At 47.6% G+C, this 127,426-nt stretch overlaps 1 protein-coding gene across 2 annotated transcripts; it reads right to left on the bottom strand.

The window, feature by feature from the left end:
- Positions 1 to 7,502: 7,502 nt before the first annotated feature.
- LOC144156288 (transcription elongation regulator 1) lies at positions 7,503 to 127,021 on the bottom strand. 2 transcript variants are annotated; one of them, XM_077688239.1, is made up of 18 exons: positions 126,810 to 127,021; positions 116,114 to 116,318; positions 106,756 to 107,049; positions 104,699 to 104,843; positions 99,976 to 100,155; positions 99,190 to 99,369; positions 97,152 to 97,526; positions 93,756 to 93,904; positions 86,966 to 87,209; positions 78,802 to 78,844; positions 51,032 to 51,245; positions 50,747 to 50,955; positions 50,483 to 50,633; positions 23,421 to 23,591; positions 21,723 to 21,917; positions 12,335 to 12,699; positions 12,198 to 12,258; positions 7,503 to 7,723 (listed from the first exon to the last, which is right to left on the bottom strand). In XM_077688239.1, the coding sequence occupies exons 1-18, from the start codon at positions 126,923 to 126,925 to the stop codon at positions 7,583 to 7,585; spliced, it is 3,438 nt and encodes a 1,145-aa protein (XP_077544365.1). In that variant the 5' UTR covers positions 126,926 to 127,021; the 3' UTR covers positions 7,503 to 7,582. The 2 variants fall into 2 exon arrangements, with proteins under 2 accessions (XP_077544365.1, XP_077544366.1); XM_077688240.1 differs by having other exon boundaries at positions 21,723 to 21,914.
- Positions 127,022 to 127,426: the final 405 nt, after the last annotated feature.

Raw genomic sequence — 127,426 nt, 5'->3', positions numbered from 1 at the left:
GGATCGAAACCGGGCGCCGCTAACTTTTTTTTTTTTTTTATAGTGTAGGGGGAGGGGTGTGGACGGACAACGCCGTATGGAGGGACAAGGCGAGTGAATGAGATGCAGTCGCATCTAAAATTGTGATGACCAATCTAGTGGGCATTGCAGCATACCAATATGGTTTCCTTGACACTTGCTTCCTGAAAGGCACAAGGGTGTGATGAAGCAATGCGGAAGCAGCGTTGAAACAGCACCATAATCAGTTGTGGACCATTGCACAAGAAAGATTGTGGTTCAGAAAATGACAACATGGCGACCCTGGAAATGTGGTCATTGCGGAAGCACATGGTAATTGGAACATCACGGGACTGAACAATTCATGAATATGCGCCTTAAAAACCCAGAGCAGGGGACCAAAAAAAAAATGAAGACAAAGTTAAATTTCAAATAGCTTCCTGGGTGTTTTTGCGAGATGGGACAGGCGTGTTTCTTCGACATCTTCATTTTTGCCAAAAATTATATATATAGCCCCTTGTGCACATGGGACAACACATCCAAAGCTTGCAAAAAAAAAAAAAAAACCTGTCAAAAATCCCAAAGCCGGCTCGGATCGCAGGTATATTGAACTGTTGTTTTGGTAAAATATTGCAGCTATTTCTGCATATTTTTTTTCTCTAGAGACAATGCGCTGACGAACTCATTTTTGGTTTTGATATGGACTCGTTTCCAAACATTGCCAAAATGTAGGGGCCCTATTTTCTGCGTCTGGATAAGGTGTTCAATTATTTTAATAATGTTCCTCGATATTATCATCCTTTGTGCCAATTTTGGTTTTGTGTAGAGAAAATCATTCAATATTAAAAATGTACTGCATTGCGGGTCAGTCGTGCATTTTGCTAAAATTTGAAAACCGATATAAAAAACGACCATAGTCGATTTTTAGCAAACTCGCAAATCAAAGCTAAAGTTATTCTCTATCACAAGCTTAAAAAACATGCTAAACTATTTTTGTAGTTTTGTAGCAACAAAGCACGAAATATGACCTTGTAGCCGTATTTTGGTGACATATACGAGAGTGAATAGCAGCAAATTACTGACATGACTAAGACTAGAAATGACCAGTACAAATAAAAAGCAATCAGAGTAAGATTGAGGTGACCATGCTTCCTGTAAATTAACCGTGAATAATGTACGCAGCATTTCAACACACAGTAAAAAAAGCTTTCCAAGTGGAGATTGCTCAAGCTAGTGCACTTACATTTTCTGGATGCATGCACTGCTCACATGGTTTTGTGTGCGATAATACGAGCAAGAAATAATCGTGATTATAGGTGCAGTCTCGAGACAACAGGAGGGACTTTCAAAAAGCTTTCCCAGCTACAAATTTTCTGCATGATCACTGTCTGCAGCTATTCAGGCAAGCTTACGGCTCCTCAGTGGGTTTTAGGGCCCAAGGAAAGCATAGTGAGAAGGACAAGTTATATGCTGACTATTTGCAAGTGCAGCACGAGTGATATCCACACCGTCGTGTTGAAGCAGCGTCTCCCCAGAGGAAGTCGTCACATCTGAGATACAGCTTTGGTGTGCGAGAACTGACAGTGGGTTCTTCTGACACATTGCCACCTGAGAAAATATTTGTTCCTGTGCGCCTAGCTCGCCAACATAAGGACTTCAATTCTCCTTGGTTGCTTCCTCAGCCAATAAAGTGTTTTCTCTTTCTCTCTCTCTCTCTCTCGAGAAGCTGAACAGAAGAGCTGGCTCTAAAGCCATCGTCCAAGTTGAAAGAACATTGTTGGACCTCTGAAGAGTTGAAACTTGAGCTGGTTGGTACATAACTTTGTAAGAAGGTGGCAGCGCGACAGATGGGGTGGAACAAAAAGGAGACAAACATTTGCATTTGTGTTTGTCTCTTTTTCTATTGCGCTGCCGCTTTCTTACAAAATAATCTTGGAGTTACTATGCCAGGCGAGAACAAGACGAAAAAACGTTTTCACGAGAAAAAAATGACATCGAGTCTGCACCGTATGAAACGAGGACTGAAGCATCTACATCAGCCGACGAACTTAAGGCATGCACTTGATGCCTCAGACCAGCATAAAGGCACTGTCGCTTGACAGCACTGCACAGACTGGTCGGTGTCGAGTGCCCCTGCAGTAGTGCATGATACCACATAGATGATCAAGCTCCCATGTATTGCCGTGAAGATGCAGTCGTATACTAGTTGCAAGAACCGAATGAGTTCCCAGTCCGGCAAAGGAAAAAACAGAATACTTTGCCAACTCGGTTAATTCAACAATTTCTTTATCACTTCTCACGTGTGTTGTGTCTAATCAAATGTAATTATTTCCCTAATCATTTTAAGCTCGACAGTCTTAAAAAAGCCAGTTTCGGGTTGTATGGTTAGGTGCGACTCCTAGAATAAGCCGCCAATCATATTTGAGAGCCGCAGCTTTTACGTCAGATTCAGGGGCTGGGCGCATAGCCACGATTTTTTTTTTTTTTTTCAAAGAGGGGGGCTAAAGTTTTAATGCTAAACTGGACGAAAATCAGGGTTTAGCATGGTGCAAGTGTGCCTGTGACAGCCATAATGCACGCACAGGCACCTTGTGCAGGCATTACATTACATGACGATAATTTCATACTTGCTGTATATTAACGTGATGAGTGTGACGTGCAATAAAACGACGGCAAAAAATAACATTTTTAATTAAGTAGTTCTTGCCCGAAATGCAGTATACAAAATAAAAGTTTTGTGCGTACAAGTATTCTAGCTTCCATCTTTGAGTGCAAGGCCAATCGAGCTTTCTATACTGGTCACATCAAAACTCTCCACTTTAAGTAAGTGCAGCAGATCATCAGGTCAGCAGGTCATCACTTAACGGAAAAGCGCCCATGCACTTCGTTGAGATGGTTAACCAGTGAAGCTGTAACATGCAGCCTTACTCCTTATGCTCCATCAAAGTCTTGTTTGTGGTATTTCCTTTCGCTCCTGTTCCTGCACGCGGCTTCCCTTATCGTTAAGGCGCATTTATACTCCAATGTAGCGCAGCCACATTACGTTAGTGAATGCAAGGACATCCTCTAACACCATGTAACCGCCCGTGCATTCAGCTGAGCTAAGCACACTTTGGCCGCATGGGCATCAGTATAGGAAAAATCGCCGGAGGGTGCTGCCCTCTCCGGGTGTATGCGGGAGCAACCGCACTTCCATGCTTTTTTTTTGCTGTGCTCATGCTGCATTTCTTGCGCTAAGATGAGGTCCGGGTAAACTTTTCTTTTGACTTATGAAACCATACGCGTACCAGCAAGTTTGGTTTACACATAGAGTAGCTACAGAGTTCATTTTTGACGGTGCTTGTCTTGTTTGCTAGAAACTGCTATGCGCTGTTCGACCGGTCGAGCGCCCTGGCAATTTCATGGGCAGAAACGTGCTATTGGGGGGGTCGGCGGCTGCCGTCCTTTCGTCAGCAAGGCGACAGCAGTTCAATATGTCGAGGGGTACTTTTCTCTTGTTTGGTACTTCCTTCACCTGTTCACACTTCAAACATCAGGATTTTGTGGACTGCAGCAACATTGATGCTTGCAAAATGGGTGACAAACACAATTTATTCTCGTTAACATTCTAATTCTGACCCTTGAAATAATCAGCTGCTCATAAAAAAAGCGTTTAAAAAAAACACGTGCTATTAAAAGGGTGTGCTGACAACACCGCATTTCCACTCTACTTGTCTTTAAGGAATTTCTGTTCTCAACGTCCACTGAACCTGAGTGCAGGAAAATTTTTTTTTTGCTATGTAACTTGTGCACTGACAAATTCTGCAGCAAAAAAGAAAACATTCTGCCAGGCATAGTTAGTATTTTGAAATTCATTAAAAAAATACGTGCCTCAACCCTTACCTGCAGTTTTATAACTGGCGACGTAAAAGCATTCTAAGTAACGAAAAACAAACAGCTCTGAAACAAAATTCTGAAACATGAAATTTTTAAACATCAAAGTCAGAACCTTAAACAACCACAAATGCCACTCATAGAGCTTCTAAGCTGGAAACCAAGAATTCTGTTGCTCGCAATGTAAAGGCCAACCACAAATGGATTTTTTTTTGTGGCACTACCTGCACCTTTTTGTACCACTGCCCATCTGCCTCTGCATCCCCTGCTGCCTCTCGTGGGGTCGCCCTGCCGGCGTGCCGTCAGTGAAAGAAGTCTGCCACCCACGTAACAATATCGTGGATCAGCCTTGGCTTGCAGCTTTACCACCTTAGACATCGCGAAACAACTGTGGGGATCATTGCTGAATAGGATTCCAGAGCTCCCGAACTGAAGCAGATGCCTGCCAGCCTGACCCTCACTTGACAAACCTGAGCTTTGCCTCCCTATTCCACGCGGAGCGCGTCGAAAACACCGACCCCGTATCCCAGAATGCACCTCGCCAGCTCGCCCGGACTGGGCGCGCACGCCCACGTCATGCTCGAGCAGAGGCTTGACTGCTTTGTGAATTTCACGACAGTCGGTGCACTAATTGCAACATTTTCTATGCATGTGCCAGCCAGTGGGCGCACTGGCTAGCGTAGCTAGGCTGCGCTGGCCCAGCTGGAGGAAGGAATTGCCGCTGGCACAGCCTAGCCGACGTGCCAGCCCGCTGGGAAAGCTGCCTGTTCCTCAGGAGTACCCTTTTAGGAGTAGCCGGTGTTTGCCACTGACGCTGCTCCGCTCACACCACCACTACCCTGCCTGCCGTTGTCGCTTGAGCTTCAAGCAGTTGCTCGCAGCGTGCGCACTCTGCCCATAGAGGGGCTCTAGCCGTTACCGAGGCCAAAGATGGGCTTTGGGTGTTTATTCTTGTAGCGCAGCTGGTGACCGTTGTGCCTTTAGGTTTAGGATCAAACTGAGTTAGGACGGTGATTTGGGCTAGTTGTTGCATTTAAAAACAGCACTGATAGATGGGAAAAGGAACGAAAATAGATGGCACTGGCTAGCAACTGGGGGTTTATTCTACGGCCGGCGAAATTAATGCACCGAAGGAGAAGGAAGGCCAGAAGGAACCAGGATATAAGCAAGGTAAATGCAGTGAACACTGCAGATACAGCGTAACTATAAAATGTGTGGCAAGACACGAGGGGCAAGGCAAGGCCATCACAGACAGTACAACTTAGTTCTCAAGATTCCAGATAACAAATGTACTTCCTTAATAAATTTAAAGACAACATGCTTATGCAATCACTTCAGGCCTGTGATGCCTGAATTAGGTACGCTTCGTAGATTTCATGCTTGCGCTGCTCTTTACAGGTTCTTGCAACCCGCGTGTCTTGGAACCTGGGCGAGCACTGTGGTCGTGACAATGGATAGCAAGATTGCTGCCTGTGCCGGATTTCAGCGTCTGCATGCTCTCATAGTCGAGTACAGCGTGTTGTTGGGCTAGTTGGTACTGCATTCTAAGAGTAGAAAAACTCCGCGTCAAAGACAGGGCAATAAGGATGGGACCTGTCCCATCCTCATTGTCTTGTCTTCGACGCGCAGTTCTCATGCTCTCATAGTCGATAATAAGCCCATGACAACCAGTCATACCCTATATGCGCAAGTTTTCCACATGTTTAATAAGGCAGTGGGACATGCTGGAGTTGGAGTGGTGTTTTCAGTGCCAGACAAACTGAGTGGTCTTTGCAGAGTGAACACTGATGAACTGAGGGGCGCCTTATGTGTGAACAGCCACGCGAAACCTTATGTAGACTGTCGGTGTTGTGTTGTATATGAAATCCCGCTTTTGTGTGGAAAAGCCTATATTGGTCAGCCTAGGAAATGTTAGAACGATCTACTATGATAGCATGCAAACACACTCAAAACCCAGTACAGGCAGCAATCTTGGTACACGTTGTCACAACAATGGGCGCTCGCCCAGGTTCCAGGTTCTTGCCCAGGTTGCAAGAGCCTATAAAGGGCAGCACACGCGTGAAATCTATGAGGTGTACCTAATTCACAAGGCAGGAAATGATTGTGTAAACATGGCATCTGTAAATTTACTAAGAAAATCCATTACCTGAAATCTTGAAAACCAAGCTGTACTGCCCGTGATAGCCCTTCACATCTTTCCACGCATTTGATAGTTATGCTGTATCTGCCATGCTGTGTTCATTGCACGTACAGTTCCTGTTTTTGTGTTTTGCCTGTTGTATTTACCTTGCCTATCACGGTTCCTTCTCCTCCTTCGGTGTATTTTGCAGGCCATGGAATAAACCACCACTTGCTAGTCAGCGCCTTGTGCTGTCGTTTCTCGTCCAGTCTATTAGTTCTGTTTTCAATTTACGATCAAGCCTGGAACTGGCTTGGCAAGTGGCAGTGTAGCCTTCTTACCAACCTGCTGTTAGGTTAGGGATAAATACAGCAACACTAATCTATCGAATCGCGAAGGGGGGGGCAAGTGACTGTCTGCAACACCACTTTGAAAAGGAGACATACAGTTACCGCACACAAACAACACCCTCTCTGGCTCAGCAGAAACACGAGAGGATGAAGGGGTGACGTGCAGAACAGTGGCATCCTTTGCTGTATGCGCACCTCACTCTCAAAGGCCCCCTGCCCACTAAACCACATATTTTGCCCGACACGTAAACCCATTGCTGTTTTTGGTCACCTTGCAGGATTGGACATCTGCCACCACCATCGTTTTTGGGCGACTCAAAACGGGGAGCAAGGCACTGGCCGGAAAAACTTCAGGGGAGGGGGGAAAGCATGGTCAAACCCCGCCCCCCTCTCTCTCTGGCTTTCAAGGAAGCACGGACACCTCAGTTTCATGGCAAATTTCACTTTGATGATTTTTCAGCCCTACCAGCAATGCAGTGCAATTTTATTACTGAACCATTTTGTCTACACAAACTAAAACTAGCATAAAGAATAAAAAAGGATGGAGGAATATTAAAACAACTGAACACTCCAGCTTGTTCAGATACTGAGAAACAGGGCCAGACATTCTGGCAATTTTTGAAAATGTCTCAACTTAAAAAAATTCTATCTGAAAACCAAAAGTGAGTATGTCAGCTCATTTGAAAGTATGCAGTCTCTATAGGAAAAAAAACCCTGTCGCAACAGCTGCAATAGTTGGTATTCTACAACTAGTTGCAAATTTCATGAGATTCGCCCAACGCACCTGTGACGAGAGTTCATTTTTCCCCTGAAAACTAACTTCAAATATGGTTTCCCCAGTGCACAAGGAGCTATATGTCAAATTTTTGGCAAAATTCAAGACCAGACATGCCCGCTGTCCCATCTCCCGTGCCTCTGGCATTGACTGGTCCACCTCTTGCCCACCCTCGGACTGAAGAGGGGCGACGACACGGGTAAGCAGTCAAATTTATTGTTGCCGCAAGTGACGGACGCTGGCCACCAGCACCAAGCACTCGGGAATTCCTGCCCAGCAAGGCATCCCTCCAGGGCAGGAACTCCCGAGGGACCTGCTGGTGCTATGGCACAACGGCGCTTGAGCAATGCCGAACACGCTGGCTGGCACCGGAAGCAGAGACTGCGCGTTAAAAAGATGCACAAAGCGTGCCCTCGTGGGGCTCCTTTATTGGACAGCGTGAATGGGGATGGGTGAAGAGAAGGTGCGCTACTTGTTGGAGCGCCTCGTGGGCTCGGACGCCGTGGGTGGGGGCGGTGGTCCCCTGCGGTCGAGATCTTCCACGTACGCCATCAGGAGCTTGCGCCGCTCGTCAGGAATGCAGCCCAGAACCAAGTACCGCTTGTCTTTCTGTAACGACAATCTTTGGCTATGCTGGGGAGCAGAATCGATGCGAGTGCCATCTCACAGCACTGCAGCAGTGCTGCACCCTGAACACGCACACTACTGTGACATCATTGGCCAAGCTTATTTTGCAGCTATTTCCAGAGCAGCAAAACGAGATTTTGGAGCAGTAGGAAAATTGTGTAGAACCTTAAATTGGGCTTCAGCAGTACAACACAGCCCACAAGAACCTTTCTGAAGCAGTAACAATCTGGTTGCATTTGCCAATTTACATGCACCTCAGACATCTAACAAATCTGGGTACCAATTTTTTGGTGTGCACCATGCAGTCAGGCCTCACACCTGCAAATCTATATATCATGTCTGCGAAATCTGAGTGCATACTTGGGAGCAGAGGTTGGCAGACTGGCTCACAACTCCACACATACAGCCTCGTTTGAGCTCCTGCGAGACTAATGTGGCATCACAAATTTGAGCCCGAGAAAGCTCGAGCCCACGTGAGACTGGGCAAGCTTGACCCTGCATGATGCAATGCTGAGCCCAATGAGGTGGAATCCGTGTAGATCAGAGCCCAAGTGAATTTCACCCACTAAATCTGAGCCACAACGGTTGCGAGGCAAGAATTTGCAGATTAGAGTCGAAGGAAACCAATCAGAGCAGTCCAGCCCTGGAGCCATTGACTTGTCGATTTCAAGTGAAGGCACAAGAGCAACAGATTATTTAATGATCCTGAGTGCCGTTGTGAGTGAAGGCACACTTTGCTTAACGCTAACAAGTCGGCCAAAGTATTGAAATTGAGTGATGTTGTAAAGTGAATCTTTGAAAGTGAAACAACCAAAGGCTACATTGCTATGTCCTGTAAGCATGAACGAGGTGCTGATTTTTTTAAGCCATCCATTTCAGGTTCCTACGTGATACTTTAATGTTAGGACTGCAGCCATGATATTTAGCCATGATGTACATTCATTTCTTACTAGTTGGCTGTGTTCCACAACTGTTCGGCTGGGACTCATTTTGCAACTGTGCCTGCAAATATTTCATCGCTGTCACCAGTGAAGCCTCACATGTCGCGGCATGTACAGTCGCCAGCAAAAGTTTGCGGGATGTGCGGCTCGTGGCCGAGCGGCGCAAAACTGCATTGCTGCGCCATCTGCAGCCAGCGAGCGCCGGGTCGAGGCTCAAGGAACTGGCGGGCTAGGCGCGCTTTGCGCATGCCTGTCCTTTATTTGTTACCGGGCATCTGTGTTCACTCGCTTGCCCGTGACATGCTCTCGATATTCGCGGCAGCCGTGGTGGCGCCGCGTGACCATCGCTGTCGTTCTGCTATCACTGGTGCTACAAAATACGCAGCCCGCGGCCGCCGTTTGCGCGGCGCGCAGCATTCAATAAATCTCATCTTCCAAGTGATGTAATGGTCTATGACTAAATTTATTTTACAGGAGCTAATAAAGGCTACCTGTTGGAAACTGCGTACCTCGATGTGGTGCTTAGAAAAAAGTCGCGTCGCCAAATTTAATCTTGCGGCAAAGCAAACTTTCTGGGGAAGATCTAGCTCTCAATGTAATGTAGGTCTCATGTAAACATCATACTGAAATTGGCCGGGAGGACGACCGTTAGCATTACGCCGAATCACATTTACTTGCCATAATTAGTTTTTAGGGAAGCCGTAAACGATGCTGCATTCAATACATGACAGACTAAGGAGGACGTACAGTTACAGAAAATGGCTGCAACTCTTGTTTTGTTGGAACTACCTCAAAGAAAATTTTGTGATAATTAGCCCCTGAGACGAATACAACGGCAATTGTGGGTCAGCTGAGAGTTTATCGGTGCTTAGGTTAAAAATAAAATAAAAGTATTTCCTATTCAACCACCACTGCCTCTTGAAAGATAAGGCCGTGTTCAGACTGTCCGCAACTGTCGTAACTAACTTTAAAGAATGACGTCATTTCATGTCTCAATCCACCGAACAGCGTGACATGCCGTCTTTTTACGTCCATGAATCATGATATGGCTTTTGCGTCGATAGTCTGAACATAGCCTAAGATTTATTCAACGTTGTGCGCCGCGCAAATGGCAGCCGTGTATTTTGTAGCACCAGTGATAGCACAACGACGGCGATGGTCACGTGGCGCCACCGCGGCAGCGGCAAATATCGAAAGCATGTCACGGGCAAGCGAGCGATCAGAGATGCCCAGTAACAAAGAAAGGACAGGCATGCGCAAAGCGCGCCTAACACGCCAGTTCCTTGAGCCTCAACCTGGCGCTTGCTGGCTGCAGATGGCTCAGCAATGCAGTTTTGAGCCGCTCCGCCACGCGCTGCACATCCCGCAAACTTTTGCTGGCGACTGTACACTGAAACCCCGTTATATGATGGATATAACGAAGCAAATGAAATTGCGTAAACTTGACACATAACCAGGATCGCAATGCTCCAGGGTTCGTACAGGCTTCAGAAGCAAAAATTCAAGGGTTTTCAAGGACCCGAAAACACATTTTCAAGGACCCCATCTAATGTTTTATCTGGGAGTATAACTTTTTCAACACAATGCAAAAGTTTTTTATTGCACAATACCTAAGCACATCAGTGCACATTTAGGTACCGTATTTTCCAATGTATAAGTCGCGGTTTTTTTCTGAAATTTTCGTTAGTGCGTCTTATCCACCGGTGCGACTTATGTGTGGAATAAATTCGGATCGCGGCAGCTGTGCCTCGCCAGCGCACATTGAGACACAGCTCTATGGTCTAAATGAATCCGAAGCCCACCGCTACAGCATTTCTCATAGCCCATTGTCGCCTCGGGACGTTAAACCAAAGAATTTGCAGCTTTTTCTAGTCAAAAACAATGACGATGGCCTGCGACAACCGCGCGCCACTTTCTGCCATGCGCAGTAACTACAGTTCAGAATAAATTCAAAGTAACATCAAACTGGGTTGCAAAAACAAAATGCAGCTTATAAATTATTACAGAGTTACACTGAAGGAGGTAAACGTGCTGCTAATTTTTAAAATGACAGCTTGCTGATAAGTTTCGATTTTCCGGCCGCTTCCGTTCGCGTCACTTCCGTCCGCCATGACACCTTTATTGCGCTGATTTACGACAGCGCGCAAGAGACGCGCAACGTTTGGAGAGGTGGCCAAATGGGTCTCCGACTCTTGGGACTCCATTTCTACAAAAACAGTTGTAGCCAGGTTGATAAAGGCCAAAGCAATCCGGTCCGCGAGTGGTGACGATGTTGGCGAAGAAGACATCAGCGAGTCGGAGGGCGACAGCGATGCGCCAGCGGAACACCCACTTGAAGTTGCTGAATTGTTTATTCGTTAGCGAGTTGGAGGAAGAAGACTTCGATGGTTTTGCCTAAATGCCATCTGTAAGTACATGCCATCTGTGTGCATCAATAAACCATTTTTGAGAAGTTCTGTCTAGACTTTGGACGGTATATGCACGTGTCTAGCCATCCCTACCGGGGGATGAGTTCATAGGTGGCGGCTGCCGCAACCATGTACTTTCGCCGCACTTTCTAACGATATGATTCGCTATGAGTTTACCTAATTAACAAGTGCGTCTTGTATACCGGCGCGTCTTATACACCGGTGACTCATTTTGAGGGGATTGCGACTTATACAAAGGTGCGACTTATAGACCGGAAAATATGATAGATAGGCGCCAACAGGTTGGTGAATGCTCTCCCAGCATTATCTTTTATATCATGGTTGGTATTTACAGGTTATTATTTTTTTCTTCGTGTTTTGCTCAGGCTGTTTGATTTCATAACTTAGTTAATGTTGCCTGCATTGTCAGCAAAAGTATCAGCTAAAATTACATCAGCAAGTGTTGCTGCAAGGCAGGACGAACTATGTACACGTCCACCATTTGCACGTAAAAGCAAACGCAGTAGGAGCGTATAAGGCATAGCAAACATGCAATGAGCGAGCGTCCATAGACTAGATGGAAGATGCAAGATAGAGAACAGAAGCCGGCTTTCACTGGTTTGTATCGTGACATGGATTGGATTGAGAAGTGCCTGCTCCCAATGTTTTCTCGCAATGATGAAAATTCACCAAACTTGTAATTCCTGCCATACCCTGAAACTTGATTGTTACAATGTTTCCTTACATTTAGGACCTAAAATCCATGCCAAAGACTAAATTCTTGTGAAAAGACAGGGCCATTGATTCTGACCAAAAAAATCAAGGGTTTTCAAGGACGATTAAAAAATTCCAGGACTTTCCAGGCCTTGAAAGTGACACTTCTAAATTCAAGGGTTTTCAAGAACCTGTGCAAACCATGTGATCCCACAAATCCCGCTGCCGTCCATTAGAATGATTGCCCGTACATTTTGTGCAGCTTCATTTTTTTTGCACCAGCTCAACTGATGCCCTTTTGTTCCTCCACGCGCACACATTTTAAATGGCAGCATGTGATAAACGATATTGCTTGACAATATTGCCTCCTCTCTAGCACACATAAAAACATACCTCGAGGATTTTTTGGATGTCCAACAAGTGCTGCTCCGATTCCTCAATTTGCTTCTTGGACCTGCACAACAGAAGGCAGTGTCAGTGGAAAGCCACGCAGACAGCCCCTTGTGGGCAGTAAAAGCACAAGTACGAACTTGTAAGTGATGGTTTTGGTTTCCTTTAGCAGCTCACGGAAGTCCGACTTGGCAGCAGCCATTTTGTCCTTGAGGTACTCCTTGAACTCTTTCTCGCACTTGCGCTCGCTGGATGAAAACTTGCTGTACCTGGGGTCTTCGCGGATTATCTTCTTCACCTCCTTCCAGGTGGAGCTGAGCGTGATGGCGGTGGTCTCGTCGAGCAGGTCGCGGTACTTGTCCTTCTTCTTGCGCTGCAGCTGCTCCAGGTGCTCAGTGAAGAGCTTCTCACGCTCCTCCCGCTCCAGGGGCTCCACCAGGTCCCAGCGGTGGTCCTTGCGCAGCGTCCGCTTGGCCTCACGCCACGACGCGTCCGGGTTGCGCACCTGCACGCAGCAGCACCACTTCTTCACCACCCCAGGCTGCCCATCGGCCTCGGCAGCTGGCCAGTGCGCTACTGAAGGGCACTAACGCTTTTCCTGACAGGGCCCTCCTGGAATGCTTAACGAATTTTTAGATCGGCCATCATCCTTGTGTGCTGCCAAAAGGAATGCTGGCAATGAGCTGCGCGGACACATACTTTCAGCAAGGTGTCCAGCAAATGGCCTAATTCAATTTCCCTGACTTTTCCATGTTTTCCATGACCACTTTATACGAAATTCCCTGACCTATACAACAGGCGCCATTCGGTGGAAATGGACCTTGAAGCATATAAAAAGCGTAGAGAAAACACATTCTATCATAGGAAAAACATTTGTTGCAAGTGCCCTAACTCTCAAAATGCACTTTGATTAACTTCAGTTTGTTTGCTCAGTTTGAGGTTTGCTTGCCTTCAGTTACGGCTTCAGAGAGTTCATTTCATCTTGTGGGATAGAAGCTTCAAGTTTCACTTCAGCGAGCACCTTTTGCTTTTTTTCTTGACTGTCCTGGGTCGACATGCAACGTGAACCACATGGTGCGTTTTTGCACGCGTCAGCGTTGCGCGTGCGATTTTTTGACGCAAGGTCGATGATTCGCGCGCGCAGCAGCTTCTGCCTTGTTCAGAAAATGACGCGCGTCATGCGCGGCAGTGGGAGGAACCTGACGACTTGCGCCAATGGGGAGCCGCGCGCCTCATGGCGGCAGTTTTGAAGCTCTCGAGACAGCCGGCTGGCTCCACAGAGATGTTTAGGCTTACCATCCCGGCAGGTATTGCATGGGCGCTTTCACTAGCGGAGCGGATGATGTTTTATAGTACCGTTTTCGCCCACATTATAAGCTCCTTTACCTCACAAGCAACTTCGTGCGTGTCTTGTGCGGCATTTTTGAGAGCGCTTAGAAGCGGTCGCTCGAGCTCCCGTCACCACTTCGCGGTCGAAGCCACCGCCATGTTGCCGCCACCGGCAGCACCGCACGCAGTGTGCGGGTGGTTCCGCGGCAGCGTCAGCACGCCTGTGACGTGCGCGGCGAGTTTTCGCGATCAGAAAACGCCCCATACTGTTCATGCTAAACCATGTCATGTTCTTTTTTGATTATGTAATTCTGGCTCCTAGTCATAAGACAGAAGTTCTTTCAAGATTAGCTCCCAAAAAGCGCTGCCTTTTAAAATTCGCTGGAAAAAAAAAAAAGTGCGTTGTGCGTGCGATTTGGGCACGACCTACATCGTCCCTCTGCGCAAGTGCACCCAGCAACCTAAGCTGCGAGCTGCGTGAACCGCACGGAGAGTTTCTGCACGAGATTTGTGTGTGGTATTTTCACGGCTGCACAAGCAAGTGCATTTGTGCCTTGAGTAGCATTTTAACGCTTAGAAGCGGTCGTTGGAGCAGAGCTACCGCACTACTCCGCGGCCGGTGCTGCCGCCATGTTGCCGGCGCCTGCCGCTCGGGACGCACCGTGCGTGTGGTTTCCGTGGCAGCGTCAGCGCACCTCAAGCGCGCACAGCGCGTTTTCGCTTGCAAAAAAAAAAAAAAAAAAAAAAAATTTATGCGGTTAACACTTTAGTCGCGCGCGAACGTGTTGCGTTCGGTAACTTCTTGGGGGCCTCCAACACTGGTTTACCCTATTCTAAAACTGTGCGGGCAGGCCCCGAAGTGGTTTTCCCTGACTGGTACTACTTGATTGAAAAATTCCCTGACAATTTCCTGACTTTTCCTGGTGGCTCAAAATTCCCTGACTTTTCCCTGTTTTCCCGGTCGCTAGACACCCTGTTCAGCTGTACGACAGATGAACAGAGATACAGCCGAACCCGACTATATCGAACCCGTTTACATCAAATTATCCTGTATATTGAAGTATTTCTGGTCCTGGTATAGTATTTGCAATGAGAATAAACGGGGTGTTACGGCGATAATTGCAACACTTTAATTTTTTTTCCTGAGTGAACCGCTGCTCGGTTCGCACTCAAAACTTCACATGAAGGTCGCATATTGTGGTCATCGCATTTTGTGAAAATGTGAAAGCAGGTTTGCTGATCATCTGCTACCTCATTTGGTTCTTTCGTACCGTGGAAGGAGCCAAATGAGGTAGCAGAAAATCAGGAAATGTGAATGCAGATGAGGAAATAAATCCAACGTTTATTGGCAACGATGAACTGTGAGAATATTCTATTATGATTGGTATCAGTTGTTATGCAATTATTTGTGATCATCGAAAACTAGGGACGAAGAGATTTTCTGATCGTTTGCTACCCCATTTGGCTCCTTCCTGCCACGAAAGGAGCATGAATCCCCATCGTCCGTTTCGCTCTGCATACTAAGATCGGCTTGCACTGGCTCGTGTGTCGAAATTGGCCGCCATTTTCCCATAGGCGAAAAGCGTTTATATTCAGAATAAACAGGTAAGTACCGCCGTTGATCCTGGTGTCAAAGAAAATAGACCACAAAATGCGACCTTTGTGTGAAGTTTGAGCGCGAACTGAGCAGAGGTCCGCTCAGGAAAATTTTTTGAAGTGTTCCAATTATCGTCATAACACCCTGCATAGCAAAAATTTTACATATATCGAACAAAAATACCATCGACTTCTGATATATGGAACGTTCAATGGTGCAGAAGTGCCCCCCCCCCCCCCCCTCCCAAGTTGGCTTTCCCTCATGGCAAAGGAGAAATTCTGCCGGCACACCCCTAAAAGTAGTTTAGCCCGGCCGCTCGTGGGCAGCAGGCAGCCCTTTCCCCTCCTTCCCCTCGCTCTGCCACCATGCCATGTCGGGCAATGTTACTAGGGCGAGCCATCGCCACCCCCCTGCAAGAAAATGATCCCAGCCCGCCCACCATGCATTTTTTTTGTTCGTTGTGTTTACATCGTTTGTGCTTTGTAGGCTCTCTTCCGAAGTGTAGCTGTGGTGACTAGTGCTAGTGTCACTAAATACAGTGGAACCCTGATAATACGACTTTCAAGGGACCATGCGAAAGGGACCACGCGAATGATCGGGGTACGGGTAAATGCCGGCCTAGTAGACGGTCTCACGCGATAGGCGAGCTAAGAACTTATTTACATTACAGTCAAACCCGACTGCATCGAACCTGTCTACATCGGATTATGCTTCATATCGAACTATTTCTGGACACAGTACATTTACAATGAGAATATATAGCAAAAACTACGCTTATAGCAAACAAAAATACCAGCGACAACCGATATATCGAATGAGAAATGCCACAGAAGTGCCCCCCCAAGTTGGCTTTCCCTTGGGGCAGACGTGAAATTCCACAGGAGAACCCCCCAAAGTAGCTTAGCCCGGCCGCTCTTTCCCCTCCCTCACCTCGCTCTCCCTATCGCGACTGCGCCATCACGCCGTGTAGTGCAAGCTGCAAGCCTTGCAAAAAATTATCCCGGTCCGCCTGTCATGCCTTCTTTTTCAATCGTTCTGTTTCCGTCGTTCTTGCTTTGTGGGCTTTTTCAGAAGTGTAGCTGTGGTGGCTACAGCTAGTGCCACTGAATAAAGCCTCATTTAGTGGCTCTAGCTAGCGTGAAGACGCCACACATTTGCCTCTCGCCGTGAAGCTGGCAATTGTAAATCGGACGAACTTGGTGACAAGTTGGACATCCCCATCAGGCACAAGATTCCCGGAACACCTTATCGCAGTAGGTTCTGGGCAGATGTTACTAAAGAAACCGCCCGAAATTGCTTCAAATCTGCCAGCTTGTGCGTGCCGGTGATGACTGAAAATCATGACGCGTGCAACAAAGCCACCGCCGGTGTTGCCTAAGTGTGGAGTGGGCAGTCGGAATTTTCAGACACCGTAGCTCGATCAAAGGTCGGCTATTTTCTGTGTGTGGATGATGGTGTCATGACCATGGGAGAGTTTGGAAGACCACATTGCCGACATCGGAGGGCAAGTGAAAGCGGGCGCAGTGAGCAAAGCAATGACGATCCTTTGCCCACACACCGAAGTGATTGGTGCACTCGCACTAGTCCGGCGCTTCTTTGTAAATGTGAAATGTTGTTGTGGCCTCAACTTCTCCGACCCTTTAGGCAATGTGGACAAGTGCATACTGTCTCGGGCCACAAGGTTGTGCAAGCAGAAAATACGAAAGGCAGTTTCACCAATAAAGTGTTTTTAAAAATGCCATGGGATTTTATGAAGTCCAGTTCCTTAGCTTGCTTATATCGAATTATACCCTATATCGAGCTGATAGGCGTTTTTTTTTTGCGAGTTTGATATAACCGGGATTGGCTACATTTTAAAACTTGTCCCCAGTAAAACAATAGCAAAATGCAGTTTTTCCTATTCCTTTATGAGGTTTTTGAATCACGCATTCAAACGAATGAAGATGTTTGTAAATGTACAGTAGTGTTAGTTTAGACTACATGGCACCACCTTCCATAGCTCAGAAAGATTAGTGCCACATTAAAATTATTTCGGCCAATTAATTTAAAAATTTCGTTTACCCCACCATATAAAACGCTGGCTTACTAATGAGCTAGAGGACATGCACTCCACAAAAAGCGGTTGGCTGTCCTTTCAAAGTTATTAGAAAGAAAAACAGCTAGACGATCATTCAAGTGTTTTTTTTTTTCTTTTCTTTCCCATAAGCCAGGTTAGGGCTGCCCAACATAGGCCACCTACAAGGTTTTATGCAACCCGTGGCCAGCATTCAAGGGGAAAAAGTAGGCGACACTCGTCCTGTGATGACGTGAATGGCTAGCGAAGCCGTGCTTAATCAAACAAGGGACCGTTACAACCCGTTTCGCAGTAAACCTTTATCTCAGCATTGTCAGGCCATTATGATACCCACAAGCCCCTCGCGATGCCAGCTTGTTTCTCACTGTGAGTGATGACGAAAGTGGAGTGAACCAGAAGATTAGAATGGATCACATGCCCCACAGAGCCCACGTATTAAAAATGGGGTTGAACACCGTTTGGGGGCAGTGTGAGCATTACAGCTCCGTGGCAAGGCACACTGGATACAATACTCACCACACTTCACATACAAGAAGACTTGGGTTCAATTCCCAATAAGGATAAGTGGCCTTTTTTTTTCTTTATATTTAGGTATAGTACTTCTGCACGCTTGCGTTGTTTTTGTGGCAGGCTTTGTTTTCTAGATGTCTTCTCTGACAACTAGGCATGTGCGAATATTCGATTTTTTCGAATATTCGATCGAATAGTACATTATTCGATATTCGCTTCGATCCGAATTTCGATATTCGAAAAATTCGAAGTATTCGAGACTTACGAATAGTCGCCGCCCGATTATTCCGACTCGATGGGGATCGCGTGAAAGTCCGAAAAAATAGATTAGGTACCTTTATTCCGCATTGCAGCAAAAGGCCGGTAAGCGCGTCGATATCCAGCAAAAAGCCTGTATTTCACGGGGTGTCATGCTATCGTTAAACGACATCAAAAGTACGATCAGTGCTCCCACTGATTCCGCATCGGACAACCGCGGCGCAGACAGCTCATCGTCTTCGGAGTCTGCGTTCGGCGCGTAAAGAATTTGACGGACGATGTGGTCATCAAAGACAATTCTTGCGCGGCGAAAGCAGTTCCGGATCGTGTCCGACGACACCTCTTTCCAGGTTTCCGACGGGATGACGATGGCCGAGAGCACGTCCACGGCGTACTTTCTTCACGTTGCTTGTTACATAGTCGGAGACTGTTTGCCATGGAAACGGAGAACTTCCTAGTAAACCCGTACTGAGGTCGGTCGCTTTCTACGAGACGAATGAGAGCGGCTTTCATTGCCGTTGCCTGACCAGTGGTCTGACACTTTCGCCGTTGGCCCACCGGCGGAGACTGCGATGCGGAATCAGTGTCACTTCGCGCTGGTTGACGATTGTTCGTTGGTTGGCAATGTTCGGCGACGAAGATTTGTCACGGCACTAGAAGCCCAGGAAGCATGGCACTAGTCGAAAGTCGTGTGTCTTGCGGGTCTTGCGTAAGCCCATCGGATTAACAAACGGAAGTGGCTTGCTGCCGGATTGACTAGGCTGAACGAGGCCAAGCCGTAGCCAGTGCGTTCTCTGTCGCGTAACAACAGCCGCATCGACATCGGCGTAAAAAAGAACAAAGAAAGACAACATAATCTGACCTCCAACCGTCTCCAATGCACCCGAAGCAGTTCCAGAGAATCGTGCGTTGAAGCTCAAAGCTTTGAAGTGTGACTGAAACTGCTCTTTCTCGGAGCTCTGCGTTCGTGCGTATGGCAGACGGGTCATCGACGGCCGGGAACGATGAAAGTGAAGCCGGTGTTCATCGAAATCCGATATGGAACTACTACTTGAAAGTGCCACCCGGAAATGAAGCTCGGTGCCTCAAATGCAAGGCAGTGCTGAAAACTCCAACAGGCACAACCACGACCCTCGCAACACACCTGAAAAGGCACCCCGATTCGTACAAGGCATTCGAAGGTGAGCGTCAAGCACGCGGGAGCGCCGTCAAGCAGAAGAACGGGAGTAAACCGAGTCATCAGCCGTCAGTAGCCGACAGTTTCAAGCCCAAATTGAAACCGACTGCACCCAAAGCCAAACAAATGACGGCAATGATAGCGAACTTCATTGTGAAAGGAATGCATCCGTACAGCATCGTAGAAGAGGACGGTTTCGTTGAAATGATGAAGCTTGCCATGCCCGACTACACCGTGCCATCGCGGACGACCTTTTCGCGGGCTATCATCCCAGATATGTACGAGTCAAAACAAAACGAACTGAGGAAGAGTCTGCGAGACATTTTCAGTTGCGGAGCAGAATGCTATTCCATCACGACGGATGGCTGGTCATCGCGCTCGAACGATAGCTACGTCTCTGCGACTTGCCACGTGATGGACAAAGAATTTGAACAGCACGTGCACGTTTTAGCTTGCACGAACATGACGGTCTCCCACACGGCTGAAAACCTGGAGCAGTTCATCAAAAGTGTTATTGAGAACTGGGAACTACCAGCACCAGGCACCGTGCCAATTTACGTCGTCACGGACAACGCAAGAAATTTCACCTCTGCATTCGCACAGTCACCCTGGACTGGCGTGCAGTGCTTCGGACACACACTCCAGCTTTGCATCAGTGATGCTAAAAAAGAAGTGGCAGGCTTCTCGCAGCTGTGTGCGAAAGCCAGAGTCATTGTGGCTCGCTACAAAAGGAGTACAAAGGCCCGTGGCCGTCTCATGGACATCCAAAAGAACATGAATCTTGAGCCACTTGAAGTTGTGCAGGACGTTCCAACACGCTGGAACAGCGAACACTCTATGATGAAGAGGCTTGTGAAGCTTCGCGTGCCTGTCAGCGTAGAGATGTCAGAATGTGACACAGTGGAGCCTCTCAGCTCAAGTGAGTGGAGGCTCATGACTGCAGCAGTCCAGGTGTTGCAGCCCCTGGAGCAAGCCACAGCTGAGCTGTCAGGAGACTGCTACCCGACCCTCTCCCAAGTGATTCCCTTATTAGAGTGCACAAAGGTTGTTCTCGGTCGACACTCTACCGATGAAGCTGGATCAGTTGCCTCAAGCCTCATACGAAGCATCAAGACACGCTTTCCAGATGGGAAGATGTGTCGCCTTCTAGCCTTGGCAATGTTAGTGGACCCCAGGTACAAGGACGGGTGCTACACTGGAGAAGCAGAAAAAAAATGGGCACACACACTCCTCACAAAGGCTGCAGAGGAGAGCGCATCAGTGGACGAGCCCAGTGACGAAGCCGCCGGAACCAGCAGAGGCCTAGGAGAGTCTTCGGGAGACACCCTGTGGGATGTCTTTTCCACTTTTCGTGCTGACACGCTCCAAAAGCCAGGCCATGAATACGCTACCGAGTGTACCGAGTACCTGAAGACCCCTCTCATCGCACGCACAGAAGACCCCTTGGCATGGTGGAGGTGCCGCGGAAAACATCTGTACCCATCCCTGGTCTCTGTTGCCCGGAGATACCTCTCGATTCCTGCAACCCAGACCAGGAGTGAAAGGCTCTTTTCAAGTGCAGGAAGCATTGTGAGCTGCAAGAGGGAGCTTCTCCTCCCTGACCACGTGCAGCAGCTCGTGTTCCTGCATGAAAACCGTCACTGAACTTTCTTTTGTACTGAATAAATTTGCTAGTAATTTTTCTCGCAACTATTCGAATTATTCGATTCGAAAATATTCGAAGCAAGTTACTATTCGCTTCGAATTCGCTTCGAACTTAAAAATCACTATTCGCACATGCCTACTGACAACCCAAGTGGAAACCGTTATAAAGGGATACCAGCGGCAGCTAGCCCATTTTCTCACTATGCGACTGGGGTGTACGGGCATGTTGACAGCCCCTTTTTCACTGCAAAATCAGCACATTAGAAATGAGCACAAAAACACTGATTGGTGTTGATGACAGGGCACAGCAGCAGCTTCAGTATGAAGATCCTTAACCATATTGTGCTCTTGGTGCAGTTTTCCACTTGGCCTGCCTTTTGTTTGAGTGCCGGCACCACCGGAAAGCTATTTTCCGTAACTGACAAACCGAGCACAGCAGCCAAAGACAGCTGCACAGATTTCTGAGCATCACCCTTTGGGAGCCACCTATAAGTTCGCCACCCAAGAGCATGGCCCCCACCGGGCGCAGCAGCAGCTTCGCCTAACCATTTTCTGTTCCTTGTGCCCTTGAGAGAACATTTTAGAAAACGTATCCGCCTCATGGTGACTGCTGTCCGTTGGTGCTGCCGTGCCCGACTTGGCATTCGGATGTGCACTGTTTCTGAGAAAATGGTTGTTGCTAGATGGTGACCAAGAGAACGATTCCAAACCTGAGCTCACTAGAATGTTTCAGCTGCTGAAAAGAATTTCCACACACATTAAGGAAAGTGAGGAGGAGGGTCCAGTGGACATGGACAACAAAATGAACACTCGGGTGCAAAAAAACTCGATCCCTGCTAAAAGCATACTTTTGCCGCAAACAGCCCAATCGGAACGCTTGGTGAAAGAACAACACTGCCACTACTGCTGCTGCTGGGATGGCAGACAAGTGGCCCTCACCAGGTCTGTGAGCAGGGCGTTGAAGTGCTGCACCGCCTCATCGTGCTTGTGCTGCTCGCGCTCCTTGTCCCGCTCGCGCAGGTGTGTGGACAGCGTGCGCTGCACCTCCTTCTCGCGCTCGCGCAGGCTGGCCTCAATGCGCTCCTGCTTCTCCCGCTCCCGGGCGCTCTCCTCCTCCCCCTCGTGGCCATGCTGCTGCAAGGCAACAGGGGCGGCACTCACCACTGCGCTCGCCCACGGGGACAGAGGCAGTGGTGTGTTTGCGCAGGCCACTGCAGAGAGCAGCTGCTCCATGCGAAGCACTCTGGGGCCACCGCTTAGGAGGGAAGCAAACACTAGGAGACGGCATCTATCATGGCCCCTTTAGCCTGTGCTCAACAACAAATGATGCCTTGTTGGCTTGCAAGTAAATCACTAGAGTCGCTCACTAAGCACCATGCAGGTTCATCAATTGTGCGCCCAATGACAAGCAAGGAACCCACGAGGCCCTCGTAAAAGTAATGCCCCTCATTAAAAAAAAATGCAGTGCTTCTGCAGCCCCGTTCTTGTGAAACAAAACTTCCCACCCACAGTTTCACTCCCATTGAAGAAGGAAAAAAAGGTTGGTAACCCTGGCCATCCAGCACAGAGCCCTGCACGGGCTGCAATTTCTAGGCCCGGCCCGACCAGAGCCCGACAAAACATCGAAATAAAAGCACGAGCCCGGCCCAAGCCCAGCAAATTTTTACAATATGAGCCCAAGCCCAGCCTAAGCCCAGCCCGAGGCGGACAGAATTTCCTAAAATAAGCCCGCGTCAGACACTCTAAATGTGAACCCGAAAAAGTTTGGTCTCTTTAACCTAAAATTACGCATGCAGCGGGTATATTGAATTTAAATTCCTTCTAAACTTAAACTGTGCACAGTAAACATACGCACTATTTTTTCAAAAGTTTTTGAACTCAAGGCACACCAAGGATCATTCAAATGATGTTTAGAAAGATGAATAACCTGTTTATGCATTTCTTGAACAGATATTGCGCCTTCCGTTGTTTCATTCAATTTGCTTCACAAAGGAACCTCCTTACTAGGTGTTTTTGACGCTAGCACACTCTGCCGAGAGCTAGTTTAACTTGTCATTTTTTCCATTTTGCTAAGGTTTGTCACCCGGCACCTATCCAAGTACAGCCAAGTTCTTCCCATGCTCAGAAGGTTGTCTACGCAAAAAGTCGCGTTTATTAGCAAAAATGTAAAAAAAGTGTAAGAAAGACCCAAGGGTATGTTAGCTTATCTTTGGTGGCATGGTCTGCACAAAATGCAAGTTAGGTCACGCTTGTTCTTTTTAGGTTTAAAATCAGATGAAAAGATGTACTCTGCAACCGGAGCACCTCGTTTTTTGACCCATTCTCTCCCACAATGCTGACAGAAACCATATGTTTTCTTTTATTGACTCGAAAATGTTATAAATACAATACGCCTTTTTTTACTTTTTAACGGCGCTGTAATGACCGCACTTTCATTTTTTTTGTTTTCATTTAGCCTAAAAGATCAATGAGCCACCTTTTTGTTATCAACAATTTACAATTTGCGGCAGATGACTCGGGATTTCGGGTCAGCCTGGGCCCATGCAGTGCACTAGTCTAGCTCTCACAAAGCAGCCCCCGCCTCGTTGGTCGGCCATTCTGCCACCCTTGCAAGGCCCGCAAGGTGGCCCAACTCACCGTGCTTGCCAGCTTGGCCACATACTCCTTGAACCACTCCTCGCGCTGGGAGCTGCTGTCCACTGCCCGGTACCGAGCATCTTCAGCCATGCTCTTCTTGACATCGCTCCAGCGCGAGTGCTTGTCCAAGTTTTTCTGCTCTTGAAGCAGTTCCAGAAAATCTTTCTTCATCTAGGATGGGGAACAGAGAAGAGGAGAGGAGAGACGGGTCAGGTACCCCGGCCAGGAGCGTCGGGCACCGCTGCTGCTGGGACGCCCCCTGTGGGGCCCCCACACAACACGCCGGTACGCAGCGCACGGGTGCGGCACCGGGCGTGCAATGCAACTGGCTTCGCACGTATCTGGCCACTGGCATTTGTACAAGCACCGTCGGAAAGCACAGGCGCAGAAACGCTGCTCCGTGTCGGCCAAAACTGATGCAGCTTCAAAGAGCCCAAACTGACGTAAACAGCTGGGCAAGCTATCTTAATGCCACCCACTAATGGGCTCCATGCCTACGTACTTCTTTACGAACCAATTTCCCTTTGCTCTTGGATTTGATCGCACCAGTGCAACAAATGGGTAGAAAAACTGTCAGCAGGCGGCATAAAAGAGTGCCTGACCTGGTTTCGGCCGGCTGCTTACATTCCTCTACACAGGCTGGCCAACAACAACAAGAGGGCAGCCCGACTGCTCCTGGCAGGCTGACAGCACACAGGAATGTTACCCAGTGCCCATTCGGGGAGACGCGGGGCGTAACCCTCAAGCTACTACTGCGCAGCACTTAGAACAAAAATAGTCAAGCTCAATTTCCACGAGGCTAACATTTACGGCCCTACCCCCTTGCCAACAAATGTCCCCCATGTGGCAATACACCACCTCATTGTGGAACTCCACTTTAAAAAAAAAAAAAAAATGTCAACACAGAAAATCTTGTCTTCAAGCAAAAATATCCTTTTCAATGCAACAAATTCAATCCATATCAGCATAGCAGCAGCATGTTGGCACTTCTATTTGAATATCGACTGCTGGACCAAAAGCTTGTTCGCAGTACACTTGCACTAGAAAGTGACAGAAGAGCCAGATGAGGAAACTAGGCAGCGACCACACACTCTTGTGTTAGCAATTAAAAACTAGCCTCTGTGGAGAGATTCTAGGCACGACCAGAGCCCGGTGCAGAGGACGAATTCGGGGCTGCACAGGATTAATGTGCAAGCTACAAAGGCAAAAAAAAAGGAAACTCTCCAATCGTACGCTTCGAGAAAACGGCTAGTTATCAGATGTAGTTATGTAGATGTGGACTCGTCAACTACAGAATGAATGCCTGCACACCAAATAGGTAGGCACTCCCCGAGAAATAAAATTCAGAACATCTCAGCCCCTCATATAAGTACAGGTGCAACAAGTAGAAAAGGCAGAAAAGGAAAATGAAACTCTTTACGCACTGCTTTCTGGCTTTGGACGAGATGTGTGGAACAACTCCTAGAAACAATTCGATGTTTACAGGGAACCCTATACACGACACTATAGCACGAGAAAACCTTTGGAAAGACAATCAGCACACTGCCGACCAATCTACCCTAATAAAAATCTAACTGATGGAGAAGAAACCCTCCACAAACATTCAGCCAGTAAAGACTTGCAAATTAGTGTACTTACACAGCAGGCAATTCCCACCAGTATGCACAGTGCCCAAAATTAGAGACAAAATTATGTTTCATTTCAAAGCATGGTACTTATCAAAGTTCTAAAAATGAATCTTCATCACACTTTTATGAAAGAAACACAGTTTTATACAAAAATATACTAGAGTAGAGAAATCAGCCTCTTGTGTCTAGGTTGACCTCACTTGGACCAGCATGGCAGTGTGAGAAGTTCCATTATTTCTTGGCTTTGGTTGGGAACGCGCTCAAAATATTTGCGTAGCTGGAAAAAAAAGATACTAATGACCTTTAAACTTGTTTGATCAATATAAACGTATTGTTCAAAACAGCTTGCCTGCAAAATATTTCGAAATGCTACACACAAAAAGTATTTACTTGCTTTGTTTCAAATACCGCCAAAAACTGATGGTTTTCTGCCGCCCCTGCCCTGCTTGCGTTGATTCGACACCCTTAATACCCTACTACTGCACTACCCCCCATACCACCAGAAATCCCTCCTTGGGCCACTTTCACTAATTTACGGGTTCAGTTTTTGCCCCGCAACGTGAAGTCTGATCGACACCTTGCTCGTCATGCACTGCGCATTCAGGCCCTCTCCAAGCGACTTCGTTTTCTACTCTCCCACGGTTCCACCGTTTACCTTCCTCATGCCAGCAGCATCCCCTCAAACTCAACAGGCACGGCTTCATTTCTCCAGCTCCCTTCTTTAGACACTGCCACGGTTTCTTTCCTTTCCCCACCTGATTCGACCTCCCTAGAAGAATACGCTATTGCCCTTGCAATTGAGCACGCTACTCTCACTGTCCCTACCAGCAAGCCAGTATACATCTTCCCCGACTGTCAATCAGCCCTCCATAATTTCGCTCACCATGATTTCGCTCACCATACACCACTCACACCACTCACTTGGTCACTTCGATGCTTCGAATCCTCGGCCACGTTTCTCACTGGTTTGCATTCCTGGACACGCTGGCATGTGCCAAAACGCCCTAGCAACTGCGCTAACCCGAGTACCTTTCCCGGATCCACCCATGTCCTGGCAAACTTTGCACCACCCGCCGACAGTTCACACTCAGCACCGCACTTCCCGCCGTTATCAATTACACGCCCAGCACTTATCACGCACCCTCTACCCCCCCCCGTTCCCGTCTAACTCGTGAGACTGTGTGCCGCATTCGGCAGGCTCAAGCCCCTTCACTGCCTTCCCATCACATTCTTCACCGCACCTGTCGGCGACCTGGCCATCCTCCCTGTCCAACCTGTTCTTCCCACCCATCCAGCCCTCACACCCCACCCTCTCGCCAAATCCCTCAACTCCGCCACTCCCTGGGAGCTCTGGCTATCTCACCCGCCAACAGTGAACATCCAGGCTGCCCAGGAAGCTCTCTGTGAACATGTGCACCGGATCCGCACCAACATGCTCCAGCACTGTGTGCACCCGGCTGAATTGAAGATTGCATTTAGGACCTGGACCTAAGTCCTGTGGGCAATAAAGTTTGTCCTCTCTCTTCCCCTCTCACCCCTTATCCTGGTGAATGCAACAGAGGCCTGCTTTCTTTCCACACCCCTCAAGTGAGATGGTATTCTTAAAGAAATGAAGCCAAGCTGGCTCACAACACGACTGTGCCTCTGCCGGCTGTGAGAAGGTGAAATACTAAACTAAGACCTTGTTCCCTTGCACCAACTTAATTGAGGAGAGAGGTTTTAACTTGAAATGTCACATATTAAATGATGGCACCCCTGAACTACAGAAAGCACTTCTTCGCTGGAGTACCTGGCCTCCATGGCAGTTTTACGAATGAATAAATCCTGGCAGAGCAAACCCCGACAAGCCGTTAACGGGGGCACATTTCCTCTCGAACAGTGCACCTGTCTGTAGATACTGACACAACAACGGAGCCGCAACTGATGGCCCACCACTGTGCCCCACTCCTGGCAAAACATGCCCATCGTCACAACCTATGTGTTACTGGCCTACAACCTTAACACATGCAGTGCATTTCTACACATACTTCAAAAGGATTATCATTAGGCATATGGCCTCTCTGGCTTTTTGAAGGAAATGAATATTTCCAAGGACATAATAAAGAATGCGGCCAGTTGTGTTAATCAAGGCCAAGTCAGATGCCTGGCCGACAAATTTGAAAATGGGCATCTTAGACAAAAGCCACAGATCTGAATCCAAAAACTGAAAAGACAAAAAAAAAGAAAGAAAACAAACAGAAACCCACAGTGAGTTGTGAGAATTGAGCCTGGAACTCATGGGTGGCACTTGGACGACTTACCGACTGAGCCCGACATATGCAAGTACTGCATTTATTGACAGTAGATAGAATTCACGAAAAAAAAAAAAAATGCCTTTAGAAAACGTTAACTAGCACTGGTGGGAATGCCATCAAAAGCGGTGATTAGGTGCTTTGCTGTTGGGACACGCATGAGCATCTACCCAGCTCTGATAAGGGAACAATTCAGCCGGTAGCATTTCGGCTGGCGTACCCGCAAATTTTCCCGCCATTTTTTCGCGGGGCTACCTTGGTTTCCAGACCAGGACTTCCCACTGTTGATTAGCTCGCATCATACATTCGCGGGTACTACAAACGTATTGGGGCCCGTAAAGGCCACGGATCTGTCAGCCCGCTCTGGTTACAAACACTTGCGCGCTCGCGCCGCGAACTCGAGCTAGAGCCCGGGTTCGTTTTTTTTTTTCGCTTCGTTCCCACGGGAGGCACTACAAACGTATTGGGGCCCGTAAAGACCGGGGATCTATCAGTCCGCTCTGGTTGCAAACCCCTGCGCGCTCGCGCCGTGGCTCGGGGCCGGGTGAACCCGCAAATTTTCCCGCCATTTTTTCGCGGGGCTACCATGGTTGCCACACCAGGACTCGCCAGGTTGCCACACCATACGTTCGTAGTACCTCCCGTGGGAACGAAGCGAAAAAAAAAAAAAAAAAAAAACGAACCCGGGCTCGAGCCTGAGTTCGCGGCGCGAGCGCGCAAGTCGTTGTAACCAGAGCGGGCTGACAGATCCGTGGCCTTTACGGGCCCCAATACGTTTGTAGTACCCGCGAATGTATGATGCGAGCTAATCAACAGTGGGAAGTCCTGGTCTGGAAACCAAGGTAGCCCCGCGAAAAAAATGGCGGGAAAATTTGCGGGTACGCCAGCCGAAATGCTACCCAACAAAGTGCGACGTATAGAGCGAAAACGAACGAATTTTGAATAAATCAAAAAGCAACATTATGCTTATTTGAGCTAACTATTGCTAAATTGTTTGGATACTACTACTAAATAAAACAAATCCTCAAAAATCGCATTAAAATCAAACGAGTTTTTTCTGATGTGCCCATACTATGATGCATTTATTTGTGCCCTGAACACTACCATAAAAATGCTGCCAACACCAAGTAAGCGTTCAGCATAACAGCTGTCATCAATACTTGGTGCACCTGGGGCAGAAGAAATGCATCTACGAAACTCCTCGTTTTGTCGCACAAACATCATTTTTCAAGGCATTTTTCAATATCAATTTTCATTTCATGCAGTTTCAATTTTCATTTCATTTCAATATAATTTTTCAATGGTGTAATCCAATTGTGAAATCTGAACATGATCCACTGTCAATTTGTGCACGTCCTGTATGGGGCTGTACATGAGAAAAAATGCTTCCCATTTGGATCTTAACAAATGAAGCAATGTGGCCTTCCATTGCTTACCACAGTAATTTTTCCAGTTTTTAGTAGTTGAATATCAAAAAGGACTAATTTCAGAGACTCTTTTCTCACCAACAAATATTAGGATGCCAATTTCATCTACCACAACTTTCATACACGTTGCCGGCTTTCAACTAAATTTAAAAAAAAGAGAGTTTCAGTATTATCACGCAAAAAAAAAAAAAAATTGCACTCACTTGTCATTAACCACATGAAGGGGAACTTTACGATCATAATTTTTTAACCATTAAAATGTGAACAATACTTATATTTTAAGTTCAAATTGTTGGCAAGGCATATTACAAGCTGTAGAAGAACCAAGGTATTCTTTATTGTTTTTTTTGTCAGAAATCGCACTAGTTATTCTTTATATTAATGATGTTAACATTCCCGAGACTCCTAAAATAGTGTTATACGCTGATGACACAAATGTTTTTTCCTCCTCAAAAGATTTAGCAGTTCTTGTACGTGATGTTAATATCTACCTCCAAAATTTATCGCAATGGTTAACGCTTTTGTGACTGCGCCTATTCCCATTGATAGTATGTTATCGATGAATACAAATTCAAATTTTGGAGCTCTTTGAGTGCTTCTGGACAGCTAACATCACCCAAAGGGTAAAAGAAAGTATTTCATCAGTTCTGCTTTTGAGCTTCTTTTCTCCGCCGCGACGGGTATTTTTAAAAGTCCTTCGCAGTCGGGCGCACATAGTTTCGATTGAAGCGTCGATGCCGCTTGCTGCACGGGAACGGCAAATTTTGACAGATTCTGATTAATCTGAGCTGTAATCTCTGGATGGTTGTGCAGCACAGACACGTCAGATGACTTCGATTCAACAGACTTCGGTATGGACGGCAAAAGTGCATCAAACTGCCCCGGAACGCCAGCAGGTATCCACCGGTAAGTTTCGCTTTATCCTTGGGTCGTTCTATCGCTGCCGCACATTGATGTAAACATATCCAGCCTGTTCTAAAGGTCACAGCTCTTATCTGCAGGGTGTCGACATCGTTCGGGCGGGACCACTTGGCGCCGGCTGCACAGTGGAGCCAACCTTTGTTTCACAGCGTCTAGAAACTGCTTTGCACGGTGGCATGATAGGCACTAGTGCTTATATTTTTGTATGTATGTAAATAAATTTTGTGCTTACAGAGCTCATACTTGCAACATTTTTCTATAAGGGCCTTATATTCAAAGACTACGTTTCAATTTTTTTTGTTTACCCTGTGCAAAGTACATTGATGTTTTCATCATTTTTTTGTTGCTTTTTTGATAATGTTTGTAATAAATCGGTTGTTTAAAATTAATACTGTTGAAAAACCCTGTCCTTCCTCTATCATTTCATACCTTACACTTTAGCATCAGTCATTTTCTGTGGCAGGAAGTGTTAAAGGGACCCTGCAGCACTTACCATAGACTACTGGGGCTGTATTTTAGGGTAAAGTCCATTGTCCCAGCAATCTCCTTCACAAGAATAATGAATATCCATTCACTATCACTGAAACTAAGAGTGATGAGAAATCGCACATAATTGTTCCCTCTCAACTCGACCACAGACAACGCAACGAAAGCTGCGTGCTCTCTCCTGGAGGGGGAAGGGGGTCGCGGCATCTTCTCCGGCGGCCTTCGATATATGACAGGCCGGGGAGTTATTTCCTTTTCTCCGAAAAGTGGAGGGGTCTATTTCCGGTTTGGTGCCACAAAAAAACAGGCATGGCTGCCTGCTCGCAAGCGCGCGCTCAGGCTGGTAGGGCGTTTTTGAAGCAATAAATGTTTGTTGTCGAGTTGACTGGTTGAAAGGGGAGTATTGAGTTCGTCACTCAAACTCCACGCACACTAAACCACAAGAGAAATGCCAAAACTGTGCGTACAGGTTCAGGCATAGAAGAGGTTGGTATACAGCGCCGACGACAACGGATCGTCACAGGAAATGCGAGAAATAAGCCGTGAAGCTGACCAGTGACAGACAATAGGACAGCCATGGCCTCGAAGTCGTTTAGGCTATGCCAGGGGTGCATAATGACAAAAATTGGAGAGCGCAGTTGGTTTTTCGGCATCTTTCACAGCGATTTGCGCACTCACCGCTTCACGCGCACGTGTAATATTTGGCTCAGGTATTCCTGGCAGTGTAATCCAAACGTCGCGCAGGTTTACCTGCACTGCTCAAAGAGTGTTGCAGGGTCCCTTTAAGTGTTAATCAGCTCCTTTTAAACACACAAAAAGCTAAAACGAAGTATATTATTTTTTCTGGCATAAACAAACCGGTCCAACCTCTTAAGGGGGGACGTGGCTTTCAAAATCAACTTTTTTATTTCTTCGTGGATTTTGATGAAAATTGGCACAGCAACTGGAAATGCTTCTGTGATAACACCAGAAAAATTTGAAGTTAATATTTTGATAACTTTTTTATGTATGAAATTTTCTTTCTGTTCCGCTTGTACCGAGCTTGAGCGGCTTATAAAACACGATAGAAAACTTGTTCGAAGTGCTTTGCATTCCCAAATGAATGGACGAGGTCGTGACAGTTTTAGAATTTTTTTTTTTACAACACAATGTTTTTTAGTTTTCATTTTTTTAGAGGTTAATGTGCAACAGGCATGTCAACTGTGAACAATTATTTGAATAAAAAAATCACAAAAAACAAATCTGGAAAACTAAAAGTGTCACGACCTGAACAGTTCATCAAGGAATGTAATGCAAGAAACGGAATCAAAATAGACCCAGCAGTCACGAAGAAATCCCTGGGACAAGCGACACAGGTGGCAAAAAAAACTGTTTTGAGAAAACGGCTTCCGAAGTTGCAACATAGGTTTCACATATCAAAAGTCCTCACGGTTGTAGCCTTTCATGTCCTTTTGAACATGGGGCTTCTGGAAGGCCTTGCCTTGAAATTGGAGTGCCTTTTCAGCCTTTCTCTTTCCAGAAAACATCATTTTCAGCTTCTCCGTGAAGAGTACATACCCCCCTTTGCAAACCAAACGGAGGGGAGATGGGTTTCAATGGGCTTTCAATGCAAAGTAGGTTAGTTGGTTGGCTGTATCGCACTGGACAACCTCCTTTTGCAGTGTTGTCACCATGGCAACAAGTTAAGCATTTTTTAACTTAAATTTGAACATTTTTGGCTTTTTTTTTTCATGTTTTATCTTGCCTGGCACACCAACTTAGTACTCATAGTGCAGGTGTTCATTGCCAAAAGTTTGCATACCACAAGGTTGAAAATGAGCTACTTTGAAGCTTGGTAGAGTATTCTGCATAACTCCCAACATCAATGCAAGAGCATATTTTTTTTACTACTTTTGACATTCAAGGCATCCAATATTTCTCGCAGCACAGCCAGTATGCCCTGAGCAATGGTATCAATAATTTCCCTAAAAAAGTCACTGTTAAATGCTGCCACAGTAACGTACATTTTTAACGCAGAGAGCATATTTTTATTCCTATATTACTAACTCAAACCTGTTTGCATGAAAATTACAAGTGCACGGGAAACATTGCGCAAGAAAGGCGATATGGCTCGCGCGCATCGCAGCGCACGCTTACCGCGACATATCGAGCTTTGATTATACCTGATATGGCTGGTCAGGTCGCTTTTAAGATTAAAACTAACGTCGCAGGCATTAATTACAACTACTGGCGTTCAATCGTAACCGGTTGCCCAGTCATGTGATGCTCCAATGCGCGTCGGCTATGCCGTGCGCGCCGCAGCGTTTGACGCGTCGACCGTTTCTTTCTCAAGGCTAGCGAGCCACAGTCAAAACACAGCAATAACTAAGCGTGTAAACATCGCAAATCCGACTAAAAGTTCACTTCACGAACCGCTATCGCAAGCGCGCACACCGCGTCACCCTCCGGGGTCTGGCGACGGTAGAGTCACGCGCACCACGAAGCGTTCGATGACCTCCGCCTTTCGAGCCACACAACTTCCCGTAATCTGGCTCGTTATCTCTGGCATTCCCATCGCGATAACGTCCGTTTTGAATACCACAGATTGAACAGAAACTCGGCCGAGCGAAGCGGCGAAAATGAACTCAATCCGCTCGCTACGCAGCTCAGGCGGCCGCCATCTTGCGTTGCGCCCGCGACATCCAATCAGGAGGGTCGCCCCGACCGGAGGACCAATAGCGCTTCAGCATCTATTTCTAGCTTCGTTTGTGCGTCGTTTCTTTTCTGCCGTTTGTGCGTTTGTGAATGAACGAAGATAAAAGAGACGAGCGGAACCGGAAAAACGATCGCTCGGCCGATCTAACCATATCAAAATGGCCGCGCCCGGTGGCACCGTTGCGGAGATAGAGCGCTCCGAAAATTGCCGTTTTTTCGCCCTTTTGCGCTGATAGTTTGTCACCGCGCCTGACAAAAGTATTTTTTTATGCCACTTTGCGACGCTTTTCAGCGTAAAAACTTTGCAGACGCACAGAATAGGAAACATAGAAGCCGAATATGCGGGTTTCAAAAAAACGATGTTTTGGTCATTTTTCCGAAGTTGAAAGCCGCGTCCCCCCTTAAGGTTATATCGTTCGAATATGAAGTGTTGCAACAAATTTCAGAATGCAAGTTTCTAGGCATGTGTTCAAATGAAGCTCTTTGCTGGACTTATCATGTCAATTATGGGAAACGCAGTGTAGCTCAAATTACCTGAGAAACTAAAGCACCAACTTTGCCACTGCGCTGTTCACTCAGGGGTACGGTACTGTTTACCAGTTTGGGGGGCTACATCACAATCAAACATTCCTGGTGTCGACTTAATGCCAAAAACAAGGCTTACGATTCATTTACAACTCGTCAAGTCGACAACACGTCTCTTCTTATTTTAAATGCAGCTATATATTAACTATTCAGGACACGTATAAGCAACGCCAAGACGAAATTGCATTCTTTAACTTGAAAGCAGACCCAGAAATATTTTTCTCACCATATACCAATACTGAGCAGCATAATAGTATTAGGCACACCGCATTTAAAAAAAATTCAAGCTAGGACAGGGCACAGCATGCAACTGCTGTTTTCTGTTTGCCTTTTGAAGAAAGTTAAAGGGTTACTACTCGAGCAATAATTTCATGTTCTTCCGTCTCCTCTTTTGTTATTTGTTTGTTTTTTGTGTGTGTGTAAAAATGTTCGTGTTGTAATTCTTGTAAAGACTATTTCTCGGTGTGTAAGAAGAAGTGTTAAATTATTGCCCACATTTATACTTACAAAAGCGGATTGTGAATACTGTGCAGACTACAGAAATGGATATGTATAGTTAGCCTGATGTTAAGTTAATTTAGGATAATTAGGATAATTTACAAATGCAACAACGGCATTCCGAGAAACATAATTTGATGGCAACATGCTTACTTGAAGGTGTCACAAGCCTTCAGAAGAGCACTGCCATTTATAGCCTTTTCCCGAAAACTCTGCTCTCATCAACGTTCCTTCATCTTGAGCTTTGACCCATTTCCGACAGGCACCCCACCCGTGCGACGGCCACTCACCACAACGCCCCCTCACAAACGTTAGCTGCACTAAAACTTTCTCTCCACACAAACTTACTCGGGCAACGATCGTCATGTGGTGAATGCAAATTAGACTGACTACCCTTTTCATATCAAATTCTATCATTCATTACAAGAAAAAACAACCCTGAAAACAATAATAAGGTGCGTCTGTCTACCACTTTAAAATGAAGCTAGCAGCTTGGCACCATATTTAAACATCTCGGAGTACTTTTTTGCGCTTGTTGCTGCAGTTTTTCAGCCCTGGCCACGAATAATTTCTTTGTGAATCGGTTTTTGGTGGTTTGTTTCTTCTACCATTCCCTTAAACCAGGTCAGGTCATGCAGTCATGCCAAGTCCCCACGCCAGGATTCCGAATCGGTTAAGCCGTACCACTATTTTGTAGAGTATTTTCCCTTCCCCATCAGACATGGCTTAGTGAAATTCTCCTGTACTGCCTCTCACTAAAACAACATTACTGACATGTAAACACAAACACTAAAGCACTAGGGGTCAATGTTAAGCTAAGCAGTGCTTGTCCAGTTGTGGAAGCCTTCAGCAAGTAGGCGGCTGGACAAAGGAAGACTGGGGTGGTCAGTGTCAGTGTCGCTTGGATGTGTGGCCAGACAGGGCAATGCTCGCATGTGCACCCAATGCAGGAGCACAGGAGTAGCGGATGGAAAAATGCACACCTGGTTGCTGCTCAGCCAAAACTCCCGATTATAGAGAAACAAAAGTTTTGTGTGCGCATAAAAGTAGGACAACGTATACGAGGTGGCAGCGTATCCTGCAGCAATGTCAGGCAAAATAAGTGTAAGCCAGCCCTTGATTGTGCTGAGCAATAAGGAAATGGAATTTCTCGATAACACGCGCGGTCCTGTTCCAACTTGCACTGTTTCATTGGCCCGTTCATGTCGTGTGCAGCTAAAACGCAGTTCCTCACATTCCTAGTGCTGGGTTTGCACATGTTTTTAGAGTGCTGCAGCAGCTTGTTCGTGTGCATACATATTCAATGCTTCCTTAAATGAAATTTCTGTAGTCAGTGGGGATGCTCAGGGCCACTTGCTCACACGCATTCTTTCCCTCTCCAATCTCGACTGCGAGGCTTCACACCCGGACGGAGGGTTGCCCGGCAGCGCTCTTTCCTGGCTGCCACCGACACATGCTGGTGGCTTGGAAATCATCCACGATACACATCCTTCACACTTATTCTCACTAGTTGTACCGACTTAAATGGGTGCGTTGCCTGGCCATTCGATACAGCGCTGTGCAGCACACCTCGGTGGTTCTGTGACACTGCTCAGCTTGAAGAGCCAGCCATACGTATTTTTCCATGGCCCACACCTTCGATACACTGCAACACGAATATTCGAGGGCGGGGGTGCAAGATCTTCTAGTGTAAAAATTGGCAGCTATGCCTTCATGTGAACTGCCAAGCGATGCACAGTGGACATGCGCAAAAGTGTAAGCCAGGTAACAGGAACGGCAGCGGGGGAACAAGACTTAATCCACAGATGCTTTCCCCACCAGCTTTGAAAAAGTTCAAATTGGAAATGTGTGCGTACCACCTCTTTTAATGCACACAGCATTACTTGGGCAGTTGTCACCTCCAACCCACCAATTTTTTAAGGTCTTTAAGCCAGCAAAAACATAGTACAGAATGCTCCTACAGTGATCCCACAGACAAGCTTTCCTACCTACGGAAAAGGAAAGATCTCCGTACCCATTACTATTAACTACACCCCCAATGCGCATTCTTCTCTTTCTTGCCTCTTCTTATTCTCTACAGTATAAAATTATCTCGGAAGGATGCACAATGTGTACAGGTGCCATCATAAGTAATTGAAACAACAATCCTAGTGAATATCACAAAAATTACTGGCTTTACGGCAGCCATTCCCGGTTTGCCAGAAGCTTTTCCAAACAGTAAGGACTCCTTTAAACGCACACCAATGCAGCCAGGCACTTCCTGGAAGAAGAAATTCCTGAACATTTACGAGACCGTGCTCCAATTACTTTTGAGTGCACCTGTACTGCTAAGCTCCACATCAGCAATGAAGACCTGCTGGGCAGCTAGACGCAAGGGATAGTGAGTGCTCCGAAAAAATAGCAGTCGGCCACTCATAATAGATGGCAACATCAAGACGCAGGGGTATGTGCTCTATTGAGAGTTTAAAAGTGAGAGAAGAAACACTACGTCTCCTGTTGGTTTTAAAATGGAACATTGCTGGGAACATTCCCATGTGCTGTAGCAGAGAAGCCAACCTAAATTATTCACATAAGCACACACACAATTTCTATTCTGCTGCTGCTGCTGCTGCTGCTTCTCGAACATAATTTCTTGCCATGAAACCAGGAATAAACAACCGTGTCAACCTTGTGTGCTAGAGCCCCAATATGTATTCAGGGCTGATAGGCACACAGAAAGGAAGACTAAATTAGCACAGTGAGGCACCAACACATGGCAAACACAGCACCCCTACATGTCTTGTACTCCATCTACTAAGCTGAAACATAAAACAGGTTAATAACCAATCCTCCATGCACAGAAACAGAACAAGAATGAAATGCTATGTGGCTTATAAAGCTTCAGCAGCATCTCTTACCAGGCCCCATTTTTTTAAAGCAAATATTTAAGCAGACCAGGAAATGCAGCGTTCGTATGGACGCTATTTGGCAGGTATTTGGTGTTAACAGCAAAAATTAGCTAACGAGCAAACATAAGCCGATAACTATGAGAGATATACTTCAACAGCCCATAGCATTTCATGCTTCCTCAGCGTTTCACGTGGTTCAAAATGTACTGCAGAGAGCACTTATTGGGTTTCCACAATATCTACTCAACGTATGGAACACAGCTGTGCTGAATTACAATAATGAGTTTCGGTGTCACTACAATGCACTTTGTGGACAGCAGTTAAGATTTCAGAGCAACTGGAGCAAACAAGCACTTTTTTTTGTCTAACACTATGAAAAGCAGGAAGCAGCTTTTTTCTTACCATGTCTCCAGACGAAAGGACCTATTTAAAACAAATTGCATTAACCAGCTTTATAACCACACAGGTCAGCAATGTCAAGAATCCTCCAATGTCAGACACCTGGTTAATGCAAACGCCTAAATCTGCTGAAATTCTAAACACAAAAAAATATGCCGAGCAAAAAGCTCGCCCACAAAAGAAGGCCCATGTGCGACCTTGAGAAGACCAAATCTCGAACACCAAAGTCGGTTTTGGCGACAAGCGTTACTCGCAATGCTAATGAAGAAGTGAACACTGCTGAAAACCACAATAAGTTTGTTCCTGACCAGAATGCACTCCTCGACACAAAAAAACACGAGCTCCAACTGTGTTCCCCGCATGCACTAGCTTTGATAAAACATGATGGCACTGATTAGTCTGTACTTGATGCCCTTACAGGGCATGCTTAAAATTAAACCACAATCTCAGCTATGTTAAATAAGGAAGGCTAGAATGTGCCTTCCCGCCCTGGTCCTTTTTTTTTTTTTTTCCCTTCTCTCATCAGTTTACTCTTTTTGTGACCTAAATAGGCCACATCTAATCTACGGCACTTCTGGAACAAAGACCCAACATAAAATATTTTTGGCAATACAGAATAGAAGCATGAGTATAGTTAATTGCTGTAGATTTGCCCCAATGTATTGTAACTTCTCAAATAAGAAAAATTTGTAACCAAAGGTAGTTAAAACTGGATACCGGGTAATAATAGGAAGCATGGCTTATAACAGGAAGCATGGCTTATAATTTTATGCGTGCAAGCACTGCATTTTGTTTTATAACTAAACACCTTCAAAGTATGTGCGAAGCACTTTTAGACATGACTTTTAATGAATCCTTTGCAAGATAACACTGTTATAAAAACGATAATTTAGAGAAGGGGGCACTTTCTACCTGCTTGTATTTCTGTATACACCGTGCTTAATAAAAAAAAAGTTGCAGAAGATTAAGAAATTAATACAAGACGAATAAAGCAATGCAACAAAGACCTTGGAATATGCTGCCACAAAAGAAAGAAAAAAAAGTTCCTCAGCATGTTTTGAATAGCATGCACAACTCAAAGGCTGCAAGTCACTTTTTGTAGATGAAAAACCCCGTGAGCCTAATACATGTAAGAAAATTTCGTATATTCCAAAATGTTTTTAGATTTATTTTCTTATGACATGCAAGCATTTCTTCTGAATCTTACCACAAATTTTGTCTGAAAGATTAAATTTTGCCTTACCACTCCTGCTTCACATACAGAAATGTGTCATAAAGGTCCATACATTTAGCTTTATTTTTATGTTCCTTGTATATCTTCCAGACCACCCGTTTTGGCATACAAAGAACTTAATAGAACTTGCATAAATTTTGTGGGGTTCAGAAAGGATGTAATTTTTCTAGCTGGTAAACTGCTCAAGCTAAAACTTCAATTTTTTTCTTAAGGGCTACTAATACAAAAAAGATTTTGTATATTCCAGTTTTTTTTTCATTTTTTTAAATTAAGATATAATGTAAACTCCTGTTAAGACAAGCTCAAAAGGACTGTGAAAATTTGTCCGTATTATCAGAAATTCGCCTTAAGCAAACATTTTTTGCATTGTGCCTGTTACAAGAGAGCGAAAGTGTTAGTCTTAACCATGAAATTCATCTCAACCTAATTTGTCTTAACAAGTCTACTGTACACGTATCTGGCTTTTTTGTCTGAAGTCTATCAGATATTTTGTAATTTGCATTTAAGCCTTTTACTCCATCTCAAAAATGACATTACTAAAAAAGCACAACTCATTAGCTTTATCATCAAGCCAAGCGCTTCGCCCAACCATTCTTGAATTTAAAAAAAAAATCTAGAGGAACTGACCCCAAAAAACTTTTTACCAGGGGTTTGGAAAAGCTGTAGTAATTTTTTTTGTAGCAGAAAAACTGCTCTAGCTAGAACTTTAACTTTTACTAGGTATATTGCTAATACACACAAGAAGACTCTGTATATATAAAAGTTTAAAATTTTGACATTAAGCATATATTTTTTTTATTTGCAAAGTATGCCAAAAATTTTGTCTTCGACAAATTTAATTTTACATTCTGACCCCTTACTGTACCTTTAAGACAATTAAAAATTGCATTCACTTAGCTTAATTTTTATGTGCCTTGTACATTTTTGAGTCAACCAATTTTTTCATTGAAAAACATTACTGGAACATAGCAAAAAAAAAAAGGCATTTTTCTCATGGTATGGAGACAGTGCCTAAAATGGTACGTGTAGCCAACAAGTGGTCCCTCGATTAAAGGCACGCCGACCACTTTTGCTCTCAGGCCATACATGAGGCCCTGCTGGCGATCACAGTGGCTGTCAAAGCTGGGCACAGCACCGAAACCTGGGGTGCAAAGGCTGATGTTACATCTGCCTTACTCAGTGCTCAACGTCCGAGTGCTTTTTCGAACACGGTCAAATGGTGCATCTGGCTGTTACACTAGGTGGTTACAAAGTATTGCAGCTCCATGCACAATAGAGAACAACTTGTGACCCTTGCTCAAAAGACTGCTCTTCCTTGCGCCTTCTTTACAAGTGGAACCCTGGTTACACACGGCTATGCGAGAATGTATGATATATGGTGTGTCACACAGTCGGGGTGTGAGTAAATACCACCACCTTAATACATCATCTGGCACGAGCTTTTCCGGAAAGGCTGATTTATACTAAATTTGCATACTCATCCTATTTGCGAACACCTATCTTAAATTGCATCTCGCCTAATTTGCGAGTGCCTGACCTAAATACCAAATTCTTATAGGAAAACCAAATTCCTCGCAAATTCTGTGTACCCTGAGGCCGTTCTGTGCTAGCCTGCCAGGCCGACAGAGCTGAGCAAGGCAAAAGTGCAAGAAGGATGTGAATTCTATGGCTGCAAGCAAGTCACACCAGAGCAGGGAAACACAAGTCTTATTGACAGTGGCTGGCAGATGCAGCAGCAGGTGGCAGCTCCATGTTTTTTTGTTGTTGTTGTTGTTTTTCCTCTCTTCAGTAATTTTGACCTCATCACCAAGCGTCAGTGCATTTTAAAGCAATGCGCATTGCAAAAAATAAAAACAAACCTCATGTGATCTCTGCCAATCATGAATAGGGGGAAGGGGGGGGGGGGGCAGAAACAAAGGCAAACGTGGCAAAGGAAAGAAAGAAGGGGGTAGAGAGACCCCAAACACACATGGATTCGTGAAAGGTTTGAAAGGGGTAGGAAGGCGGTATTGAGACAGAGAGCAAGGAAGTTAGAGATGGGGAGGATGCCGGTTTCTCAAACTCTGTGGGCATTTTCCAGCACGTTATATGAAGCGGACCACGTGTGCCCTTCACGTCCAATAAGCGGGGCATTCAGTTTTTATGGGGAGTTTGCCAGGTCTGCGGTGATCCGTCGTAAGAAGTGGGGGATGCATAATCGAGGTTTCACTATACAGAGCGCATCATCACGAACATTGACACAATTGGCCATCTCCCTCTCAGCTAAATCTAACTCTTGACTACTAAGAGCCGAGTGATGTAGATCTGTCCTGACCCAACCCCAAGGAGCTGTTTTTTCCTGGCAATGCACACAGGTTTCACAGTGCTGCCACACAGGACTAAGGGAGGGAGCAAAAGCTTTTAGTCAGCCCTGTTTTGGGGCTAAACATACATGCAAAATTTATTCTTTACAATTAACTACACGTCGAATATATGAGAGTAAACAGCTCTCAGAGTACCTTCCTCTGTGGCATACGGCCAACTCAACCTTTGTGCTCCCTTTTTTTGCGCGCTAATAACACAGCCTCGCACAGAGCCCCTTGCTTATTGTGTGCTTACCGGTGGATTATATCAGCGCCCTTCAAATTGCCTGCAACCCTTAATTTATTTTTAACTACGTTAAGAACCCTATGCGTGCCACCACAAGACCGAACCAATGCTTTTGATGTAGCAAATAACGTTCTGTAGCAAAAAGCCTTTGCATAACTCCGCAACAGTGGCACCCATGCTGTCTAAGGCAACATGCGGTCCCATTTATCAACCCTTTACGTGTTATATTTAATGCTCTCCTGTTAAGAAATAATCCTGCATGTAGCAATTCGCTCCCAGTACTTGCAAACCCAGGAAGGGTCCATCAACTATCCCTTAAGGTCACTGCACTGTAAAAATCCTTTCCAATACAGCTCTGCTCAGGTAGGCCACAGCTTTGCGATTTTCAACATGCGAGTTGTCCCCCTCACATCGGGACCTGGCTCAGCCCATTGCTTTTACTTAACTGCCACTTGCTATGGCAGATCCTTCTCAAATGCCTGTGGGTAGTGCTAAGCCCCGATGAGCAATGCTGCGACCCCGTCGTCCACCCCGTGGTAGGGCTTCTCGATACGGAACCCTCTACCCACTAGCAGTGCCACCTCGGTCAGCACACCACAGTGCCAGATGAACTTTCAATGCACCGAGACATTTGCAACTCTCCACTCTCCAACCCACAGCTTCTCGTCAACAGAAGCCGATCGACTGAACTGTCAGTAGACATGCACAAAGAAATGCAAAACGTGGCGCAGGCCAGCATGGGGCACGCACATGGCAAGGAATTATGGCTTCCTTCCTGCTACTCGCAAGTGCTGCAAGGCCCAGCTACTGTCCACCACAAGTACTGACCAGGGCTTCTCGTAAAAAACAACAGCAGCAGCAGCAGCAGCAGAGACGAGCACTTGTACGCTCCGTGCGAGCTGGGCCCACTTCTGACCGCCCTCCAGAAGGCCTCGTAACTTCAAGAGCGCCACATTGGCCCACATTTCAGACTGGGGAAGCCACCACAGGGTGCAGACAGGGGCCACCCTGGGGGGCCACCCTGGACCAACGAGTGTCCACCCTGCACGCGTGTCGCCCAGCCCACCCAGCTGGCCGCCCACGGTGGCCCCTGCTGCCCCGTGCGGTGGCTTCAGCCTAGACACTGCAGGCAAGGCACGGGAACAGCATGAACGTGTGGAACACCCTAACAGCGCACGCAAACCCCTCGCCGCAGCAGCACTGAACACAGCCCTCCATCAAAATCCCCCCGTGGGGGCTCTACAAGGCAACAAGCACAACAGAGAGAGCATAGCTGCTCCTACAGATGAGAAGCCAACTGTATATACTTACAAACAAGCATTACACATATCATTAACTTTGCAGGGTGTGCCCAAAACCAAGTCGTGAGGAGCAAGCTCAGCATTGACTGTTCTTCTGTGTGTTGGCAAAAGAATCGATGTTAGGCAGGTCTTACAACTGGGATCATGCAGAAGGGCCCCCGGGGCCCCAAATTTGTCAAATCAAGGTGGTCCACACGTGAACATGTTTCATTGTCCCAAATTGATTAAAAGGGCAGAAAGCTGCCCTGGGCTTACAGGGCACCATGATCAATCATGCCGCGCAATCCCAGACATTGCAACGAACAGCGGGCGACTGGGGCTACAATCGCCACCAACGACACTGCCTCAGCTAGGCAAAACGGGGGGGGCTACCTCTACGAGTCTGCAAAGGAAGGGAGAGCCGTCAGATGACGCACGGCCAGCCGCCCCTCCCGCCACCTGACACTGGCCCCTGGCACTCTCGGCTTGCAGGGAAGACGACAACACTCACTGCCTGGAACCAGGGGCCGCCACCACTGCTCAATTAACGCTCTTCCTGCACTCAGCGCAAGGCTCAGAACAAGCGGCACTCCAGCTGAACAGCAGCAGCTGCGCAAAAGACACTTGTGCATGCCCCACACGCCCACTGTCCTGCCCTCTGGCTAGGCGAGGAAAGCCAATACCATCCCGTCAAAACTCATGCAGCTCTCAGGCGAGCAGTAATCCTTTTTTTCTTTCGTTTCTTTCTTTTTTTTTTCTCCAAAGAAAGCTTCCACAACTTACGCTCCTAGCGAGTGCAGAGATGTGGGCAGTAATAAGGGCAACATCAAAACAAAATAAAATCATGACTGGTACTGTCACAGTTGCACACGTGACAGCCACTTGTACGTAAAGCAGAGCAAATAAGCACACTCAATTCACAAAACGTACAACAAGCAAAGTGTCTTAGCAAGGGAGACCTGAAAAAAAAACAGTGTTAGAGGCAGGTGAACAAACAACAATAAAACACTGCATTAACATAACCTGGATTCCTTACTGCACATATAATAGTGTAAACATTGTCAATGTTACCACCAAACACAGCCCCGGCAAGAAAGCGTGCACATTAATATAATACTGCTCCTACACGGGAGAGGGGCTGGGGGGCTTGAGTAAAAATAAGCACGTCCCTCGCAAAGGGTGAGGAAAGCACAGTTGGAAACACCTGACATGTTGCCTGGGCACACTCAGTCGGTGGTGACGATTACTCTGCCAGAGGAAAAACCGGCCACTGGTCCCCAGGAGTGCCCTTTCACTGGCCTCACGGCATGCCTTGCTAACCATCTGTGCTGAATGATGACGCAAGCTAGCATCAGCAGCGTGGCCCCATAGAGCGCTCGCCCAGCCCAGCACCATGCTCACTGATAGCACTTGAAAGTTTTGACCAGGAAGGAGAAAAGTGGGCAATAAAACTGGTTGAATTTTCAAGCGTCCTACTTTGAAAGGTTGGTAGAAAAGATGCGATTAGGGTTCCTCAGACCAATGCTGCCTGCATAACGTTGCCTGTCGTGCCAGCCAAAAATGGCCCAACAGCCACTTTCCTGGTACTTTCTCGTGCCCTTTCCCGCGTGCTAATCTTTGCCCGTGCTCCCGTTTCAGGCAGGGTCCTGCTTTACCACATTGCTTTGCGGGAACTATCGGAAACAATTTCAAGGGTTTGTCCAGCCTCCACAAGCTGCCATCCCGATGCCTCTATGTTTTCTCGGCACCTGCCTGTCCAGCTCGCGCAGTGACGTAAGGCATGCCACACATGTCGCTACTGTTCCCGCAACATTATGCAGCCGGCGTTGCTTGGGCCCTTTGGATGCCATTTCCCCACACAGCCTAAGTAATTTTGCCATTATATTAAATGATGATTAAGATTCAAATAAATCAGGATTGCAAAAGATGTCGCACACTAAGTCACAGGTTTGATAAGACAAAGGCGCAACCGTCATGCACTTTAATAAAAGAGAAAACACTTCAACACTGGGCAAAAAGAGAAATTGAAAAGATCTCTCAAAGCACAGAACTTAATCATGAATAGAGCTTAATGGGAATCAACAAAACAAAGAAAAACTTTTGAAAGCTCAGGTAGAAAGAAAAATGGCAAGGTTCTTGTCGGCAATTCATGTGATAACTGAAAATGACGCTTACGGTAAACCATCGAGCAAACTTCAGGCCATGCTACAAGCCCGCTGATGGCTACTGAAGCTTGCTTAAAGGGACCATGGCATGCCTCCCTCCCTTTTATGCACACTGTGATTAGTCAACAACTTTGGGCCCAAACAAGAGCACCGCAGAGTTAGCTTAGACAGCTTATGACGAGCCTTATGATGAAGTGCCAGACGCCATCTACCAGTCTGCTATGAAACCCAGCTTGGTTGCAGGCAAATCCTTGATGCCCTTTGCGGAAGTATTCAGGGGAAAATGTTTCAAACAACAAGCTCAATAAACTAGTAAGATCAGCCACGTGAATTGCTTTGCAATGAAAAAGTTGTTACTGGGTTACTGAGTGAGAAGTGCTGCAAGGGGTTTAAAAATTTGCTGCCATGGCCCCTCTAAGCCTTCAGAACTTTGAAAAATCCCTGCAGGTAACACAGTGTAAATATTTTGTTTGCCTACAACAACCATGCTTGGGGCAAACATTTCAAAGCACAGCACAACATTTTGATGGTGCCACAAAAAATTCAAGTAAATGTGCAGCTTGTTGGACTGAAGAAAACTGCAACCTTATAGACATGCGCTTACACTGAGGTAAACATTAAAACTACACACTTCTCACAGTCAGCATCACAGCACTGAGCTTGTATAGAAACTCACCTTCAATAAACCAAATACTTTTTGCTTTCTTATATAATTCATAGGTCTGACATGCATTCAAATTATTTTGCTATACACAGCGAGCAACTTTCTGCAGGCACTTCAGATTTCTTTTTCTCCTTTTTTTTGGAGTGGCTCACTCATTCATGCCCAAATTTTGCACCTGCAGTGATGTCACTGGCCCAAACGATTTTTAAGCAGTCTTTGGAGCAGTAGTAAGTAGGGGCGTGTGAACAGGGATTTTTTTTATTCGAAGCAAATATTTAGCTATCCGCAATAAAAAACAAACTTTCAATTTCTCTAGCATGCTTCCGTAACTAGCCTGTGGGCTCATTTAAAAGGGTTTGCAGAGTTTTTCCATGGCATAAGAGAAACCTACAGAAGCTATCCTGCTGCTTTTAGCTCAGTTGATGGTACTATTTATATGGTGCAACTATGGCCTCGTGCAAGCACCTCAACTACAAGTGCTTCAGTGTATTGGTGTGTAACTATACATACGGACAAGCTATATGATTAATAGTGATGAAAAATTGGTCATGAAAAGAAAATTTAAAGGAGTACTGACACGAAATTTCTCGCTTTCAGTTTTTATGCTGTAAAGAATACCTATGGTCCCAGTAATTACGAAAATCGAACCGAAAGGCGTCAGCCACCAACATATAATTAATTATAGCACGTTTATTGCAACCACTTTCAAATTCGGTCGCCGCGCGGGAAAATGGCCGTTCGAAGGAGAGCCTGCAAGCGGACTGCCTGACGTCACGGTCTCCGTGACGTCGGACCGTGACGTCATGGTCTCCGTGACGTCAGGGACGTTCGCTGCATCGTCTGCTACGGATTGCACGCGGTTCACACTAAAGCGCTGGACACATGTACGATTTGTACACTCGATTCGCATGCGACTGATCGTTACGACTGTCACCACGACTAGTCGTACGCGTGAATTTGAGACACATGACCCGATGCGTGCATGCGATGCGTCGTCGGCGTCGCTCCGCCCACCGTTTTTGCTCCATGGTCAACTACGACTATCGCTGAGCTGAATTTGTAGATCCCGCGCGTTTAATCGCAAAAAATGGATAAAGCAGGCAATCGTGAAGCGTTTCCTGCCTTCGGAAACAGTTCGCGCACACGCCGGCCGCGCCTGCCAGCTCGGACACTCAGCGGCTCGATCCGGCGCAGACCATGGTAGCAAGACGGTAGCAACCGCTTGTCGCTGCTCTTCTGAATCAATCTGATCGTTAAAATGAAGTTCCACATGCGAGAAAGTAGGTGTTAGTGTGGTGAAAAATTGTGCTTGGGATTGTTATCAGGGCTTATTTTAAAAGCGGCGATCAGATATCTGCCGCGATGCAAGCGTATACGCTGACCGGCCCCCCGCGGCGCGCGGCGGGCGGTGCGCCGACCGGTCGAGAGATGGCAATACCTGCGCGGAAACGTGAAGTGCGCACTTCGCAAGCCTTGCTCACAGCGGTACCGCAGCCAAGCCAAACCTCCTATCGAAGCGAGACCGCCCACAACAACAGCGCAGGCTATCGCTTCCGGTTCCGGAAACAACTGTATGACGTCATGCTGAATCGGCCGCAAAATCGCGGATAGCCTGACGTCACACCCTAAGCGATTTCGCTAGTGCTGCCGATTTGTAATAGTTCGCGGCCAGGGCAATTAAAATCGATTTTTGATGCGTTTCCAGCCTCGGATCGCTCCAAAAATTTCTGTGGGTAATCTGTACAAACTACTGAAGCCAATTATATCGTTATTTAGGCCTCTAAATTTGGTGTCAGTACTCCTTTAAATGCAGCAGTTCCACGAACCTTCCTGTCAGCTCTGGGGGAAAAAAAAAACTCAGAGTCTGGGGCAATGCAAGGCATGGCCTGATTTACACACCCTCTCAGGCATGCCCTGGTGGCATAATGGTGGCATTGTCCCTCTCCAGCCCTCTACTCCAGGCTTCCTCTCCCTGTACTCACCTAAATAAAACGCATGCATTTCCCTTTCAATACACACCTGTTCACGCATAATAATTCTAAAGATTGGTTCCGCGCTGGCCATTTTACACCTGCGCAAACGTATACAAGGAGTTGAGGAGACTGAATACTCCACCGTGGTTTTTAGGATTAGGAAGCTAGCAGAAAAGGTCACTATCTTTCCGATGTTTTATATATCAAGGAAAAGGAGCATTAGAGATGGTCCCACTCTGTGCATCGTTTGACCTTAGAACCACGAGCATGTGAGCACGCAGCCAGGCTTTCTCATCTAGAGCAGGCCAGCTGGAGGGCGAGCCCCTCGTCAGGACGGGCAGAAGAGCTGGCCACGGAGACGGCAACATCCCTCCCCCTGGCCCCCCCTCAGCAGCAGCCCGTCACCGGTGCATGGCGGGAGTGGGGGCAGCTTGCACATGTTTGCAGCAGTCGACCGCGGGTGCCCAAAGGGCGGTACGCTTGGGGGCCAACTAGTTCATGCTCAGTGTAAAGAATACATTTTCCCTGTGTTGTAGCAGGCATTTTACTTCATGTGTCTGAGTTCACTGAAACAACTGCCCATTTGCGTTTTCAAATAGTGCCATTTTATTCAAAGCCGAATCAAATATTACATTATGCCCTCTGACATTCAAAATGTTGGAATATTCGCACACCCTTAGTACTACAAGTCAGCTTGGGAGTAGTAGATTTTGCAGCAGCCAAAAATGGGGGTGTTTTCAATACGCAACATCACCCATGAAGGAAGGCTGCGTGTGTGCGCGATAAATGATGCCGCTTCTGATTACAGTGAATCACGAGTGCTGACAGTTAATTTAGTTCCTACAAATACCAAAAAATGTGTGGTGCACGTAAGGCAAAATGTTTTAAGATGAGCTAGATTTGCCATTTGGCACAGTTTTGCAAAACAGGCCCGAAATTCACATCACCACACTGCAGTCGGCATGAAAATGGCAATAGCTACTCTGCAATCCAGAAAAAGCCAGCTTTCACCCTTCTTCTCTGAATGGATGAGCCCTACGTCAGCCCAGGGCTGAAGAGAACCTTACGAGCTCACGCCATGCGTTTTTCACAGCCAGCAAATACTAGTCCATTCAGGGACAGGTGAGCAAGCTATTTCTATTTACAGTCGAACCCGACTACATCGAACCTGTTTACATTGAACTATCCTTCCTATCGAACTATTTCTGGACATGGTACATTTACAATGAGAATATATAGCAAAAAGTACGCTTACATTGAACAAAAACACCATTGACAACCGATATATTGAACGTGAAATGCTGCAGAAGTGCCCCCCCAGGTTGGCTTTCCCTCACGACGGAGGAAAGTTCTGCCGGCACACCCTCCAAAGTGGTCGAGCCCAGCTGCTCATGGCCACTAGCCTGGCGCTTATTCGTAAATGTGAAAGATTGCGGCCTCAGCTGCTCCAACCCTTTAGACAATGTGGAGAAGTGTATACTGTCTCGGGCAGCAATGTTGTTCAAGCAGACAGGATTATTTTGTGCGGAAGTAAGGCAGTTTCATCAATGAAGTGTTTTTATAAATGATATGTGCTCTTATGACGTCCAAATCCTTAACTTGCTTATATCAAATTATCCCCTATATCGAACCGATACGCATTTTTTTGTGCTTTCGATATAACCGGGTTTGACTGTAGTATGTGAGAGTTGGCTTTTGTGCAAATGTCAAATCACCAGGCATGTGGTGTTGCCATAATCGTGTTAAAAATAATTACTTCAAAATCTGATCTTTATGTAAAAGTGCCAATGGGTGAGTGATTAAAAAAAATTCTGAAGTGACTGCACAAAGTGCCCAGACTGTGGAGGACTCTTGTAAAAATAGATACCACAAAGCCTGTTCACTGCTAGGGAATCAAACTTTGATCATGAAGTTGAGAAATTCACAAGCTCGACTTTATTGGACCAAGATTGACATTTGCAAATTCCTTTGGCTGCCATATGAGAACTTGAACTGAGAAAACGTTAGACCACCCAACCTAACGGTAGTACTTGATTATTTCCCTGAATGAGCCAACTCTCTGAGACAAATGATTCTCGGGGACTTGCTTGCGGCTAAAACAGCCTTTCCTTGGGTGACTTGATTAATATGCAACTCACAAAAGTCATTACAAACAATCTTCTTGCATCTTACTAGGCACAGTTAAACAAAAGCTCATCTTATTTCAGGTACCATATGTCACTTTTAAGAAGGGTGGCACATATAGCTGTTGATGCTGAATGCAGATAGCCTGGAAGGAGAAATGCCACAGCTTGGTAGCACACTGAAGTTACTCGCACTGTTGCCCATTACTTGCACACTACACCTTCGAGGCCTCCCAATATGTACTGATTAAGTGAAAAGCTAGACTGCTCATCATGTTCATCAACCGCCAATGCAGTCCACTGCAGGACGAAGGTCTCTCCCATCGATCTCCGCCTGCCCCTGTCCTGCGCTGCTCAAATCCATTCTGTGCACCTGAATTTCCGTATTTCCTCTCTCCATAGAGTTATTGGCCTTCCCTTTCTTACAGACCCTTCTATCGGTATCCAGCCTGTTACCCGGGTGGTCCACCGCTTGTCGGTCTGCCTAACTACACGGCAAATTTCTTTTTCTTTACTTGAACTGTGATATCATCTACTCGAGTTTGCTCCCTGACCCGGGAAGCTCGTTTCCTCTCCCTTAGCATCACTCCTCTCATCCTTCTTTTTGCGGCCCACTGGGCTGACCCAAGTTTGCTTTCCAGTTGTCTAGTAAGGTGCCAAGTTTCTGCTCCATATATCATCACCTGCCGGACGCATCGGTTGTGTACCTTTCTTTTGAGTAATGGAGGTAGCTTACTTTTTGTCATTTGTGCCTGCTTTCCCAGTGCACCCCAGCCCTTTCCTATTCTGTACCAGATTCCTTTCTCATAGGTGGGATCCGCACTGACGACCTGTCCAAGGTGGTCACATTCTTGTACTTCTAGGGTTTCATTACGTACGCTGAATAATACTTTTTTATACATAGTAGTTTTTTGTGGGTACATATTCATCACATGAAAAGCCAGAAAAATGTTTATGCTTTTTTTTTTTGCAACCCTTTCCATGGTCTTGTTCCTTAGTTACTGGGGAGAAATTTTAGAAAAGCTGTTCTTCAAACTTTCCTTCTGCCTGCAAACTTTATGCAAACAAAGCTAACAATTTGCAGAATGGTGTCAAGCTCTCTGGTGACAATGTTTATATTGGCACCACCCGCATCACTCACGGGCAGTGAAAACGGCAAGAGTCACGTGGGAGCGGCCCGAGGACCCCCCCCCCTCCGAAACAGCTGGCAGACCCACCTTTTCTCTCTGGTTCAATCGTTCTTCCCGTTCCAACTTTCGAAGCTCCTGGATGTAGTCGTTGAACATGCTTTCCCGCTCTCGCATCTTCTCAATGTTCTTGAACCGCTCATCCTTACCATATTTTTGTGCAAAGTCACTGAACGTCGACCTGCAAGGAAGCAGGCAAGTCTGCACCCCGCAATGACAGCAGCCACAAAGGCCCTAGCAGCCGTGCGTGCTGCGTCCAGGAAGGCCAAGGGTGAGGAGGAGGAGAGCACTCACTTGCTCGAGAGGCCCGCCGACTCGAGCAGCTGCTGGAAGTGGTCCTTGCGCTCCCGCATCTTGTTGCGCTTCTCCCGCCGCTCCTCCTCGGCGCGCTCCTTGACGTACTTCTCAAATACCTGTTTGCGCTCCTTGGAGGTGAGCAGCAGGTAGCGGCTGTCGAACACGATCTTGTGCAGCTCCTTCTCCCAGGTGGAGAAGGCCGACACCTGCGAGAAGGCCGCTTGCGCTCAGCTCTCCCGGGGAGGAGGAGGGAGAGAGAGAGAGGGGGGGGGGGGCTCCCACCTCCTTCTCGACGAGCATGTCCCGGAAGCGCTGCATGCGCACTTCCAGGGGAATGGTGGCCCGCTCCTTGGCTGCCCGCAGCTCGGCCTCCATGGCCGACTCCTTGCCCTGGGCCGCCCGCGGTGCTGCCGGCTCCTCCTCGGCCGCCGCTGCCTTGGCCTCCGGGGCGGCAGCCCCGTTGGGGGTCTCCTCCTCCTCCTCCTCCTCTTCCACCCTGCGCGGGAAGCGGCGGGCATTTCAAAACAGCAGCACCTGCTCAAGAAGGTGGCCGTGCAAAAATCGGGCATTACTGAAAGATCCAGTGGCGGACCTTTAAGGTTGCAGCGTCAACACCTATATCATGTTCGGCCCCATGCAGCTTTTCAAGCCTGTGCCCCCCCGTGCTTTGCATTCTGTCCCAGTGGACCGACTGCTCACTTTAGCAGCGGCACTGGCTGCTTGTCACCCCTTTTGTTGCCCACCTGCAGCAGCGGCCCTTTGACGCCGTCCCTTCATTTTGCGAGAGCAACGGGACCCCGCGAGACAGCGCAAGAGAAGCGCGCTGGCACTGTTGCGACATCCCTCTAGCAACTGTAAGCGCAGAGTCACCACAGCCATACCACTCAGGGCTCGACCTTACGTCCCCCTTTTCACCCGCGTTTGTCATCATTTGTTATTCTTTTCACTCGGTGAGGACAGGTCGATGGTGTAAATTTTTGCCAATATGCCCCCGCAATAAGACATAGCCACAGCTCAGAAAATTCTCACCTACGATGGCTAAGATGCAAACCAATGTGGCCCTGCATGCCCGCTACCCGTATGTCTAACCACACGGCCCACCCATCCTTGCAGTCTAAACAAGTGTTCAGCCAAATGCACTTTGAGTGCATCACAGTGCTGAAGCAGAATGGCCGCTCTCTATGTGCAGAGCCTACCGCCACTGGCACAGCAATAATCGCAACGGTGGCAGTGTGGAAAAAATGCTTGTACATTTTGCTGTGGCAGTGGGGAAAAAATGCTTGTACAGCTCAAACCCCGGCCAGTGGGTGCTTCCAACTTCCAGCCTCAATTGTCACGGCTCCTCTCCCCTGTTGCTCAGCGAAAACTGCCTCCTACAAAGCACACTGCATTCACGTTTCTTTCCATGAGCCTAATGCAGACTGACTGCGAACTTGTAATGTTTCTCATTTGTCCACTCCTAGACGGAAGTTCACTTGAGGGTCATGGTACTTATGTCCCACAAAGCTTGCTTGCCGCATGTGGGACTCCCCTTTTCTAATACCACTGACAATGCACAGGTTCGTACCGCAGGTTCGAATGACCCAAGCTGCCAAGCAGGGCTGAACCTCTTCATACATGTCCTATCACTCCAAGGGGACAAGGTAGCACTGCCGAACTGCGTTCACTATGCGGAATGTCACAATGCAATAGCACCTCTGCATAACCAGGGTGTCTACTACGTTGACATTTTCAAGTTCCCGAGTGCTTTCGCTAAATTATTCTCCGAGTGACACAGAACTGTTTATATTAAGACGGGTTAACACCATGTTGCCGGATGCTGTCACTCTCTGACACAAAATTTCAAAGCTGAGATATCTATGTAGAAGGCTTCCTTTTTATCAGGAGATATCTCCCAGCAAGTTTCAACACTAACCGTTCGGTACAACATATTTTCAATCCATTTTAATCTTTGTGCACATGACAAAGCTGAAATGGGATGCCCTTTTGGCATCGGCATCAGCACGATGCCACCTGCTTCGGCCATGGCTCCTGGCCCCAAACTGCCTGGGTCAGGGTTCCTATGATGTGGCCAACGCGCTGGCTGCGGTTGGCGCGCGTTGCTTCGCCGTGTGTATACGTCACGGTTTTGGGACTGAAGTCATGCTGCCCGGGTGTGTGGAGATGGTGGAGACCGCAGCCACACTGGGCGCTCACGCACGCATCCACACCGGCAGTGGTGCAACAAGAACAGCAACATCACGAGCGCCCGCCTTCCTGCCATGGCAGCCGCCTCGGTGCTCCTTTTGTCGAAACAAACTGACACGAATAAATGAGGCTGGAAATATTCATTCACGCTGTGATCTATCGCCTGATGTGCCATTTTATTATTATTGGACTGGTAGGCAGCCATAGTAGCAAAAAAAGCGTAAAACAAAAATTTTGTGTCAGTACTCCTTTAAAAAATAAAAACAAACGACATAATACAGTTTGAATGGTAAGTAATGTTCATTCAAAGAGAAAATAGAAGGGAGAGGTTAGTAAAAGCACAATGAATAAAATTAGAATAAATTAAAATTAAAATTAGAATTAAAATTAGAATGAATAGAAGAAAACACTTCCACATGTGAGACAGTTATTTCGACCACATTGGTTTGGGTCAAAACTGGGGGCCTTTTGCTGGTATGGGACGTGATGGTGCAAGCGGTGCCGGCAAAGTGGGGACAGGTTGGCACGACACGCCATCAGCACATTATCACCCCCGCCATCACTGATTGGCCTTTGCGCTCTGCAGCACAGAAAAATGGGGTTCAGACGGTCAGACCCCATTTACCAATGTCAGCAAACAAGCCTTAAGGTACAAACCCATTAGCGACGCCATGCCATGCCGCGTGCCGTTTGGCGATATCTGCGGACACTGAAAACCTGTTTTTGCCAAGAACTGCACTTTTTGCTTGCCGCAGAGCAAATAGACCGGGCCCCATTTTTGCTGTGCTGCAGAGCGCAAAGGCCAATCAGTGATGGCGGGTGTGATAATGCGCTGATGGCGTGTCGTGCCAATCTGAACTGCACTTTTTCATAGCCGCTTCCACGATCATGCTTGGGTCTAGGCAAGAATGGATTTTAACAATGTTCCCCTGACACCTGCTCGAAAAAGCAGGAAGAGCTCTTACTGCAGGGTCGCGCGTGGACAGGCTCACCACGTGACTGCTGCTAGGGCAAGTCAGTGTGTGTGTGGGTGGCTGAACATCTGCGCTGCGGCGCCACTGGTGCCGCTGTTGACCAGCATCGCATCGGTATGGCAACTCGCTGCAAGTGTGTTTGTCCGCTGCCACAAAACTCTGTTGCAGAGTACAGTCTTGCGACACGTTTTCTGCTGCCTTCCCAGAGCTACACGAACAAAAGGGGAGGGTGAAGAGGTGGGGTGTGGCGGCCCCCAAAGAGCTCAAGTGCAAGCCATACAAAGCACCGTATTTGCATTCGGCTGGTTTTCTTCTTGCTCCAACGTGCTCCGTAACAGACGGAAGCCCGTCCCAGAGGCCAAATTCAGCTGAGGACCAAATTTCATGCTTTACATGGTGTCATCAGTAATGGGGCAGGGAAAGCGACGCTATTTCCTGCTCATGCGACGTTCTTTCGTTCTGGGACCTTTATTGATACGCTTCACGCTCCCAATGGAACCACGACAGAGGCGCTTTTAGGAGGTGGCACACTCGGCACTCTTATGCCAGACCACACGTTGCAATATATAGCCCTGCCACATGACCATGTAGACTGCCGCACTGACAGCAGGCTAGAAGGCCCTTCACTCGGACAGCTCAGAAAGCACGTCAGAGCTGGCACCAGCCCCGCTGGAGGGGCACTCACAAAGAATTGATGGCAGGTAATGGAGGCTCATACCATTGGTTCGTAACACTGAAACAAGGGGCCATAAATGAGAAGCTACTGGTACAATCTGTACAAAGATGATCTCTTTGCGCCATGCGTGGTCTTATGGGCCAGAGTTTCTGTTATCAGAGTCACCATTCCAGTAACTTTTGTTCTCTCTGAACAAAATCATGGCCAACTTTCTCTGATCGAAGCATATAATATCTCTGTTTCCCAGACTTTTCACACACCACGAAAATTATACATTGATTCCATGGAGCGGCGAATCTTGCTCAGTGCCAGATATTCCGTGGTTGGTGCAGCCACGGCCATTCCATCTCCCCCTTTTGGTGCGGCCTGCCAGTTCATTTCGCAAACAAACAAAAAAAAAAAAAAAGTGAGTGAACAGAGTTCACCAGTGGCCACGGTGGGAGGTGCCTTGCACCTCCTTGCACCGCCTCGTGCAACAGTATTGACACTTTTACCCTGCCATCGTCTGGTCAGCCTGCAACCTTGATTTTTTTTTTCATGACTGCTGTTAGGTTTACCAGTCTGTGAATGAATTAAACCACGTGCGATGCCTAAAACTTGTTCTGTGCCGCACTGCAAGTCGAATGCCTCACGAAACTTGGACCTGCGCTAGCATAAGCTGCTGTCCAAAGAAAACCTCCAGAGTGCCCCACTGCGGAGCATTACCCAACAAGGGAGTGACAAAGGCAGCCAGTTGGGCAGCCAAGCACCAAGACTGCTGTGTGTTCGCTTCACTTCACCACAGACGATTACAAGGTAGGAATGAAATGCAAGTTACTGCTTCCACAGCCAAGCCGACTCAGTTTCCATCCTATAAACAACCTACATGTTGCCGTCTCATTCCAAGGAGCGAAAAACTCTGCTTTGCGCACCACGTAACGCGTGCACGCAAGTCATAATTTCAGGGAAGCCGCCGTTAGTGGTGGAAAAGCAAAACATCCTCGTTTAGAAGAACCCGAGTCTGAACGCACAGATAGCGGATACCAGCAGCAAGAAAAACGTAGCTTCAGGCAATATGCCGATGATGAACATTTTGAAAGTGGATTGAAAACTTAAGAATGCCAGACGACATTTGAGTTGGTTTGATATACTGCAATGACGAAAAGAAATTTCTGCAGTTGAAATTTCTTCACCGTCTTCCAGTGAAATGCAGAGACTAAATGAGCGCTTGCAGAAACTTCAACAAACCTGTGATGAATTCAGAGAAAAAGTCCAGAAATATGACGACAACCGAGTTGTGCAAGCTCTAAACACCCTTTCGGAATCTGTGCAAGCAGAACATTGGAATGTGAAATTTGTCATGGAACAGATTATCAGATTATAAGATCATCAGATTATCAGATTATCAAGAAAAGATTCTCAACTTGGAGCCCACGTTGTGGGAATGTGTGTTGTGGAAGGCGACATCTTGTAAAGGTTACGATCATGTGCGGAGAAGAAAAGTTCTGAAGCTTGGGTGTCGAAGTTCGCTACAAAAGTTTGTCGGATCTTCGAGTAACACGCCTAATAAAGGAACGGCTTCAAGTGGAGAGACAAAGCTTGCAGTCAGAAAAAGAGCCATACTGCGACCTCATTACTGGAGAATGTCAATACAGCAAAAAGTAATTGACGATCACCAGGTTGATAGAATTTTCAGGCTTGTTGATATCGGCTGTGAACCTCGAACCGGTGGTGCCACTGAAATAGTCAACAGGCTCCTTTGCCTTACCCTGCGGGGGCTTTTTCATGGCTTACGTTATCCCCGTAGGGTATTTTTTTACTAGGAACCTGAAACATGACCGGCACTGCAACGTGACACTCAGTGTGCTGAAAGCTGTCAAAGAGGCTGGGTTCCTCATTATCCGTATCGTCACAGACAGCCACCAGACAAACACGGCCATGTTTCGAGGCATGTCTGATGATAACACACTGCAGCGATGTTGTGGCACATCCCGTGCAGTAAAATGACCCATTATTTCTCTCATTTACTCGAACCACCTGATCAAGAACTTTAGAATGAATCTGCTTTCGTTCCACCGCTGCTTTAGTTTCTGAGCGGGCGCTGCCGTAGAGTTGCCGATGGGGGAGGATATTTTAGAGTGGCACCCCATGCAGCGCCAACGTGAAACTGAATAGAGGGGAAACAAAGCAGATGACACAGGCTTTCTGACATGGGCAGCGAGATGAATAATATTGTTGGAGGCTGATATCTAGCTATTTACCCAATTCAAGAGAAAACGTTCGCATATAGGTTGTTCTGAAATAATTACTTCAACTGTACACATCGTGCGAGAAGACTTTGCTAGCTATTTTACAGCATTTAATTCGAACCAAAATGCCAAACCAAAATTACCCGTTTGAGTCAGTTTGGAATGCACATAACACTCAAATAACCTTCAGAGAAAGTGTTTTTAACCGAGTATCACAAGGTATGAACTGCACTACCCTCTTGCAAACTTCTTAAATTGTATTGACGCTGTTTCATAGACAACAGAAAATGTGGTAAAAAATTTTCAAATTGAAAATGCCGCAATTGCAAGGTGATTTTTTTTTACATTTGAATGCTGAAATTATCTTTGCAATCCCTGACTGCATTGTAAGAATGAGGGTAGAGCCACGACAAAAGTTGCACAAAGCGAGGTGGCGCTTGTTGCTCCACGTCAGTTACCGTGGCGACTACCTCCCATTCACACCGAAATTAATTTGAGCAACGTTGCTATGTTTGGCCACCTCGCTTTTGGCATTAAATTTCACTTCATATCAATTATTACTACTCACAAAAGCAGTTCAGCCATCAGGCGCACATGCCCGAACAAGTCGCAGCAATGCAGTACGCGCCGGAACTTGTGGCGTGTCGATTTTTCAATTCACGAGGGTCGCCAGCTCGCTGTCAAACACAGCAATCACTGACTGCTTTATAACACCGCAGTGAGTCGAGAGGTGCACTCCACGAACCCCGATAATAGACGCGCGCACTGCATTTCACATTCAAGTATGAGCCACTGCCACAGAGCAAGAATATATAGGAGGCGAAACGGCCCATCGCGATAAGTGCGGGCGAGCGACCCGATAATGTCACAACGAAAACCAAGGCGGACTGCAAAGCTTCGTCACTGCGACGACGAAGGAGAGGGTAGCGGCAGCCCCACTGTTTCTTCACCCGCGGCAGATGCCGCTAGCCTGACGTATGGCGAGCGCTTGTAGCCTTACCTGGCCACGCTAGGAAGCCTCGTTTCCCCTCCCACATTGTTCTTGCTCCGTGGATACTGCGAAGTAGTTGGCACCATGCTGTTTTCCGCGCAACTTCCCGTAATCTGGCCAACAGTATCCTCGCGTTAGCGACACTGTTAGTACCACAACAGACAAAATGACTAAACGGGATCCAATTGACTGCGTAACCTAAACCAGGGAAAAGACCCGCTCGGTGCAATGATCGCTTTAACTACGCAGCAGCTGCTTCGCATAGCGGTCACGCTTTTTGTTGCCATAGCGACCCCGATCGGGAAAACCGTTTCAGCGAACACAGCCGGAGAGCCAATCCCGCTTTCGAAGTTCTTGTTTACTTCGTTTCACAATATTTTTCCACAGTCCGTGCATTTACGAGTGAAAAATGATAAGAGCAGTGACCATAAGGCAAAAGACGAGGGTTCAGCTGACCTTGCGATACCAACTTGATCGCCACGTCCTTGCAAAAAACACCACCACTTGGGCTGCTTGGGAAACCATGCTGGAAATTCAGCCTTAAATTTTCCCCCACCGAAAGTGACGCGAGCATCAAAATTCCTACCTTTCACACCGTTTTGGAGCAGTTTGGTGCAATTTTAGCCATTTTCATGCTTTTGGAGTATCCTGATGCAGGAAAAGGGTCTTGTATCAAAACTACGTAATATATGCAGCTATCTAAGCTCTGCTACCGTCCCACCCCCCTCCATGGTTGGGCAGTGCTGCCACGGCAACTTGGGCACGCGTAACCAGGCTTCTAAGTCATTCAGGGGTGAAGGTGTAGACACCACAATGGGTTCCGCCATCAAAGGGCTTGATTTGGCTGCACTGCTTACGCATAGCCTATACAATAGGCTAGCCCGTTTAATTCAGAGGCTTTCCCCTACTATATAATATTTTTGCACGACTTCGTTGCAGTATGTAGCAGATATACACGCAATTAATGTTATAACACGTTTTTGCGAACTTGCGTTCACAGGTGTTGAAGGCGGTCGGCGCGGCTGGACCAACCCAGATTTTTGCGGGTTTGCCGCGGCTGGCGCAGCACTGCGCTTGCCCGGCAAACTCAACTGTCTGGAGCCTATACGTTGTGGGCTTGCTGGGTCTGGCTACGGGATAACAAACGACCCCGGCTAGCCTCGTTAGAGACGTTGAGCGACGATGTCAGCTCGACGCCCGGAAATGACCCATCCAAAATGCCCCAGAGAGGTACGCGGCGTCCACAAGGGAGACGCCGCGACGGGTTCGACTCACCGACACAGGCGACGACAGGCTCCAAGGGGCCGGGACGAACCAGGGGTTTATTGGCCGAGTCGTACAGTGCATAATAACGCCAAGACCGGGTTAAGAACTACACTGTACCGACACGCGTCCGATCGGGGCCAAACAGCGCCCGACCGGCCGGCGCGGCGGGGAGGAGACGAGCCGGCCGGGGGCATGGAGCGCCCCGGTATCCGACTCCCTTCTCCTGGACGTGGGGCGGCGAGGGTGCGATACGATCCGCGACCCCTCGCGTTCCCTATACTCCATCCTCCATCTCCTTCCCGAGCCCCTGGAGTCAGGGAGACATCCAGAGAGCTCGCGAGAGAGCCGACCGAGCCCAGAGAGCAGAGAGTCCTGAGAGAGACAGCGCGAAACGGGCGCGTCCGGTTTTAAGGCGCGAAGGAGAGGAGGCAGGTTCCCGGGCGAGGAGGAGCGACAGCGGCGGCGGGACAGTCGGTGCCCGCCGGCGCGTCGGCCCGCGAGGTGACGTCACGAGCGCGGGAAAGCGCGCTCGTTCGAACATCGCGCTCGCGGGAGGAGGAAAGGGGATCAAGCGGATCCCCACATCCCCCCCTCCTCAAGACCGAGCCCGGTCTGAAGGACCGGCTCGACCACTGCAGGCACAGCACATACCCTACGAGCTTACAACGGGTCCCCAGCCCAAGAAGTCCGCGAATGTCCGCAGAAAACCGGGCTGGGGACCGAGCCAGGTACGGTGCTGCAAAAGGGAGACGAAAGGCGAAACCCAAAACTACCTGCCGGGAACAGCGATAGGGGCGTGCAAAGGCTCGGGCCGAAAAAGCGGCCGTAACGCCGGTGCCGCGAGAAACTGGGGAGAGCTAACGGCTGCGTAGTGCGTAACAGCGGTCGCACGGAAGGTAGCCGGCATTCCCCGTTTCGCTTCGTCGGCGGCCATCCTCCCCCCCTTCCAAACCGTCGCTATCGGCGACGAAGGCATGGAGGGAAGAATACTGGAACGAAGGGCGTGAGGCCCGCGTCGTTCCCTAGGCCGCCGATTGAGTGGCGTGCCCTTCTCCCGCGGTGTCTCTCCGACATCCGCCAAGAGAGAGGGTCTACCTACCGTGTCACGTGGGCTTTTGGGCCAGTTGGTGGGCCGTCGCCTGACGTGACGCGCTTCCGCCCGCCACTGAGGAGAGGGGGCAAACTCAACCTCTCCGTGGCTGTGGCGTTGGCGCTCGCTGGCGCTCGGTAGGGTTGGTCATGGGGCGGAAACGTCGCCCCGCGCCAACGCTCCGCTCGGACGTGAGGACGCATGATCAGGCCCGCGGAAAAAGCCAAACGGGTGAATATCGCGGTCCTTTGTCCTCATCGCGCATGCCTAGCGCTTCCGCAGGGCGAAAATGTCGCCGATCCGCGAAGCAAACAGCGGCAGCCCGAAAGGAACCGACGACTACGGCTACCGGGGTGGAGTCCCCAAGTGTACGCCGCATTTTGCCGTGGTTGCGCCTCTCGATTGGGTGCATGAAGTGGGATAACTTGCGTGATCCGGACTTCGCGCTGTGGCATGCGCGGCATGAGCGAGAAGAGAAAAGCCTCCTCGCTGTGTGCGCGGCCGGACTATTTCGCAGAGTGACTCAACTTCGTAAAAGTCTTACGGTCGCTCGCTTATCCGGCCTGTCGCGAGTCGGGGAAGCCCAACGCGGCCTCCCTAGACTGCGGCAAATCGTCACCCTAGATGCGCCTCTCGGGACATTGTCGGGTGAGATTTTATCGGCAGAACTCCCATCCGCTCCTTGCAAGCACGGGTCCGAGACAAAAAATAAAAAACGCGCTTGCAGCAGCCTGGCTGCATAGCGCACGGGACCTACCGCAACACGAGCGGTCATCAGCCTCCGGCGACAGCGTCGCCCGCTCCATCTCGGAGCGCGACTCACACAGAGCCAAACGACGTACTATTTACATATTTACAAACGGACCTTACTGCTGCGTTCGGAGGAGGTTTGTTCTGCCAAAGGCGATGCCGGCGGACAACATGTGGTCCCCGGGTGCGCCTCTCGTCTGGGGATTGCCAAATTCGTGGCTGTGTTCCCTTCGACGATCGCACCGACGAACACATTCGAGCACGTGGTCGTATGTTCCGTCAAGTGCGGCGCGCGTCAGGAACTCCGGGTTAGCGACGGGGGCTAATATCCGCCGCCACGTTCGCGTTTCCCTTCCTTTAGCGCAACGGCAAGAGCGAGGATAGTGGAGATCAACTCGCTACATGCTTGGCCAGGTCGTGGAGCGGCACAACTTCGTAAAGTCTTGCGGCCACTCGCCCAGCCGCCCGCGAGTCACGGAAGTATCGTACACCTTCCTCAAACTGCGGGTGCTCACCACCGTGAAACTCTCAGGGGAATTTCCTTCGGTGGGATAAACTTCAGCGAGAGACATTGAGCATGTAGCAGATACGAATCCGAGAAATAAAAAAAAACGCGCCTGCAGCAGTACGAGCTGCAAAGCGCTCGAGGCTGACCACAATACCAGCGGTTAGTAGCCTCCGGCGACCGCGTCGCCCGCTCACACAGAGCACGACTCACACAGAGCCAGTTAAAATCATATTTACAACACGGATCGTTCTGATCACCGGGCACCTGCTCGTCTCTGCTGAATGCAATACCGGCTGACAATGGGTCTGCTCGGTATGCGATATCGCCCGGGAATTGCAACGTTTGCACGCTTAATGCATTCCCTTCGGGGCTCGCACCAACTGGCCGTCGTTCAGCGCGTGGCTACGGGGTCAGTCGGGCGCTAGGCGCGTTAGGAACATTCAAGCGGCCACGGGGGCTCACGTAATGTGTCCGCCACCACGTGGTGCTACCGCTCCCATTGCGCACGGTGACGTTTTCACGGGCGCAGCTTATATGGCCAGCACGCGTGGTTCGCGTATCCGCTTAAGCCAGCTGAATTCCACGTGGTCCGTCTCCACTACGAACGAACTTTTGTCGACGAAACGGTCAAACTCGTTCGGAACGTGTGGCCCGATCTCTAAGTAGTCCGTAGCACTACGCGGCGAGCGGGCCGCCGTGCTTTGGAAACACGAGATCGTAAGGCGAGCTATGCCTGGGAAACAGAGTGCTCCCCAGTGGGCCTAGCTGCGGACTCAGCGCACTGCATCTCACGCGCGCCGGGCAAGATCGACAACAAAGCGTCGTACAATGCCTGCGCGGGGATGTGCTATGCGGTCCCGGCCGTGTCGTGGAGGCAAAGTGCGCTCTTTTGCGACAGGGCCTTGGCGTCCGCGCGTGCGATGATGCACTCGGTAGGACGAATGCGCGTTATCGTCGTCGGAGCAGAATGCTCCCCGACGAGGCGCAAGGGGCTCCTTGGCGAAACGCAAACTTGGCCACAAAAGCCGTTTGTCGTCTGCACATGGAGATACATTGGCCGCAGGCTAACGTCGTCCGATCAAAAGGTGTTCTCGTTTCCGACGTAGCGAGCGTATGGCTCTGCTCCAGGTTCATATCGTACGTCAAGTTCGCAGGCTCAGGATCGCCACTACGTTGAGTCGTACAGAACACAGGAGGTGCTGGCGCGGGTCGGGCGATAACTGCCTCGATCCGCGGACAGCGGTGAGCGGCGGGAGCACGTTACGCCGAAGCGTCGTGCTCGGAAGCCGAACCGCTCACCTCACAGTAAATCGCACAGGGACTAAGGCCAGGGGCCTGCTCCGTCGCGCAGTGTCGATACCGTGTTGGGCGCCAATGTGGGCTTGCTGGGTCTGGCTACGGGATAACAAACGACCCCGGCTAGCCTCGTTAGAGACGTTGAGCGACGATGTCAGCTCGACGCCCGGAAATGACCCATCCAAAATGCCCCAGAGAGGTACGCGGCGTCCACAAGGGAGACGCCGCGACGGGTTCGACTCACCGACACAGGCGACGACAGGCTCCAAGGGGCCGGGACGAACCAGGGGTTTATTGGCCGAGTCGTACAGTGCATAATAACGCCAAGACCGGGTTAAGAACTACACTGTACCGACACGCGTCCGATCGGGGCCAAACAGCGCCCGACCGGCCGGCGCGGCGGGGAGGAGACGAGCCGGCCGGGGGCATGGAGCGCCCCGGTATCCGACTCCCTTCTCCTGGACGTGGGGCGGCGAGGGTGCGATACGATCCGCGACCCCTCGCGTTCCCTATACTCCATCCTCCATCTCCTTCCCGAGCCCCTGGAGTCAGGGAGACATCCAGAGAGCTCGCGAGAGAGCCGACCGAGCCCAGAGAGCAGAGAGTCCTGAGAGAGACAGCGCGAAACGGGCGCGTCCGGTTTTAAGGCGCGAAGGAGAGGAGGCAGGTTCCCGGGCGAGGAGGAGCGACAGCGGCGGCGGGACAGTCGGTGCCCGCCGGCGCGTCGGCCCGCGAGGTGACGTCACGAGCGCGGGAAAGCGCGCTCGTTCGAACATCGCGCTCGCGGGAGGAGGAAAGGGGATCAAGCGGATCCCCACAACGTCCGCCGGCATCTACCACACATCAGCAGCACGAGCGACCTGCAACGTCGGCATAATGTTAACTTCACCAAGCTGCATAAGTTTGCGTCCCACCGCTGTCCGCTACACTCCGCAGTAGCAACGAAAGCATGAACCGTCGCCGCTGGATTGTGTGTATGCCTTCAACGCAGGTTATCCTTTAATACAGGCTCTTAATTTCCTGATATCACATCTGTCGCTGCTGCCACGCTTCTTTCTCATTTCTTTCTTAGAGGAATGAAATTCAACTGAATTGAAGTGAAATTAAGTCATCCTAGGGAATGTGCGCTTTCTACAAACTATAGAATCTGGGGCATAAAACCCCCGAAAGTTTAAACTCTTCTACTTTATGACTAGGATATCGTTAGGCACCGGCTCTCTTTCCTTTTATTTTCTTACTGGAGGCACAGAAAGTCTCATCCTTTGAGCAGCTTCTCGTGGCGGACCAGGTAAAAGCTGGCCTGACGGAGGAGGCAGCCTTAAACTGCTTGAAGGCGATAATCGAGCCAGCCCCTTTGCCTCAAACGTTCGAGAAAGCGGCTGGAGAGAGCAGCGCGTATAGGAGGGTCGGGAGTTCCGACAAAGCCGAACTGCAAGCAGCAGACAGGGACGCAGAGCACGGCAAAGGCAAGCCACAGTAGAACATCCCCCCACCGACAGGGAGGTTGCTTTCGGTGACTCCGTCGGCCGCTGCCCTTACGCCAACGAAGAGGTGACAGACAAAGGAAAAGACCCATCCGCAGGCGAAAGGTTGGCGGCGCGAGTCTCCGTCCCTGGCAAAGTACCTCCGTCCACTGTCTCCGTCCCTTGCAAAGTACCAGCATTCTTTTCCTCCTTGAAGCTCCACACCTTTCGTCATGAGCAAATGCCTTGGCCCCCTCATGGCTGGGCTATGGCAACAGCCAGTTGGCGATGAGACACTGCTCCCTTTCCCTTTACGCTCGCTCAGAAACAAGTTTCAGAGGATATCTACGTTTAGGCCTGAAGACGGGAAACACGATACCATCACTTCGTCATGGGTGCGTTTTGAAACAAAGCTGCTGCGTTCACCATTCATGCTCTCTAAGAGCTGATGGTCAACTGGGTGAGCGAGACCAGCAGCAATGGCATATACACAGTGCACAACATGCGAGAACAAAGCTTACTGCGCAGCCACTGCGATCATGTCCTCTCTTTTCCATCGTACCACTATTGCGACCAAGCCCACTGGCATGCGGGTGAGCACTCGCCTCTCGCTGCCATCGTTTCCGGTTGATGATGATGGTGTCATTTCCCATGCAGAGCAAGGGGCCTGGTAACAAGCGACGCCCCCTCCTCAGAGGCCCTTTGGGACTGACCTCCACTGCCCGCCAGAGCAGAGAGAGAGATCTCACTGTCTAGTTATCGTAGCTTATCCAGCTCTACTTTGAGCTTTCATGAAGCAGTCACGGGTTTACTGTAGTTTGAAAAATTCCTAAAACCCTGTATACAGATTTCATTGTAAAGTACTACTAAAATGCTCCAGAAAAAAAAAATCCATGCAGCAGTTTTTTTTTTTTTCATATGAGCAGAAATCCCCTATGGTGCCCACAGGCAAAGCGGTTTTTAGATTTTAGATTACCCATTATGGATGACCATAAACAAAAAATTTTTGGACAACTTGTTTCTAAAAAAAAAATGCCCCAAGGCAATGGATTGAAATCCTCCATCAACAGAAATAATTTGAATACATGAAACAAGGAAGAAAATTAAATGTCCTTAAAAGTTTGCTTTTTGGCTCACAAGTGTACAAAAAAAAGTGCTAATTCAAACATTTTTGAGACTTGTTGAAATTTGTGTGGTACAGTAAGACCTCATTACAAGACACACTCAAGGGAGCCAGGAAATGTGTCTCTTGTAACCAAGGTTCCTTGCATGCAATCTTGCTAACATGATGAACATAGGAAAACTGACCAAACCGCCTTCATTCAAATGTCTCTTATAACCAAGTGTCTCTTGTAACAGTGAGATCTCTTGTAACGAGGCTTTACTGTATGACAATTCTGCAGCCGTGCAAACCATTTAAGTCAGCTCTCCTTGCTGTGCATAATATATTGAAAATGTTTTGTCACATCAATAGAAAAACAAGGGGAAAATTGAGGAATTTGAAAAATTTACTTTGCACTGCACATTTAGTCATTCATTAATAATTCTATACCATTATACTCCAAGTAAACATATAACAAAATATTTTATGCAATCTACTTTATATCTCAAAGTTTGATCACATTTTTTGTCTTCGGCCGGAGAAAAAAAAATGTCCATTGAACACTCAGCTTCCTATCTGCATCGCTTTCACCACACAACTCGCTGCCACCGCAGAGACCAGAAAAAATGCCTGGCACCAAGCGCACGTGACACACCCTTGCAGTCGAGTCAAGATACTGAATGATCATGCCCTCAGACACTCCTGGCTGCAGCATTCCAATGCTTAGCTTACTTGCACCAAGTCTAAAGACTGCAGTATGCTTCACCATACCGGGCCCCTTACGGCTCAGGCACAATAACAACGGTTCATCCAAAAAAAGGAAGGAAAGCTTGTGCCTACAATCATGAAGAAACAATTTAAAGACATCTTTGCATAAGCCTCAACACCGCAGTGCAAGTTCGCTGAACATCCTGGCTTGAACGCAGCAGCGTCACTGGTTCGAACGGAACTGCTGGCAATGACAGCCTGCCAACTGGATAGGGACAGCGACATGTTTAGCCAAGGTCAACCTCTCAATTGTGCCAGCTGACAACACCAGACGTGTGGGCCTGCACTATCGACATGGTTGAGGGTTTCTGGCTTTTATTTGAAACAGCACGAGGGGAAAACCAAATCTGAAACCGAAGCAATCGTGCCCAAGAGTTGCACAGAGAATGACACTTTTATAAATTGCTCCAGACACTCCGCAACCTACCCACTTAGTCGCATGTTGCACCCGTTCACCATTTAATTCTGTTCACAGGACCGCTGCACAGACAGGCTGATGAAATGCTGTTCCTTTTGGACTGCCCAGAGCACACCACTATTTCCATCGCTGCATCTCAAAGTGAAACTTCAGCTTTTGAAAAACATCTTGCAAAATTGGGGAAAACTACTGTTCCATTGGTACCGTGTAGTAGTACAGAAACAGGAACTCCATAAATGTGCGCCGCCTTGGAAAGAACTTTATTCTTCCTGGAAAGCGAACTTTCTCCCATCCCATGTCAAGGGTGCTCGGGATGGTGGTGATGGACGGTGAAACATTTGTGAGGGGCCAGTCTTCAAAGTCCTTAGCAAGGTCATATATCTGACCCTCCAACTTTTACCTGGGCAGAAAATAGCGTAAAAGAAGTTCTAGCGCTCTGGTTGCCAGAAACCTCTGCCAAAATAGAACAGCGTTGAACCGGGTCTAAAAACAGCTACCTTGCTCAAAGGAAGATGGACGGCATTTCATGGTTCCTATGTTGATCGGTGAGAGCACAAAATTGTGTTTCAAAATAAACAGTACTGTGCCAAGCTGCATGTTATCCCCATCAAGACGAAAACCCTCGTCTGAGGCACTGGTGATGCACATGCAGCACCACGAAAGGAAATGACGCGGGCACAACTTTTTTTTTTCTTTCCTCAAACAAACAAAATGTCCCCCGTGAACTGGCCCTGAAATAGTGCATTGTTCTTTAACATGCACACTGCCCCTTTTACGTGGAGCAAGCCAATGCAGAACTTTGAGAGACTAGGTATGAATATGCAGTACGAGGCAAATTTTTCAAATCTCAGAATATTCTCCCGCCCCTCCTTTTTTTCTGGCTTCTAGTGAGCCCAAATTTCTTCACTGGTTAATATACAAGCTCGACTAGAAAAATAGAAAAAATAGCCTCAATGATTGCAATTATGACTCGTAATTTCTTACAAAATTCTAAGAGCTGTATGAATTTGCACTTTTATCTGCACATGCAAACACAGGAAAAAAACATGCAGCTTTTGAAGACGCTGTACGATTAAAGGAGCCATGAAGAGAAAATGCAAGTTCGTTTTATTCGAAAGATTTCGTGTTTTATAGTGCCCCCAGCGCTTGTCCGGATACAAACGGTGCTTTATTCACTGAGAAATTAAACAATTTAGGTTAAAATTTTGATTTTCCCGCTCAATCGTGCGTTTTTGTGGTCCCAAGTGATATCACGGGAACCGACCGCTCTGCAGCCTAGAGTACCTTCATTCACACATCCGCCGTACAGGGTAGAGACACGTAACGCTGGCGCCGCCATGTTCGGTTGCTCGCTCGCCGCCGAAGCAAGTCAGTGTGTCAAAACCGCGCTAAAATTATCGCCGCAACGCGGTTTACTGAAGAAGTTTGAATCATATTGTTTGTTTCGCGTTGCTAGGTCTCGTGGGAAACGAAAAGAATAACGGGTTGAGCCCGTTGGCCCAATTGCGGCGGCACGAGACCGTTCAAAGGTTGTCTCCACCCTGTACAGCGGTGTTGGTTTGTTCCCGCGTTTCTTTACGTTCCGTAACCTAGATGGTGCCACCATACCGTGGCAAGCGTTTGGTTTGTTTTTGCCCGCATTTAAACCTGGCTTGTTTTTGTTCTGGGAGAAAATATTCGTTCCCTGAAACAGTGCTCGCTCGACAAATGGGGTCACGTAAGACACCGTTGCTTGCGTCAATCGGCCAGTGTCGTCTGAGACAACCCCAAGCCCTGTAGTGCTGTGCAGCTAAACCAAAGCATGCTGTGCGCAGTACGAACAGCAGAACGCATCAGTACTTCTATGTTTACATGTGCTTTCGTAACTTCCACTGTTTGTCCCATCATTCTTATTGCTTTGTAAAGAATGTGCCCTAAATTTAAGCGCAAATCGCTCGTTCGTCTAGTTTGTAAGCTCTACCTAATTTGCGTCTGCTTCTGCCAGCCTCCGCCAATCGCAGAGCTTAGCCCATGTGACATCACAGGTTCTGTTGCGGGAAATGAGCTGGTGGGTCGCATGACCATTCCCGTTTTTCCTAATTATGTAGCTTATTTGAGCGAAGTTTACGTTAAAAGTGGTGTCAGTATGATTCTAACGAGACAATCTTTTGAATGAACCAAACTTGTGTTTTCTCTTCATGGCTCCTTTAACCACAATGGTTCTGAACCCAGGGAAACAATCAGAACCAGGGAAATAATTTAAATGCTTTAACGGTACCTTTTCTAGATAATCTTCTTTTGTTACACTGCATTTTGCCCTCATTTGCCAACTTAAACGCAGCCACGGAATTGGAACAAACCTTTTCCAAACAATTCTGATTGGTAGATATTTCCTGCAGCACGCACCTCCCAGCACAACTGCACTCCGCCAGGGCCTGTTTATGCTTACATTGCCGAGTGCATGCCACCGGGCTAAACATCTTTCTCAGATGGGTCTGCTCCATTTTTGCGTGGATATCCTACAGCAGCAATAGAGTGAAACTTCACTTGAGTGAACATTTAAGATGGACAAACTGTTCCCGATTCCCCAGTGACCACTAAAAAGTGACCACTTGCCAGGTTCGGAATGCCAAAGGCAAAAAGTGCCTCTGGCGGCTGTGCCGCACGTGCATCAAGTGTCCCACCGCCTGAAAAAGCTTGGTGGGAAGTGCGGTGTGCAGGTGGTGTTTTCGGCACCTGAGAAGCCCTCAAAGATGCCGCAAAAGGTGAACAACCCTTGCACAAAGCCCAGCTGTGTCACGAAGCACACAAGTAGGTTTGTAGATTGTGCGACGGCCGTAGTCTACAGGATCCCCCTGTCGTGAAAAAAGTGCTACGCTGGTCAAACAGAGCGCCAAGCGGCTGTGAACGCGCAGATCGGGGCTGGCCACCAGGCTGATTATAGCCGCAGGTGCAAGGGTTGCACTCTAGATTTCTCTCAGGCGCGCATTTTGTACAGGTCTTCCTCGCAAACAGGACGATAAATTTTTTAAGCCTTCATGATAGGCAGAGAAGGGGAAAGATGCGCCAGTCCACCGTCCTTGGCACTGTCCTCAAAGGAAATCGTTTTTTTGGAGAGAGGGAGCAGGTTGTGCACAAGCAAGCGGTGATGGCTGCATTCACGTGTAGGTTTCATTTCACCGTGTGATATCTTGATTGATTGATTGTAGGGTTTAACGCGCCGACGCAACGCAGGCGATGAGGCGCGCCGTAGTGGAGGGCTCCGGATTAATTTTGACCACCTGGGGATCTTTAACGTGTGCCGAAATCTCGTACACACGGGCGTTTTTGCCTTTCGCCTCCATCAGAAAAGCGGCCGCCGCAGCCGGGAATCGAACCCGCGACCTCGTGCTCAGCAGCGCAACGCCTTAGCCACTGAGCCACCGCGGCGGGTCACCGTGTGATATCGGCCGGCACTGTGATGTGGCTTCGTGATGATATGAGCCAGTGTGACGTAGGCGATACTGCTTTGCTTTCGCTGTACTTTCGCCCTTTCCACGTTTCATGTACATATAGGCATTTTCCGTGTTTCTGCTGCATAAACTGAGTTGTTTTATTCAGAGTTGTTTTTTTCTATTCTGTGTTTCGTCTCCTCTTTACCTTTGTCTCTGTTAATGTTCGCTAGTACGATGAATTCCTTAGTAACCAACTCGTCCAACTCAGCGCCTTAATTCCCCAGTCACCACGTTATTTCCCCCAGTGCAAATAAGTTTCTGCATAGCAACGTCTTCTGCAGGAAATTTCCGTTCCACGAGCCATTTCTTGTCAACATGGCTATCCATCCTCCCAGATTTCTCCTTCCCCTGCCAGAAAGGGACACTAGCAAAATGGGGAGCACACCAAATTTTACAGCTTTATGGTAGCAAAGTATATGGTGAACAAGTTAGCCTGTACTGATCGATTACAGTGGCGAGAATACGAATATACCACTCGCGAAATCAGCAGAAATGTATTAAAATGTCAGCACAAGGCTGCAGGCAACTCCCAGAAGGGTGTGGACACACCAAGTCCCGCGACAAACAGCCGAGATGAAGGAGGTCCTCTCGCAGACGAGACAGGGTGAAAAGTGGCCAATGTCGCACGGGCCACTTTGCTTCCCCTCAACCAGCTGTGAAGCTGCCCTCGTCTCCTCCAGAGCCTTCATCAAAAGCACAGTGTCCGAGAGCCTCCACGTTGTCAGGGGATGTTCTCGCCTACCTATTTTGACAACATTCGTCCCAGTGACTTGCAGCTCCACCAGCTGAAGCACAAAAGATCGGATGGGCGTGTCTGGCCGACATCTACGATTTCGAATAATTTTATATACTATAGCGCTTTGTGGACATTGTGGAAAGGCAAAAACATATCTGAAGTTTTCTGGAAAAAAATTTTGCCTTCCAGAAAAAAATTCCCAAACCCGGCTCGGGTGGCAGGTGCATTGGACTAGTCGCGCGAAATTCTGAACTTTTACGGCTGTAAAACACAATCTATTGCAGCCACTGCAGCAGGATTTTTTCTCTGAAGACTTTGCATACTGTCAAATGAGTTCACATACTTATTTTTTGTTTTCAAGAAAAACTCTTTGTAATAAAAATTACAAACTTCACACTTTCTCCAAAATTGCCAAAATGTCAGGCCCTGTTTCTCTGCATTTAGACAAGCTAGGAAGTTCAATTTTTTAAGTATTATTCCTCCATCCATTTCCGTTGTTTGAGCTAATTTTAGTTTATGTAGAAGATCAGGTTCATTATGAAAAATGCGCTGCACTGCAAGCCAATCGCGCATTTTTGTCTACTTTGAAAACTTTCACAAACTGAAACCAGAATTGCTCTCTACCACAGGCTTAAAAAAAAAAAATGTTAGACCACTTTTGTGTTTTGTGGCTATAAAGCACTGAATATGACCTTGTAGCAGTATTGCGGGGCTGTACTACAGTGGTCTGTAGAAAACCTCACACAACAACACAAGGCGACAAATGGCCAGTACAGCTAAAAAATCATGAAACTAAAATGCAAGGGACCATGCTTTCTTGAAATTAACCATGAATGAAGTACTCAGCATTTTAACACGTTGTAGAAATGCTTTCTAAGTGCATTCCTCAAGCTAGAGCACTCACATTTTCTGAATGCATCTCTTAATGCACTTCTCACTGCTTTTGTGTGTGCCCCGTGTACGCACACTCAAACGAACTGAAAACCTCCAGACCTCTGGAAAGAGACTATGTACTATGTTTTGCACATGCACCAACGCAGTCCACCTTTAGAAGGTCGACAGTTGGACTAGCTGGAAGTGGTTCTTGAACATCTTGTAACTTGACATGGATACAAGAAATGAAATAGAAAAAAGTGCTGTCATATGTATGGCTTCTTTCTGTGCCCGTGTCGAGTCTGCACTACAAGATGTTCGAGTCCAGCTTGAATCTTCGATAAGTGTTCCGGTGGAAAACGACAAGTACTGAAGGGCAGTAACTGTTCTATCTGCTTTGTTTCAGCCAGATAGGACCCTTCTGTTCAGATATGATCAAAACCACCTTCCTGGTTTCCACTTCTCAAGCCAAATCAACTATTGTGTGATTGGACTCAATACTAGAAAGTTTCGAGTAATACATGCAAAGTGTTTCCCAAAAGCATCAAACTTTTGGTTGGCAGAAATATACTTATTAATTTGCAGCTACAAATCCTAATCCCCTTCTAAGCAGTCTTCCTGGAAATGCACATAGTCAAATCCTGCAACAATGAAAGTCGTGGGGCGCACAGAAAAATTTGTTGTCATGGAAACTCTGCTGTTTGTGAAAAAGACAAAATAGGGAAAGGGGACAAGTTTATTCATGGAAAATGCACACTAATGTAGGAAAATCCTCAGCCCATTTGATTTAGATGCGGTTCACGGCAACGCCTACTCCAGTTGACGGTGCGCTGCCCCAAGGGGCTCGATACACTACTGCAGGAATGGTGGCCTGCACCGCATCCCACTCATGAGATGCGGTGCTTGCTCATGGTGCCACCGCTGCTCACCTGCTTCGCAGGCGGTGTAGTAAGGCAGTGCGAGTTAGCAGACGGCACCAGTCATCGAACTCGAAGGTACAACACCCAATCCCGTCGTCGATGGGTTTAGCGAAACTGAGACTGTCGTCAGCATCAAGCTGTACAAGACGACAGACGAGGATGATCAGCAGACAACAACACCCGCACCTTGCCTGATGGTAAACACGTGCGGGGGCCGCTGCAGCTGCTGCAGGCACACTGCACGGCCCCACTGTTCACTGCACGAGCACCAGAAAAATTTCTGTCCACCGGTGGCAGGCCCCTCACCTGAACCAAACAGAGCTCCTGCCTTCCTCATGGTGGGAAAAGTAGTGCGACTTGTGGAAACCGTGGAAGCCCATGATCCCGGCACAGAAAACATGACGTTCGGTGGCACCGCTAGGGCAGCGGTGCCCCGAGGGATGGCTCCGCAAACGAGCGCACGAGAGACGGCTCAGATCAGAGATCAGGTCTGAGAGATTAATGCAAGATGGCAAGCTGAACGGACGCGATGCATCACAGACACCTCGGGTGGGCATAGTCTTCGTCGCAAGATGTCTGTGCCTTCCCTCCCAAACTTGACCAACCAATGGCTTGATTCGTTAACTATGTCGAGCCTCATGCCCGCATGCTTTTGGAGATCCCAAATAAACGGCTGTGCTTTGGCACTACTGTCTCTGTATTCTCGTATCGGCACGCCTCGCCAGAGAGAGCCAACTACAGTCTACACTCATTACAGCGGATCTGGCAACAATGGACTTCTGGTTACAACAGACCATTTCTGTTGGTTTGTTTGGTTCCCATGTACTTTAAGTGGAGTCCACTCCACTCATAATAGACCCGGCTATAGCAGACTATCCGCTACAATATACTAAATTTTAGGCGAAAATTGTTTTGACTGAACGTTAACAGCGGACTTCCACGGTGCCAGCACTCGATATGCTTTTTCTTTGTTTATTTGGGCGAGGAAATTACTGTCTGGCAACATTGTCGGCATAGGACAGGCCATTGGCGCAGTCAAGCCAAGCCAGTGGCTTTTTTTTTTGTGCGACCAGTGGAGGGGTAGCTGATTTCACTAAGCATAATTAAGCATAATTAAGGCTGTCAAACATAGCAAAAAACATGCCAACTTATTTCAGCATTTATCATTCCCACGCATGCATCGTTCCTGTTTCGTTTGATGAAAAGGGTAAGAAATGCCTCCAGCCGGTGGATGGTTCCCATTCATTCTGCGCAATCTGCCGCTGGCCATGCACAGCCCATTTGGTCTAAATTTCGATTTCACAGCTGTCCTCCATCAAATTATTTCGTATCAGCTGTTTTACTGACCAGAATAAGATCACTAAAAATGCGGAAGCTGCCTTAGGGGAAAGTCAAGCAGAGATCCAAATTGTTTAACGAACAGTTTCGAGTAAACCTGCCTCGTCACAAAGGGTTTAAAAAGAGCCAAGCTAATTCCGCTGGCCTTGACTGATTTTTATAGCTCGTTAGTAATTGCTCCTAGTTGCACTCTACGCACTCTAATGGCGAATTCCATTGGGAGAGCAGGGGCACTCAAAAGCACTGTGAAAGTGCTCTCTCCTGAGCAGGCGTGTTTCAGTGGTCGAACAGGAGTAGGAGCACTGTCATCCAGTGGTAGAGCGCGGTCACTTTCGCTGCTCCGAGAGCAGTCGGAAGCAGTCTGATCTGCTCCCGCTTGAAAAGCGGAGTAAGCACAATACGAAGGAAGTCACATGACCTTTAGCATCATATCCTCCCCTTTTTTGTTTTTCTCTTGCGAATTGTCGCGCGGGGAGCGCAGCAGTATCCATCGTGCATTTGCAACTTTGCGGAATGGGCAGCGAGCCCTACGAGCATGCGAGTGCTTCCTACCGTCACACGTGCTTTGCTTGGCTTTCCTCACACATGCTTTTCCGCAGAGATTGCTTACGTGGAGCGAACTTTCACGACGAAATCTCCTGCGGCAGGACGCCTTATGTTCGTCGGGCCGAGCTACATGGAGCGACGACACGGCGCGCGTCGCCGCTGGGTTGTTCTCAGTGACCTCCATGCTCAGAATCAACGGTGTCGTTCAGTAAACACATAGTAAACAGACCCAGTGAAGGAGCTTCCCACTTCAGATGTACGTCATTTAACGACTCTGTGTGTGGTGGGGGCGTTTCGTCTACTGAAATATTTGTTCTTAGTTCTCAAAAACGCTAGAGGCAGAAGGAAAAAAAAAACCGCGCCGGGGAGATTCGAACCAGCGACTCCAAGAACAAGCCGGCATTTTAACCTCTACTCCACCTCGGGAGATGGCGCATATGTGCAAAATACAGCCTCTTAATTAATACGGCTGGCTGTTACTTGTTTTTGCCGTATTTGAGAGGCCCTTGAGTGATACCGCCTGTTTCTCACTCGCCGATCTTGAAGACGAGCCTCATATTGCTACTACTACAAGTAATGTAGCCGGATCGCCCTTATTTAACCTGATAAATGCTATCATGCATGCCCATCTCAGCGACACAAGCCGTGATAGTCGGGTCGGGACTGTGTTTTCCCTCGTCGTTTTTTCCTCTCCCACCTGCTCTCCGGGTGCGTGCCGCATTCCGATGGCAGGTGCAGTGGCACTGCTCCCGCGTGCTCCTAAGTACTCTGTCCCCTATGGAATTCGCCACGAGCGCAACGTACTGGTGGTGGAAATCTTCGGCTTCGCGCCGCTCACTTGTTCGGAAAAGGAAAGATCGGTTGCTTGTCTGCACGTTCTAAAGCGTGTACCGCATGGAGCCATTTCTTCTTCAGTGGTGCCACTGATGAACGGTGATTTGGAGCAATTTTTGTATCAGGAAATTATTAATTTTGGAGCAATTTGGAGCACCTAAATGCCAGTTTTGGAGCACCTTGGAGCAACTAAATATCAATTGCTAGATGTGTCTAAAGCATCTCTCAACACTAAAAATTGACCAGTATCGTCCTGTAATTGATGTGGAGGTCGCCATGGAGTGTGCTTGAAGGTGCTTTTCACACATGCAATCACAAATGGACGGCACAGCTGAAGAATAATGGTCTTCTGGTCCCTACTAGGGGAAAACTTTTTCAAGGAGTCACTGAAAACGCTTCATAGTTGGCAGGCACTTACATGCATTAAACATAGCCTTCACAGTCAGCTCTCCCAATAGCCCAAGAATAGCCAAATCGCCAATAAAATATTCTGCCCACAAGAAAAAGTAGCCATATTTGGCTATTTATACCCCAACCTAGCATCCCTGGGGCAATGGGCTCTTTTTTTTTCACTTATTTCGAAACAGTCGCTAGAAGTCGCCAGAAGTTTGATGCAATTAAACCCCCTATGTATCCACGCAATAGCAAAAATGCAACAAAACATAATTTGCAAGGTATTTATAGTTCATATCACAAGCTAGCTGCAGCACTGTGGAGGCTACATTGTTATCAATAGTGCGCCCACTGAGGGCGCCTAATCCGCCGTTAAGGGGGTCCTGAAAGGACACTCCCTTCTCCCCTCTCGGCAAGTGGCACCGCACGGCCCCGGCGCCTTTTGTCGCTTCCTTCGCGGTGAGTTAGGCGCCCTGAGGGGGACAACAATGTAGCCTCCACAGTGCTGCAGCTAGCTTATGGTATGAACTATAGTTCCTTTCTGGTGCGGATAAAAGGCAACATGCAACACGATAATGAATACTGAAAGGCTTCGACAAACCTGCGTAGACAAAAACAACGGGTCTCTCGCGCCTCTTTTCTAGCTTATTAATTGTTGAGGCAAGCCCTCGTGTTTTACTTTTTTTTTTTTTTTCATTTTATTAGATGCAGGCGCTTGCTATCAGTCCTCGTGCGCATTTCCACGCTAGCTGGAAATGCGCACGAGAAATGCGCATGGGGCATTTTTGTATGCGATTCGTGCGCGTCGGCGTTGCGCGTGCAATTTTTTCACGCCCGCGTCGACGATTCCACGCATGCGACAGGTTCTGCATCGCTCAGAAAATGACGCGCATCGCGCACGGCAGTGGGAGGAGCCTGGCGACTTGCGCCAATGGAGATGCGCGCGCCTCATGGCGGCGGTTTTGAAGCGCTCGAGACAACCCGGTCACAGCTGGCTGGCTCCGCCGGAGGTGTTTAGGCTTACCATCTCGGCAGGTATTGCATGGACGATTTCACTAGTGACACGGATGATGTTTTATAGTACCGATTTTGCCCACATTATAAGCTCATTTACCGCACAAGGAAATTCGTGTGTACCTTGAGCGGTATTTTAGAGAGCGCTTAAAAGTGGTGACTCGGGCTCCCCACCACTTCGCTGCCGAAGCCACCGCCATGTTGCCGCGCCGCGCGCAGCGTGCGGGTGGTTACGCGGCAGAGTCAGCGCGCCTGTAGCGTGCGCGGCGCGTTTTCGCGAGCAGAAAACGCTCCATGAGATTCATGCTTCAGAGAGACTGGCCTTTTTCACGGCCCGCTTCACTTGCGACGGTTCACTCCGCGAACCCAACAAGCGAAGCGGGAGCTTGCAGCCGAGTGCGTCACGCATGCCGCGAAACGGCCCTCCCGCTGGCTCTCGGAGCAGAGGGCTGGCAATAAACGCCACCTAAAACTACCTATTGTTTATAGCAGCAACCATTGGAAACTACAGCAAGAAGGAAAGTTTTTAGCCGCGGTGCGCCAGCGCTGCAAGGACTTGCTAGACGAAAACACTGTATCGGCGGTACAGTGACGGCGCTAACACAACTCACCACGGCAAACACGAAGACGAGCGCAAGGGAGTTCAAGTTATCAAGCCGAATTAGTTATACATGTCTAGAGACCACTGTGAAGTAGCGCTTGTAACAGGCTGCACGCGATTTGCGCGACACAAATTTTGGCGCACTTGCTTGCAAAATCGTTTTTTTATCAGGATGGCGCAGGATACCTCATTTTGCGCAAATTGGCGCATTTGGCGCAGGAGTGGGAGCACTGCTTCTTGCAAAAACGTGCAGTGCACGCCGCAGGCGTGGCGACGCCGGTGCGGATACAGCTGGCGTGGTGTTTGCGGCGCGGTAAGAGGCGGCAACATGGCGTCGGTACTGGCCGTGAAGTGCGCAGGCAGCTCCAGCGAACCACTTCTAACCGCTCGCTGAAATGCCGCACGAGGCGTGAGCGAAGATGCTCATGCAAGAAAAGAGCTGATGATCTGTGCGAAAAGTGGAATATAAATTGCCATCCACGCTGCTTGTGAAAGCGCCCATTTAAAATACCGCGGTGGTAAGCCTAAACATCTCTGGCGCGGCCAGCCGGCTCGGAGCGCTTCGAATCTCCCGCCATGTACACGTCTCCACATTGGTGCAAGTCGTCAGGCTCCGCCCACTGCCACGCAAGGAAGCCACCGCGAGCGCGGAATCATTGACATGAGCATGAAAAAAATGCACACGCAACGCCGATATGCACGAATTGTGTGCGAAAACCCCTATTTTGTTCACAACTTCTTGGACCATGATCAAGCAGTCCTCCATGATTGAAGTCTGCGCTTGATCAATTACATTCTCATCTCCGCTTGTTGGGAGTCTGCCTGAACGTGGTTCGCTATCACTTATGTGGGGCCATCTTTGAAGTGGCTGTACCATTCCTCCAACTGTGAGTTGCACATGACATTGTCCCCGAAAACCCGTGGAACCTTGCGAATAGTTTGTACTTGGGTTTGCCAGGCATTTGGCAAAATTTGATGCAATCGCTGCTCGTGTTATTCTGTAATTTTACAACTTATTGGAATCCGACGAGTGCTCCCTACACATCTTCACACACAGGCCAATTACCAGGAACTAACGCTTTCTGACAGCAGAAAAAAGTGCGCGCATGCGCATGCATGGCCCCCCTTCCACATCTCCCCCAAAGGGCACTGGCACGCACTGTGTTGGTTTGCGCAGGAGAGAAGGTTCGGTACTTTGTGGAGGTTCCACACACACCTTGTGCAGGGTGCAATATTAATAGGGTCCCCTAGGAGTGTACTGTTCTGCTGTTAAATGCTGGACATCACAATACCAAGGTCGCTTTAAAGTATCAGTATAAAGCCGCACTGCTGCTCTTTCTGACTCTCTAGGAAGGCCAGCAGGCCGTGCGAGAAATTCACACGTCGGTCCGCACACGTGTGGTGTCGCCAGCGGTGGAGGCCCACCGTGTGGCCATGTGCATGGGCCCGCTTCCCAGAAGTGGCAATGCTGGGAAATGAGGTGCAAGATGCAGCTGTGGCCGAAGCACGCTCTGCACAGCACAGTGCAAACGCACAGGCCTCCCCGGTGGCCCAAGCCAGACTAGAACAGCAGTCGCCATTGCTGGCTAAAGATCACAGGCACTTACCTAGTCTTCTTCGCTGGTGGCTCTCCATCCTTAGTAGCCGCATCTGCACAAAACCACGAACCGATAAGGACTCTGGTCCAAACAAGTGTGGACGTGTGCGGAGGTTGTGCATGGTTTTCAAATAGTTTTAAGAGCACATTTAAAAGATTTGGAAGGTGTGCCAAGAGTGTTGCGTTCGCCAAATTAAATTTTTCATTGTAACCCTTTACTGCATCTCTAACACTATATTATTAAAAAGTGCATTTACTTACCTTCATGCTGATATGCCTAATAAATGTTCGAATCAAGCAGTTTTTGCGCAAGAAACTGCACTAGAACCCACAAAAAAAAAAAAAACCTAACCTAAACCATGAAAATTATAAATGAAACTAAAGATGCAAAAAAAAAATGGCTGACAGTTACTATACTCCTTAATAAGAAACTTGTGTGCACCGCGAACTGCAGTCTTCTCGGTCCCGGCGCATAGCTGCTGTGTCTCAGGAAGTAATCACGTAATCAGCGAACGCACAGCGGCATGCGCTACTTTACCATTATCTTGCAGCGTGTCGCCACCGCCGAGCATGTTGTATATCGTGTTTGAACCTCACATGCAAATGTCACGTGGTTCGGATGCACCACACAATGAGGAGAGCGTGGAAGGACCGATGTGCGTGCTTCACGCAGCGTGCACAGGGCTTATGCGGCGCGGCATCGGCATACTGCCCACCCGCTCCCACTTTCGCCCCGCTTTCCTCCTCCGTTTTCATTCTGTCCCCAGTGTTCCCTTAGTTCACTCTGTTACAAAGCCGGCGACAACGGCAAACCACAGTGCACTAAAAAAAAGCATTTTTCCCAAGGTATGAACCTTGAGTAGCTTGGAAATTTCAGACAACACTTTCAAACCTTCCCCGTGAGCTCCCATGGATTTGAGCCACATATGTACCCCTGCTCATCTTGCAGGATTCTGGGCGTCATCCCCAAATAACTGTCGGGCCTGACGGAATGGAGACTGGAGCTGAATGAAGGGTCTGCAAGCAGCCCCACTGACAGCTGGCTTCACTGTCCCTTGTACACTTCACTGGATTTGTGTTTAAATATCTGCCATTTGAACGTTGTCGTTTAAACGCATGTACGTCATTGATTCTCCCGTCAGCATCCCGAAGCAAAGATCCTGCTACTGGACAGCATTTTTCTCGCACTTCCAACGAAGAGAAGCATCGCCTACTCTGCCTCAGCGGGTTGCGGCGGCACCTTTAATTCGTGCTTCCTGCAGCACACTTGCACGCTATCGTGTTCGTCTGTATTTACCTGTTTTACTCTATTACCACGCTTCTCATTAAGGTGTGGTAACACTAGGCCAACAAGATGCCGCAGATCGCATTGTCACACTACGCCGACAGGGACACAAACACATCAGCCAACCAAAGATGCCGACAAAACCGATAGGCCAACCGGTTGGCTGACAGGTCGCTGAGAATCAATTGAGAAGCGAAAACGGCGGCCCAACAACAATCATGCCGTGATGAATGTGACTCAGTATTGTTCGTTTCTAGAGTGTAATAAACTCAGTAAGGTCCATGAATCCCATACAACTGAACAATAGCACGAGTGCGATCCATATTCTGGCTTATGTTTCGGCCATGCGCTTCAGCGGCTTCGCTTTCCTGGAGTTGCAAACTGCATATGCATGTGCAACTGGCATGCCTGTATAAAATATAGGGTCAGTTAGTGCAAAAGAAGAGTTATGAAAGGTAATTTAGGTCAACATCATCATCAACAACCACGGCCTACTTAGGTCCACTGCAGGACGAAGGCCTCTCCCATTGACCTCCACCCGCTTCTGCCCCGCATTGCCCACGTCCATTCTTTGCCTCCGAATTTTCTTACTTCGCCTCTCCATCGAGTTAATGGCCCTCCACTTCTTCCAGTCCCGCCTCTCGGTGTCCACTCTGCTGCCCTCGTGGTCCAGCTGTGGTCAGCTCATCCTACTGCATGGCCAGCCCGAGTCCATTTCTTTTTCTAAATAATCTCTTGTACCCGAGTTTGCTCCCGAATCCAGGTTGCTCGTTTTCTGTCCCTAAGCAATACTCCTACCATTATTCGCTTCACGGCACATTGGTCGGATCCAAGTTTGCTTTCTGTTGTTTAGTAAGGCGCCAAGTTTCCACTCTGTATGTCATCACCGGCAGGATGCATTGATTGAATACCTTTCTTGCTAGGGACAGAGGTCGCTTACTTTTCATAGGTTGCGAGAGCTTGCCGAGCGCACGCCAACCCATTCCTATTCTGCGCCGAATTTCTTTCTCGTAGTCGGGGTCAGCATTGGCTATATGGCCAAGGTAGTTATATTCTTCTACTTGTTGCAGTGTTACGTCACCTATGCTGAAAAGGATGCATTCAGCATGTTTATTTATCATTAATTTAGATTTATTCATATTTATTTTAAGCCCCCTGGCAAAACTCTCTGGGTGTAGTTCTCCAATCATTTTTTTGGAGTTGACCTGCAGATTCACTGAGCAAGACTATATCGTCTGCAAACCTCAAATGGCTCAAGTATTCCCCGTTCATCCGTAAACCTAAGTTTTCCCAGTCCAGCTTCCTGAATACTCCCTCCAGACATGCTGTGAACAATTTTGGCGAGATGGTATTTGCTTGTCGCACCCCCTTTCAGATTGGGACTTTGTCACTTCGCTTGTGAAGGGTAATTCTGTCTGTGCATGGCAGCAACGCATGGGCGATGTGCTCAAACAACTTCCTTCTGTTTCAACAGGTGATTCTCACCTGCGCTTCCTTCCATGGGAATGCATGGAGCATGCGCCTGGGCGACCCGGCTGCTGCGGTTGATTCTGCCAAATTGGAACTACACCCGTTTATCACCGACAACCTTGACATCAGGAACCAAGGTGGAACAATGCCTTGGCAAGACCGTATAAAGCAAGCACCCTCGCCGGCAACATTCAGTGGGCACGGCGGCAACGCATGGGCGATGTGCTCAAAAAACTTCCTTCTGTTTCAACAGGTTAGTTCATACTCGTCTTACAAGAGCGACAATCGCTTCCTCGTAGTGCTGCCGTGCCCACGGGTGGTATTTTCTGCTTTTGCATCACTGTGTTTGCTGTTGTCGGGTGACGTTGAGACGAACCCTGGACCCGATATAAAAGTACTTGTACAAGGGTTGTGTGATCGCCAAAAGGCAATTCAGGCCAACCTAAGCGGCCTTAGCGACAGACTTAAGGCCCTCGAAGACATTGTACAGCTTTGTAGGGACCAAGAGGCAAGTCTAGCTGAACTAGAAGACACAACCGAGAGGTTAAATTTAGCTTTGGAAAAGCAACAGGAAAAACGTGTTGCTTTAGAGGACAGAATGCGGCGAAACAATTTCATGGTGTTTGGTATACCGGAGACTGAAAATGAAACTTCAGAAGAACTTGAAAACAAGGTAGTTGTAGATCTATTGAAGAAAAAGCTCAGTGTTAATTTAAAAACGATAGAGTGGATGCACAGAGTCGGAAAGCCACATCACAACAAATCCGCAGAAGAACCCTTCAGGCCTCGGCCAGTAAGACTGAAGCTTTATGATTATAAGGAAAAAGAAAACATTTTCAATAGCTGCGGAAAATTAAAAGGAAGTGGTATTTCCGTTGGCGACGACTATTCAAAAGAGACACTGAATAAGCGCAAGCTGCTCTGGAAGTCTGCGTTGAAAGAAAAAGAAGAAGGCTCACGCGTGCGCTTGAACCAAGACAGGCTTACTGTAGATAACAACGTCCACGTGTGGGATTATTCTAAAAATAGCCGTGTCAGGCTACGGCAACTGCCGAAAACCAAAGATGCGCCACCAAAGACTACACCAAGAGATAGTGGCCAGTGAAATACCGTCATCCAGGAAACAGACTTTCGACTCATAAACCTTAATGCTCAAAGTCTCGCGAATAAAGGCGGTGATATAGAACATGTGCTAGCCAGTTATCACCCTCACGTGGTTATTGTTACTGAAACATGGCTGCGACCAGAAATACAAGATTGCGAGTTATTGCCTCCAGGTTTTAAGATAATACGTAATGATAGAGAAACTAGAGGAGGAGTTGCAATCATAATAAAGAAAAATATTGAATTCGTAAACATGAACGGTATCCCTAATCACGAGAGCACTTGGTGCCAAGTAAAATTAGGAACCAATTTAGTCATAATAGGAGCAATCTATAGATCCCTAACGCATCGATCGAATACTTAGAGGCGATTCAACACTATACAGAACAACAGAAGACGCGAAACCAGCGGTTAATAATTGCCGGTGATTTTAACTTGCCTGGGGTTGATTGGAATTCACTTACCATAGAGTCACGGAAACGAGCTGACTGCGAAGTGCTGCTTGACATTGCTTTCGCTAACGATTTAACACAATTGGTACAGGAAAGCACTCGAAAAACGGGAACAGCGCAGTCTATATTGGACCTAGTATTGCTTGATGGACAGTTTGAAGATTATCAGGTAACAGTACAAGATAGCATGTCGGACCATCAACTTGTATTTGTACAAATTAAAACCGACATTCCTACATCAAATGTTAAAGAATGCACTGCGCATGTCCCCAATTTTGCTAAAGCTGACGACACGAGCATCATTGACAACTTGTCGTTTCATCTAGACAGTCTGAGTCCTGATGATGACGTCAATTCTTTGTGGACAAGATTCAAAACCATTATCTTGCACTGCGTAAATTCATTCGTACCATTAAGAAAAAAGAGAAAAAGTAGGCGTAATCCCTGGATAACGAGAGAGATTGTTCGTCTGAAGCGAAAAATAGAAAGGCAAAGGAAAGTCAAAATCGTGAAAGATATCTAACTCATCTGCACAGTTACGTACAAGGCTTAGGCAAGAAAAACAGAAACATTACGAGGAAACACTTACAAACTTCATGATGTCTTCCCCACAAAGTTTTGGCGTCACTTGTCACAAACCCCTCAAAACCAATACAGCATTGTTGTTGACGACGAAATCATAACCAACTGTTCGAAAATTGCGTCTTACCATAATAAGTTCTTCCAGTCTGTCTTTTCAAATGATTCCAAATGTAGTGCTTCAACTACAGCAACATCATTCTCCCATACGTCTGACACGCCAGAAGTACGAATTAGCTATGAAGGAATACTATCGCTCCTGCTAAACATTAAAGAACATAAATCTGTGGGTCCGGATGGAATTCCAAATGCTTTCTTGCGTAGATACGCTGAATGGGTTGCCCGATACTTGGAAATAATCTTTAATGCCTCCTTGCAACAAAAACGGGTCCCAGACGACTGGCTTGTAGCAAAAGTGGTCCCGGTACACAAAACCGGAGACAAACAGAATATCGAAAATTACTGGCCAATCTCTTTAAACTGCGTCTGCTGCAAACTCCTCGATAATGTTATATCCAAAGCAATATATCAGTATCTAGAAAATACAAAATTACTACATCCTAACCAACACGGCTTCCGACAAAAGCTATCAACCGTAATGCAGCTTCTTGAGACCATCCAAGACTTTTCAAAAGCAATAGATAACGAAAAACAGGTTGATGCAATATGCTTGATTTCGCAAAAGCCTTTGATAGGGTTCCTCATAACGAATTAAGAAATTGAAGCAGATTGGTATAAATAACAATGTAGTAGAACGGGTCAGGTCATACCTGACATGTAGGACGCAGTATGTGGACATCTACAAGTCCGATCGTTTACTCGTAACTTCTGGAGTCCCTCAAGGGTCTGTCCTCGGACCGGTGTTATTTCTCGTTTACATCAACGATATTTGTTCTGACATTAATCAAAATATTACTGTTCGACTGTTCGCCGATTATTGTTTACTTTATCGAGAAATATGCAACCATAATGATCAAAAAATGCTCAGCGACGCATTGGCGTCTATTAAAAATGGTGCGAAACTTGAAAAATGCAAATAAATAAAGAAAAAAACGGTTGTTTTGCGAGTTACAAACGAAGTAAAGCACGTCAAAAATTTCGAGTATCACCTAGGTTCCACTGCGTTAGCTACCGTTAACAAATGTAAATACTTAGGAGTAACAATATCTGAAGACCTGAACTAGACCCAACATATCACTAATATCTGCCCTACTGCTGAAAAGAAGTTATGGTTCTTACGTCGCAAATTAAAACTCGCTCCAGCCCCCGTAAAGTTAACAGCGTACTTAAACAATAGTAAGGCCTACACTGGAATACGCAAGCATCACATGGGACCCTCATCAAAAAGGATTAAGAATATCGAGCGGGTACAAAGAAGGGCGGCTAGATTTATTCTTTCAAAATATTCTCATAATGATTCTGTAACACAGATGCTGCAAGAACTAAATTTACAACCCCTCCTAGACCGCCGTCGCACAGCCAGACTTAAATTCTTGTTTTTGCTCTCCAAAAATACATTTAACTTTGATGCAGAGCAGTACCTAATTCCCCGTCAAGTGAGGAGCCTACGAAGTGAACACCCCAGAAAACATCTAGTTCCTCAATGTCGTGTGAACACATATGCATACTCTTTTTTCCCTAGAACAATAAAAGACTGGAGTGTATTACCGGGTGCTATACGTGATTCTCAAACTGCAGAACATTTTGAAAACAATGTTACAAAATATTTTCAAAGTGAATCTTCGTAAACGGTGATTGCTTTTTTTGTGTGTGCGTGCCTGTGTTTTATTGTAATTTGAATGTATTTGCTGTAACTTGTCTCATGTACGTTGTAGGATGTAATATTGTGAAGTGTATTTTGTGATGTATGTGATGTAGCATGCAAGTTGTAGAATGTAGTATAGTGAAGTATTCTTTTTGAATCGGCTATGCATTTCTTCTTTACACTTGGCATGGCGGTTGTTATGTCAGTTTTCTACCCCACCTCTGTAACGGCCCAATCGGCCAACAGTACCTGGAAATAAAAGATAAAAATATATGACGTCTAGGAGCCATAGGTAGGTCTCCTCAATATCTTGGTCCTTTAACCCTTCACAGTCCTGAACTTTTACCCACTTTCTGGCCGTTCCGGTTCGTAACCATTTGGGCAGTTTCTGACGCACGAAGAAAATCACAAACAAATGCGCAAGAAAAACTCACAGGATGTTATTTTTTCTCTTGCATTCTGCTTGCAACTTCTTTACCGATATTTGTGCAGCGTATGAAACCGGTCGAAGCATTCTCCTGGGTGCAGGCCAGGGTTGTTACAGCAGGTTTTGCAGGAAATTAGTTTTTGTTTCTCCATCGCTACAGACTGCACAGTCCTTGCTGCTAGTGCCTGGGAGCTTGTCGATAAAATGGCTCGTCCCAAATAACCTTTCCTCCCACTCCGCACGCGCAGACGGGCCCCGCTTTCTGGCGTCAGCCTTAGGATCACCCACCAGCTGTTGGATGAGGTTGCGGCAGTACTGCAGGTTTTGCTGCTCTTTCTCTGCACGAATCTGCAGGTGTGTGCACCTCCAGATAAAACTATTGATGACGAAAACCCCTAGATGCCAAGAAAAAAGTCTTCCGTCACCTATTCATTGTCTTTCAACAGAATGCGAAGCTCACGGAGTAATGATCCGCCTTGTGCTGTTTCCACCGTCGCCGTAGTCTTAACCACTCGCTTGTGTCGAATCACTGTTATCACTCACTGATGGAGGCATACAATTCTCTTCCTCACCGAAGTAATCATAGTCTTCACTAAGTGCACTGCCGTAGAATGCACGTAACAAGAAAGTGGCCATGCTCCTCAGCGAACAGCGCGCACGTCAAAACACTCGAATCCAGAAGGCCTGTGCTAAACATTGTCTGTGCTGAACACTGTGCCGCACGCTCGTGCAAAAAGAAGGAAACTTCTGCAAACTAAGCTCACTTACCCCTCGCATGGTTGTTGGCGTAGTGTGACAAGAAAACATTTGCACAGAAAACATTTTCTGATCACATACAACGCCAGCACATTTACAGTAGGCGCCTGAAGGTAGTAAGACTTCGAAAAAATGTTTTTCTCACAATGGTTTTTTTTTTTTCTTTTTTTTGCGATTTTCAACTGTCACGCTCTCTTGGCCACGATTACTACATGTCCACGAGCCACAATTCATGATAGAATTGGCTTCGATAGGCCTTTCAAGCTACACGATTCAAAATATCTACAAATTCCTTTTAGCTTAATGCCACTTTGTGAACAGAAGGGCTGGGCTCACCCTTAGCCTCGGGCTGGACTGGGGGTGTCTGGACCATCTTGTCCACATCGGCCCGCTTCTTAAGCTCCGGGGGCCGTTCCCAGACAGAGGTGCGAGTACTGGGGTTGAAGAAAAACACGCGTCCATCTCCAGTCCACACCACACACCACGGAGTGCCCGGCACGGGTGTACTGGACACAGGCTTGGTTTTGTCCTGGGGCTTGGCTGGCGTCCGCTTCACGGGAGCCTGGCCACCCTCAGTTGCCTGTGGCACACGCGAGGGCAGAGGGGCAACAATGGGTAGCGTGTGAGGCCACAGGGGGTCACTTCAATCAGCCATGTAGGCAAGGAGGAAAGTTGGACTAGCTGGTTACTTTTCATCATAAAAACAACACACAAACTGAACAGGATGACAAAATTAAAAAAGACAGACGCTAAAAAAGACTGGCAACAGGTTTCTTATTAAACACTTCACGAGTTTATACAGTCAAACCCAAATATAACAAACTCAGATAGAGCGAATTATGCTTTATAGCCAACACTCAAAGTTCTTTTGCCATTACCGTATTTACTAGAATCTAGGCCGGCCTCGATCCTAGGCCAACCCTCGAAATTCGGAAGGTCAGAAAAAAAAAAAAGCCAACCTCGAATATAAGCTGAATGAAAAAGGGCACTGGACTAGGACTAGAAGATGCACTTCATTACACTTGCAGCGCTTGTTGTAGCATGTTGAATGCTCACTCTTCGTCGTCGTCGTCATCATGATCGCTGTCCTCTTCCCTGTCCTCAGTTCCGTCCAGCGCATTCGATTCTGCACTTATGGAAGGCTCGCACAATTAGCTCAGCCACAATTTCGTCACATGCCGTAGCGACCTAGTCAGCCATTTTGGCTGAGTGAAGCGTGCTTGACGCAACCAGTTGGTGTAAGTTTGTGGCCTTGCAGCGACAGCCAGTCGTCGCAATGCTTGCGCTTCCTGTCCTTAAATGGCTTGTAACTGGCTCATCATACCACCCGGTATTTCCACAATGTCCATACCGCCCTCCGAAAGCACGAACTTAAAGGGGCCCTAAACAGAGTTCCCAAGGTTGCGATTTTACATGCTCAATCGCTGCAGTACTATCCAAGGAATGTCCTGCCACAAACATGGATTAAAAGCATTGAATAGTCATTAGCCGAGTTATCGTTCATTAAAAAGGGCCAGCAATAAGGCCTGGAGCTTTTACCCTCTCACTGCGCCTCCAAAGCCCTGTGGAACCTGTGACGTCACCGACCAGGCACACCAAGAGAAACAGGGCCAAGAATTGAACCCGTGTCCTCGTGCTCAAGCAGCCCAACGAGAATAGAAGCAGGGGTGAGACAGCTGAATCAGATTTGGGAGCAGTTTTTGGAGCAGCGAAATCTCGATTTTGGAGCAGAAGAATCTTGATTTGGAGCAGAACAACGACATTTATTATGTCCCCTTAGGAGCCTAAAAAATCAAATTTTTGGCAACTCATGGGGGAAAAGAGCACTTTTTAATCTGTTTTAACACTGAAACAGCCTTTCAATAAAGTTTTTTTCTGCCGGAGTATAACAGGGTACGAACTGCACTACATTTTAGAAACCATTTTTAAATGCTTAGGCTCAATGTTTAGATAGCATGGAGTGCCGTTGAGAATATCGAATTGAAAAACTAAGATTGTAAGGCATTTTCATTGCCATGTAAATGCCGAAATTATTATTTTTGTATTCCCAGACGGGGCTTTACGCACAAATGCAGAGCCACGGCAAAACTTGTGCAAAGGGAGGTGACAGTCGTACCCCACCAGCCCTCCCATTTCAATCCCCAAGGTGCACATTCACTACGATCGTAATTTGAGAAACGTTGGTATGTTTAGCCTCCACCCTCTTGCATTAAGTTTCCCTTCAGATAGATGAATCATTGTTGCTGGCGTGCAATAATAGCCCGTCCCGTTTTCGGACAATGCTTGAACATTTTGCGGCAGTGTAGCCTTCGCCACCGCTTCTGCAGCAATGTCGATCATCCCATTCCCGCCGCTCACAAGCTCGCTGTCAAAGGCAGCCATAGCTCAGCGTTTTATAACACCGCAATGAGTGAGAAATTTCAAGCACGCACAGCGCCTCACACTCAAGGCCGAAACACGGCAAATTCGCGGGCATCCCTTTGTTTTTGATGAACTCCCGCCTTTCAAGTCGCGCAACTTCCCGCAACAGATCAAACGACTAAACGTAAGCCCAGTCACCCCCATAACCAAAACCACGGTAGAAATCGGCGAAGGGCCCTCTGCCTGAACCACGAACAACTGCTTCGCCCGGCGGCCATGTATTCCAATCTCCCCCACACCAAGATGGCGGCGCCCAACGATGTCGTTACCGTTTTTTCATCAACTTGCACAAGTACCTTGCGCATCAATACAAATAAGTATTTTTTACAAGACTTTTCAATGGTTTTCGATGAGAAAACTTTCACTTTAAAAAACTCTAGAATATAACATTGCTAACCCGACATTGCTACGTTCGAAAAAACTATCTCAGGGTCAATTTTATGCGGGCTTTTTTATTGCATTATCAATCAATACAAACCTTTACAAACAGCATCACCTTGGGGGTGCTGGAAAATTATGCCATCAGTAAGCATTTTTCTGCATTGAAACTGACGGGAGCACTAAAACCCTTGGCTCTCAGACTGTTTCGGAGCAGTTTGGCGCAATTTTTGCAATTTTCAAGCTTTTGGAGCAGTCTGGCGCACGAAAACAAATTTGTATCAAAACTGCGCAATACGCGCAGATGTCTCACCCCTGATAGAAGGCATTCGAAGGCCAGATAGGGGAGTCCCAAACACAACATGCTTATTAACAACAACTAGAGGCCCGCTAGCGTTTCAAACAGGTTGGCAGAAAAGGCTTAGCACCACCACAGTTATTCAGTCGCCGCTTTACGAAGCTGCGTCGACGATGATCACCGGCGCAATCTTTCACAGCACTATCACCCCGATTCATGCGTTTATAAACTGATTTTCGGCAATTTTCAGCAATTGTCCCACTCTGACGGGCAGTGACAAGTTTTAGCTGCTGCAGTGTGTGCCATATCGTGCATACATCGCACAGTGGGCTCCCTGTTGACCATGCAGGCAGATGCTTGCCGTGGTCACACGTGTAGCGGGGTTTCCGAATGCAGAGACGCTCCGTGTTTTTCAGCGCTATTCATATCTTGTAAACAACGAGCTATATCTACAAACTCAGCTAAGCTCATGTGATGGATAGCGACGATCGACATTCGTCCGTACTAAGAAACGCCGTGCCGCCGGTGCCGAAGCGCTGCTCGCCGGAACCACGCCTGTGTTTCCCCCAGAGCAGGGAACACTGATTGGCTACAGCATTTAAAGGGGGCCACCTATTGCAGCACCGAAATGTTCAATGTGTAACCGAGGCTGCGGCAGAGCATTATGCCGCACGTCAGAGTGCAGCAGTATGGCAACGAGGATCAAGGGGTAAACAAGGAAAGAAAGGAAGATTTTTTTTGCATTTTTGTGCGGCCCCTGCTTTACACTGTGGGGACCAGGGGTCGTGCAGCGACCTAGCTCGCACTCGCGCCTCAGCCTCAAGGCTAGCTCCCCTGATCCTCCCGCAGCGGGGAAACGCACAAGGGGGAAGATGGCGGACATCCGCAATTCCAACACCACAGAGGTGCAATATTTGGTATACATTGTCGTGAAGGGGTACTCGCAATTGCACAATTGGAAAGGCGACCTTCGGAAGACTATTTCATCATCATCATCACCACCACCAGCCTATCTACGCCCACTGCAGGGAGAAGGCCTCTACCATTACTCTCCAATTACCCCGGTCCTGTGCTGACTGCGACCAATTTATCCCCGCAAACTTCTTGATCTCATCTGCACCCCCCCCTTTTTAGGGCCCCTTTAACGGCATCTGTCAAGTGGCCGCGGTTGGAGTCGAGAACCTAGAGTGACTCCTTAGAACCGATACGGCGCTGCCAAACAGTCCCAGTCTTCGACAAGGGCACCACTCGTTCACCCATTCTCGCAGGCTTCAATGAAGACGTTTTTAGGAAAACTTCCGCTTAACAATAATGTACGGAGGCAGCTTCCACCCATCGGCCGTGCAACACAACGTCATGGTGGTGCGCTGCTTATCATAGCCTGCAGTTTGGACTCACTTTTTCGCTCCCTTCTCATTCACTATGCAGGCCACAAGCATGTCAAAAATACTTTGGTGTCTCATCGGCGTTACCGATCTGGCCAAGTCTATACTCCTTTTCCAGCCGCTTCTTTATGACAAAGCACTGGAATGCGACTAGCTTCTCCTCGAAGTCAGGAAGTAGCTTTTGGCATACGTATGTTTGCCGTCGCAGGCTGAACCTGAACTGCTTCATAAAACGAGTGACCCAGCCCCTGCTGGCCTTGAAGTGAGTCCGCGCAGCGCCTCGAATGTTTGCTATCTCCCTTGCCTTCACCTGCATTATCTCCGTTGTCACAGGCACTCCACCCTCTCTTTGCTGCCGGATAAAGTTGGCGACTACCTCCTTGACCTTGCGGCATGTGTTTTCCTGGGTCTTGTCAAAGCTGTTTGCTTGGCAGCATAGTTGAGACGTTTGTTCCGCTGCTTTCGCCATCGGCACACGTTCTTCTCATCTACGCCGAAGTTGTGCGGTGCTTGGAGGTTTGAAATTCTCTCGGCCTCCAAGACTACCTTCCACTTAAAAGCCGCGGTGTAGTGGCCCTGCTTGGTGAGAGTCCTCATGCCATGAACCCGGGCGCTTCTTGAGGTCATGCGGCGACGTAAGCAAGCAAGCACGGAACGCCAACAGCTGGGCTTACAACATTCGACAAGCAAAATGGGGCCTGCAGACCTGCAAGCTGCAAGCCTGTGGCCGCGAAATGGTGTTGAGTGTCCAGTGGTGACAGGAAAGCTGCATCCTCAAAACTAAGCCAACCCCCGACTTTCATAAAACTATCGGCCTAGATTCAAGTAAATACAGTATACATGTAAAATGCATTCTTTATAACGAACTAAACACTGGAGACATTGAACTCCGAGCACATGCGATCGGTCACCAAACGGCCGCCAAGGCGCTTCTGCGCTGGCTGCGCCCAGCCTCCGGGCTGTCGCACTGCACGCCCATGCTTCCTTGAAGCGCAGCAGTGGGAGCAATCCGCTGGTGAATGACGAATTGAAGAGTGTTATGCCGCCTGCACTTGAAATGATCAGTCATGCCTGGCAAGACGTCACTCGAGACGCACTTTGCAACAACTGCTTCCACCGGGCTTGTGCCAAGATGGCACGGAAGTTGCGAGTGCACAGGTGCAGCAGACAAAATTACATTTGGAGCCATTTTCGGAGCAAGAAAATCTCGGATTTGGAGCAGAAAAATCCAAATTTGGCGCAGGTTACGGCAACAATATACCTCTATTTTGGAGCACCAAATCCCAGATTTTGGGATCACATCACCCTTGCACACACAGCACACAGTATTCTCCAGCAGTCTCTTGATAGCCGACAAGTCAATTATGGTGTAAGTCGGCGCCGATGCACACGGCTCAGTGTATCACTACAGTAACACCTCGTTACACAAGAGACACTATTCCAAGAGACACTTGGTTATAAGAGACATTGGAATGAAAGCGGTTTGGTTGGTTTTCCTATGTTTGCCATGTTAGCAACATTGCATACAAGAGACCCGTTTTTTGGGTCCCTTGCGTGTCTCTTCTACGGAGAGTCCGTAGCTTGCGCTCTGTGCCGGATACAGATGATAAGCCGGCTGTTATTGCCTCCGCTCGCTCCTAAAGTTGCTGGCGATCGTCAGGAGTCACAAACATCGTGTCAAGCCGTGTTCGCTGCTGCCGTCCGCTTTCATAAGAATCAACCGAACAGCTGGCGGTCGCGTTGAGCCGCTGCTTCATCTGCCGTGGGTTGATGGTCAGTTACGACATCTGCTGAAGGTTCCCGAAGGCTTGCTTGCAGTGTACCTTTTTGCGTTTTTTGCCGAATTTGTGAGCGCTGCGGAACTTTCGGTACAGTTTTGCCATGCTTCGCGTCCGACGGCTTTTCCAAAATGGCCGTGCCCAAGTTGAAATAAATGGCCGCGCCTGATGAGTAAGGCCAATGAAAAGCGCCTGTTTCACCACGTGACGAGCAGTGAACAACAGTACAGGCACATTTGAAGTTTTGTTTTGTTCATTTTTCCAGCTAACAAAGCGAAGTCTAGTGCGCCGCCTGAGTAGAAAAAAAAAGAAGAAAGAACGCGCTTTCCAATGCTACCAACATGGCGGCTCTGCGATGCATCATTCAAGGATGACACGCCGCTCAAAATCAACGTTTTAGACGACGCTTCGCATCATTTTTCAGCCAGAAACGTACTGTTATTCATTGTTTTCTAAAAGAGGTAGAAAATGACTTCGCGAACACAAATATCATTAAATTGAAAAATGGGTTTTTCGCGTTTTTTCGGCTCCAAAGACCCGTGAGCCCCCTCAGGGTGTTCTATAAAACTTTGTGCTATAAGATGAAAAAAGGAGACTATTTATGGCAATAAAGAACGATGAATTTGACAAAGTTTGTGCAGCCGACTGCTGGGTGGTGAGCAGCAGCCACCGTAGGAGCTCCCCCCCCCACCAGAAGAACTTCTCATCGCAAAATGGACGCCACCGACCAGGCCCGGACAACACACCTCTCTCCTAGTACACCATAACTCGGCCACACTGTGCGCCCACTGCCCACTGTCCAAACGTGCTCTCGAGTGCAGCAACAAGGGGGGCCCAGTGCTTGCCACCGGAGCAGAGAGGCGCACCTTGGTCGCTGCGGGCTTGTCCACCTGCATGGGCTCAGAGTTGGCGGCTGCCGCCTCAGCACTCTGGGAGTTGGCAGAATCGGCGCCAGGCTTGGCAGGCTCCACCTTCCCGTCAGACGCCCCAGGCGCACTAGCAGCTGCCAGGGCCTCTGCAGAACCAAAGGTGCCATGAGCACTGCAGCCAGGCAGCTGCCAAGCAGAGCAGGCCTAGTGCCGCCCTGGACACACACCCTTCCCAAGGCTGCACACCTCCAGCGAGCCCTGAAGGCTGCCTGCAATCAAGGACACCTAGGCACAGCAGCTGCTTAGCAGATTTTTAACCCGTTTGTTTTGTTTCCGTCCATAGTATGTGCCACATGGTCTACAAGAATCTGAAATGACTGACATGTTTGATATTATATAAATGAAGCACCTAAAAAAATTCTACGCTTGTCTTGCCCAGCAATGTACATTTAGATAAGCCTTAAAAGCAACTGCGGCTTCAAACATGTTTTGTTACCATGCCAGGCTTTCCAATGCACCTACCCAATTTTCTCCTCTGACCCCCCCCCCACTAAGCCACTCTGAACGTTTTTTTGCGGGCGTTGATTTCTCATCTGAAATATGTACACATGACTTTACGCCCCAAATGCAACTGGTTAAACCAACTTTATTTTTTTCCGCGTACGCAGCTTTCTCTGCAACTTGAAGCACACTATTTAGTATGTGCATTTGGAAGAAATACATTGTGGAGACCGCGACATATACCCCCCCCCGTGATGAAGCCTTGTGAAAAGTTTGGGGACCAGGCAAAAGAAAGCCTCTTTTGGCCTCAAGAATCGATCTGTATGGATGCTCTCCCAGCGCTTTGTCTGCCGAGAACCCTTAACTGCAATCGTGATTGCACGTGTGGTGCTCCGCTGCCCGGCGTTCCATTGGCGAGTCAAACCACCTCCATGTCTACAGTGCTGTTTTATGCATCGCTCACAAGTTACCGTCTATGAGTGGTATGTATGTCTGTGAATGTAGATCTATGAATGGCCTATGAATGGTATGCCCGGTCATGTCTGGAGTACCACAAGGAAGCATATTGGGAACATTTTTGTTCAATTTCTACATTAATGATATAGTTACTGCTACCCCGCAGGCCAAGCCTATTATTTATGCCGACGACACCACTCTTCTATTCTCTGGACCAAACTACGCTAATTTAATAACTATTGCGAATCAAACATTGCTGGCACTGGAGAAATGGTCCGACGACAATAAATTAACAGTTGATGCGTCTAAAACAAAGGCTATGTTCTTTTTCGCTAAAAATAAGCAACCACCGGACAACAGTACCCTTTCCTATAAGTCACTAAATATTCAGGTCATGAGCGACTTTAAAATTTTAGGAGTACATTTCTCTAATTCACTTAACTGGAACATTCATGTAAACCATGTCATAAATAAGCCATCTTCCGTTGTGGGCGCGTTATCAAAACTGAGATTCGTAATACCAACTGGAGTAAAAAAATACTAATCTACCACTCTCTTTTTCTGTCTCATCTAAATTATTGTCAACTTGTCTGGGGCTTGACAACCCAGACAAATAAACAAAAAATATTTATTTTGCAAAAACGAGTGTTGAGAGCAATTTTCAATATTCAAATAGACCAATCCATGGAATCCGCATTGAATACGTTAAAAACATTCAGTATTCTAACTCTACACGAAATCCATTTATTTGCGGCCTATAGAAAAGCTTCCCGTTCCCACCAGCAAAACAGTTTTCTTCAATTAGCAAACCTTATCGAGCGAAATCTACCTTATCATACACGACAACCTGACAAATGGATTGTGATGTGCCCCAGAACAAATTATGGCTCACAGATGTCGTCTTTTATTCTACCCTCATTGCTAAACTGGTTGTGTAAACATAACGTGGATAGAATGTATTCCAAGCTACAAGATAATATTAGTTTGCTGAAAAGTTGACTACAGACTCAATAACATTTTTTTTTGGTTGTGCAGTAACGCAGCTTCTTTTTGTCTTTTGCTGATTTTTTTTGTCTCGTTTACTTGTCGTCTGAAGTGCTGACCACCTTGCCTTTGCTTTGTACCTGACGGGGCCAAGGGCTAGTCAAGCTGTCTAGTACAGCTTTATTTCCTTGGCCCGCCACTTTATACGAAAATATCTGTATATATAGATGTACATAAGTGGAAATAAAGAATTCATTCATTCATGTATGTGGCAAGACTGATTGCATGTGCAATGAACGCTGCCCGTGATGTTTAAAGGAGCCATGAGGACAAAACACAAGTTCGGTTCATTCGAAAGATTGCTTCGATAGAATCATACTGATACCACTTTTAACGCACACTTCGCTCAAATAAGCTACATAATTAGGAAAAAACAAAATGGCTATGCGACCCACTAGCTTCTTTGCCGCAACAGAACCTATGATGTCATATGAGCTCAGCTGTGCGATTGGCTGAGGCCGGAAAAAGCAAACGCAAATTAGGCACGGCTTATAGGCTTTCCGAACGAACTATTTGCGCTTAAGTGTAATGCATATTCATTTTACAGCAGTAAGAATGGTGCAGTAAACAATGAAAGTTACGAAAACGCACGAAAGCATAGAAGTACCGATGCGCACTGCTGTTGGTGATGGGCGCAATATGCTTGTTTTAGCTGTACAGCACTCCGCTGCCTTGAAGTTGTTTTACACGACACTGGCCAATTGGCGTAAGGGGCGTTGTCTGACGTGACCCTGTTTGTCGAGGATACCCCATGTTTCACGAGACGATCACTTTCTACAGTAACAAAAACAAGCGAGGTGAAAATACGCTCAAAAACAAAGCAACGGTGGACAACAGTTCGTGGATGACTATAGTAGCACCATCTGGGAGGGCTGATGGAAAGCAAGGCCACAAACCCGAATGACGCAGTGAAAGTTGGCTTGAATACACGCGCTTATGACTTCATTGCTGACATTACGAAAACCCACGATTTGGCGGGAAAATCAAAATTTCAAACCTAAATTGATTAATTTCTCAGTGAATACGGCATCATTTGCTGCTGGACAAGCGCTGGGGGCACTATAAAACGTGAAATCTTTCTAATAAAACAAACTTGTATTCTGTCTTCATGGCTCCTTTAACCCTCTCATCTCCTGTCTCTGTGAAAAACAGACCCACCACGGTCAGCACTTGCATGGCATGTTTGCCGAGCGTGGATCGCTGCAATGTGGGAATAAATGGTGTGAATATCCCCACAACAGCTACCAAATGGCAGTAAACCTCACACTAAACCTACTTTCAATGCTGAGGTTAAGTGTGCAGAAGTGCTAAACAACCAGAATTCCTGCTGGCATGAACCTGGCATGACATGCAGCTTGGAGCGCGGAGGTCCCCTTCCAGTGCAGCACTCACTGTCCAGGTCAACGAGGGCCTGTGGCCGGTCCCAGGTGGACTGCTGTGTGCGCGTGTTGTGGTAGTAGCTCTTGCCATCGGTCGTCTTGTGCTCCGTCCACTGGGAAGCCCGCTCGCGCAGCTCCGCATCTACCACGGGCGTGGCAGAGACGGGAGGAGCGGCCACGGGGGGGGCGGCCACGGGGGCCGAGGCTGCCACAGGGGCCGCCACGGGGGTCACCAGGGGGCTGGCGGCCGTGGTGGGGGCAGGCACTGTCCGCATGTCAGCCAGCACGCCCGCAGCCGGCACGGGGGCCACAAAGGGCGGCAGACCCAGCGGCGGCCCGAACGCAGGTGGCGGCAGGCCCAAGTTGGGGAACCCGGGCGGCATCACCCCTGGGCCCATTGTGGTCAGTCGCCATGCGCACGCTTCAGGCACCATTGTGTGCAAAACCTTCCGCTAGTACAGAACCGGCCGTGCTGGTTTCTTCCAAAGCAACAACCCCACCGTACAGTTAAACCCCGGTACAAAGCAAATTTCAACACACAGCAAAATCCTTGGTGCAACCAAGCAACAATAGTTGCGCAACTTCATGCCCATTATGCACGAAACAATATTCTTTGTGTGGTTTCAATATAGTGAAAAGCCTATCCCAGTACAGCTAACAAACTGACGTACAAGGCCAATGGCCCATTCGCAATACAGTGCCTGAGGCAAAATTACTGCTAGAACAAGAAACTTGGACCTTCTGACGCTGTGCTTCCGAACTTTCCACAAACCACACGGAGATTGGAGACCAGAAACAGCACATTCAGTTGCTGAAGGTGCTGGAATGCTGATTTGTGGATGCTTATTTTTATCGGTTGATTTCTTTTTCTTTCTTCCTGCAGACTTCATATGCGCTCGCCAGCCCTCCATGTAGCCGCACCACTTTACCACATCAACTCCCTTTATAGGGGATTCAAGATTTCTCCCTCTGCCTTTACCTCCCATATCCACACCTTGGGACCCCAATTCTATAAACATAAAAGAGACACAGTGCAAGAAAAAGTGAACAAGGAAAAGCCTGCTGTTTGTGCCAGTCCCTTTGCTGGCAGGATGGAGGCCTGCTGCCCGGCAGTGGCTGCCATTTTGCATCGGGAGCAGGGCAGCGGCACTCTTTTTATCTGCCAGGGGTTAATGACCCCTGATCCATGCAAAGATCGCGTGCACAGTTTTAGACTTTCCTGTAACCTTCACAACAACTGGCTCATGCAGACAAACAGCAAGACACAAGGGAACAGATTCTTGAATTCACAGTGCGTACAACAAACAAGGACAAGAGGGAGAACAAGACAGGCAGCGCGCTTTCCCTCTCATCCTTGTTTGTTGCTTGCTCAGTGAATTCAAGAATAGGAAAAACCAACTCATTCAAGCATCAACATTCACAAGGACACACACAGAGTAGCGGCAAGTGTAAAGAAATGCCCCGATACTAACAGCTTTGTCACGTCGAGGTCTAAGCATATGTGCTCATATCACCAAAATGTTTATAACATAGAAATAATAACAAACAGGCGTGCCACAGGAAAGCCTGTGTCACCTATCTTTGTCCCTCATTTCTTTTTTTTTTCACTGTAAATATTTTGTTACAATGGAGTACCAACTTGCCTAAGCTCTCCCGTTACTCACAAAACCGAAGTGACAGCTGCAACCTTGGCAGCTGTGACCTTGACAGCCAGTTACAAAGTAAGCCATGCCCACGAAATATCTACTCTAATGCCAACACCAAGCATCACCTATCCCCCAAAAACAACTCTTCAACACCTCTGAAGGGCCTGGTTTCATGACAACAACCGATGGCCCCTTTAAAAAAAACGTCTGAATTCACAAACCCTGCCGGTAAGTGAGCTCTGAACAAAATGCAATGTACTCGTCTTTCTCTGACTGGGTGGGGAGATGGGCACGAAGGAGAAGTGAAACTACCGAGAAGAGCCAGGCCACACCACAACCTTCCGAGCTGATGAGTGTGCACATACCGCAAGCGCGGCACACTCCACAGAGGGCAGGCGTGCTCACCTGGGGGCATGCCAAAGGGTGGCGGGGGCAGCCCGAACGGGGGTGGCAGGCTGAAGGAGGGTGGAACCAGGGCCGCCAGAGGGTTGGGAGGGGGCACCCCCTTGGGGGGCTCCTGCCGGGCCTCGCTGCCCAGGGGCGCCACGGGGGCCACTGTGCTCGGCACCACCACGGCCGTTGCCACTGCGCCACGCAAACGGCAGGCTGACGGCTTCCTTCTGCCGGGTAGCCAGAACCCGGACTGGCTACCGCAAACGAACTAGCTTGCTCAAAAAAACTTTGGCCTTTGTGCTCCGCCAGTCAGGTGGCCCCTTGGAGTAGCATGCATATTTTGGCTTTTTCTCTACTCTCCTTTGATGCAGATGAAAGAAGCTGTTTTCAATGGAACTTGGACAGCACTTGAAAGAATGCTGCAGGTCACTTAAAGTTATGCTTCCAGTGCCAAAGTCCGAATACCATCTTTACTCGAATCTGACGCGCCCTCAATTATTATGCGCATTTGATTTCCGTGACGGAAAAAAAGAAAACACGCAAAAGTTCTATTCTCAGGATAAGGAATTTATGGGTACAACTCCATGTATTATCGTACACAGACAGCTCTCGTCACAATTCATCCTAAACTTAAACATGCTGCGAAAGAGGTGCGTGGCAGAGGCCGACTGCACAGTCGGGCGGCGGCCATCCCAGTGTTGCTCATGTCTGCCGAAGGTGGCACTGATTATCACACCCCCTGGTGGCTCTCCAGCGCCCACAGCAGCTGCACAAAAGCTAAGGACGCTTGAAACATACCCGCTTGCTGCATCGGGGCGGCGGTGGGTGGCTTGTCCTGCAGGACCCCTTCTGTGCCACCACCCACAACGCTTGGCTGCACCTTGGGGGGGGCCAGGCTGCTGCTGCTGCTGCTCAACACAGGGGTCGCTGCGCTGGCGGCCGACGTGAGCGGTGTTGCTGCTGCAGCCGGTGTGGGCCCTAGCAGGGGTGAAACCAGTCACACTCATTCAAGCAGGGACAGCTGCAGGGCCACACAATTGGCCACACCTCTGGTTTTGTTTAGTATTTGCTATTTGCTGTAAGCGAATACTGGCAAGAGCGCAACCATTCAACGTTTCCCACCATTCCCCACCCCGACTGCTGGAACAGCATACAGCCATCATTTTCTGCGTTTCCGAATTGGAATCTGAGGAAAGGTCCTAATTTACTGATACTTTTGATTTCGCAGCATGGCACAGAGCCATAACCGATGGCTCAAACCTATTCCAACGACTGTACCCGTCTATTCACATGTTTCCAGGTGTTCAAGCTTAACTGAAATATAACCCTGCGTATAGGGAGAGTGCGGCACCTATAAAGGACGCGCTGCTCCACCGTGTCAGCGCCACCATTGTCCGCGCCAGCGTGCCATGGTTGGACAGGTGCGTCGCAGCCGCCCACTAGGCAGGCGTTTGCAATGGCGAACAATGTAATCCAGCGAGATGAACATCACCATACTGATAGCTCTGTATTTTTCATTGGCACAAATGAGGAACAGGGCATGAAATTATTCAAGAGCAAGCATGTTTTCGAGACGTCCAGGTAATGCGGTGCCGCACAGCATTGCACTGTCAACGGCCACCACCCTCGTCAAGCAAACGTAAGCCCCGTAAACAAGGAGTCTTAAGCCCTAACCACATGGACGCGAAATCACGCGTCGCACGAGCGTCGGCGTCGTTCGGCGGCAACGCCCAGACCCGCAGGAGAGGGCGAGTAACCGCATGAGACCAGCGAAGTCGCGCGCCAGTCGCTGCATCGGCGGGCGCTGCTGGACACGTATGCCATCCTGCTGAAGTCGTTTATGAGCATTCATTGTCGATTCTTCAACTGCAATTATCAAGACCCTAGCTTTAGCCAAAAAAAAAAATCACTTGGCGTCTTTATTCATTGCTACGACCGTGCAAACGACCGTGCACAAACGCCGCTGTTGCTCCGGCAGCTGCGGCGACCGTTATACCGTTCTCGCGCATGCGTGCCTGAAGTCGCGCCGGGAAGAGGCAGAGTGGGAAAAACAGTGAGAGGAGGAGGAGTGTTTTGCTTGCCCAGAGCCGCTGTGACTTGGAGCGGGTAAATCAAAGAGGAACTACAGTCGAATCCCGCTACAACGAAATTGATGGGACAGGCGAAAAATTTCGTTGAAGCGAAAATTCGTTGAGGCGAAATCTGCCCCCAACACACCACGGAAAGGCCAGAAAAATAGCCCCGTGCGTTTCCGCAACATTGACAGCATAATACAATGTTTAGAAAAAGGAGTGACGCGCAATAACTCATGTTTATTTGGATAACAAACATACCAATGGTTATCTGTTTTTTTACCACCCAAAGAACGCGTTACGGAGGGGGGTGAAGATATGCAGGGGCAAAACGTATCGCTGTACAACAAGGCGTGTCCACCGAGCTGATTACTTGCAGATAGCTGCTAGGCCGTGGGAAGCCTCCCTCTCGCTTGTGGCAGGAGCAGTGCCGTTATCTTATCCTCTGACAGGGCACGGCAGCTACTGACCTTGGCAGGCAAGACGCGCGCGCTTGCATTTAACAGGACCGCGCGCTCGCGACTAAGATAGGATGACTAGGGTTCAAGACCAAACGCGCAAACATAATTTTCGCTCTTGGCTATGAAGAATGGTAGAAGGAAAACGGCAAGGACAGCTGCTCACAACGCATACATGACGGCACCGCACCAGCAGCGGAGCACATTCATGCAATTTCAACTGGATACGGATTGGCTGTAGCTCTGGGGCTCCGCCTTGGCGAAGTGGGCCTGCGCCTCGTGTAAAGACGGCCAGCCACATCGTTATCACCATCAAGCAACGGCGTGCGCCTATGAGTTATTTTTTGTTTTGTTTTGGGTAGCGGTGTGGTTGCAACGCGCATTTTCGGTGAAACTAAGCGTCCTGAATGTCTAAAAAGTTACAGATAGCTGGCGCTATGCTTATTTTATTGTCAAATAATTGTTCAAACCCAGCCCAAATCATCGAAAATTTCGTTGAAGCGAAAGCAAGCCTGACAAATGGTTCGTTGTGGCGAGGACTTTGTTGCATTGACTTCTATGGCTAGCTGACGGGGAATTGGAAATATTTCGTTGAAGCGGAAATTTCGTTGAAGCGGCGTTCGTTGTAGCGGGGTTCGACTGTAGCAACAGGTCACCTCGGACTGACTATACGCACCAGCCACTTAGCGGCCACGCTTTTCTTGCCATAGCAACGCCCAATTGCGAAGGCCGTTTCAGCAAACGCAGCTGGGGAGCCATCCACACTTGAGAAGCCATCGTTTGCTTCATTTCTCGCTCTTTCTTTCCCTGTAGTTTTTGCATGTGCTAGTGAGCGATGATGAGAGCGGTGACAAGAAAGCAGAAGACGAGGGTTTATACCTATCGGTACCAAGATGACCACCCAGTTCCACGAAAACCAGCAACACTTCGGCTGCGTGGAAAACATGTCAACTTAGCTTTTTTCCCCACCGAAACTGTTGCAAGTGTCGAAATCTTTGCCTTTTGGAATGTTTTGGGGGAATTGGGCACAAGTTTTGCCATTTTCATGCTCTTGGAGCAGCCTGGCGCAGGAAAACAAAATTGTATCAAAACTGCGCAATATGCGCAACTGCCTCACCACTGCATGGTGCACGCATGCCTCCCCTCCTAAGCCCTTCCTCCCAGTTTCTTGGGGGAAAAAAACAGTGCTGCGATAACTTCATGACAGCTACTGAATACAAGGGTGTGCAAATATTCTAAACTATAGAACGTTGAAGGGAATAACACGATAGCACTATTCAAAAACTGAACATTTTCGGAGCACAGAAGATTGTTTTTAAGACAAACACACTTTCATTTTCTTGCAACATGCACAATGCAAAAAACATCTGCTGAAGGTGGATTTCTGATACAGTGGAACCCCGATAATACGACTTTCAAGGGACCACATGAAAGCATCGTATAACCAGGGTGTCGTATGGTACAGGTAAATGCCGCCCTAGTAGATAATCTCAAGCGGCAAATGGGCTAAGAACTTGTTTAAGGGGGGACACTCCTCTTAAAACTATTTCTTTTAATTTATGAGTAAACTCTGTGAAACTTGTCAGCCTTGCTGCTTTCCCTTCACTGATTTCAAATATGGAATTATTTTTTTTGTTGGTCAAATAGGTCTCGAGATAATTAGAGGTAATTAACCATTTTTGGAGGAACAATAGACAAAACTGTGTTGGTCAGAAAACTGTAATCTTTATATTTTCCAACACTATGAACACTGGTGAGTGCAATAAGACAATTAGTTTTTTGATGCGTCGCTTGGAACTAATTTTACAGCTCATTAAACCTTGGTGGCAACACTGGCAAGGAGCCATTTTGAGTGCCAACTTCAAACACTGAAGTTTAATGAGCTGTAAAATTAGTTCCAAGCGATGCATCAAAAAACTGATTGTCTTATAGCACTCACCAGGGTTCATAGTGTTGGAAAATGTAAAGATTACAGTTTTCTGACCAACACAGTTTTGTCTATTGTTCCTCCAAAAACGGTTAATTACCTCTAATTATCTCGGGACCTAATTGACCAACAAAAAAAATAATTCCATATTTGAAATCAGTGAAGCAAAAGCAGCAAGGCTGACAAGTTTCACAGAGTTTACTCATAAATTAAAAGAAATAGTTTTAAGAGGAGTGTCCCCCCTTAAATTAATTATTTACCGTATTCTCGTATAAATTGCGAACCCATCACTGAAATCCCAAATTTCTAAAAAAACAGCCGGCCCGTTACTTTGATCCCATCATCTATGTCTTCAACTTCAATCAATCTGCAGTGAACAACCTAACTGTCAGCAATCATGTTGGCGAACCTCGCGAATGGTAGAGCGCCTTATTTTCCAACTGGGTTCCATAATTCGCCCCAGCCACTGCATGCCTTGCTTCTTGGCCTGGCCAGTACTGCCCATCCTCCTTGGAAACACGCGCTGAACTGCTTTGGTCTGCTGCTGATCTTGGAGTCACCAGAAACACAGCAAAGCAGGAATACGGAACTAGCAGCCTCAGCGAGATTGCAAACAATGGCTACAGCGATAGGATGCTTGCACTCACCTCGTTGCCAGACTACGATCCGTCATACAAGACAAGGGGAGACTTATGCCTGCACTTTTTTAACCTTTACATTGTAAGCACCCTTTTCATTATCTTTTTTTTTACTCGTGCAAAAATGTGCAAACACAAAGCTTCAAATCACTGCTTCGGCACAGTGCCCTCAGAAAAGTCATTCGATTTCTTTCAAAACGTTCAAAAGGGCCCTGTTCTGCTTCACAGCTGAAACTACAGTGTGCTCGCATGGCCAAAAATTTCAGAAAAAATAGCTTATGTTAAAAAACAAACAGGAACAAAACATACTGTTGCACTCTTAGTTTAGCCTTTGAGCGTCATTACTATTGAAAGAATGCAGACACATGACCCCAAAATGGGCTTTGGCGAAACATTCGCCCTCGAACAAGAGGGGGGACACAATACCTGCTGAGGGCACTCCCCCGCCGCCAGGGGCCACTCCAGCAGCGGCAGCCATGCTCTCAATCTGCTCCTGGCTGAGCACCTTGATGCCAGGGCCTTCCGGCTTGTTCCACGCAGACTCGCGGGTGCGGGCATTGTAGTAGTACGCCTGCACCCACCACACCCCCCGCCTGGTTCAGCCACCCCCAACGCTGCCCGCAGAGCCTCTCTTGCAAGGCTTGTTTCAGCAGATCCCGCAACAGCAGACTTATGGTTACAACAGGCAATTTCTGCTGGCTTGTTTGGTCCCCACGCATTTAAAGTGGTAACATAAAGGACCTGGCTACAACACACTAAATTTTGGGTGAAAAATGTGACATAATGATAATAGCAGACTTCTTTCTGCTGTGCCAACACCCGATATGCTTTTTCTTTGTTTATTCTGGCGAGGAAACTACTTCGCTTGGCAAAATTTTCAGCATAGAACGGGTCGTTGGTGCAGCCAAGCCAAACTAAAGCCAGTGGCTTTTTTTTTTTTTTTTTTGTGTGCAACGAGTGGCAAGGTAGCTGATTTCACTGTCAGATAAAGCATAATTAACGCTGTCGAACATGGCGAAAAGCAGGCCGACATCGCCAGAAGTACGAGCCTGTCTAATCAGACAGTCCGCTCAACCGTCAAGAACAAAAGGTCATTGCCGAAAAATGCGACTTCGGTGAGATTGAAGAACAGCGCTACCGATTATGCAAAGTGGTGCACCCAGAGGTCGAGCGTGCCCTCATCAGTTTTTTATGTAATAAAGAACTCAGGTTCGGTGAAGTTTGGCATTTATTATTTCCATGCATGCATCATTCCTGTTCCATTCGATGGAAAAGGCACGAAATGCCTCAAAGCAGGGGGATGGTTCCCGCCCATTGTGTACAATCTGTCGCTGGCTGTATGGAGTTCGACTAATCTAACTTTTGATTTCACAGCTGTCAGATTATTTTGTATCAGCAGTTTTACTGACCAGACTAAGATAATTAAAAATGCAGAAGCTACCTCGGGGAAAAATATCCGGCAGCAATCCGAATTTTTAGACAGTTTTGGGTAAACCGGCCTCACCACGAAAGGTTTGAAAAGAGCCTGGCTAATTCTGCCGGCCATGACTAATTTTTATGGCTGATTAGTAACTGCTCCTAGTAAGTGTTTCTTTATTTGCTCAGCTTAGCGTGCATCTCTACGCACTCGACCGCATGTGCTAAGCCTTTTCCAAGTGCTGGTGTTAAGCTTAGAAAAAAACAGGCGATTCTTTTCCCCTGCAAGAACGCTGTGCAGAGATGCTGCAAGCGTGTACAAAGAACAAATTGTGTGCAACATTTATATGCAATACTGGTCAAAGTTTACACTCTACACTCACATCCCCGCCACCCCGGGTTCGATACTGCGTACTTCAGTTACAGCGACATTTTTTTTCTGGATTAAAGGGTCCATCATAACAGGCGTAGGCTGTAGTTGCAAAAAACAACCGGGACCACTGCTATGGCTTTATACCCTTCTGCCTAAAAACCGCACTTCCAGGTGAAGCTGAACAAGGAATTGTGCACAAGACACAGATTGCAATAGCAGAAATTGTCAAGGCTTGAGAAGGAACAGCAGGAAACACCAGATTTCTTTTTAATAGCGATCAAGTTGGTACATACTCAGCATCATCTTCCTGAAGCCTTTTTCAGCTTAGCAAGCCCTACAAATGCATCTACTCATGCATCCCACATTTGCCTAATTGGAAATTCAGTTCATCTTAGGTGTTTTGCGGTCGTCCTCGTGGACTTTGTATGAAAGGGAGTCGACTGTAGACCTTTCTGCTGGGTGAGTTGGTACAGAGTTCCCATGGTATTAGGCGCACCTAAAAACGCATGGACGATGAACACAAAGTAGACAGGACAAGCACTATAGTACCTACTACCTTTTGTTCATCACCTGTGCATTTTTCATGGCACTTCGTAACACAGGTAGCACACAGCCACACAAGCCTGTAACGAAACCTAAATAAATGGATGCCAAGCAAAGTGGGTCTGAAAGCCCGTTTCACCAGCCGACCCACCTTGCCCTGCGCATTCTTGGTCTCCACCCAGATCTCGCCCGAGAGGTCGAGGCCCGGCGGAGGAGCCTGCTGCTGGGGGGCGGGGGTGGCGGCCGAGAGCATGGAGGCCGGCATGCCTGGAGGGGGCGCCAGGGGAGGGGGCGCACTCATGGGGGGCGCACCGCCCATGGGCGGGGGAGCCCCCTGCTGCTGCGGCGGCGGGGGCCCCATGCCGAAGCCCGGGGGCGGCATCATGGGTGGCCGGCCGCCAAAGGCCTCGCCACCGTTCTGGAAGCTGGGGGGAGGCGGCCCACCCTGCAAGGGGCCACACAAGCACGCCCCGCTCAATCCGAGGCAGTGAGCTGCTCTGCTAGTCAACTGGACCCCAGCAATGCTACTTGCCACAGTGGCCAAGGCTGCTGGCGACCAAGAGGATGCAGGCTCAAGTGGAGGCACTGATAGCACCATCCACTTGTGTTTGTTATCTACAGCCCCCAAGGGCCTCTGCCACCAACCCTGTGAGCCAGGTAGGGTCCTGCACAGCCCAATTTCAGCCCTTCCACAAGGTTCTAGAGAACACGCATATTTCTACTTTTCCCTCCACAAACACTTGTACCACTGTGGAAGGAACCACTGCACTAGCTCAGGCCCATGCATAGCATAATTGTGCATGTGCCTTCCAGTAAAAAAAACAGGGTCATGAACAATACAACCACATGACTGCACAAGTTCACTGACCCTTTTTAAATCTATTAGCCAGGCATTCACCCAAATCCCTACTCGTACAAACCACACTGACACCAGCAAATTACTACCATTAAATCCCATGCTTCACATTCCACTGGACATTGCCTTGCTATCATCTCTATGAACAAGGAACTTGTAAGGCCATTGCAAAATTTCTGAACAAAACCACCCACTGAACGGCTCCCTAAGAGCAGGGGTCGCCCAGGCTGCACATGGGCTGCAAGTGACGTGGGCCTCCGCAATAAGCCTCCCCGCACGCCCCATCACAGGCTAAAGGCGCCGTCCCGAAAGAGGCGGATCTCCCCTCTCAGTGCCCCTAGTGCTGCAGGCGCAGCTGTCCCACCCTGGATTCCCCATTCAGTTCAAGTTCAGGATAAGGCCGGACCCCGTGCCTCTTGGAGAACACAACACGGGTACTCTTTGCAGGATTAACTTTCATCTGCCCAGCAAGCAAGTCTGCTGACCCCAAGCTGGACTTGTCATTTACATATGGACATGTTACATGATCTAAAAGATACTTGTACATTGTCCACATACACTAAACAGGAAATTGGTGGTGGCAATGCCTTCTGAAGCGAATTCATCTTCACTAAAACAACTTTCAGCTGAAGACTGCACCTTGTGAACATTTGACAGTGCTGACCCAACTCTGACGCAGAATGCTGTTTCCAACATGTAACATGCAAGGGTGTTCAACATGTTGCCAGAAACACTGAATGACTTCAGGTCGCTGAGTATCCCGTAATGCCATGTGGTGCCGCAAGCCTTCTTGAGGTCAAAAAACACCGTTACGCAAAACTGTTTATGGATGAAGGCATCCTTAATGTACATTTCCAGGACCACAAGTTCACCGTTCGTGGACCGCTCCGCCCTGAAGCCTGCGTGGCAGCTCTCGAGAAGATCATTTTACTCTAAAAATTACACGTCTCCTGTTTAGAAACGTCTCAGAGCTTCACAGGAAATTTGTCAGGGCAACAGGACGATAAATTGCCGGTGATATTGGGTCCTTTCCCTCTTTAAAAAAGGTCACTACTATTGCCACCCTCCAAGACGTCGGAAGGCACCCCAAAATCCATATTTTGTTGTATAAATGGGGGGGGGAGGGGGGGGAGGGGTGTTTCATTCAAGTGTGTCTGTGTGTGAATGTTGCATCATCTGTATGTAATGTTGTCAGCCCCTGGAGCCGAAGTCTTACAATTGCCCAGAGCTACCCTCAGCTCATGAAGCGAAAACGGGCAATTGTACCGAGCATTCGACTTGATTGATTTGATTGTAGGGTATAACGCGCCGACGCAACGCAGGCGATGAGGCGCGCCGTAGTGGAGGGCTCCGGATTAATTTTGACCACCTGGGGATCTTTAACGTGCGCCGAAATCTCGTACACACGGGCGTTTTTGCTTTTCGCCTCCATCAGAAAAGCGGCCGCTGCAGCCGGGAATCGAACCCGCGACCTCGTGCTCAGCAGCGCAACGCCTTAGCCACTGAGCCACCGCGGCGGGTCGAGCATTAGACTTACTGTTACCGTGTAAGGACTTCTTTTCATGGGATATTTTATGTTGCATCAATGTGTTCGTGTAGTGTAAAGAACTGGAAACATTCAAAGTGTATTGCTAGTGTATTAGCCTGGTCTTCAAGTGTGTCCCCTCTTGTGCTAACCAGGGGCAGGCTATGTGTCTGTTGTCCTTGAAGTTTACGTATTCGGGTGCAAACTTTGTGTCTGTGTACAAGTTTGTTTGTCAGAAAACCGCGCCAGCTACCCCTTTTTGTCGCACGGCACACACGCTTTGCATAAGCCTTTGCCCGTTTAAGGGGGGACACCCCTCTTAAAACTATTTCTTTTAATTTTTAAGTAAACTCTGTGAAACTTGTCAGTCTTGCTGCTTTCCCCCCACTGATTTCAAATATGGCATTATTTTTTTAGTTGGTCAATTAGGTCCTGAGATAATTAGTGGTAATTAACCATTTTTGGAGGAACAATAGACAAAACTGTGTTGGTCAGAAAACTGTAATCTTTAAATTTTCCAACACTATGAACCCTGGTGAGTGCAATAAGACAATCAGTTTTTTTATTCATCGCTTGGAACTGATTTTACCGCTCATTAGACTTCAGTGTTTGAAGTTGGCACTCAAAATGGCTCCTTGCCAGTGTTGCCACCAAGGTTTAATGAGCTGTAAAATTGGTTCCAAGCGACGCATCAAAAAACTAATTGTCTTATTGCACTCACCAGTGTTCATAGTATTAGAAAATGTAAAGATTTCAGTTTTCTTACCAACACAGTTTTGTCTATTGTTCCTCCAAAAATGGTTAATTACCTCTAATGCCATATTTGAAATCAGTGGAGGAAAAGCAGCAAGACTGACAAGTTTCACAGAGTTTACTTTTTTTTAAGGTTTTTTTTTTTAGTTTTTTTAAGAGCAGTGTCCCCCCTTAAAAGAAACGCGGTTGTGTACCGACGTGGGGTACCGACCAAGGATACCCCACGCCTTGTTCTGGGCCTGCCTACAGTCCTCGTTCCACCAGGGCCTCCTTAGGTTGCGCGGGGCACCAGAGACCTGCGAAATGGAATTTTAGGTAGCGTCGAGGACGTGCACCGTAACACGTGCGGTTGCCTCCTCCACGTGTAGATTTTTTATGGATGCGTAGTGTAGTTTAGATGTCTCTGTCAATGTATTCCAGTTCGCTCTGGCTTCACTGAACTTTTTGTGGGAAGGTGAACTGTTTCGGCCTTTCCCTATGCATGTTAGTGCAGTAGGAAAGTGGTCACTGCCATGTGAACTCGTGCCCACGTCCCACTCAAGAGATGGAAGGGGAACTGCAGAACCAATAGCTAAGCCAAGGTGTGAATAAGTATTGTGTACAATATTACGGTATGTAGGCTGTTTCATCTTGAAAGAGCATGCTCCCAAGGATGTTAGGAATTTTTCAATCAGGCGACCTCGGGCATCCGTGCAGGAAGAGCCCCAAAGATTTTTATTTCCGAGCCCACTGCTCCTTGGAGTGGATATAAACAAATTGAAATTGAAAGAGAATTGTGCGCATTCAGGTCGCCTATAAGGATGTAGTGTTCAGGCAGCTTATCTACTAGCGCCTCGAAATCAGAGCTCAAGAGCTGAAAATCAGGAGGAATGTAAATGGAGCATACCGTTAATAACCTATTAAATACTTTGTTCGAATTGCTATAGCCTCAAGGACAGTGTTCAAATTGATAGGTTGGCATGCTAAGGATTTCCGGACGACAATGGACATTGCCCAAAGACTGTGTGCAGCCGTCTCTATACCTGTTCTTTCCGTATACCATATAACTGTTCCATTAAATTGTTGTGTTTACTATTTAAATGTGTTTCTTGGAGATGCATCACGTTTGGCTGATTGGAAAGCAATATCTCATATATATCGTCTAGATTTTTTAGAAGGCCCCTGTAGTTTCATTGGATTACGTTTTCTTTTCCCATTGCGTACATTTAAGAGTGACTAGACTGTTTATGTTGTGGCTTTCAAGGCTGCGACTGTTTCTTGGGTTTTTTAGTGGGCTTGGACATCACAACCCGTTCCTTGCAGTGCAATGAAGGCAGGGGCGGTCTGACGCTCATGTCGTCGTCAGATGTCCTCCGAGTACCCGAAGGCTTCGGCTCCTTGGACTGCGCCCCCCTTTTGAGTGTTCTTTGCTGCAACGGAGCAGCTGTGGGCCCCTCCGTGTCCTTCTCCTCCGTGCCTTCAGCTATACTGGGGCCTGGTGAAGCGGTAACAATTGCAGCAACATAGCAACATCGCCACCGACAGAGGGGGTGGCCACTTCAACCAGCTCAGCAGAAGGTGCGGTGACAGGTTGGGCTGCCTAAGGCAACCCGGGGGGGTATCAATCTCGCTGACCTGTGTCGCCTCTAAAACCTAAAACCAGACACCCCTCTGCACCCCAGCGAGCTGTGTCGGCATACCTCCATACGAGGAAAGAGGCAAACCTCTTTCCCGCCTCTGGGAAGGAGATGTTTTCTGTGACCTTTACACTGATGATGTGTGGATTTTAAGGGCGCAAGGCCGATTGAGGGCAAAGAGCGCCATTAAAAGAGCGCCAAAGAGCGTCATTATGTTGTGTTTATGTTTACACTCATGTTATGTTGTTGCACAGGGATGTTTTGTATCACAGGTTTCGGTTGGATGCTCATGTTGGGCCCATTTGGTGCACATTGTTCTGCCGCGACAGGAGTTGGTACCGTGCCAGAACCGCTGGCACTTAAAACAGCAGCGCGGTTTAGGTATGTGTGGTCGGACAGAACAATGAATGAAGCCTGCAGTTATGTGTTCAGGAATTGTGGAGCGGTCGAAAGTCAAGATGATGTGCTTAATGGATATTTCCGTTATCCCAGCATATAGTGACGCACCTAACAGCCGTGATACCGTGATCTTTTTGTCCTTCCAAAAGGTCGGCATCCGTTTCAGTCATCAAACCTGGCTCAGAGGTCACACCCTGGGAGCTGTTGAGGCTGTGGTGAGGGTGACCCTGATGCCCAGACCTGCCATGCCGGTTTATTTCAGGAGGATTGTGGCTCACTGCTGACACTCAACCTTGACCAGAACTTCACCGGTTCTGAGCTTTTGAGCATCGTATGATTTGCCAAGGATGCCTTCAAGGAACTTAACAAGGTATGCAGACTGAGAGGAATGAGGCTTTGATTGATCCCCCGATTCAATTATCAGGAAATGGGGATAGTTATACGGCTTCCGGAAAGAAATGGTTGGCGGGGCGGAAATGAACTTCGATGCAGCCTCTCTTCAGGGGCCGATCATATTTGGGGGAAGGAAGGGGGGGGGGGGGCTACGATTTACTATATGGCATGTAATAAAAACAGGGAACCGGGGTACTTTCTTCACTGACTTTATCCTGATGGCCAGAGGTCTTGAAGCTGGCATACAGACAGGGAGCCTATCGGCCAGAGCCTATCGGCCAGAGGATGACCAAGGCTCTGACGGCCATCGTTTGAGCATGGCCTCCGAGATTCACCCGCGCGCGTTTTGCTCCAGCTGTCCCAATCACCGCGCGCCCCAGCCAAATTTTGTAAGCGCGCTGGTACTGCCGCGCACCGCCATGCGGCAGTGCGCACCTATGCATCGAATGCATCGTTCAGCCCGTTGGGCCGCTTTATGCGGCATTTAGCGGCATGTCAACGCTCCAGTTTTTCTGGTCTTGGCACGAGTGTGTTTGCGAGTTTATTGGCCACATTTCTGCTCAGCTCCTGCCGAAGATTCTTACACAGAACACGTGTAATGGATGTGTCCTTTATTGGAACAGGCGAGAACTCGACATCTTCGAGGCACAGGTCTCCGCCCTTGCAGGTCGAGCCCCCCGATCTTCATTGACCCCACCACTGTTCCCTCACGCTCTTCCGCGAAGCGAAAGCCAACATATAACTGTAATATACGTTTTATGCCACAAGGCATACAACCGCATTTAGAAAAAGAGCAGTCTATCGTTGTTGGATCATTCCAGAGCGAACGTATACATACCGAAGAGTACCCCACGTAAATGTTCAGCCCTGCATTTCCACAGAAATGTAAATTGGCGAAGTTAATGTAATTGATCACTACAAGGCGTGGATAAAGATAATTAGTCGAACGCAATTTAGAAAAAAACAAAAATACAGAAAGGAGAAAAATAAGAAATATAGAAGTGATATTAACAAATTCAAAAATATAAATCTTATAATACAGTTCCTCCACAAAGCAAACAAAAATAAAGGAGCAGCGAAAATAATGACAAAAATATGAATAAAAAAATCTCACAGACTGTTCATAACCTTGTAACGCCCTGCATTTGCACAGAAATGCATAATAGCGCGAATAGAGATCATTGATCGAACGGAATCTTAAAAACAAAAAATACAAAATCCAGAACAAAATTATAAAAGTGAACTTACGAATTCAAAAATATGAGTTTTAACATCTCTCGAGCAAAGCGAAGAAAATAATAAAAAGCTCTGACAAAAATTAATGACAGAAGCAAGAATAAAAGAATTATGAAAGCTGACCAAAGTGTAATGCCCTGCCTTTGTGCAAAAAATGTATAATTGGTGCAGTAAACATGTGTAATTAACAGTTATAATAGTGTGAACGGAGACAATTGGTCGTACGCAATCTTAAAAAACCAAAAGCAGAAAATTATTAATTATAAAAGCTAGCTTACAAAATAAAAAAAACGCGCATTTATACACCTCCAAAAGGGATGACAAAAATAAAAAAGCGCTGAAAAGAACTACGGAAACACATACAAAAATATCGTGAGAACGACCAACCGCGTAAACCCCTGCCTTTGCATAGAAGTGCATAATTCGCATTATAAGATGTTTAATATATTAAAAATAGCGTAAATGGAGCTTGAAAACATAAAAGACAGCAAAAATAAAAATAAATTTTCAAAGGGATCTTACAAAATAAAAAAAATAGCGGAGTTAGCACATTTAATTGTTGAATTTATATGGAACCACCAGTCTAGATGAGCCATCTGTGCGCACAGGTATACAAGCAATTGTAAACAGACAAATAATAAGTCGCACATCCGGCGATAATTATGCAGCTTTATATGCTACGATGTATCGTGTAGTTTTTACAGACCATGATTAGCTTTTCTTAACTGCCGTGCAAATGCACTATATTAGTTCACAAAGCACTTACTAAAACCTCGCAAATACTTACTGGCCCTGAATTGCAATGGACGGTGGTGTCTGAATGTATCACCGTTGGTTTGTGTCGGACTTGCATGCTTACGATTTTTTAAGCCTGCCTTAAAAGCCGCGGCAACAAATCTACCGTGACATGCATACCAATCAATTAATATTGCATTTATGCGACAGATGCTTATGCAAGTCACCACTCTTGTAAATACGGTTGGGTTAGGTCATGAGGGGGTTTTTCAAGGGCACTGCGTATAAACACATAGACAAATCTGAAAAAAAAAAAAAAATCAAAATAGGGACGCAAAACCACAGCACAGAGTGCCAGAACCGACTGCGCTTCACTCGTATGATTGCTGCTTAACTCTTTCGTTACCACGCCTATTCAAATCGATCACCGGTGATCGATGATTTATATTGCCTATTTCAACATGTTGTAGTCGTTTCTCGTACACCTAATGCAGGCAGTGATTAGTCTAGGCATTGCCCTTTTAGAATCAGTTTAAATTTTCCCGCTCCGGCGACATTGAGATTTTTGGCGGCGTTTTTTGCGAGCTGAGGTGCGCATGTTTTTGACGAAGGGGGCGTGGCTGCTGCACTTGAGAAAAAAGGATGCAGGTCGTGGTTAGGCTGCATTACCATAATATTTTTTTGTCAAAAGGCTCCTGGCAAGTCAAACACCAAATAATGGGGTCAGCTTTGTAATCCGACAGCGTTGAGAGGTGATAATTACTTGAAAATGGCCCCAGCTATTCACTAATGATCTTTGGTTCGGACAAAGGGCAGCTTTATTCTCCCAAAGCTTATTTCTGATGGTCCCCCGCATGTCTAACAAGTGTGCCTGACATTTTCAACCAGTTTCCAGCAGTTTCGGTTTCGTTTTCGCATTGCGAAATTCATATTTGGCGCTACTACGCAGTTACCCAACTACAAGCTCATTTGCCATGACGCCTCCGTTGCCCGCTACTGCTCCTCAAAACAAGCATGCCGCTCGCGCTTCCACTTTATCTACGCCTTGCTTCTGCGATAAGAGCTTCCGCTGAAAGTCAAACGCTGAAAGCCAAAGTGTCATTCGGGGAGCCAGCCCGAATGCACTCGGTTGAAGTGCACTTGAATAGGCACGTTTGACAGGGGTATGACAGCTAGTAGCATCTAGTGGGTAGTACAGACACTTCTGTCCCTCTTTTGCTCTTCAGTTTCGTTTTTCTGGTGGGTGCTGATTTTTAAAGTGCCTCCGAGTCATGTGACGGACGCTCGTCGACATTGAGTCTAGTTACTTGAATGAGTCTGCACACCCCTTTTTGGATTTCACCAGCACCAACTCTGAAGTCAACTTTGCGTCATCAGATTTTTCCTGACGGGCATCAAACCGCTTGAAACCTCGACATGCATTTGTCAAAAAGCTTCACTGTCTGCTCTGAACTTTTTGAACTTCTAAACTTTTGATCATGTTCTTAAGGTCGCATTCCTTATCTACAATGTGGCACCTTCCTTCAGGTGAGATCGTTTTCTGGCTGCAACACAGAGTTGACTTTTGCCCTCAAAGACCTCCATCCAGCAGCCTTCTTTGTGCGAGTCAAGAAATTCGACAGTAAGACTTGCGACATTGTCAGGACTTTTTTTACAGCAAGTGTGTATAAAAATGTATATTTTGAATTTTTGAAATGCATTTTTTGTGTTTGTTGTAAAACAATATGGCCACTTCTGTCTTTCTGTTCTTTCTTGGTCACAAAATTTTTGCATTCATTTTTTTTCTTTTTTCAAAATAAATGTTGTTTTGAACTGATACCGAGGCAAAGAAAATTTGCCCCTCTACAGTTCAATGCCATACATCTAAGTGTTGTGTATATTTTCGACCATGGAAAAGATTATTGACCACAGCAGCCGAAATTCCTGGTCTTCGAGAGGGCGAGAGAATGCTAATCGTGCACAAATGGCCAGACCGGCCCCGACAGCGAAGGCTCACCATGCCTGGCGGTGGGCCCATGCCCATGGGAGGGGGCGGCGCCACCATGTTGGGAGGAGGTGGGAAGCTGGGGTCGAAGGGCGGCCGATAGCCCGGCGGAGGCGGCCGTCCCATCATGGGCCGCATCATGGGAGGCGGCCCACGCCGCCCCATCATGCCTGGTGGAGGCCCCCGGAACCGTGGGGGGGGACCCCGGGGCCCGAAGCTGCACAGCACACGGGTTCACTGGTGAGACAAGCGTGCTTCCCCCCCTTTGAAAAATTACAATGCCTTCCGTGCAACTGGGGCTCTTAGAGCAGAAGAGGGCATCGCAACAATAATGGGTGCTTTAAAAGCCGCCTTCACATTTACCACACAAGTCACATTTTCTAGTCTATTTTGCTTCACATTGAGAATGGCAACGGCACTTACCCATTTACTTAAAAAATGAATAAAAATGATTTTGCCTCTGGGAGAGTTGGTGGCTAGCTTGGACGAGATGGCCACCTTGGAACCGCGGCACCACCAGGGGTATCCAGAACAGAGCAACACGTGTTTCTGATTCGCGAAGCATCACATGTTCCGTTCAGGATACCCCAGGTGACGCCACAGCTCCAAGGTGGTCATCTCACCACTTTTATTCATTTTTATATTATTACACTTTTATACATTTTCTAAGTAAATGGGTATGTGCCGTCGGTCGTCGTTCTCAATGCGAAACCAAATAGACCACAAAATGTGACCCTCGTATACAGTTTGTTGCTCAGAAAAAAAATTTACAGGCTCACTTATTGTAGTGCATAAATGATCCTGTACACGTTTATCATCATGTGAAAACAAGCAAGAACAAAAGCACCACATGAAAGGCTCAGGAATTAGTAGCAAGAAGTGCATACACAGAAAATACAAGTTCCTGACCCCACACCACTTCAGCCCAACCCCACCATTCTTTTTTCTTCAGCCCACTCACTATGAAACACTTCAGAACGCATAGCTTCTGTGTACACTGTTTAGCTCACCAACTCAGGCCACAAAGCTCGTGACTTTTCTTTGAACATGCTTAAGAAAGCAGGCAGGTACAGTCACTACACAGTCTGATAAAATTTCACAGTGCAGGCATGTGACACCTCCCGCTGAAGGCCTTGCCCAACTGTGCCATGCCATCACCGCTCACCCCCCAAGCTTTCGTCACCCCTGCATCGAGCTGTGTCTGCCCCACTCTGTATCCCGCACCATTCAGTTACTCGGCTGACTCCAACAGCTGTTGGCCCTCGACATCACTTGCCCGGGCCATGTGGTTCTTTTGTAACCTTTCCACGGCCTGCGCCGAAGACTGGGTTCCAGGTGGTTGGATAGGTCCAGTATTTCAAATATCCCCTGCAAGTTTTTTTTCGATAAATAGAAAGTGGCTTTGACTCCTGGAGTCGGCGGTAGCAAAGTGTCTCTGTTATGTATCCCATTTAGACTATGCACCATTTCATTTTTTCACAGTACAAGAATGACGAGTTGGTGAGAGAGGCTGATCATTGGCCCTACCAAACTTTCAGAATCTCTCAGCTTCGTAAGGCTACCCACTTTCTTAAAGGAGCCATGAAGAGAAAATGCAAGTTGGTTTTATTCGAAAGATTTCGTGTTTTATAGTGACCCCAGCGCTTGTCCGGATACAAACGGTGCTTTATTCACTGAGAAATTGAACAATTTAGGTTAAAATTTTGATTTCCCGCTCAATCGTGCGTTTTCGTGGTCCCAAATGACATCACAGGAACCGACCGCTCTGCAGCCTAGAGTACCTTCATTCACGCATCCGCCGTACAGGGTAGAGACACGTATACACTGGCGCCGCCATTTTCGGTTGCTCGCTCGCCGCCGAAGCAAGTCATTGTGTCAAAACCGCGCTAAAATTATCGCCGCAACGCGGTTTACTGAAGAAGTTTGAATCATATTGTCTCTTTCGCGTTGCTAGGTCTCGTGGGAAACGAAAAGAATAACGCGTTGAGCACGTTGGCCCAATTGCGGCGGCACGGGACCGTTCAAAGGTTGTCTCCACCCTGTACAGCGGTGTTGGTTTGTTCCCGCGTTTCTTTACGTTGCGTAACCTAGATGGCGCCACCATACCGTGGCAAGCGTTTGGTTTGTTTTTGGCTTGTTTTTGTTCTGGGAGAAAATATTCGTTCCCTGAAACAGTGCTCGCTCGACGAATGGGGTCACGTAATACACCGTTGCTTGCGACAATCGGCCAGTGTCGTCTGAGACAACCCCAAGCCCCATAGTGCTGTGCAGCTAAACCAAGCATGCTGTGCGCAGTACGAACAGCAGAACGCTTCAGTACTTCTATGTTTACATGTGCTTTCGTAACTTCCACTGTGTGTCCCATCATTCTTATTGCTTTGTAAAGAATGTGCCCTAAATTTAAGCGCAAATCGCTCGTTCGTCTAGTTTGTAAGCTCTACCTAATTTGCGTCTCCTTCTGCCAGCCTCCGCCAATCGCAGAGCTTAGCTCATGTGACATCACAGGTTCTGTTGCGGGAAATGAGCTGGTGGGTCGCATGACCATTCCCGTTTTTCCTAATTATGTAGCTTATTTGAGCGACGTTTACGTTAAAAGTGGTGTCAGTATGATTCTAACGAGACAATCTTTTGAATGAACCAAACTTGTGTTTTCTCTTCATGGCTCCTTTAAGACTGTTCTCACTACAGGAAGCATAATTATAGGAATTGCAAACTTAACAAAGTTACATGATATCATGTTTAAATGTCTTCCTAACTCCTCAGAACTTTAGGCCCCTAAAATATCAAATTGGTTTTTGCATTTTAACATTTCTCATCCAATAGCTAAACGCAAATTTCAGAATTTTTTAGAACTTTCCCCTCACCGACGCTACTTTTTGTCTGTTTGGGTTTGATTTCCAAGCTCCTAATTGTAGCGGCCCTGGGGAAACCAAATGCTCCCTTTTTCCCCCTCCAAAGCCTTATAGGCACGCCACCGCCGCTACACTACGGCCGGCTGGCTGATCTGGCTGGGATGGCTGCCCACCAATCTCAGCAGGGCAGCCAGAGCCACAAGTGATGGTGCCCTCCTCCTCCTCCCCACTTCTCGCATTGTTGCCATGACAACAAGAGGAATCAGTTCGGTTGATTCGAAAGATTGAGTGTTTTATAGTGGCCTGAGCGCTTGTCCGGCAGCAAACAATGCTTTATTCACTGAGAAATTAAACATGTTAAGCCAAAATTTCAATTCTCCCGCTCAATCGTGTGTTTTCGCGACGTCGACAACGACATATCCAGAGCAGGACCTTAAAGGGGCCCTAAATAGGCTGCCAAATGTTACGATTTTGCGTGCGCAGTCACTGGAGTACTATCCAAGGAACGTCACCCCGCAAAAATTGTTTAAATTTGTTAAGTATTAGCCGAGTTATCGCTCATTAAAAGGGGACACCTATAAGGCCTGGGGCTCTCCTCCTCTAGTAGTTCCTCCGAAGCACTGTGGAAGCCGCGACGTCATCGACCCGGCGCAAGACCACCGAGAGAAACAGGGCAATCCATCACCCTCCTTGATGTACGTGCAGTCATTGGCTGCGCCAAGCCCTGCGCGCGCTTTTTTTTTTAACACTCGACGCGCATGCTCCGCCCACCAGATTCCGGTTGCACGGTGAGCGCTGTCGCTGTGGTTCGCGTTCGCGGCGCCGCACTGGGCAGTGTCTCGTGCGTCATAGAGGCGCGTCAGAGCCGGAAAGAACTGCGTCAGAGCGCGCAAGTGTGGCGGCAAGGTATGGTTGGTGAGCCAGGAGAGAAACTGAAATCTTTTTTTCGTGTTTGTGCGGCCCCTGCTTTACGCAGAGGTGTAATATTTGGTACACGTTGTCGTGAAGGGGTACTCTAGCGATTGCGCGATTGAAATGACGACCTTCGGAAGCCTATTTAGGGCCCCTTTAAGACTGTTGACCAGGGCTGCTACCATCTCATAAACAACTGTTTGGTTATCTTTTTTATTGCACACTTTCATAGATGGCACTGCAATACCACCGAAGTGCCAGTGTTCGCACTTTGCTTCTGGCCGGACTTCTTTACCTGTCGTATTTTTACTACGGTTCATACTAATCATTTCCTAAAACGTAAGCTATGGCTCAACAAACCTGGTCATGTAAGTGACCGTGACACTTACGTCAGTTGGTCAGTGTGGTGTCAAACAAACCCAATGCGTCTGACGACTGTAATAGGCCGTGCCGGCCGGTAAGCTGCCGCACTAATTTCTTAAGTGTTTACGTGTTTGTTCATAACTTTAATTGTTCACCCCAATATAAAATGAATATGCATTACATTTAACCACAAATAGCTCATTTGGCAAGCTTAAAAGCCCTGCCTAATTTGCGCTTGCTTTTGCCGGCCCCTTGCACAGCTGGGCATGACATCATGGGTTCTGTTGCGGGAAATGAGCTAGTGGGTCGCACTGCCATCCCCTTTTTTCCTGATTTTATAGCTTATTTGCGCAAAGTTCGCTCAATCTTTCGAATGAACCAAACTTGTGTTTTGTCTCCATGGCCTCTTTAAAGGGGTTATGCAAATCAAACTTTTGGCTTGAATTGTTCAATTTATCCGTGCATAAAGCATCGTTTGCTGCCAGACAAGTGCTGGGGGCACTACAAAACACCAAATGTTTCAAATAAAACACTTGTATTTTGTCTGCATGGCCCCTTTAACACGGCAGCAGTGTAACTTTCACTTCCTTGGGAGGGGAGGATGTGACGCTAGTCCCAAAATCAGGGGCTAACAGGGCACCTCCTGCTTTCACCATGACCAAGATTAAAAACAACTGGCTTAAATCCTCAACATCGTATGTCTGCAAAGTTATTGAATCAGCTCTACCATCCTAGACTGGCCACGGAAATGCCTAAAAGCCTCAAGATTCCTAAAAATTTCCACACGGATTAAATGTTTTTTTCAGAAAAGACTCACTCTCAGGCCTGCGGGTTGTCAAACTCGCTATAGTGTCTAAAAATCACTTGACGAAATTTCCAAAAGCAAATAGACGGTTAAATGACTAAGGTTGAGTTTTAGAGAGTCATGGCACAGCTCGTACTCAGCCCAGGGACTAAGTTAGGAGAGCACATTCCTCCCATGACAAAGGCATTGAATAATGCAAAATTTCTTCATGCTTTGAGGTATGAATTCAGTTTAAATGTGTTTTCACAGATGAACTGGTTATTGTGTCTAAAGATTCTCATACAAATGACCAAAAAGTAAGCATGATAGTTCTGATTAAGCAAAAAAAAAAAAAGCAGTAGCAGTTCGGAGGTTTTAGTACAAAAAGAGGAAGCTATACATGTTGCATTCAAAGGGGCCTTGAAATCACCATGCCATTGCACAAATTGCATGTTTTTCTATCTCGTCCTTGCAGTTTCATGTGCACTTAGAATTGAGCTAATTAAAGGTGCAGAGAATTTTAATTTTTTTCTCATTAAGAAATACAGACAAAGTGAGGTAAAAGTAAACAGACCATGATGCATTTCTGACACCAAGCAAAGCACATCAACCACAGCTGTCCTTTTGTGACTCTGGTAAATTAACTTGAGTCGATAATGCGTTAGCCCCTGCCTAGGCGAGAGATGACCTGCTTCAAGAGCACGAGTAGCAGGACAACGTGCCGCCAGCCAGTGGTGGAACAGTGCACCCTTCCAAAGGGGCTGGGACAGTGATCGTCCACGTGAACAAGGGGATTCTGGTGGAACAGTTAACTGTCCACTCCAGGATGCAGCCACGCCACACCTGTTGCCGACGCAAAATCTGGCTTTTGTCATTTTTGCCTCAGGCTTCACAAGTGCTTCTCATTGGCAGTGTCACCACAAATGATAAACCTTGTCTTAAACAATGCACTAACTAGCACTGCATAATGAGGGGCTTCCAAACTGCAACTGCCTTTAGCTGATAATCTATCTGGTCTCCTTTGCCGTTGTTTTCCTAACACTCTAGCTAGCAGTGTACAAAGTGTCTCAAACATCGGTTGCCGTGGCAACCAGGCACTGGTTGCTGTGGCAACCAGGTGAGCCTAGCTAAGCTCGAGGGGGGGGGGGGTGAGAAACAGGCCCTCCACTCACTCCCGTGGTGAAGCAAGCAGTGTGTTTGGCATCGAAAAAATGAAGGAGGCGAGGCCATCACCATGAGCAAATTGAGAATGTGTGCCCATGCTCCCGTGAGTGTGCATGATCACGCACTGATCCCCTTCCACCGTATTTCATAAACTAACCAGCTCATAATTGCTTTCTCCTAATTTGAGCCAGGATGTCTTCGACATGAGCTTGCTCTGTAATTCACAATGCTTGCTTCCCACACCCAAGCGTTACACCTATAATATATCTTTCAACGGCTTTTTGAATTGACCGGTTTTCTTTTCAGGTGCTCAAATTTCCCACGCAGCTGGTACAATAATATACAAAAGGCCACTAGTGCCAGACTTGAGAAGTAAAAGAGCTGTCGCACAGCGCACCTTTACTATGAGTTAAAACTGAACAGCCACAATACCTGTTACATTGCGGTAACGAACAACCAGCACAGTGCACAAACAACAGAATTGCCATAACTGATGCTAGCTAGCATAGTTCTCATCTATCTACCACTGCCACCATACAGCATCTCTTGACATCCATAACATAACATGGAGCCTCCCAAGCATAAAAGGCAGTTTACACAACATGCTCATCTCACCTAAAGTGATCTGAACTTGTGCCTTCTTGTGCACTTTTGTGCTGCAGGTCTCTTTGCTTCCCTAAGCTCACTCGACAGATCTCTTGATGGTGCGATACCACAACACACACAATTCCATACCCCCGCCTTCTTAGAGGCCTCACTCCACACAATCACATCACTCTCAGTAGCCTCCTACACCCTTAGCCCCACTTTTCCGGAACTCCGAATGTACAAAATTCTCGTAGAACGCGTTGCATACCATAGCCAGGCCCAACTCAAGCGCCTGTAGACTTCTGCCCAAGGTCAAGCTATTCTTAAAGGAGCCATGAAGACAAAATACAAGTTGGGTTTATTAGAAAGACTGCTTAGTCCCGATAACAATGATACCAATATCATCGCAATCTTCGTACAAATAACGGAGATATCAAAGAAAACGTGTGAAGCAGTCGCGACCCCCTAGCCAATTTCCCGCAACTTTTCTACGATGTCACGGAACCTTGTTTGTGCGATTGGCGGCCGCCTAACTGACCTGTCGCGACGACATGACTGGACGTCTGTAATGGGGCCTCTAGTTCCATTTGACCGCATCACTTCAATGCTAACGTGCAGTTAACGTACTGAAAATTATGTTTTATTGTTGGCCCGTATGACATCATTCTTGCTCATAACACGTCACTGTGGCGCAAAATTTGAAAGGTTTTAAATACTTCTTGCTTTTTTTCAATAAAAAAACATCTTTTGTGGCTGTAATGGAGCTGAGGGAGATACTGAATCCTAGTTCTTTCAAATTAAACGAAGTTGTATTTTCTCTTCATGGCTCCTTTAAAGCGCTCCACTACCCCATGCCCTGCGCTTCAGGGTCTCTCCAAATGACCTGTTTTCGACTTTCTCAAGCAACACTCCCTCAAACTCAGCCGGCACAGCTTCCTCCCTTCTTCAGTCTCACCCTCCCTACCACCACGCCAGCATTCATTTTCCCCGACTGCCACACAACCCTTCCCAATTTCGCTCACCATGAGAGCCACCCACACATGGCTGACCCCATCACTACCACACGAGCTTCGAATCCTCGTCCACGTTGTACGGGCTCCTGGCAACGGTGGCATGGGCCGAGCAAACGCGCTAGCCCAAGTACTTTGCCCGGCTTCACCCACATCCTGGCCAATCCTGTAGCACAACACCAATGGTTTGCCCCCAGCACCGCGCTTCCCTCCACTCTCACGCACCCAGCACCTGTCACGCACCCTGTTCACACTCGTGAGGCTCCTTCGACAGGCGCAAATATCTTCGCTCCCTTCCCACCACATTCATCACTGCATTTATCAGCACCCTGGCCACCCCTCCTGTTCCACCTGTTCCTCCTACCTATCCATCCCTCATTCTTATTGTGAATGCACCCCGCCCTCTCTTGCCAAATCCCTCACCTCCACCACTCCCTGGAAGTTCTGGCTGTCTGTCCTGCCAATCGTGAACATCCAGGCTGACCAGGAAGTGATAACATTCTTCAGCAGTACATGGACCCAGTAAATTGAAGGCCACAATTGGGACCTAGACCTAGGTCCTCTGGACAACACTGTTCTCTCTCTCGCCCACTATGATAAGCAATGAAGTGGATTTTGTCCTTGGCTTCGGTCCTTCAAATGCCAATTTTCTCTATGGGTCCTGCGGACAATTCCCCTGCACATATTTTTGCAAATCTCACGCCACAGCCATTGAACAGGGCAGCACAATGCCCACGCAACTAGTGCTGCACCCATCGGTCTCAGTGCAATTCAAGCCGCACGTCCCTTCCCCACCAGGCAACATCAGTAGCCGCTTTAAAGATGCAGCCTTCTGGTGCTGGCACAGCTGCAGTGGTAACAGGTCAGCTTGTGACTCGTGGGCTTCTCAGATCGGTCCTGGCTAGGGGATCTACCACAGAGTTCGTTTTAAACCATGAGGGCGCGGGCCATCTTACCTCGTAGATTGCCGTTTCCCGATAAAATATTTTTAAGAAAGGACGAAGCTTGATGGCATCTATGAAGCTTGCTATTGCCAAAGATGAATGCATAAGACATAACATCACGTACAACGCAGATGAGAAGAGAAAAGTAGCCAGACGGTTCTATACTAAACCATATGACGTTAGGCTAGGGGGACAGTATGAAATCTACCAACTTGGTTCGCGAGCTCCCACTAGCAACTAAAATAAGAGGTGGAATAGGCATTCAAGGAGATGGAAAGAAAAAAGGCCACAGGAAAAAATGTGTTAACCATAGATCACCTAAAGAGCAAAGAAACACGGCACTAGAAATGCTGCCAAATCATTTTCAGAATACGTTCCCACAACTTTACGGGCGCCTCTGCTTAGAATAATACCAGCATAATTCTGATTCACAGGAAGTGCAATGCACCGAGAAGCATGCTTTAAAGCTTGTAAAACAGACAAATACAACAAGAAGCACCTCCTGATGTAGCTAAAAATGTAATCACAAAGTACTATTTGCATGCTATGAAAAAATTTGGATACAATTTAGATAGCAAATTCACACATGAATGTATTTTGACATGTGCCTAAAAACCAGTAATGTGGCATAAAACCCCATAAAGAACAATCAAAAGCAACTATAGAATTACTTTTATCTTAACGCGACTTGTTACAGAACATAAACAAGAAAAGAAAGAAAACACCCTGATCAGCATATTGAACAAATGCATATTGAAGATAGCAGGTTTAGAGATCTCAACAGTAGATACACATTAGGATTAAAGGGACCCTGCAACACTTCCGATAAACGCTTTCACGCTTTCTTTCGCAACTGGAAGCACTGTGAAAGTATCATCGGCAGCACGGAGTGGCACTGCACGATTTGCTCGTGACAGGAGATCCACCTTCCCAGGCGTTTGGTTCTTGCAGTGCCGTGTGGCAGTGCATTAACCAACTGCCTTGTGGCCTTGTACCCGTCAGGCACACGGGCTCCAGCCCCAACTTGACAGGCTCATCATTGTGCCAAAGAGGACGATCATGAGGAGCAGGATCCCACCCAGCAGCTCCTCACAGGGACGATGATGGGTATGCCGTGGCCGTCATACATATACTTTTTTCTTGGAGCCAGGCACACACTAGATTCCGTGATGCCACCATTGTAGCGGAGCTGGAAGCATGTACTGGTAGCTCAGATGAGTCCTTAAAACCTACTACACAGCGCTCCGGACTTGGCATGAAGCAAAACTGGCCCCCAAGTAAAACATCCGGGTGCTCTCCGCTTGTGTGATGCAAATTTTGGGGAGCAAAGCGTCGCTGCAGTGGGCACAAAAGTTCTGCAACATTTTGTTGCCATGAGTTGCTCATTGCAGTGCGCAGAAATTATGCAACATTGTGTGTCCATGACCTGACATTCCTTGCACACGCCATTTAGAGAAAAATGCATGGAGTCAATCTGGTAACAACAGGCCAGTCGTAAACAGGTACTGCTGCCCTACGCTGCAACCCCACTTTCAACGCAGTGCACCCACGAGCCCGATCGATTAAAAATTACGCGCTTACGACTAAACGGCTTTCACTTGAAATTAACGACACTCCAGTGGATGCTGCCGCAATAGATGCCATACATCCACAGCACTGCGCTCCGTCGTTTCATGGTGAAAGCTTCCTTTGCAACACAGGAGAACGTGACACGTCCACTGATTAACAATGGCAACGATTGCTAGCTCATTACGTTACTAACATAGGACAAAATGAACACGCATATTTTAACATATTTATCACACAATCTGGCAAAACGAACAAAGAAAGAAATGAAGAAAACCACACTATTTGATCGAGGCATCACCATAGTTCTAAACTGCCGCCATTGCGCGTCCAACAGATCGCAAGTACCCAAACAATACGCGTGCACTTAGTGGAATAACGTACAAGACATACACAAAGGACCACTTCTGTGGATCACAAGCACATAAGAATCGAACAGCCCTGTCGGCACTATAATGCCGGGCGGCATTCCGCCATTACTAAAGATCAGCAGACATCAAGAGAACGTTCCGGCGCAGACATTACCTTGGTGGGCCTCTTGGGGGAAAACCATCGGTTCCCCGGTTGCGGTGCATAAAACCACCTTTACCGACGTCGTTTGGCCCATCGCCATCACCCATCTCAAAATTACTATCCCCCATTATTAGTAAACACGCTTTCCAAGCGACACACAAAGCATCGAACGCCGAGCCGACGCGGGCTGGGCCTGTTAACACTAGCCCGAATCTTGAGCACGCTAACAGTTTCTCGCAAACGTAGGGGGCGCTAAAAATTAGTAAAAAAAAAAAGAGAAGTCATATATCTAGGCAATGCCGCATCTAGGACTAGATTTTAGCACAGAAAAGTCGGGAGGCATGGTTAGCATGGTAAAAATTTGGTATCGGTTCAACAACTAATAGTACCGCAGGGAGAATTCTAGACAGGGACGTCTAGCCACCATACCGCAGGTAACGAAATACAAATATTGAAATGCAAATAACCATAGAGTTAATATACTGGCTAGTATACAAATAACTGTCTATACGCCACGCCTATCTAAAAACCATAAACACGCTTTTTCATAGAGTTATGAAACACAATAGTGCGAGCGTGAGAGTTATCTGGAAAGGGAGTAATGCAAGACGTGATCTTTTGTACAACTT

The sequence above is a fragment of the Haemaphysalis longicornis genome, unplaced genomic scaffold (assembly GCF_048455015.1).
Source record: "Haemaphysalis longicornis isolate Haplotype H1 unplaced genomic scaffold, Haemaphysalis longicornis Haplotype H1 scaffold_1, whole genome shotgun sequence".
NCBI lineage: Eukaryota > Metazoa > Arthropoda > Arachnida > Ixodida > Ixodidae > Haemaphysalis > Haemaphysalis longicornis.
This window is presented reverse-complemented; position numbering and strand designations above follow the sequence as displayed.

Excerpts from the sequence above, each read along its gene's own strand:
- LOC144156288 (XM_077688239.1), bottom strand. The coding sequence starts at position 126,925 with ATGGGGGATAGTAATTTTGAGATGGGTGATGGCGATGGGCCAAACGAC. Across the intron at positions 104,844-106,755 it reads CCAAGAATGCGCAGGGCAAG|GCGTACTACTACAATGCCCG; the intron begins GTGGGTCGGCTG and ends TGGTGGGTGCAG. Across the intron at positions 12,700-21,722 it reads ACGCCCTGCTCACAGACCTG|GTGCGCAACCCGGACGCGTC; the intron begins GTGAGGGCCACT and ends TGCTGCGTGCAG.